The sequence below is a fragment of the Nothoprocta perdicaria genome, unplaced genomic scaffold (genome assembly GCF_003342845.1).
Source record: "Nothoprocta perdicaria isolate Ctin4 unplaced genomic scaffold, notPer1 scaffold_0, whole genome shotgun sequence".
Classification (NCBI taxonomy): Eukaryota; Metazoa; Chordata; class Aves; order Tinamiformes; family Tinamidae; genus Nothoprocta; species Nothoprocta perdicaria.
The window spans coordinates 11,321,340-11,446,478 of NW_020454092.1; the positions used below are offsets into that span (position 1 = coordinate 11,321,340).

Sequence of the window (125,139 nt, forward strand, 5' to 3'; positions counted from 1 at the left end):
AGGTCCCGCGAGCCCCGCGGCGGCCGCGGAGCGGGGCTGGGCGCTGCGGGAGCCGCCGCCGCGGATGCTCTGCTCGCCTGCCTCGCTTATCTATTTATTTATTTATTTATCTATTTATCTATCTATTTATCTATCTATTCATGTCTTTTCCTTTTCTTCTTTCGGAAAAATATCCCCGATAAAAGATCCCCATGGTCCTGACAGGCCCCCCGCTGCAGCCGAGCCCTGCCCGCCTCCTGCCTGCCGTGCTCCTTCTCCCTTTCCATCTCTTTCTAACGCTCTCCCKCTCTTTCTCTTCCTGATTTCATTTATTTCCCCCCGTCTTGCCCCGCACTGCAGACCCTTGGGGCAGGGACGCTGCTTTGCTGGGCTGGCCAAGGTGCAGCCCGCGCGCCCTGCTAGCGCCGCAGGGAGCGGGAGGCAAGCCGGGAAGCAGGACAAGGAGCTCCTCTTACCTTTATGTCCGCGGGGCCGCTGCCTGGTAATCCCGGYGGGATTTATCAGGATTTGGGGGTCTGGCAGACAGGGAGAGGGGCAGGAAGGATTTGGAGGCTCCTACATCACTGCAGCCGGTCCCTTCCGGAGCTCCRCGGGGCTGGCGGGTGTCACCTTTACATCCCTAAAGGAGAACCCCAGCGGGAGGGAGGACAGCAAGGAGAGATCCCGGCCCCGCAGAGCRCCACAGCAGGGCTGGGATGACAATCCCGGCGTCTCCCAGGCTCCTTCCCTGCCGGGCCTGCCGGCGTTGGCAGCATGGGTGGAGGGGACTGGGGGCAGGTGCTCCCGCTGGGAGCAGGGCCCCAGACCTGCGGACACRGTCCTGCTGCCGCCTTCCCTGGCCCTCGGCCAAACGCCGGGGATTCTCTGTGCCTGTCCCCATGCGGGAGGGAGGACATTCACTCACTGTTATCCCAGCCTCCATTTCATTCCRTACTGAATGAAAATGCCTTCAGTGCGGAATGAAGCTCCCAGGTGAGCCCCTCTGGGATCCTGAGGACCTTCGGTGCTGTTTCTCAGTGACAGGAGGTTTGTATCCTTTGAAGGAGCCAGGATATGTGCTAGCACAGGCTTCATTTAAAGCCAGGACTTATTTGTACCTTTCATTTTCCATCATCCTCAGGAGGTAGTTTTGGGCCTTAGTGTGCATGCAGCTTTGGTACAAGCACTGTGTTATGGTCCCCAGTTTATTTGTGTCCCCATTCGTAAGAATATGTCTGGTTGCTACTGCTCAGACCTTTCTAGGCTGGACAAAAGCACTGCTCTCCAAAGCTCCTGGCTTTTACCAAGTTCATAAATCCTTTTTCATTGGACTTTGTATCCTACTTTTCTTATGGTTTATACAACTTGAGCACAACCAAACAGGCCAACATGTACGTACGTGTGTGTGTGTGTGTGTGTGTGTGTGTGTGTGTGTGTTTGTGACCCGCAAATGCAGCCTGGTGGTAGCTCTTTGGATTGCCTTTGTAGCAGGAAGTTCCTTTAGGTGTCTGAGATACTTGACAGTTCAGTGGAAACAAGTGTCCAAACAATGGGCACTTGTTTGTGGGACAATGGGGAGCGGGTGTTGGCATCATGCTACAGAACAAGGCTCTTTGTCTTCCTGCCCTGTGGAACCYACTCTCCGCTTTCTGCCTCCTCACCTTCATGAGAAGTGTCCAGATCAGGTGCTGTTCACACGTGACACCTCTAACACCCGCCCTTCACGTGGGCCTGCGCAGCTACAAGCCCTCAGGAACTCATCCCCACACACCCTCCGCCCTGGCCCCAGCAGATGCCACTTGCCTCGGGTCACTGCTGCTCACTCTTCTGCACCAGCCTTTCCTCACCCTGTTGCTTTGACTGTGTCATTCCACCCACCCTACCTCCCGCTTCGCCCTCACACCCTGCAAAGGCCTCCGATCACTTTCAAGATGTTCAGCAGCCAGGGGCATCTAGGAGCAGTTTTCACCTCTCATCAGCTCACCAGGACAGACTTGATCATTCTCCTGCTGCATCTTCAAAGTGCCCTTCCTGATTTTTCCCACGCTGTTGACTTGTCACAAACATCTTCACACGCCACTGAACCCTCTTCCTTCCAGCCTCCGACTTAGAGGGCTCTTTTCCTCCTCAGTGCCCCTTGGAAGCGGTTGTGCCACAGGCTGCCGGCTCGCTCGGTGCTGTGTGCTGGGCTCCTTGGGTCCATCTGCTGCCTCTTACCTTATACATAGACTACAAAATCTTAGGCAAGGAATCCTTCTGGTGCTTGGTGTTCATAGCATAGCCCCTGTGGCAACACACATGATCTTAAGATCATAACACAGAGACACAAGATCATAACATCTTAATGACATCTTAAGGTCTTAACACAGAAATGTAGCTCAACGTTGCCAGAAGAGTCACAGCTGAAATGGTTAAGTAAAACAAGGGCCATTCTGCATTTTGTCAGCTGGGTGTCAGGGAGCCTGTGCTTGTGCTAATCACAGGCAGTTACCTGGTTTGGGACACACAGAACCTGAAAGCTCTCCCAGTTTTATTGGCTGCTTTTGGATTCCAGAGTCCTCAGCAGAGAATACGCTTGAAAAATAATCTCTCCTCCAACAGAGCTGGGCTTAAGCTGGGGAAAAAAWGTTTAGGATGGATATGAGGAATATCTTTCTGATGGTAGAGATAGCAGAGCCCTGGTATAAACTGCTTMGGGAAGAAGAAGAAAACTACTTCAGTCTGAGAGACCTTCTTGGAAAAAGACCTGTTAGGGACGGGGTAGGTGCAGTCAGGTCTTCCTCGGGCAGGGAAAAGGACCAGCTGAGTCCCTAGGGTCCTTTCAGCTCTGTTTTTCTCCTGCAATCATGGATGCCACAAACATTTTCCTATTCACATACTTAAAGTAATATTTAACATTTTCCAATTATACTGATAAGGAATCTCCAGAAAGGTTTTTTGTTTTTGTTTTTCCTCTTATCGTTACATAAATCACTTCTAACATGATCTGATATAATCACAAGGAAAAAAAAAAGAAAAAAAAGAAAAAAGGCAGTTTTCATTTACTGGATTCAGAAATGAACCGAGAAGAGTCCTCAGCCTTCTCTTGATCCTCCCTGAACTGCGTTTTGGGGAGCCCCCAGAGAAGTCTTTATGTGCCCACGTCCTTGGCTTTGCCTGCACACAGGCCTCCCCTGCCAGGCCTGTGTAGTCTGCTGCACACTGGCCTCACAGACAAAGCAATTCCTCTTTCCAAGGCTGATCAGTGGTGACTGCGAATCTGAAGTGGATTAAGTACAACAGAGCATCAGGTTGGGAACTGTTTGACTATTTGTTTCATGGAGGGCTATTTTCCCTGATGTTTATCAAAAGTCTGCTAAATATTTAACCCCTTTGTCCCAACACAGCTTCCATTCTTCAAAACAGAAACCAAGCAAAAATCCTGTGATCTGTGAGGCCATCTTTATGCCCCAGATACTGTCACCAATATCTTGTCAATGGGAAAATGCTTGGGGGGGCAACATCCAAGCACGGCTGTCATGACAGCTCTACTAGAAGATCAAATTTATCTACTGAGAGGTTGAGGCTGGAGTCTGTCTTTCATCATAAAAATTAAATAAACTTAGTGTGGTCAGACTTTACTGGATAAAATAATTGCCTCTTCATTCATATATACTATCAATGCCGCTTAAATCATTTTATGGATACCTTCATGCTGCTAGAATGAGAGCCGTGGGGTCCTGCTGAGATTTTTATTCTGTACTAAATGCCTTGTAACCCCTACTAAAAGTAAGCGCTTGCTTTGCAAAACTTACTCCAAGGGAGTGAAAAAGATGGTGGGTGTAAGTGGGGAATGATGCTGTTCTTCTAGAGAAAAGAAACAGGCAAAAAGCACTTGTCCTTAGGGAAGGCTGTAGCAAAACCTGGAAAATGAACCTAGATCTCAAGTCCTACTGCAGTGCTTATCTATAAAAATATTTTATTATTAATCCACATTTACTGGACTTATCCTCAGGCCAGGCCTTATCTGTGCTGTTGAACAGCAGGGGAAAAGAACTTGAATGCAAACAGTTTTTACAGGAGATACGACCGTGCTACAACTGTATTTGCTTCAGGAAAAAAGCAGAACTCTCTTCTTTTACAGTGAAAATGTTCTCCTAAAACGGTTATCTACATGTTTTACATTCATAAAGGGTRAAAATAAACCATCACTTTTGAAATAAGCAGTAGAGCAGCTCTGGTAAAACAAAGATTGATCTCAGTGGGACTAGAGATTGTGGTTAAAGGTTAAGAAGCAGCCCTTACTCCTCTTTTTTACATATTGAGCAATTATCCATGAGCAAACCCATTACATCAAAAATGTAGTTGAGTTGAGCCCGTTACGAGATGGTTTCCTTCGAACCGTTCACAGCGCAGACCTGTCTGGCCTTAATCTTGGCTACACTTAAGACTTATCAGTTACAGAAAACACCCCACAACCTGGTGACTGTAGGGGTGGTACAAGGGGATCAGAGAACAAGCCAATTGCAGCTAGATCCCCTCTTTCATAYAGGTTACCTATAGGCTTCATATAGGTTAGCCAAATGGCTTGCACTGTAAAGAGGGGTAAGAGAACAATCCCTCCCACCCYTGATTTAAGGGGTCCCGAAGCAACAACTGTGGCAGCTCCCCCAGATTTTTAATTTGCTTTTGCCAGGAGAATAAAGGAAAGTCTGCAAGGCTGCAGTGAGGCTGAGGAAATAAGGAAATGCAGCATTCTCTAAACTGAGATAACAGGGTACAGCAGGACTGAACTGCACGGTGGCAGTTCTTTCAGACTGCACCCCTGTCACGAAGCTTTGAACACTAAGGAAGAGTAACTGGCAGCTTGACAGTGTTTTTTTAATCTTTAAAAAAATATCTTRTGTGTCTTACATAAAATCCCTAGAGCAGCTGTTTGCTTATTGGTAGGAAAGTGGGATACATCTATTTTAGATGAGGTATGTAAGGGCTTTGTCACAGCAAGATCACTCARCAGTGCTTTGTTACTGGATTATTTTAGCTTTTTCAAGACTAAAAAGTATAGSTAAGGAGCAAGATATTTATTTAGTTCTAGATATTGTCTTTTCATCACTCTTGATGCTACATCACACTTTTGCTCTATAATCTCCATATAAAACTTCAGATTCCTTATTACTGCTGTCCTCGGGTTTCATTCCTTTGCTGTTAAACAGAGCAGGTTCTTGATAGAGGGTGGTAGATAAAGGCTTCTGATAAGTTATCAAGAATATAAACAGCTTTATAACACAGGCCTTTTTGAGTTATCATCATAAAATAATTTGTGTTTCCAATTGGCAATAAAGCCCTTTGTTTCTTGTCAGTTATTTGACTTTTTTTTTTTTTAAATAGGGGATCAGTCATAGCAAAAATCATTGGCAACAATGTGCAGAAGTCCAACAGATTTGATCCTGTCGTCAAGATGTGGGTATTTGAAGAGATCATCAATGGAAGAAAACTCTCAGAAATAATCAACAGTGAACATGAGAATGTGAAATACCTTCCTGGTTACAAGATACCTAAAAATGTGGTAAGGGACACCACTGACAAAGTGATTTACCTATTTTTAAAAGTGAATTTCAGTAAAAATTGTGCCAGTAAAGAATCAGCTCACTCAGACTGTTCAAATATGAACTGTAGATTACCCAAGTTCTGCACGAATTACAAGTACTATCTGCTATTACCTCATGATATTTAACATGTAAAAGCAAGAAGCAATTTGGTGCATCTAGTTCGCTACCTAATTCATTTATTTATTTTTTAAACCCTRTGCTGGAGCAGGACTCGCTCCTGTGACTTTTGCTTGTTCATATCCAGCTTCAAGCTAATGCCCTAGAAAAGATACCAGCCCTTCTCCCTGGCATAAACCAGCACGTCCATCTGTCATTACAAGAGTTCTGTCCAGACAGAGCCATTTCAAACCTACAGCATCTGTGAGGTAAAAACAAATACAGCGACTGCTCTCCCCTCTTCTAGGAGGGAAATCTGCAGGACAGGGAGCAGCCCTGGCCTGCAAGACCACGAAGAGCGCTGCTCTCATTCCAAAGGTGCTCTCAGGAGAGCAATGTATTGGTATCTTTAATATCGCCCTAATTTCTGACAGTAAGAATTACTTAATTTTCATGGATATTATCAAATACTACGTTACTTATTGCCTAGATTGCATATAGCTGAAATGAGTTGGCAGCTGCTGAGGCAAGGCTGGCGAGCCTTAGGCAGGGGCCTTAGGCTGCTCCTACTGCAGCCAGGGCTTCACCCGCAGAGCTCTGTGTCCCGCAGCGAGGCCTGCAGGGGCCCTGGCCCCTCTCCTACCTCCTCTCCTCCGCCTGAGCAGAGCAGCCYGTTTTCCCTCCACGCTGCTGCTGCGGGAGGCTTTTGCAGAGCTGCTCCCCGCCTGTGCGGTGCTCCCAGCGCAGCCCTCGCTCCTGGCCCGATTGCTCTTTTCCCGGCTCCCATCCTGCTGCCAGGAATTGCAGGGGCTCTGGGTTTGTGCTCCAAGGTCGTGGCCAAGGGCAGTATTTTCTCTGCATGTGAGCTGGCAGCAATAGCAGACGAATTCAGCTCTTGTTTTGCCTGTAATGTAGGTTGAAATGCTGTTAAGTGACGCTTGCATTTGGAGGAAGGCACAGCTTGCWAGGTAACAGGGATTAAGCATCGTGCTGTATGATTTTTTTTTAAAGATCAGTCAATTCACTGTATGTTGGGGAGGTGAAGGGAAGCAAGACACACAGTAAACAATAAATTCTGCCTTTTGATGGAGTTCATTGCTGAAAAGGCTCTGTATCTGCACACTAGTTTGGCCCCTCGCTCCCCAGCACGATCACTCATTGCAGCAGGACCCTGCCAGCTCACACAGCACCTGCAAGAACTACCTATAACTGCCCCAGGAGAGCAGTGCAAGCTTGAAAAACGCATCGTTAAACGCGAACCAGGTTACTTGCCGCGTCGCCCGCAGGGTGACACCGGCCGCYCCGGCCTCACCTGCGTCCCCGCTCTCGCCCTCTCCTAGGTGGCCGTCCCCGACGTGGCTGAGGCAGCGAGCGGCGCCGACGTCCTCGTGTTCGTCCTACCCCACCAGTTCATCGGGCGCATCTGYGAGCAGATCGCGGGGCGGATCAAGGCCGGAGCGTTCGGGATTTCGCTGATCAAAGTGAGTGGGTCGGCGAGGGGCCGAGGGCGGCTCTGCCCGCCCCGCTGCGCCGCGGGGGACGAGGGAGCCCAGCCYGGCCACGAGGAACGGTTTTCCTCCTGGGTCACTTCCCAGCTGGACGAGTGCAGGGGTGAAAGGGGCTGTGCGAGTTGGTGCTACCACCAGAAAACACATTTGCGATCCGAGARCTGCCCTTAGCTCTGGGCAGAAGGAGCTGCGGCTCCGAGGGCCCCTTCCAAGCACCTGCTCCCCAAAACCTGTTCATGGCAGCATTCAAGCTGCACAACACTGATAGTGTTTGCAGGCCTGAAGCAATTTCGATTTTCAATGAACTGGGCAATCTCTTTTACAAGGCTAGATTATCGCAATCTTAAAAGGGATTAATATTTTGGGAGAATCTCCAGCTAAATGGCAGAGTGCAAGCATAGAGTCTGCTGCTCCTTTGGTTGGCTGCATTACAGGAGATACCCAACTAAAGCACAAAACAGAGCGGGTGCAGGAGGAGCCCCCAGCAGCGCAGTCAGCTCCTGTTGCTGGTATCACTGGTGGARGATTTAAGGGCTGCCCTAGCTGTGGCTAATGCCAAGGAACACAACCCCAGTGTTCTTTAAACTAGGAATAGGGACCAATGGGCAAGAGGAGAGCTTTGTTTTACCAGTGCTCTGAGGTTTCCTATTCTTGCAACTTGTTTTTTGGTGATGGTCTCTTCTTCAGGGCATTGACGAGGGCCCCGAAGGCCTGAAGCTCATATCAGACATCATTCGAGAGAAACTGAACATCGAAATCAGCGTCCTCATGGGAGCCAACATCGCCAAAGAGGTGGCCGAGGAGAAGTTCTGTGAAACCACCATCGGTGAGTGGTGCAAAGAGCAAGTTACAGCCTCTGTTTAAGATTTCACTCCACGTGGGACCAGGATAATGTCTCAAGATGCAACTTGCAACTGAAATGCGGCAAGTCCTGAGAGGTTTTGGGGCTGGTACGGTGTGTACAGCCTGTGCTGAACTCGTGCAGGGAGGCAGCAGTTTTCAGGGGAGTTCAGTACAGGCATGATCAGATGCAAAATGACAGCACATTCCAGTGCTGAGAGCTGTTGGCTCGTTTCATTCATTAAAAAAAAAAAAAAAAAAACACTATGGCTAAATCATACAATTAAAAAAGTTACCTTTATCAACAGCCAATGAAGACAGTGATAAATCCATGCTGCCATTGCTGCTCCGCTGCCACGCGGTTAGAACCACAAGGTTAGAATAATAGTGAAATAATAATAGTGAAAACTGTACCAGTTTTCACTACTGTACCAGCACCAGATGGGCTGGAACTGGGCAGGAACACTGGGCAGGAACAGGGCGAGATGCAATTTGGAAAGTTAGGCAAGACGCGTTGCCTGGGGGCAGGTTTAACCTCTGCTGGCCCAGTTTTTAGCAGTGCTGTGATCATAGCTCTGGAAAGACACTTTCCCCTTGGTGCTCTCTGACTGTCATCCCATACTGCTGGGCTAAGCAAGCAGGGGGTCTGGCACGTGGCTGCACTTGCTTCCAGCAGCATGGTCTGCTCTCAAGTAACAACTGTCTTCAAYAATACACAGCTCTGTGGCTCTCAACATCTAAAGAGGCTCCTGGCCCCTTACCTCAGGTTTCTGTTACTGGCACATATTACTTTCACCCCGAAACTTTTGCCAAAATGGTTTAACTTTCATTCTTCTTTCCCACAGGGTGCAAAAGTGAAAAACAAGGACARATCTTCAAAGAATTATTGCAGACCCCCAACTTCAGGATTACTGTGGTGGACGACTGTGATACAGTGGAGATCTGTGGAGCCTTAAAAGTCAGTCCTTTCAAAAGTAATTGCTTTCTTAGGACCCAATTCTGCCCTCACCTGGTCTAACRCTAGTCCTGCTATTATGCAATCGAGTGACCTTGGCTAGCTTTCCAGCCTGTGGCAATCAAAAAACTGCACTTGAAAGAACATTTCCTTGGCATGGCCTTTGCTAAAAAAGAGCCCCAGGCTGTGTACATGTCTGGAGGCAAACATTTCAGCAGCAGTACTAGCTAATGTATTAAGGAAATACAGTCAACCACGTTATTTGTGCATCAGAATGGGATTTCTATGGGGGAAGAATTGACTTCTTCAGGGATGAACACTGGGTGCTGGGGTGGGAGGCAATGCATAAGGGCATYGTGAAGATGCTTAAGATCCCTAGATATTTGTTTGAAGCTTCAGAGAAGGCCAATTCTACTGATTATTCAGTAGACAAAAGAGTAGCAGTACTGATTACAGAGGGGAAAAACAGCCAGCCAACCAACCTGGCTCTGTTGCAGCACCAGTACAGAGCGTGATGCCTGTTTAAATGACAAAAYAGGCAGAGAAGAATCAAGGCATAGCCCAGACAGGGATGCAAAAGTAGCTGAGAGAGAAGGGTCCTTGGATCTCAACTTGAAGCTGGCAGAAAAGCAAAATGTGAAGTTTAACTCTATCTACACGATTACAATATTTACTAAGTTGCTTTGATCTTAACCCTGGGAATAACAGTGGATTCTTTAAAAGGTCTTCTAGGAGTCCAGCTACTTTTGCTTAACCACAGCTTAGGTGTTCAGCTTCTTTAACAYGAGCTCAGAGCTACCAGAATTGAACCCAGGGAACATCAGACTTGTGCAACTTCCCTCAACAGCAGCGGGCTTAGGGAAGGGTTTAGGGCACAACGACAGTACCGATGAAGTGCGTGTCTGATACCCTGGTCCCTCTGTGGGCACCTTTGTAATGAACATTTGTTTTCAGAACATCGTGGCAGTAGGAGCGGGGTTCTGCGACGGCCTGGATTTTGGTGACAACACCAAGGCAGCCGTTATCCGCTTGGGCCTCATGGAGATGGTGGCCTTCGCCAAGATGTTCTGCAGGGGACCCGTGTCCATAGCCACCTTCCTGGAAAGCTGCGGTGTGGCCGACCTCATCACCACCTGCTACGGGGGGCGCAACAGGAAAGTGGCCGAAGCCTTTGCTCGCACCGGGAAAGTAAGGAAGTTTTTAAAATATTTTCAACAAAAGCACAAGGAAATCCTCGTGTGTTCTCCACAGGCACCGTTAGCTGCCTACCTTCTTAGTTCCCAACCRGTGCATTCCTTCTGATCCAACTAATCGCTCTCCTTCCTTCTAGTCCATAGAGGAACTGGAAAATGAGATGCTGAATGGGCAAAAACTGCAAGGGCCTCAGACTTCCGTGGAAGTCTACAAAATCCTGAAACAGAAAAACATGCTTGATAAGTAAGTGCTTTGATTTGAAAAACCTGAATTGACAAGTTATGGGCTTCTTCAGTGGCACTTGGGTTCAAGGGGCCTGCRCACTCCGGTATCAGCTGCCTTCAACGTGCCAGGACTCCACTGCAGTTGAATGTAGCCAGGCTTAGCCCAGCTTGCCCTAAGCTTGCTGGTTGGTCCCAGCTTGCTCAGCGCAACTGTATGGGACAACAGTCAGAAAGCACTGAAAGAAACAAAACCCCACACTTACATGCAACAACAAAATCAAAATGATGGTATTACATTAAAAATAAACAGACTCATTAACAGCACCAGAACCTTGAATCAAGTCCAGATCTAATAAACATCCCTATATTCACCCTTAGCTATACACGTAGCTCAAAGTCATTCAGTGATCTCTTTTTTTGAGGTATATATTTGTTAAGAGAACTGGCACAAGTTAAAAAAAAACAAAACAAAAAAAAGTATCTTTAAGTCATGGAAAGAAAATCATTAGAATTTTTGTTATTTAGCTTTTTAGTCATCAGCAATGAATGCAAACAGTATGTATGTTTTGAACACTGGAGGGTATAAAATTCACTTTTTTTTTTTCAGTAATTGAAAACTCTGTAATTTTCTCTCCAGAACAGCTCTTCTCTGCTGTTACTCAAAGCAAATTGGTCAATTCCTCCTAATTGCCTTAATTTCATTCCTACTACATTGTTTCATCTTTGCATCAGTCATTCATAGCTTTCCAGGATACCTTCCTGAGTTTCAGCTAGTTTCAGCAAAAAAAACTTTATCCAGATGCTTTCCTTTTAATGTATAAAAAGCAGGGGAAAGAGTTGGAGATAATTTAAGTAAGCTTTCAAAAAAAACCCCTTTGTTACATGCTTCTTTTAGGTTTCCATTATTCACAAGCGTCTACCAGATCTGCTATGAGGGGAGAGCAATCCAGGATTTCATCTCGTGCCTGCAGAACCACCCGGAGCACATTTAGAAATACACTCCGCTTACCTGCCTGTGTACTCGTCTGTGTACTYGTCTTTTCAGGACTCTGACTTCTGCCCACTGCACAGCAAATGAAGTCGACAAATGGATTGTGCAACACTTGCTGTAAAAGCAGCACAGAATGTATTTCAATATCCTCATTCTGGGGGTAAAAAGAAAAAAAAAAYCTGCCTTCAATTTCATCATTATACCCCAGGAAGGGGAAGTGAATGGATAATTTACTGTAGTTTGATTTTGGTTACTAATTCAGGCATTAGCCCAGGATTATTTTCTTGCTGATTATCAGWAACAGTTGCCCATGCTATTTCCCCTAACAAAGTTCAGTATTGCTCACAATAGGCTCAGCATTTTGCCTACTGATGGTAAATCATGGTAAAAGTGATGGTAAAACATCACAAGATGTAGAAAATGTAAAGAGCTCCTCAAAAGAGAAAAAGTGGTATGAGTTGCCTCATATTTTTTGAGTTGCCTCAAAAATTTTTGCCTCCCAAACACAGTTATTGGGACATTTTGTAATTAGTGACATTTAAGCCTCCCTTGCTTTTGTTGCCCTTATATAAGCATCTTCATGGGGGAAAGGAGGGGAGGAAATATTGTTATTGTGCTCAGACATGCATGAATGTTCCTTAGATGGAAAAATCTGATTTTTATTTTGTATATAGAATATATTCCTTTCAAGTACAGTTTTGTTTTTTTTTTCTAACTAATCAAATACATCCATCTTGGTATATGGATTTCTTAACCGTGGTACCTGGCTTTCTTAACCAGTAGTATTTGTTAAGGAGTGCTAGCTGAGGGGAGAACAGTGAAGGAGCGATAGGACTTACACACAATCTGCTCGCGTCCTGTTCAACGGTTCCTTTGAGGACTTCAGAAGTGACCCCTCCGATACTTGACTTTTTCTAAATGCACAAAAGAGACCGCTAGACACGCACAGAATTCCTATAAAGTCATGTCTGAAAGCGAGCTGCTTTTAGACTCCTCCAGAAAACCACTGGACAGAAACCATGCAACTCCGCGCATCTTTCCCGGGACTGCAAGGGACTCGTGCCCTGATTCTGCTGTACATTAAGCAAAGCATCACACTCCACCCTCCTGAAGCGAGATGCCTCTACCTGCTTCTGAATTTTAGACACTAACTGGTACATGCACCAGTTTTTAATTTTGCTACTGACAGCATTAATTTTAGAAATTTGACTTTTTAAACSTGCTAGCTGTACTTGGGTACCTTTACATACCTGAATGTTTTTCAGAGTTGAAAGCCATCTAGGAAATGAACAGTGGCATGTTTTCTATGCTCTAATACCCATTTGAAAGAGTCGTATTTAGAGAAGGAGATGAACAAAGAGTCAGAGTAATCGACTTTTTGCTTTGCTTCTTTTCTATTCTCCAAAATACTAGTGGGGAAAGCGAGTGTTCTTTTAGTCTCAATGTATTTCCTGCTATTAAAAAAAGAAACTGCTATTAAAAAAAGAAAAAGGTTTTAGAATCCTTTCCACTCTGTATTTTAAAGGAATGTTGTTACATCTTTATCAGAGTAATATATATATATATATATATGAATGTATATTTTAAAGTCTTACAGCCTGCAAAGCATGCTCAGACTCCAGAAATTGTGTTTGTAGAGACAGATCACAGACCTCTGTGTCTCCACATGAAGAGCCCAGGCTGGAGGAGAACTGCTCTCCAGAGCATCAGATCTGGACTCTGCCCTGCAGATGCTCCTTTGGCTGAAGGAGGAATCATGTGGTTCGATCTTTTATGCAGCACTGGAAAACCAAACGCTCGCACAGCATCTGCCTTTTCAAGGTGAAAAAAAAACGAAACAAAAGACTTAGATATCAGATAGTCTTAAGCAGCAAAACCATGATGGTGAACAGAGAATTTGGGAACCGCTCTCATTTACAATCAGACTCGACTTCTGAAAAGTCATTTATGATGATGTAAGAATACAGAACGTTTTATATTCAAAGTGTATCAAGTATCTGTTTAATAATAAAGTGATCAATAAATGTGATGTAATTTCGTTTTTCAAAATTCTCATAATGCTCCTTTACTGTGCTTACTTTTCCAATTAACAACATCAGTGTTCAAAAGAAAAGGACAAGAAAAGTGGGTTTTCTACAGACATTTTATTGACGAACAGAGCTATTTCTTCTTCTGGATGACCAACTTTTACACAGTAAAATAAAGAAGTTTTACTCCATAAATAACAAAAATTAGCCCTTATATCTCAATTCCAGTCAAAATCTATGTAAAATAGTTTGTTCTCTATTTACATTCCATATCAAAATTAGAAACATGCTCAGTCAGCCAGGTCTCTCCCAAGTGTTGGGCTTATCTCCAGGGCAAGCTTGACATKAAGAAGGCAGCATTTGCACACTGGAAGTCTGCCAAGACTAAGATCCCATCTGATCTGATGCAAGATGCCATCATTTAATGCACAATATAGACCCCATCCCCAAGTGGGGCACACACGAGCAGTCACCCCTTGAACCCAGCACAACCCAGCTGTTCAGTTTGGTAAGGGAACAACCATGAACCGCTCAGCTAAAAGACATTAGTAGGAAGAATGAGGAAGGAGGGACACAGGCCTCCCTCTCTACTGAAATATATTCAGAAATTTGCAGGACAGGAAGATTTTACAAGGGAGTGTTGCTATGTCTGCTTTTAAATTACATCAGTCTTCCTAATTTAGGAGTGCACAATAAGCTACACTGCATCTACAGTCACACAACAGGAGTCAAAATTCTCTTTTGATAAGTTGACCTATATCTAAGGTTATGATCATCTCCCAGAACCTCAACCCATTTCGGGAGGAGTGGGCTGCCTGTTCTTTATGTAATTTTATTCACTGCATATAAAGCACACCAGCCAACAGCTCTTTCCTCTTCCTACAGTCTTTGAAACAGAACTAGAAAAATGTGCTCCTCAAATAAGACTTGCCTCAGGTTTAATTAAAAGTGTTACAGACTTGAATGGCTGGGTTCAAGAAAGAGACTGGAAAACTAATTTACTTCCATAATYGAGCAGGGAATACTTTCACAAAGTTAACTGTGGATATTAGATACTCAAAATATTCTGGCTACAGACAAGCTAGTTCATTTATCTTYAGGGCAGCAGAATACCTGGGAATAATGCCACAAGGCCTGGTGAACACAGAGACTCACTGGCTGTATTTGAAAGCCTTTGCATGTAAGAGATGCAACATGATGGATGTGCCACAATATGAAACCTGAAGTAGCTGCCTACAAACCCTGTGTTTAACACCACGTTCTGCTGGGAAAAATCATACTTAAGGCTACGTAAAGTGATTGTTTGAAGCTACAGTTTTTTGCTTTATGTTTTCCAGTCAAAAAATGGCTTAGGCTTCCTACTAAATTGACTTTGCTCTTAAAAACCTGAGAGGTGTTTTCCTGGGAGTCCCCGTGAGCCCTGGGGGCCAAGGAGAGGCCGAGTGAGGTAGCCAGGGTTGGGACAGCGGCTGCCGCCCTTCACAGCCAGGCTTTGCAGGCCACGTTCCYAGGAAATCACCAGTGTAAGCTCAGATTATTAAGGCAGGGACAGCTTTACTTCACTGGAGTYACTAATGCAGCTACTCGGCAGGGAGTGGTGAATCTGCCCAGGAAAACTGAGAAGCAGGGAGATTCTCCTCATCCATGCAACGCACTTACAGCCTCTTTCYTTCATTACAGTACACACTTCAGAAGTAGGTAAGCACTGACTTTTTAAGCCATCTTTCAGATTTCAGTTAGTTCTCAGGAAGAGAAAATAAAAGCCCTCAAGATAAACAACTGTGTAGAAGATAAAAAAAATATTCACTTAAATATGACAAACTTCACAATTACAGACAGGAGACCAGCACATCAAATATCAAGTGCAATAAATTAACACCAGTAAAAAAGTTCTACAGTTATAAAGTTAACCGGAAAGTTGAGACAGTGCAAATATTTCACAGTAAGAAAAAATAACCAAAGTTATCTTTCAAGTATAAAAAGCATYGTTTTTGACTGATACCACTTAAATTGTATTATTGCACAACAGACAAAAAGATACAATGTCTACCTCTGGGACCTAGRATGTACTCTCAAACCTTTCCAAGTTGCTGAGGAATTGTTTAATTCCAGCTCTGGATCGTGCATATATTAAAGTAATCAGTGTTTGCTGATGAATCTGAGTGTCACTTAGTTCCAACTTGCACACATTGAAAGCATTTGATCTCTAACTCATATTGCTTCTCAGAAACACTTACTTAAGGCTAACCTAGGCCTWGCTAAAGTCATCGCAGAGGTGCAGGACCTGCAGCAAGAAGGGGTGCAGCTTAACTAGCCCAGTGCCCGGGACTCTCGGTAGTGAGACCTTCACACAGCGACAGCTTGAGGTTCACTCACCTCAGCAGTGGCACAAGTCTCTACACAAACAAATAAAAACAGACAGATGTTGATTTTCTTTGCTGTCTTTACAATTTCAATGAAAATTTTGCTATTTAACTGTTTAATTTCTGCCAAAGAAATTGTATTCCTTGCCCTTTCCATTTACCTTTCATTTTAGAAAGGGATCGAAGCACCTACAACTTGAACATCACGGCACATTTAAAGAGCAGAGAACTTCTCTATTCCTAACTTTGCATTTTGTGGCGCACTGGGCACATCCCCTCTCTCAAGTTTAACCCTTCTCTTAGAAGGAAAAATTATTCCAGCTGGACAATAGTTTGTACCACTTAAGAGCTTATTTTTCTCTGAACTGGTTTGTTTGTCAYGCTTTATGCAAGCTCAGAAACATAAGAAGTCATCCTTACAGGGTCCTAAAGAGCACCTGTTCTTAGGGAGACAGGTTTTCTTCATTCCTTCAGCCTAGTAGATATTGTCCATTAAGGAATAAATTTTGCAGCAAGCCCTTGTGGGGTCCAAAATGTGGATTATCAACCGTATGTCCAAGAAAGGGGGAAAAAAAAAAGACAGATCAAGTGTTTCATACATTCAACAAATTAGTTCTGGCCTAAGGAAATCAATACAGTACCTGTAAGATTATAGCAGCCATCACTACTGTCTCCTCAACAAAACAGTCACCCTATTAATAAATATTTATAAATATAACATAAGAAAACCTATCCCAATTTTGCAGATTGTGTATCAGGACTGAAATGCATTTGCTTAGCAAATTACTCTGAGAATATTCAAATATTTGATGAACTAAGTTTCATACTAGGACTGACAGGCGCTAACCAAAAATCGGATTTGGTTACATTCAAAATCCGACTTCGCATCAAAGGTTTAAGTGAACCCCAAGAATTAGACATTTTACCATACAATACTATGATTTCTGAGAAGCTTCAAAGTGGAGGAATCCAATTGTAGAAGCAATTCTCAACGACTGCTGTGCTACCCCAAAACATAATTTTGTTTTCCCCACCATGAACTCTAGAAATTGCTAAAAACAAAACACACACACACACACCTATTTAGGTCTGGCGTATTAGCAGTGATCACAACTGATTTTCACCTGGCTTTTGACTAAACCACTGAGGTATATTTCCAGTTTGAGGATGCTTTGCTCCCAGTCACACAGACGATGTATTTAAGAAAAATAAAAAAATACAGAGAGGTTCCCATTTCAAACCCTAAGTTGCCAGATGATCTAGCACAGCCAGCTGAGTGGGTCTGGTTACCGTATCAAAATGAAAGGCTGTAACTCAGGAAAACACGGGCACTTTTTGAGATGACCACATAAACCCCTTGTCCTCTCAAGGTGCCTCCCTGGCACCCATCAGCACTGCTACTTGCCAGAGGGAAGAGGTTCAGCAGGTTCCAGCTGCCCGTAGAGGGAAGAAGCTGCTCTCGCTCCACAGCCCCAGGTGCAGCATCAGTGACAGCCCCGTCTCAGAACTCCTCCTTTTCCCCACTTCTAGCTCCAGGCGCAGAGAAAAATCCCCGTTAGCAGGGGAAACAAGTTGGCCATCAGGAGCCAGAGAGTGACAACCAGACTGGATGAGCAGGAGCATAAATCTAAATTAAAGACAAAAACCAAAAGAAAACAGCATATAGGTATTAAAGGTTACAGGTAGAAGTAAGAAAAAATAGCAAATACAAACTCAAAAAAAAGAAGGGTTGGGGAGAAAGGGAAATACTTGCACTGATTTATTTTGCTTTCAAGGATAGGAACTCAACGTAACAAAATATAATTATTCTCTTACTATTAGTTTTTTTGTGTTTCTTCAATAAAAAGCATTTAAGAGAACCAATGAGCAAACACACCACTAATGCAAGAGAGTGTGAAATTTAACACGACTGGGGAGAAGACATACTTCACATTCAAACTCTCGAAAGTCTCTTTTATGAAAACTCTTGATCTATATGACTGTAAATCACATAAAAACCAAATCCATAGAACACCAAGATAAGTAGGGAAGAGAAAAAACAAATGCCACCACACGAAACACTTTGTCCCAACCTCACAGGCTAAAGCAAGGTCTCTAGGATGATTATCAGAGAAAACAGGCCAGAAAGCATTTCTCTCCGTTCCTTTTCCTTCATCCGTCAGAGCTGTCCCATCATTCTGGGAGATGCATATCCATATGCATAAGGAAATCATAACTTGATTCCCCCTCCCATCAATACATGCATTCACAATTGAATTCACTGTATCACTAACACTATCAACGATTCCCAACAGTTCACTAGGAAGCTCTTGGACTATTCCGCATCTTCTAGTACCTCACACAAACCTTCAGTGTTCTCATACATTCTATCTTAAGTTTCACTTGGTCAAATCATAAGGCAACCTACCAACTGGTGCAACTCTTGTTAAGTTGGAAGCTGGAGGATCCCGCTCAGGAGGACAGGAATCACAGAAGTCCCAACAGGCCGGACAAATGAGATTCCCAACGTGCACCCAGCCGTTCATCTGGATGCTAACACTTAGTACCTGACCCGAGCGGCTGCACAAATACGCAGTGTCCTTGACCCAAACATACAGCCCTTGTGGAGAGCAGGAAACCTTAAAAGAGAGAAACAAGGTTAGCTCTGCACTGACATTTATCAATAATATCTTATGGAGCTTCAGCATTCTTTCAATTTATAAATATTGCATTYAGTAAAGAAACGATCTACTGCACAGATGAACTAGAGGCACATTAAAGAGCTCAGAGCAACTACTTGTCCTGATGACGCTTAAAGATGAGMCTTTTTTCAGGTAATTATAATGATAACTAGTCGAGAACAAATAAAGTTATGTTTCTGCTAATGCCATTTTTAGAGATGTGCCATCTTAAGTGCTACTTCCAAGCAAGGCTGCTCAGAGGAAGAGGATAAAGAAAAATACCATATGTGCAGTGCTTGCTCCTTGGAGGAAAAAGAATCAATAAGTAAATAATAAATGTGATTAATGTTAAATTTCAAAAGCAAAAGATTCTGCTACAAGTGCTTTCTGTACAGCTAAATGGAAGTATCACATTGATAAGACACAGGAAGCAACACACGAGTCTTTTCAGTAACTGTGTGTAYACTTTGATGCATGATCTAAATTACAGGTATATTATTGCAAGATACCAAATAATCTAGTGATCATTTACACTGTCAAAACACAAAGCTCATTACAGTCATCTTTCAATCCAGACCCTTTCCTTTTATTTATAATTTTAAAAAGGAACATGCTTACTTGATAACATCCACTACCCCAGTCAGGGTAACTGAGTTTCCTCCTGCATTGTTCCATGACAAAAGCTGATTTCTGAATCAGACATACAGAGTTTGGTCCATATTTCTCTGCACCATAGTTTTTGGTAGGATCTAAAGTAGAAAGAATATCTTGAGTTGCAATTTAACAGGTAAACAGAAAGTCTAAATTATTTTATCATAATTAGAAAATGCCTCCACAGGCCATTTTGGGTTTACCTTTAGGATCTTTCAGATACTTCAGACCTACATGTCTTGTGACCACTGCCTTATCTGAATATCTGAAGTGCATATGAAGTCAGAAATGGAGTGGGGAGAAAAACAATGGGTGTAGAGTCCTATAGTCCTATTCATCAGGGCCATATGGTTATATTTATCCCAGGGAATACCAGTCAAGACTACTGGAGAGATTGTGCTATTTTTGCAAGGTCTTTTTTGGTGGATTCTGCTTCATTTATAATATATAAATATATATAAAATAATGTGTATATATATAATGTATATATATAAAATCTCTCTCTAAAYTTTATATATACACACACACTCTCTCTATATATATATATGTTTATTTTTTCTTTTTCTGAGACAGTTAATATTCTACAGCATTCTGGCACTCTKCAATATTGAAGATTAATGCATTATCCTGGGCGACAGGCTCATGCTCTAGCAATTCCCCCAGCTCCTTGCCTTGAACAAAAATCTATAAAGATGGAGAGTGGAAWTATTTTTAAGAGGTTAAAAAAAGCTAGCAACAAACCCCTCTCCAAGCCACATTAGAAATAATAATAAAAAAATTAAATCTAGGAATTAAACACAAGATAGTTGGGCTGTGCTCCTCCTCCTAGCAGAGATCTTACACAGCTAGTAGTTCAAAACTAATTTCACATGCAATTAGTTAGGTATAGAGCAAGTGAATCAAAATAGATTCACTCCAGTCGTCTTCATTTTGTACATTAATAAAAAAGGAGCCTAAAAAAAGTATTGAAATAGACAAGTGAAATGCAATCAGATCAACAACTGGAGAACAGACACACCACTGAGCATAAAGAATTTGCTTTCTGAACCTCATACTTAAATGCAACTGCTGGTACTGAGCAATAGATTAAGAAGGGTAGTCTCAAACACCATACTGAAGGTGTGAAAATTTACCTGGTTGGTTTTCCAGTATTCTACAGTCCGAGCTGCGCTGAAATTCCCCACTTAAATGCCAGCTAAATTCTTGACTAAAAGGACAATAATCAGCAATTTCCACGGAGCCACCATAATAAGGCAAGTCTTCTGCTGGCACTCCATTTAGATTATCAAAATACTACAAAATGAAACAGACAGTGAAGCACATTCTGCAAAGACAAGTGTGCAGCTGCTTTTTATAAACCACACAAAATCTCTTCTACAAAGGATCCCACAAACAGGCAACGCTGCGATCAAACAGAACAAATTTCTTTGTTCATAGCAGCACAAAGCAACAGAACAGGTAAACAGAATAAAACATTTCAGGGAGACATCCTTAAAAACCACCACACAYACACTCAACTGCTTCATCTGGAATTTGGTTAAGGAGCCAAGCAACATGCTTATTGCTTCATTTAAATCACGTTGATTATTTTTAAGTCTCCAGACTTCTTGCAACAAATTAAGCATTTTTCTTTCAAAATAAGAGATTTTTCACAGTATGTATTCTCACCTACCAGTTCAGAGAAAAAAAATCCAAATATGTGTTTGCAAAATACAACAATGCAAATATCTAGTTATTTGGTAAATTATGATCTGTTATACCTGATATTCCTGAGGTAATTGCTTTGGAAACTTCTGCAAATTGCACACAGCTACTGCTCTTTGGTCCTGTCTGCAGGTCAGCTGCAGAGGGTTACTCCTCAAAGTGTCACAGTATGGACTGATTAGCTGCCTCCTTCACAAAACAAACAAGCAAATAAAGYCACATTAGGTCACATTAACTGCTTTCCGTAACTTACACGGAGATTGTCAAGACTAACCACATGTGGAGAAACAAAAGGGGAACAGAAAATCACATAGGAACATTCCTTTCTCACACAGAAGCTAATTAAAATTTAAATCATAAGGTTTATAATGAAGTAAATATCAACTTAGCAAAAAAAACAGTAAATACAAAAAGCAAAGGGAAAAAAAGTTGTTTTGTTTTTAAGGGTATCATCTACTTCTGTTGCTTTGAGTACAAAGTGGTAGTGCACCATGCTATGGCTGAACTTCCAGTTAGAAGAGATAAAATTAGTCACTTCATTAAAATCACATCTCTTCCCTCYTCCTTTTGCATAGCCCTATTACAAAATAAGTCCTACATGCAAAGTTGGTACTTACTGGTTGGAACACTTCTATTTTTARGATATGTAGTGTGCTTGCTTCTCGCCTATATTCTGCAGACATTTGTGACAGATTAACAAGAAATGCTTTATCTACCTTRATTTCTTTTTACTGAATAGCATTTCAAAGAGACAAACTCAAAACCACAAACAACCATCAGGATTTTCTCTCTCTCTCTCTCTTTTTTTTTTTTAATGATCAGTTTTCTTACTTTTGTTTCTTTTGGTCAATCCAAAACTTGCAGCTCTTCATCACAAAGTCACAGCCTTTGTTACGTCCCCAGTCTAATTTCTCTGCCATGCTGTAATTTGCTTTATACCAACTGCAAAGATATTTTGAAATAAGACAGCCACTTAAAAACAAGTGTACTGATTAGTAAGACAACACATCAAATAACTTCATGCAATGCTGGGAGGTCTTCTGTAAAAGAAACAGGGCACTTGCACCCTTTTCCCTCCGTAATTATTTTATAGTTTTACTATTTTTTAAGTCACAATGGAAGAAGCTAAAAGAAAAGGGTACTGCTCATCTGTTCAGTAGCAATGCATCCACAAAGGAACAAGGCATACCAAAAATATTTTTTCTAATGCACTTAGATAATATATACACACACAGGCGCACACAGTAATTCTGTTCTCACAYAGAAACACGGAACCTTAGACTGGATAGCTTTGCTTTTGTTCCACGATTGCTTTTTATCTGCAAAAAGTGCTGAATAAATAGTCAATGTGTCACATGGAAGTGAGAAAAAGATTTATAATAAGAAAAAGGTAAACACAGACTATACACAGAACTAAGTATTATATGTTCTTCATGAATTAAGCACGGATAGTTTTTGAAAAAAGAACATACATACTTATTAGCATTATATTAGGCAAGGAGTAATACTTATTACTGTGGGGCAAGTGCCTCAACYCTAAACAACATTTAGTGATAAACAAAAACATACTTGACTTGAAAAACACTATCTTTCATAAAGCTCTTACCCAGTGTCTTCCATTAACGCTAAGGTGATCCTGGAGAAGACTCTATTCTGTGTGTGGGATCCAGTCATTGCTTCATTCTGAAAATTATCAATGGCAGTTAGTAAAATACTGAAAAAGTGATTAACACTAGTGTTAAGCAAGAACAAGAAAGAAAATGCTTGTTCTGGAGAAGTATTTTTAGGACCACACCAAAGTTGAATGGCAATTAAKAAATAAAAACAACAATTTTGGTTAAAAAAAAATATGTATTTTTCCAGTTCACTYTCATAGAGAGTTCTGGCCTGGAACATTTCCTTTATGGTTTATCTCCCTATATACAACAATAATTATAAAGTATTTCTTCCAAATACAGCATATAATTCATAGATCTGTAGTAAGAAAGTGATAAGTAAAAATAAAGTTAATCTGGAAGAGGACACATGAACAGAGATTAAATCAAGGTAATGAGTAAACAGAATATTGAAAAATGCACCCTGTGATCGTGTTTCACTGAGTTTGAATGACAAATTTGAATTGTTTCAAAGGATTAGCACCTTTCCCCTAAAAGGGGGGTACAYCTCAAATGTAATCTTAAAGATTTAAGTATTAGTAAGTTAGAATGGTTTATGATGCATTTCAGCAATGTTTGATATCTCTTGGTTTTCAAGGCTCCTACACATACCACTATAAAAGTAAAAATACAGAGAGGTGAAGAGATTTCCTCATTTCAATGCCCTCCCTCATTTCCCATGCTAGCACCAACCTCCAACAGTCTCTTCTCCCAGTGATTCAGCTCGGTGCCCATACCACCCTGATTTTCAAGCTCCATTCCCTCCAGGATTGGACAATTAAAGTGTTTCCGAGCTTCTTCCTACAAAGAAAATATTTCAGAATAACTCTCAAAATAGAGCCACGCTCACATACGCATTTCTCACAWTTATCTTGCAAAAATATTTCAGCCTTTTAAACTGCTTTATCATATCTCTGAATGAAAAACACTTCTTTCACTGACAGGTCTAAGACAGCAAATCCCACAACACTAAGCCTGATAATCAGTCTACTTATCTTTTGGAAAAAAAAAAAAAGCAACAAAACTATCTGCGAAAAAAACCTACATACTAAATAATACATCAGAAAGTAACAGTGTATGAATACTTGCAACTCTGCTCTGTCAAATATCTTTGAGAAAAATACCTTTCTACTAGCAAGCACTAGATGTCAACTGTAGTTTTGCATGGGGAAGTCTTCTGCAAAACATCTGAAAATCTTAAACAGTTTCACARTATTGCCCTGGTCTTACAGCCAGGAGCCCAAAGTTTGCCAAGTAGGCACTGTGCAGGAGGATCAAACTGACCAGTTTGACCTGTGTGACCAATATTTTAAAATACACACGTAAATAAGTCTGCCCTATATAGCGTATTAGATTTAAAAAGAACAAGAGGATTATTTAAAATGCAAGTTGCACTTGGCAACAAACAGTTCCCAGTCCTTCTTTATTATACTTAAAGATTTTGGGGGAGAGGGTGCGTGAGGGGGGCAGGTGGCCAGAAGCGTGGAAATACTTTTCAAAGACTACTGCAGAAATTTCTTTTTAGATGTGACAATGTTAAATGTATCATTTTGCAATGGATAAAGCAACAGTAAGACGAAAATTAAAGATGAAAATAATAGTTTTTTTAATGAGACAAAAAAAGTCAGAATATTTTACAAGAATTACGCTATATAAACTATCTGTTAACAGAACAGCCTTAACAGGACATCAGCTAGGTGCCCAAGGTTTCCAAACAAGTCTATAGGAAAACACCAGAAGAGTGGAATTAAGGAACCTTCAATACCAACTCTGCTTCACCCCGTACCATTTCCTTCCCAAACCCATCACTGTTTCTCAGTATGTCACTTTATCTCAATGTCCTTTAGCCATTTTCCACCTTACTTGAATATGAGAGGAATGTCTAAACCGCATAGCCTTTGGGGCACATTTTAAGAAAAAAGGTATTTAGTGTTAGGTCATTACTTCTTAAAGGACAGTAATCTGGGCATGCAAAGGTCAAAGCTTAAGTTAATCCATACTTACAACTACACGAGGCGTTATAAGAAGATACACAGCATGGCGCAGCATTTTGCCACCACGAACATCCCATAACCTCACAGCCTTAACCACCACCTTATTGCTCCACTCATACAAACCTAGACTGTAACAAGAATCACAGAGTTATAGATATTCTCAACAGCTCAACAGACTAATGTGAATAAATTATCTCCATAATCAGACATAATCATACCCAATCTTTATATTTCTCCTTCTTTTATATATAAATATATCCAGTTCCGATTTAATAAGCCAAGCTATGCAAAAATTACTATGATAAATCTGCCAACTCAAGACTTTGAGATTAGACCTGTAATGAAGGATGAAAAAAAAGTACAAAAAATGCAGAGAAAGAATGCAGAGAAAACASAAAACTCCTCTCTATCCTTCCATCTCCAAAAAAAAGTCTAAAGGAATATTATTGCAAGGTTGTAACAACATCAGCTAAATGAATTAAAAGTGCTCCCTGCCTCCCGCCCCCAAAAACCTCCCCTCTCCAACACTTGTTATTTGTCCACATAGTGAACAAGCCATAAAAATCACGTAGCAGACCACACGTACTACTACTTCTCCAGAGTGATACATCTTCAATAATATACAAGCCTTAAATAAAAACTGAGTACATTAAATGGATTGCAGATAATAAGTCTCGATTTGGTAAGGTGTTTGGGGAGCAACTACATTTGCATCTGGTAATTCAAATGTTCAAGTAATTAAATCATCTTTGAGTTTTTAACACGTGTGGATATTATAAGTGCTTACCATCAATGTAATAAAAGGCTAAAAAAAGAAGTAAATAATGTTGAACATAATAAAGGCAGAGCATTCCAATAAGGGAATCAGGCTGCATTTTCAACAGGCTGACAGCAAAGAACATTTCTTAAAAAAAAAATCAAGTTGGAAATATCCTTCAATTCAACAGGAGAACTGACAGGTCCAAGAAATATATACATAAATAACAGACCTTTCATTAAAAGGAGGAAGCCCATCCATGGATCTTGCTGTTAAAGGTTTTCCATCATCATCACGGTAGAATGCAAACAGCCCAGCAGAGAAACCCTTTAAGTTAGAAATCAGACAAACAAAAACCTTGGATAAGTTGCACATTGCACCTCRGGGTAATTAGCAGATGAGATAAAGGAAACAAGGGGAAAAAAAAAAAGAAATGTTTCCTCTCTGCTACATGCAACATTTCTCAATTGCAGTGAGCTGGAGGAACATAGAAACTCATCACAAACTTCTACAAAAGCATGTGATAACATCAAGCCTTACCAGGGCATGGATAATCTCATGTTTCACTGTAGACAACATGCCAACAAATTCTTGAGCTTGAGTTGAAATCATATTTGGACACAAATTAGCATACCCTGCTATTGGCCTGTAAAATAGATTTAAGTCATTTTCAGTAAAATGCTAGCCAAATCAAAACATACTCACTTGAAGTAGAAAGCAACACTTTTAATCCCTCTACCGGATTTAAAAATAAATGCACACAAAAGACTWATTTAGAAATAAGTCCTTTCAAACAATTTCCTTTCATCATTTAAAGATCACTTAACCATACTGTTACTAGGTTATTATTTCCTTGCTGCAATTTTGGGGAAAAAATATCTCCCGTATATATGCAAGTCTTTTAGTTATGTATCTCCAATATTCTACGCAAATTTAGTAATAACAGTATGAGAATCAAATTTTAGGAAGGGCATTATACACCTGATACTCGTTTCAACAACTGCTACTGAGCTAGAAACATAAGTAGTGCCTATCTCCATTCTTCTTTAAATTAGAAATTATGACATCTGTGAAAAGCATCTTGTYGAAGTCTAGACAAGAGACCGTTAAGTTTATATGCTATGGCTTTATGAGTTGGAATATTATTTGTTCTGTGGTTTTATAAGAATACAGTGCTTCAGTTCAAATATATTGCATACTTATTAGCCATTGAAAAGGAAAGTGTTTTACTTCTTTATCTGTAACGCTTGTATTTTCACATATTACACACAACACAGRCAAACAAAATCTTCATATAAACTCCTAAAAAAAAATAGAAGTTTAAAAGAAAACCTACGGAAGCCCTACCTGTCCATGTCAGCTTCCAGCTGGCAGTAGGCTGCGTAGGCAATGATGTTTTCATGGCCGCACCTCTCGGTGGTGAGAGCACTGACGTAGAGCACGAAGTCGGCATCTCGCACGCCCTCCTGGTCGGGCGGGCCCACGGGCCCGCAGTGCCACTCGGTCTCATTGCACACCCTGCATTGCTGGGGCGATATTCACAGGGGGGAAGTAAAGCACGAGCTGTGACACACAAATGCTGTCATACAAAACCTCTAGCTCAAAGGCAAAAAATGGGATCGTCTTAAGACGCTTGAAAAAACAAAAAATGCTGTATGGCCACAATGAAAGAAGTAGAGCTAAAGAACATCTTTCAAATGACTATTTGGATGACTATTTCAGTTTACTGCCTTAGTGTGACAAAAAAAAAAAAAAAAAAAAGTAGCAGCTTTGGGGAAAAAAACCAAACACACCCCCCAACACCACCAAAAACCAAAGAGCTGGACACTTCCAAATTGGAACAGTTTCTTATCAATGTAAAAAAATTGTTTGGCAAAACAGCATATACAAGTAATAATTACATTTTTACACATAACTTGATCAAAACTTATTTAATAGTTTAAAAGCATCATGCAAAAAAAAAAAAGCTACACGTGGGGTACCCACAGTCTAGTTGAACAAAGAAAAAAAATTGTATCAGAGAAGAAGTTAGAAGCATTTCTTGACCTAGTTCAGTGGATAATCTAAGTGAGATCTGAGATTATCTAAGGATAATCTAAGTAATCTTTAAAASCAAAACTTATGATTAGTTCTGTGAAACTCTGACTCACTGGTAAAGGATAATAATGAAGCTGGTTRTAATTTACACATGATATTTAGCAACAACAGTTTGGAATTTCATAATCTTGGTGCACCTTGCTGTGCCGCAAGTTGGAAGAAGAACAAACAGACAGTCAACAGTTTTATTTGGCTTTCTGTTCAGCAGCATGAACTGGGAACCTCCTGTTAAACCAAGGTTTCCTGGTTTGCCGCTCAAACCTAGTGACCTCCCAATGAATGAGACATGCACGGTGAGCAGTTTAACTTCTGGGGTAATTTGGAAGTACTGGAAGGCTTAGCTTACCTGGAGATGTTTCTCGGGCACTATAACTGGCCCACATCTTGTAYGCTCTGCACAGGCTCCTCGGCAGTACCTGTGAGGGTCAGCTTTCTTCCTTAAATACTGATTTGTTGCACACTGCCTTCAATCAAACATGGGAGACAGTTAGAAGTATTTTAGAATTGAAGAAGAAACCTTAAAATAGTTTCAGAGCACCTAAATAACACTGTAACTACAGGTATTTTAAATACAATAGCATTTAGATTTCTCAGTAAAGATGTTAATTACGGGGTACTTGAAGACCTAATGTTTCCTATTGTTTCAGGAATATCTACAGGTCTGAAAGTGATTAAGAACAGGTTCATAAATGGAAACAACTATAAAAGGAAGCAGGCAGGGTATACGGTCGTTAATATCTCTCCTATCACTAATGTAGACACTGCCCACAGGCTGCAGCCAGGTTTGTGAATGCTCTCTAAACAGGATACCCCACCACCATATCTGAAGAAGCTTATTGTGCCCGCCCAATGAGCCACTCATCTGGTCCAAGAGGGAATTTCTTACGTTCTTACTCTATTGTTATCTTATCGTCTATGCAATAGAAACTTAAGTAGCAATACAAACTTAAGTATCAAATATAGGAAGTGCTTTTCAACCACTTTTCACATACCTGCTTAGTAATATAGTACCTGTAGGTTTGCGCACTTGAAAAGTCTTCTCCAAATAAGAAATAGCTTGAGGAAGGAGTTTGCTCTAAATGAACAAAAATACAGGTCACATGGTACCAGTGCAGGCACAGCTTACCTTACAAACRCTATCAAGCCACTTGAAGCTACCTAGACGCTGTGGTATGAGCAAGCAGCAGACACTGAGACTTGTTCACAGCTCCTTAGGAAGTTCAATTATCAATGTATGTTGGAACAAAATACTCCCAGATTTCCACATTTTGCTATCAGGATGACAGAAGGAGCAAGAATCCAGCTGTAATTCAGACACACAGCTCCAAAGATGCTGAACATATCTGCCCTGTACATGCCCTGAACTTACTAACCCCTGGAAAGGGTCCATGGCCAAATCCCTGGAGCTCCCACCTCCCTACTGCCCATAGCTTGGCTTTTGCTCCTTACTGGCACCAATGTCTCAAAAACAGCAAGAAGAGATACTTAAATCATCCCCAAGAGCACCAAACAGCTTTAAAACACATTGTTTAACGAGGCCTTCGGCTGCTGGCCCAGAGCAGGTACCTGTTCTACCACATCTGACCCTGCTGCTATTTGGGAGCAGTGGGAGGAACCCCCGCACAGAGAGGCGGCTCCCCCGATTACAGGGATGCGGAACAGCCGTGTCCAAAGCCTCCAATTAAACCGGCAAAGCCCTAGTTTCATCTCTGTGACAAAATATGCACAAGAGGAATGAATGAATAAATAAATAAATAAATAAGGGAGGGAGGGAAAGGTGAAATAAAGAAGAGATAAGAGCTGCTAAGCAAATATACCATACCTTAACGAGGTGCCTTTTCTCAGGAAGCAGGCTATATTTAAAACAAAACAACACAAATAAGCGCGTTTCGGGCAGGCGGACGCGCCCCCTCGGAGGCGGCGGCAGGGGCACTTACTCCTCCACGCTCCGGTCGTAGAGGACCCTGATGCGGAGCTGCTGGCCCACGCTGCGCTTGGCGACGCGGCTCTCCCTCAGCGGCACCTGGTAGAGGACCTGCGGCACAGGGGCGAGGGCGCCGTGAGCGCAGCCCGCCCGGCCCGGCCCCTGCCCGCCCCGGCCCCGCTCCGCTCCGCACCTCGCCGCCGCGGGGCACGCGGTGCTGGCACGCGGACGGAGAGGCGGCGGCGCAGCCCAGGAGCGGCGGCAGCAGCAGCGCGGCCATGAGGGCGGCGAGCGGCAGCCGGGAGCGACGGCGCCCGCCGCCCGCCTCAGCGGCCATCTTGGGCTGCCTCTCCGCCGCGTCTCCATGGAGGCAGCGCGACTGGCGGCGCCCGCCGCCAATGGGAGAGCGGGGAGAGCGGCGGGGAGGCGGGGCGGGCACGGTGCGCACTCCTGATTGGATGCGGCTCGCCCCGCCGGGAAGGGCGGAGACGGGAGTGGAGGAGCCGCCCCGGCCCCCTCGTGCCCCGCGGCTCCCCGTTGTTAACCCCAACCCCCGGGGGCTCCCCGAAAGCGCCGCTATTAACCCCAAATCTAGGGGGCTCCCGGCTGGCCGTGCAAGGCTGGGCGCRCGCCCAGCTTGTTTAGGCCGGGCGCACATTGTTGTGTTACGGAAATTCAATAAGTCCCTTGGGTTTGACTTCGAGCACGGGAGCCCAGGATGTCCCCAAGGCATCAATGCTCTACAGTGTCCGGAAGGAATCACAGCTTTTATTATCACCATCATCATTATCAAAATATTATCGTTATTATAATCACTTTAAATTCCCACAGGCAGGATTCTGCCCACCCATTTCCATGATACAGAAAGTGATGGGGAGAAATGGCTCCGAGTGGGGAGTACATCAGGGCAGGGGTGCCATGGGGAACACAAACTGTGTTTTAGGCTCTAAACGGTAGCAAAAAGTTATTGGATCCCTGAGAAAAAACTGCTGGTGAGCCCCTCGAGAGCAGGCAGCCTTAGGCACTTTATATCACAAATAGTCTATTTCCTGAAGGTAATGAGGTGCTCCGGGTACGCCTGGATGTCGCTGAAGATGACAAATATATTTGGAGAATTCACGTTATCGACCACGCTGTCATAGCGGTCGGCCGTGTCTGCCGTGTTTTTGGCCGGAGCRGTGACGAGTCCCGCGCTCCCGGCACAGTACTGCCCCGTGAGCACCCGAGCCAAGTACACGTGTTTTCTGTTGCTCGAATCCGGCCGGGAATAAGTATCCTGGGCAGAATAACTCGCCCTGACGGCAAAGTAGGTTCCGTTTCCAATCATGGCAGCTGTTTGGAAAGACATTTCCCAGTACAGTTAGTGTTCACATTCACAGAAGCACCTGTAAAGCCCCCTGCCACTTCTCCTTCTGTTATTATGATCACAGATTATAAAGATGTTTCTTATCTTGTTCTCCACCTGGGTTCAGCCCTCCTGTTGTGCCTGCAGCTCTGCCACCTAATTTTCCCCTCAGATATCAGACACGTGTGTAACGAAGCAGATACCTCCAATTTGGGAAGAACTCACCATTCTTTCCAGCAAAGCCACGATCAAATCCCCTGTAATTAATGAGACTCAGTGAGGCTGCTGCTGTCCCATGAAAAAGCAACCTCTCATTCATCCAACCTTTGTTTTTCTTATCCAGATCGCCCTTTTTGATTTGATAGGTCTGCCAGAGGGAAGGATTTTGTACTCTCTCAATCTGTGAAGTKGCAAAGTAGACCTGTGTTTATACTGGCAGTGATCATTTTAACACGACAGCAAAGCATTAAGACAAAACCGAGCCTGCAGAGTTAAAGCTGTTACCACGCTGCCCTCCTGTAAAGCCTGTGCTTTACATTGGGAACTGGGTCTGTGAGGTACGTGAGCTTCTGTAAATCGAGACACCCAAATATAAGGATACCACTTACAACAATGTTTCTGGACTTGACAGTTTTTTCATGCATCTGCCTTGCCTAATACACCAGGTATATAGGTGATTATATCAGCAACACATTGGTATTTTTTGGAAATAGCAGTTGCACTACAGCTAGAAGCAATGGAGCATTCAGGTAGCATGCGTTCTGTATACCCTAATCATCTTTACTAATGACTTTGCCACTAATGGCTGAACTGTGGCATTATGCTTAATGCCTCTCTTCTAGATCTCAGCATGAAAGGCAGCATTAGCCCATCGCTGTGCAGCCCAGCAGCCCATGAGAAACTACTCTATAAAAATAAAKCGGTAGGAGGATAGATGTTGCTGGCTCCTTATGGAAACAATCTGAATATAGCTTGAGGGAAATATAGCCTATTTGCATCCAAGTATAATCTTACAGGCATTGCTGTAAAAGTGTTCTATTTTCGGGGGAAAAAGGACTCTGAGCTTTCCATTTTCAACGGAAAATATATTCCATTACCGGATCTTTCCTCTTCAACACTAATATTTTCATGCCTAAGTGACCATACTCTGCAAGCCTAATCACAGGAGAAATTTTATTTCAAATACCTGTTACTGCACTCTTGGACTAGATGATCTCTAGATGCCCCTTCCACCTCAAGCTTTCTGTGATTCCGTGATTTCTTGCCCCTSCTTGCTTCTAAATAATTCCACATGCCCCAGGGCCATTATCTTCCCGTATGGTGTTTCACAGACTTTCCAGTAATCAGAAACAACTCCCAACACTCTGGTCAAAACCAGCCTGAGCCTGGCGTGCTCTGGGGCTCTCAGGGAAGCAGCCCAACCTGAGGGTGGTAAAGGAGGGCAGAGCTTCAGGGCCAGCCCGCAAGGTTGAGGCTGCGGGGAGCTGCCCCATCTAGACCTGGTGCAAGGCAGAGCCTCCCCAGTGGAAATATTGAATAGCCAGCGAGCAGAGCACAAGCTCAGCCTAAAGAAATGCAGCCACTGGCTTGCCATGACCAGCAAGAAAGCCGGCAGCCCCGGACAGYGCAAGCTGTAGGAAACGCAGCTGGGTTTATTGCGATGTCATGCTGTGCTTATACACACACAGGACGTGTATTAGCCTGCAGACCCTTAAGAGACAAGCACATAGGGAATCTATTAATATTTTCTGCACTATATTTTTTTTCATAGGACCTCACCTTCTCTATGGTGAAGTTGGGACAGGTTTTCTGAAACTCCTTCTCAACGTCCTGATACTCTTGGCTCGTCGGCGGGAGGTTCACCACCAAGACCTGCTTGTCCTTCATGTCCTCCCACTCTGCTGGCAGCTCTATCGCTTGCCTCACTGCGAAACAAGGGTGGGAGGATAAGCACAACCAGCCCACTTGATTTGACAGACACATCTGCAAAAGCAAGTTTTCCCACGCAACTGGATGCAGAAGGCCGAGAGGACAACACCTTAGGCAATGATTTCTGCCAACAAAATTCTCTCTCTTGAATAAATTCTTAGTTCTGTAATGCACTGGTAAGATGGKACATTTTTGCTATGGGTCTCATCATCCAAGTACTAGCAGTCAACTAAGAAAGTTTGAGAACCACAGAATTTGGCTTATTATTATTTCCTTCCTTCACCAGACTTATGCATGAAACCTGTTCTCATGTGTCACATAGGGATGGATGAGTTCTGTATTTAAAAATTCACAGTTCTGGGTTTGGTCATAATTGCCACTAAYTCTGAAACTCAAGATTACTGGCTGTGGCATGTCTGGCCAAAAATAAAAAAAAAATGTTGTGGAATAGCTTTACTTTTTTTGGAATACCTATTTCGAGTTGTATTTATCAGAATTATCATTCACTATCAATATTTTTTTTAACAGGGCTGTAATTTACCTTCATTCTTCGGCACACGTTGAATGGTTATAGTTGTTCCTTGGTCATCCTTTGCTTGTAGAGTGTTCAGATTCACTTTGTAATTCTTATTCTTAATTTTGACAGTAAGATGTGTTTTTTTAGTTATTTTAGCATCTTCCAGCTGCATATTTGTCAGCTTATCAAAAGTTATAAAAGTGTCATTGCTTTCTTGATACCTCCATTCCACCAGGCTATACACAAGCTCTGCCTTGGCTTGTTTTTCTTGAGTATCCTTAAGTTTTTGGATCATAGCTTGAACTTCCATAGAAACCAAATAGACATCCTGGCTAATACCAGAAATTTTAATGTGCGGGGGAGACTGATTGTTTTCAAACTGAATGGTAACACGTTTTCTTTTCTCAAGATCTACCAGAGCCTTAATCTGCCTCCAATCAAAACTTTCAATTAGCTCATCTGAAATAATGTTTTCACTCTGCTCCTTTAAAATCAAGTTCACTATCCAGGATGCAGCATCATCCACATTTTGTTKTCTTTCGCCACAAATTTGGAATGTCACTACCTCAGCTTTCTTCTCCAAAATCAAGGGCTGTTTCTTCTCGGTGGATTTTTTTTTGCCAAACAACAATGCTACAACAAAGTACACAATAAAAAAAAGTTAGTTTTACTTAAGTTTTTAAAAGATTTTAGTTTTATGTGCCCAGGCAAATGGAAAATGCTCCTACTTACATGTTAATTTAGATTCATCTCTATCAGAATCATGGGCATGTAATTCTTGTCTTTTCTTCATGCTTTCATAAAATTCACTGTTCATCTTAGTCTCAAAGATGACTATTTTAATTATTTTCAAACACAGCACAGCTTTTTGCCTTGCAAACTCAATTATAGCATYGAGCATGTTATCAGCTACCTTTGTTGGACTCTGTCTTGCCTTACCTAAATGAAAATACAAAACACACCACTCAGTGAACAACATTAAAATCGAGGCTAAATCAAGAAAGCTGACAGCATGCCCCAGCTGATGCGGACCAGCAGTGTCTGAACTGATTCCAATAAWTTTTCACATATCACAGTTTATGCAGTTTCTCCTAGAAAACTGTTATCCCTACTGCAACCGTTAATATCGTCCCAACTGCTGAAATCGCAACCCTGGTTGCTCTCCCAGGAAAACGCAAACCTGTTCCAATTGCYGGGAAGGCCACGGATGTGTACATCTGGAGCTCGCACTCCTGAAGCACTTGGGTCACCTGCTTCTTTATGTCCAGACTATGAATCAGGTGGATGATTTTCTTGCACAGCAGATTTCCACCTTTYGTGGTAATAAAACCCCTCTGAAGCTGCCAAGCTGGCCGACAGAAGACAAAGGAGGCACAAATTATGATTCTGCAGAATAGCTGAATGGTTAAAATAAGTTCATTAAGATAATGATCATCTCGCTTAAGAACTGTGGTATGGAATCTCTGACGACTTGCCTTTTTCAGAGCACTTTTGATTATAAGCCTCTAAAAATTGAGTCATTTTGTGAGGATGGATGGATTTATGAATACAGACTTATAAACCACTTCACTGGTCATAGGCATAATAATTGAGAGACGCTTTGCATTTGCTGAGACAAGGCTGTAGAAAAGGTTAGATTGTAGAGCTAAAGGTGAGAAAAGATCCAAGAAAGTTCATCCTAAAAGTTAACTCCTGGTCTTTCTTCAAACTTACATTCCTAGTAGTCACCCACAGCGAGCAGTGACTTAACCACCGCATTGGTCTGGCCAAGTGAAGAGACTATAGAAACAGTGATCAGGGTAACAAACAGAATTACTTTATTTCACTCAAAAATAGCAGTGTAGCTGAGAATACTAAACCAGATGCCTATTAGTTCTTAAGAAACTTAAGAAGTCGTGCATCTGCCTAGGCCAACAGAAAATATTCCATCACCTTTCCTCAGTTCTGGCACCAGTCTTAAAACTTCAGTTCCCCTGTAGTTGACAATAGGTGAGGTTAAAAATTATGCTAAAGTCAATTACAGTATTTCTGGTTTTAGATTAGGCACATGCATGGGTAATCTCAGGAATCCAGACCTTAAACTACAATAATTTCCAAGCACTCATTGGCATTAGAAAATTGTACCTAACTTCTATTCAGTTACAAGAATAAAAATTCTCCAACTGGGTGTCACGAAAACAGGATTTTTCACAATTTCTGAAAGTAAAAGCTTATTTTTCTAATGTAATAATTACACTATCAGAGTGGAAAATCATAGTAACAGCATTAAGTTCAATTTTCAGAAAAGCCTAACCAAACAAAACAGGTTGCTGTAACTTACCATACCGAGCACATTCTTTTTCTACCTGGGAACCAGCAGCATCCATAACTGCTTTGAAAAGCCCTTAAAGGAGAAAAAAAGAAAAAACACATTAAGTTGCCTTAGATACCTCTACTCAAAACTTTATTCAAATTCTGTAGTTTATGAACACCCCAAATTCCCAGACAGTGTAACACCTTGCCAGCTCCCCTATGARCCCTCCGTGACTGCCTGGCTGCAAGGAAAGTGCTGCCTTCATTCTTGACTAGGAATTGTAATGAGTAACTCCAATTTCATCGCTCTGGCAGCAAAGAGCATGGTCCTCATCAAACTTGCGGGTTGTTCTGACTTGTATCATTGCTGTCCTTCATTCTTACAACTCACACCGTCACCAAAGGACTTTCAGCTTCCTACAGATCATTTTTTTAAACCAGATCTTTGGCTCAGGGAGGGGTGCATTACGGCCAGCATTATATTTGATCTAAAAGCTATCTTCTAGTTAAGCTATAAAAATTCTGGACGTAAGTCTTCTGTTTGAGTAGTCTGCTTAATGAAATGGAATATTCAGGGCATATATAAAACCCAAGGTAGCTTCAGATCCATTTTCTGACAGATTACTACTCGCTTTCTCCCTCTCATATGAAAAATAGTTTATAAAAAAGTTTCATATACAGACAATTTTCCCCTTCCCTTTCTAAAAGCTAGCCTGAATTTACTATCAAATAACTACATATTCAATGAAATACCTGAGTTATCCTTAAATGCTGGACTTGCTATGTTTACAATAACATCTGTGTCTTCCTTGGTAATATCTCCATTAATTAGTTGAAGTGTAATAGAACCAATCTTCATTTCATGAACTCCTGGTGAGTAGCTCACAACTGGTCCAATGAAAGCTGCAAGGAAAAAAAGGAACAAAAAAAAAGCCCATCTTACAATAGTCCTGTTTTAGTTTTGGCTGTTATTCTATTATATTTATGGAAATTTTATATGATGGACCAATAGCTGTCAGATCAATTTAATTTAATCTTTTTGAGGAATGTGAAACCAACTTGATGTCATCTAGAGAGCCTCTGCTTACTTCTGCCTACCCCATCGCTGAAAATAAGCAGGTAAGGTATCCATTCTATTTAAATACTGTGAAAATGAAACCACTTCTATTCCTGTAAACTCATACACTATAAAACTCAGACAAGAATGTTGTGCCTATCTGATTGGACCTGCTATATAACAACCTTTCCAGAACTGACTAAGCAGAGATTTCAGCTTCAGATTAAGTAACACCAGTAATGGATACCCCCTCACAACCTTGGAAGTTATTTCATCCTTACCCTCACAGATACAAATGTGTGTCCTACTAGTCTTAAATTTCTCTCATTTGTATTTTATGTCTTCATTCCTAACTTTTTCTAATTAATTCTGAGAGTAAATGAAAAAGATGGAGCTATCTGTTCACAGAAGTCCCTGCTGTTGATGCAACTCGCTGTTGTTTTTCCTACTGTGTCACATTACAGTTAACTCAGAAATGAGACAGAAAGCAGCCTTTCTGCACCCCACACAGGGGATTAAAGGCACAGATGTACATATGATTTAATGATGACCTGGCGAGGTGACTCCAATTTCTCATATCCTCTCAGCATGACAAACTGTGGCTCTCCCATCAGGATCCCCTCTTCTATACAGTAGGAGTGGCTTTGAAATTGCTTTGAAATATTTCCCGTCTGCCCCATGCCCGCGACTTCCTCGAAAACTTACTGTGTTGTGGTGTTGTCCTAATGTGATTCTCAGCTACCCGGCGTTCCAGTTCACTGGTAAATGCCTACAGTGAGAGAAAAGGTGAGAGAAAGGCAACAAAACAGCAGAGCCAGCCTGCTTTCACTGACCCCATGCAGTATGCAAGTGCTAAATTACTCTCTCAAGAAAGCACTGTAATTAAAAATATATCAGTAAGGCATAACTAGAGAAGCTCTCGACACAGAAGACCTGACCGTGAGAAGAAATACCTGAATGTTACCAGCATCCTTGGGGTACAAGAGAAAATGAACTTCCCGGAGTGTCTTAGGAGAGTGATGGCTACTGAACTCGAACACTGTGTCAAACATTAATTTAGCAACAGTGGATTTGGGAAATGCAAATCCTCCAGTTCCAATTGCTGGGAAAGTGATCGAATTCAGTGCAAGTTCTTCAGTCTTATGCAGGCAAAAACTGATTATGTCTTTCAGGATCTGCAAAACACAGCAAAGATCCCTTGTTTATTTGAAGATAGATAATCAATTATACATTCCACAGAGACAACATTGATATGAGAAAAGCCCTCAGAGGCACCACACATCAAGACATCTTTAAGGTCACTCAATAGAAATAAATTGAGCTAAATTAACTGAACTATTTAAAAATCTAAATTAACTATTTTTTTAATCTTAAACTTCAGAATGGGTTCTCCAGTAGATTTCATTTCAAAATCAAAAGCTTTTACAACAATTACAAATCTACCTTCAGAGCCTCTCCACTTCCTCCATCCCAGAGGGGAACAACGGCGTGGAGCACGGTCTTGCAGAGCAGATTGTATCCACTAGTACGGAACACGGTCCCTTTACCTGCCGCCTGTTTTTGCTTTTCCTGATCAAACTCTAACTGGAGTTCTGGGCCAGCCTTCTGCAGCAGGGCTCTGCAAAGAGGCCCCACGCCAAGCTGCAGATCCACGCCAATGCTGTTGACAACAACGTCCGTCTGAAACAAAATTACAAGAAAATTCTCTGTAGGCAGATTTTGAAGAAAAATATGCGGCAGGACTAACTGGCAAAGCAAAACACAATAGGCTTTACAGGGTGCTGACAGAGAAATAACTTGATTTTCAGCATGGATTCTGCACACTGAGTATTTCAGGATGTGGGAGAAACGTATCATAGGAGTCAGAGCACCCGCTGCTATTCACAGTGCAGGTCACTCCTGCCCAAACTGCTGAGATGACCCCAACTGTAACGCTATATAGGGAACTCTTTTAAAGACAAATGTCAAGTTGGGCTTTTCTCCATCTCAATATTTCTCTTCTATTGCAAAAGGACTTTATGGACACTAAAATGACAAGCAAAACAACTAATATGGAAACAATACAGTGGTAACAACTTTAGGATGGAGCTAAAATGAGAAACAGAAATTTTACACTCTCAGACTGTAAACATCTGGTGTTTTTGAAAGAAGTAATTATAAAGAAATAATTTGTACCCCCAAAGTGAAGAAAGATCATGAAAAAGCACCTAAGTCAGAGGTGTAAACTGAGTCTTGATGGAGCAGTTGAACAGCAACAAAATGCATTAGCAAAAAGAATGAAAAAAAAAGTGAATCAAAATCAAAGCAGAATCAGTTCTAAATTTTGGCCGAGCATAGTAGCCATGCCCTCTTCTGTGGGACTGTTTTTCTAAAGCCCAGAAATTTCTATAACAATATAAATAACCTCCCCAAGCAAAGGGAAATAAAAAATATGCTACCTTCTCTGTTAGCATGACTCATGATGTCCCTAACAGGTTCTGATTTTCCTCTATACCCAGCCTAATACCTAGATCATATGAATACMTCTCTTAAAGGAAAAAATTAAAAAGTAAAATGTCTTACACGATTACTCTAGATTTGGGCATATAAAATACAGTAGGAACTAAATAGTTTGACTTAATTCATGGCTGTGCACTAGAAAGGACTGTAGAATGATAGGTCCCCATATGAAATCTGAATATCGGCCTTGTAATTCTGYTTCCTTGATTAGCTAGCACAGCGCCTCAGTTTCTCTATGTTGCAGTCATCTTGTAAAATAATTTAATCTCCTGTGCTTCATTTTCTATTTGATTGGCATCAAGATAGAGAGGACCTGCGAAGCAGAAGGCCTACCGTGGCATCCTGAATGCTTCTTTTCTCTAGCTTGATGCACAGTCCTTCATTTGTTGTAACCATCTGCAGGTTCTCTTTTCTCTTGGCTTTCTGTCCTTCCTTTAAGCTATGGCTGTCAAAGGGTTGGGGAAGCAACGTCTGAAAGCGTGATTTAGCAGCAAACATTTGTTTTACTGTCTCCCTCAGAACCCGAACTGTTTCGTCTGCATCGCCCACAAGATGAACCTCTCTCAAGCTACTATCCCTCCTGGATTCTTCCAAGGTTTTCTTGAGGGATGACACAATTGACCGCGCACACAGTTCCATCGGGAAGCTCAAAATCCCAGCATGTATAAAAGGGAGAGCAATGGAGTGATGATTGCACRTTTCAGCCAGCTGTATAGAGTTCCTCACTAACTTCCTTACGTGGTGCAAACATCTTTCTCTCTCTTTTTTCCTCCACTTGGGCCCACCAGCATGAAACACGTGCTTGCAGGGCAGTTTCCCCGCAGATGTCGTGACAACACACCCAGGCTTCAGGTGCCCATGGGTTTTCATRAGATGCTGGTACTCCCTTTGCAGGTCCGGCCCAGCCTCTTCTAGAAGGGGTCCAGCAAGATCATGTTTTGAGTCTTCATTCAATACATTTACCACAACATCCACTGGGTAATTAGACAAGTTACCTTTACACACTAACATTTTAACTCCATCTTCCAGGGTTTCCTCATAGCAGAGCTCTCTTTCCCCTTTATTAACAACTTCTCCACCTTTTTGCTCATGTTCTTCTACTTCCAGCATAATCAAACAGTTGTATTTCTGCTTTACCTCCAGAACATGCAAATCTTTCTTCTCCATGAAAATTTCTTTGGCTCCTGGTTTATCAATTGGCACATTTTTATAGCACAGCAAGGAGAGAATTTGCTCGAATGTGGTGGCCGCCTTTGCCACTTCTGGTTTTGGGCCACTCAGAGAAATACAAGGTGCCTTGGTGTCAAAACACACTTTCACACCTTTCTTCCCGAATTCAAGGCAAACACTGTTTTTTTCCTGCTCTACGAACTGCACTACTACTGCTGACTTAGCTGGGATTTCTTTTTTCGTGTGTGTGTTTCTATCTGCTAAATAAAAAATGTTCTGATAAACTTCTGCTACAGCTTTAGAAAAGCCAGTAATGGTCACACTGTTTTCTTTTCCAACAGGTTCATTGATTATTATGGTTTTCTGGGAATAATTGTACTTCTTACAGGAGAAGTCAATAAGACTCCTCCATTCCTCCTTTTTAATGATTTCAGAGTCCTCCAGATCAAAGCACTTATAATCCAACTCTGTCTTTATTTGCTTTTCTGCATCTGAAAGATCTTTAGGAGAGTACCCAAATAGCACTATAGTACCATTCTCAAGCTCATAAAAAGCCTTGATTTTTTTCGAAGAGAATAATCTCTCTGACATTGTTTTATTATCTACACATCGTAGAAATTGGAAAACCTGAGGAGTGACGTTAACTGATTTAGATGGCATGTTCTGTACCTTCTCCAGTAAGTGCATTTTGATTTTATACACTTCCACAGGTAACCCACACAACTGGAGGGCTTCTTTTGTATAATCATAAAAGATCTTTACGTGCGGATATTCTTTGCAAATATCGTCTTCTAGCCCAGCATCGTGCAAAACTGTATACTTCCCTGGTATCAGCGACACAGACGTTTCTATAATCTTGTTTTGCCTTTCCCCTTCTTCCATGGCTTTTTCCATGCATTCCCTCACTTCTTTCTCTGCCCTGCTCATGGCTGCTCTGTTGCTAGCGATCACCACCGTAAACTCAGAAGCATCCATCACGTTCAGAGCAACATCGTTCACCAGCCTGGCTTTCACGTCTTCCCTACACGAYGGATTTACTTGACACTTTAAGGCTGTGTAGTGAGACATGATGCGCGAGAGCTGCGCAGAAGTGTCTTGCTTCCACGTTTTGATCAACCGAATCATCGGCTCTTTCTGTTCAGAGAGGGATGATGAGGGACACAACGTAATCTCTGGGTATGCACAGTCGGTGTGTGGCCATATAACATCACAGTGGCAAGTTGCCATTTCCTGGTTTATATCCTCGATCAGTTTGTCCTGCCTTTGTAAAAACTGCCAGACRTAGGGATTCAGCGGCCAGCTAAAGGGCTCCGGCATCTTGACGCTTGCCCTATTCTCTCCATAGAGGGCTGTTCCCAGGCAATGGTAATAAGGATACACAGAAATCGGCGTTTGTTCAAGTGAATGCTGCTTTGCCAAGACAGCGCTTAAATCTAAAATTTAAAACATATATATATGTATATGTATATACACAAATTTATATATGTATACACACGTATTTCATTAACTCTAAGTCAAGCAAATAAGTTTGTTATTAGAACTATTATGTGGAGTAAAATAACTTGGTTTTACATTTGAAAGAGCTGTTTTTATGTCCTTGTGATTTCCCATCCATTCTGAAGGGGACAATTACCAGCTAGCCTGGTAAAAGTGCTTGTAGCTGTACTTACCTCTAGAGATTTATCCTACTTTCCTTTTCCTACAGAAACACTAGCTTAGTACAGGACCATATGAAAATTTTAAGCAGGAAATGTTTCTTATTTTCCACATTAAATCTGAGCTCAAGTCCCAGTACATTCCTTTATGTATTCTCCACATCTTGTCAATAAGGATGGATAAAAGAAAGCAATGATAGAGTTTTCAGGCACTTAAAAACACACTGCAATGAGTCAAATTATATATACGCATTTAATGCACAAAATATTCTTAAGCAAATGCTGGGTGTATTAGGAGAGAGTCAGTCACCTGGCAGATACCTTTAACTAAAAGCAAAGGAAATTATTAAGCTGTAACAACTGAACTTTGCTGTCATTTGCTTCCAGGTCCTCAGAGCCCGTCTGGGGCTCTGGGCGAGGCAGCTTTACCTTTGGGATTGCGGAAGATGATGATGGCCGAGCGCTCCTCAGGCAGAAGCTGGACGTTCACCACGGGCCCAGCCCCATCGCTCACGTTCTCAAAGTACTCAGTGATATGGTCTGTAGAAATGCCAGCTGGTATGTTTTCAGCCTTGATGCTGGGCGTCAGCTCAAGAAGCCTAGCAGTTATTTTAAATTTCTGAAGTTGCCTGCTTTCTGCACAGAATTTGACAAATTCTTGAGCATCTGCAAACAGAAAAGCGGTAGTAATTGAGCACATTTTRCAGTATGATTAACAGTTCCAGCTACACCTATCACCAGCATAGTGATGAGCTGAGTCAGTGTACTGGAGTAAAACTCTTCAGTGCACAGAAATTTTCCTGCGTTATATTATAAGGTGAAAAACAGAAGCAGACATGTGAYTCTGTGCTGTTCACTAGCTCTATATCTCTGTGCAGTCCCTTGCCACTCAACTTGTGTGTAAACAAATCTTGTCGTTTTACTGTCCTGTCAAACGGAGACTTAAGTGAAATTCACATAACCCACCTCCATACTCTGCCGGTTTCTACTTCTTCTTTATCTATCCAAAATAACAAAATGCTGCCACCTGATTTCAACTCATGAAAATACATCATCTTTTTCACTGTAAATCTTGGGTCAGACAGGTATTTTAAGGGCGCCATGTATAACAAGACTTGCATCCTTCTTGACAGACTATCTCCCAGACAGACATTTTTTGTTTTTTTTTACTGTTTGAAAAGAAGCGAACTCGAGCTCTGAAAACTGCTATTCATAAACACACACGCCAACAATCAGCGAGGCTCATTTAGTCTTACCGATACTTTTTAACAAGGTAAGCACAGCAGTGCTTTTCTCAGGTATCATTTCCACATGGAAGTCTTCATGGACCCTGAAGCCRCTGGCATTCTCCAGCAGCCTACACAAGCCTTCTGTGCTGAGGTGCTGCACATTTTCCAGGGCCACCAATGGCAATATCTTTGTGGAGCACTCTGCAATATTCTCCATGGAGCAGGACCTCTCCTGCAGCTCAGTATTCAGAATAAAACTCTCTTTTGCCCTGCAGGCTCCTGCTGCTTCACCTACAACAGAAGTAAGTCATGTTACATACTGGCACGCATTTATGGAATAAGCATATTTTGCTTTCCAGTCTTTATTTTCTGAATGCTCATCTTGTCTACAGCTCTCCAGGAAGAAAAAGAGAAAGAAAGAATCGCAGAAGACTGCTCTCCACATGCCACCATGGCTTTATTAGCTTCTAATTTGCTGTGTGAATCAGCAGCTCCATGTCCAGTAAGATAGGTATGAAAAAGGCAAAAATGAAAACTAGGTTGATAAAACAAAAAATATTAGAAGGAGCATCTGGATTTTTTTTTGTAATATTTAGTGCTACTTTCAGCATTCCTCTCTAGTATAAATTAAAAAGATACAAAATTTTAGAAAAGTGTATGCTAAATTTGAGTATATAAACTTCAAAAGGAGGAAAAGTTTAAAAAATATAGCATTAAACAAGATTTCATATGGAAAGAAGAAGGTATGTGTGTAATCACTGAAGAACTTCCTGATTAACTGATCTTTCTCGGGGACTGGCTATTTACACTAGTGCAGATGTATTTTGACATACTGTACAATTTTCTGGATTGCATTTCAAATCATAAACCTTACCAGAATATTGCTGAAAGAAGACCTAACCAAAAACATCAACGAATTACAGAGATGCATCCCTGTTTTTCACAGAATCTCCTCAATATAGAGAATACAAAGGCACCCATCTTATTAGTTTCCCATTAAAAGTTTCAGAACCTGTGTTTGTATGTGTATATCATTTTAAAGCAGGTATCCAGAGTAAGGGAAATAAATCCATCTCTGGAGACATTCCTCTGCTTTAACAGATATGTTAGAAACTAGAAACAGGTGTGTGGTTTAAGGCAAGAAGAACTCCATCCTTGGTGATCACATCTAAAGCACTGATGACTGATTATCTTTCCATGTAACATCTAAGTCAGGCTGCCAAACTCACAAGAGAAATTTTCAGCACAACTCCCTGCAGAATTGGGAGACCTCTGCAGAAAAAAAGGGCACTGACACTTTCATTTTCTTGAAGAGTTGTTCTGCTCTCTTATACAAAAATACATAAAAGATCTGGTGATCTTTTCCAACCATAATGATTCTATGATTCCATGATCCTGGTTTTGAAGTTTGCTCATGGCACCCGGAGCATATAATAAAACAAAACATCCACGAATGATTTGGTGCTCTCACCAATATTTCAAAGCTAAAGTTAGGATTACATTTGCTGTTCTCCTTGGTAGGAACTAATTTTTCTTCAGATGTCTCCTCTTTGGTGGCTGTTTCCACCTCTGTGACAACCAAGTTCAACTTCCCCTTTTCTCCCAAGTCCAGCTCATGAATCTGTCTCTGAAGAACTCGCTGCCTCACTGAATAAAAACAGAAAACAGTGACAGCATTCAGTGGCAGACTGCACAGAAACACTACTTTTGAACTGCTAAGCATTTTCCTACCATTACATTATGACACATGCACTACGCCAGGAAATAAAAGGACTGTAAATTCGCAATGCTTCGTGGCGGGGGCGAAGGTTTCGTCCTGGCAAGGAACGGGGAAGAGAGGCCATCCCACAGGCCCTCTCCCAACCAGCCGTGCAGCAGAGACTGGGGCAGCAGCAAAATATAAACAAATATATGCACGTACAAGACATATATATGTATATAAAATACATTTACAGGCAAATACATAATATGCTATGAATGAACTTCATCTATATATTGCATACATGTAATTTTCAGAGTATATAGCTTCACAAAACCAGAGMTGAATGCTTTCCATCTTTCTTCAAGTTAATGCATAACTTTGAYATGTGATATCATACAATACRCAGCATGTTACATACAATACAGCATTCCTATACTAACCKACATTATAGCACGTTCTATCAAAGTGCCAGAGACAACCACTGCATATCGAAATTAGCATGTGTTAACGTACAACACAGGCCAACTTACGTTCTGGTAAGCTTTCTCTCTCAAAATTCAAGTTAGAGAGTAGGATGGAGCATCAAAATTACGTTTATATGTATCATTTAATAGTCAGTGCACACCACGTAATACACTATGGGCTATATATACACTATATCCTACATACTATACACCCCATATAAATAGTTTTATCTTTCAAAAGTCCATCTAGAGAATAGGGTTGAGCTTTGCAATTAAATTTCGATGCATAGATAGTATATACTCTACACCTACTGTACTATATATTACTAAATCATTGCAGTTTACAGAAGCTAACACGGACRCTACAGCTAACGCACACGAGCACGTTAAGCGGCACGTTCAGGTCTAAGACACGAGCTACAGCTGAGGCTCCTGGGGCACCTAGCAGGAAGGTGGGATGGGAGGGGGGTCCCAGCGGGGTCCCGGGGCTCCGGCGCTCACCGTCGCGGCGGGCGAAGCAGAGCAGGAGGCTCCCGGGCGCCGGCCCCGCTCGCAGCTCGCACTCGCCGCCGCCCGAGCGCTTCTGGCTCTGGAAGTAGCAGAGCAGCTTGTTCCGCAGCGCGCCCGGCGGCTCGGCCGAGCCCCAGGGGCCCCGCACCAGCAGCGGGAAGGCGCCCGGCGGCGGCGGCGGCGCCTCTCCCTGCGCGGCCATGGCAGCTCCGCAGCCACCGCCGAGCTCTGGCCAGGACCGGCGCCGGTCCCGGCCCCGGCTCCGCCCGGCGCTTTCGCTTTCCTTTCCCGGCAGCGCGGGCGCGGCTGCTCCGCACCCTGCTCCCTCAGTTGTGCTCGGCMCCGGGCGGGTTTGGCGGGGGCCCCGAGCGCAGGATCCGCTCCGCACCCTCKCCTAAGCAAAGGAGCGGTCGCCTCAACACGGCACCTGGGAGAGAGGACACCGCTCCTCACAGGACCAGGTGGTTAATCACGCGCTGAAACTTCAGAGCCGTGCTCTGAGCTCTGCTGCAACCGCAGGATGCGAGGGCAGGGGGCTGAACTGGCCCCCTGGGAAACCTGTCTACGGGAACTCACCCCCTGCAACCCTACTAAGTTTATTCATTTTAGATTCTTGACCTGACTTTAAAGCACGGGGAATTCGGTCAGCAGTTCCCAGCATGGCTATAAAACTGACTTCCTCCAGCAAGAGAAAGGCCAATGCTGCTGTGTCAGCGCAGAGGCAGGGAGCGGTGGGGTGSGGTTCCAGCTGCCAGCCTCATGTTGATGGTTCCACAAAGACAGCAGCAGGTTCAAAATTATTTTCTACTTCTGTGAAATGAAATATGGTCCTTGTCCTTGCTTACAGGGCACAGGGTCACCTGCAACGCAGAGCCCTGCCTTGGCTCTGGGAGGTGAATGGCCAACCAGAAAGCGCCGCTACAATTAAAAACCATCCAGTTTCCACCAAGGGCTTCTTCCATTAGTATTTAAAAGAAGATAAAGCAACAAAAAAACTTTACCACCCCTGTACAGGATCTACATTCCAATATCCAGAGCCTTCTGCTTAAAAAATCTAGTACTATTCTGGGGAGAAGTCTTTTCCATGCAAGAGAATTGCTGCGCTTACATGTCCAGTAGCAGTGCAGATGCTCCAGSCCTTTGCCCAGCCCTCCGCAATTCAGCAAGTGGCTCTACCTCTCTRGACACACGACTGCATGTCTGAATTCTGCTAGCACTGTTTATCATCTGCCTTATTCGTTTTAGCCAGATATAAAAATGCACCTGTTCAATCTGCAAATAAATAAAAGGTGATAATGATCAAYAATAAACCCTTGACAACATTGCAGAAAAGCTCTTTTGCTTCCAGAACCCCTCTGGATTTCTTTAGAGGGCCTGCAAGGGTTAACTAGTGTTAGTAGAAAGCTAATACTATACAGCCTAACTAGATATATCTAAACCCAACATCATTTACTTTGGTGATTTCCTCCTAACCACCCAACCAAGAAGAGAAAAACAAAAAACCAAAAWCAAACAAACAAACAAACAAAAAGTGCAAAACCAATTAAGTCAGAGTAGTGCCAAAGGGTTTTAGAAGCTGAAGGYGCTGCAAACCCCTGCTTCTTCAGTGGAAGGTGCTATGAGACACGATACACCCCCAAAAGGTATATTTGTGTATTCTCACAAACACATTGTACAAGTGATTACGTTGCTTTGCTTTCTCTGCAAAGATAAGCACTGAACTTGAGCTTGATTAAGGACTACCCTGCTTTGGGGCACCTGTTCATTCAAGCCCCAAAGAGGCTTTTTTTTTAAGCAACCCTTAGGGCCTTTCTCACTTCCTCTAAGGGACATTTGAAATTCAGTGCTAAGCAAGGGTCTAAACAAGGCGAAAGAAGGGTTGTATCTTGACTGCAGTTCATTCTGCTTTATTGAAAACACTGTAAATGTGTAAATGATTTGGATTTTTTTAAAATCATATCAATGTTTAATCATGTAATTGATGTAATCATATTAATGTTTAATCATGTTAATGTTTTTTAGATCATAAACAATGTTACAGGAAGAGTGAGATACTTCTAACAGCAAAGTATGTTGAACTGTAGCTGAGATCAGACACTCCTGACCCTATCAACACTAACCACCTTTTATTGCAACCAGGAAACTGRGACAGCTGTACACTGCAAAGAAAGGCCAAGTTCCAGTGTCCTAACATGTACCCAACAGGTAACCCATAAGCAATTATCAGTAGAAAAGAGCACTCAAAAGTGTTAAATGTTTTCCCCTCTGTACAGCAAAAAAATATTTAAACAGTCTTTTTCAGTACTATTAAAAGTTGCCTTTGGGTTGCTTAAATGTAAACAAGCTTTAAGAAATCAATGAGATAAAAATAGTTTCTGCTTTCACTGCATTTTTTTGTTACAAGAATTATAAGATAAAGACTAAAAGACATGCAATCTTAGCTGCAATTAAGATTGCTTATTTAGTGAAAGTGATGAGGTATTCCGGGTAAGCTTGAATGTCATTAAATATGACAAACATGGTTGGTTGGTTCACATTATCAGTTGAACTATCAAACAGATCTATAGAGTTACTAGAATTTTTTGGTGACGGAGTAATTGCTCCACTTCTCCCCACAGAATACTCTCCAACAAGGACTCGAGCAAGGTACATGTACTTCTTCCCCGTGGCATCTGGTTTGGAGTAAGTGTCACCTGCAGAATAGTTGGCATTAACAGCAAAGTAAGTTCCATTTCCATAGCTCGCACCTGTGGTCAGAAAAAAAAAAAGAATAAATAAAAACAAAAAGCAACAACAGACATTTGGGAGTCATAAGCAATAATCATTTATTCGTCACAGGATTCACAAGCTTTCAAACTGGCTATTTTGCTTTTCTTTGCAATAGCTAACTTTAGCAAAACAAATCATTTTGCATGCAAGGTAAAAATACACAGGGTGCAGAGCAAACTGCTCCCAGTCACACTCARCAAAACAAAGTGCTCTGAAATTCACCTTACCATTTATTCCAGCATAGCTCCGATTAAATCCACGGTTGTTAATTAAGGTTAATGAGTCTCTACTAGTTCCATGAAACAGAAGCCTTTCATTATTTCTGTTGCCATTTTTCTTATCCATTTCAAGCTTTTTTATTTGGTAGGCCTTCCAAGAATATGGGTTCTGTATCCTTTCAATCTACAAAGTTTGAAAGTAGGCGATGTTATTGAAAGTACTGATGGTTTTAGTGAGACAGCTTAAAAAACAAAGAAACAAACAAAAAACACTGCCCAGATGCTCTTCCTAGCTATAATGACTGTATACATGATTTATAGTCAGTGAATTCACTTGGTACTTTTGCATGACAGAAGGACAAAAAAAAACCTGCTTAAATCTTAAATAACACCATTACAATCTGCTTCACTTAGGCCTTAGTTTTTCAGTGAACATCCTATGTAAACTCTCATGTAGGACTTGCCTTTTGGGCAGCTGATGCCTACTATAGATGAGGCAGGTAGTCAGTCCACTGTCATGTCAAAAGTAGCTACTGCTTACAACCAGCTGGACACTAGATAACCTCAGAACCAACTCCATATCTTCAAGACAGCCCCACTCAGAATATTAACATTATAATCCCTTGGGTGATTAATATGCTAGCAAGGAGTCTGGCATATGCTACCAACACAGAAACAAGTAACACGAATGAGAACATTCATGTAAACAGTATACATAAAACACAGCCTTCACTGGCAAGTAGGTTTTTCATTCATTTCTGGATACGAAATCCCCTCTAATTACTGATTTTCAATTTCTGAATAAGTGGAAAATGAAAATTCATACAGGAAAAGAAACAGTGTGTACAGGCAGTCCCATTAAAATTGCCCTACTCAGCATTCTCTTAGCATCATAAACCTTGGTCCCAGAAGCAGATTCTTAAGAGCAGGGGGATGACTTTACTATAGGTTGAAAAGGCATTAACCTCACAGTTAGCAACACCTGTAGGGCTATCAAAGAATTTTATTAAAGATTTTGTACATCTTCAGACCATAATTAAAAGGAAATCCATATGATCCAAATAAAAATGGAGTAAGAATGCAGATCAAAACCGTGTCCCTTTCTTTTTCCATAAAGACTCATTCAACTTCAAAAATCTCATCTGACTTCATCATTCTTCATTAGTCATTATCAATGTACATATGCTCAGGAATTACATTTTTTTTTACCTTTTCGATTTTGAATGACAAACAGGTCTGTTGAAATCTTGCCTGCACATCTTTGTATTCTTTCATTTCTGGTTTTAGCTCCACTATTTTGACTTGCTCTGTTTGCACATCATCCCATGTTGCAGGGAGTACTATTGACTCTTGATCTGTAAGGGAAATCACATCAATTTACCAAAATCTTCTGCTTAAAATGATACTTGCCCTGTCATTTGAATGCTTGTACATCTATTTATCGTCTAGTTTATCCCTTGTGTCTGATGGCCTTTGGCAGCCAAGAATATTCCATGGATCTTTTACTAGAAGATTAGGGTACCTAACTTTGTTTTGTTTGTACCTAACTCTCCTTTGTTTCTCACTGTAGTTCCTTTGTACATTCTCCAGAATGTACAGGTCTCCAGACCTGTACAAAACTTCTAACAATGCTTGGCATATCTTCACCATTCCTTACTCCGCCTCAATGCAACCTATTTTTACCTGGCAATATCTACCTGTCAAGGTGCTTTTACCTACCTTTAGATTTATCAACACGGGCGATGACYGTCTTTCTTCCTTGAGCATCTATAGCATGCTTGGCTTCTATGTCCACTCTGTAATTCTGATTATTAATAGAGACTGAAATATATTTCTGCTTTCCTAAGAAAGCCTTTTCTAAATGCAAATTTGTCAGGTTGTCAAAGGACACAAAAGAATCATTTTCAAAGTATTTCCACTCAATTGAATTTTTTAGGAATTCTGCCTTGATTTTTTCATCTTCAGCAGCTTCAACTCTGTGAATCATATTTTGGATTTTTGAATGAGCAAACCATACATCTTTAGCAACACCTGAAATTTTAATAAAGTTATGTTCCAAATGAAGAATAATATTTAATTGCTTCTGTAGGTCATGCAGTTCTTCATTTTCCCTTTCACCAAAGCTCTGGATAAAGTCATTTGTGATTACTTCCTCATGCTGGTCCTTTGAAATTGCATTTTTGATCCAGGTTTCAGCTTCTTCCACCTGCTTTTGGTTTTCACCACAAATCTGAACAACAGCCACTTCAGTTTTCTTTTCCAAAACTGCTTTGCTTTTTTCCTTCGGGTTACATTTCTCAGAGCTCCAGCGTGCTACATAGAAATACAAACGCTACAGTTAGCATCACCTGATAATGGTTAATATTAAACAGATGATCTATGATCTGTATTTAGAAATGATAACTTACGTAATAGGCTGGAAATAAATGATTTGAATGGACCTTTTTTACCAGAACGTTCTTTTTTGAGCATGCTTGCATGGAACACACTTAGCAGATGGGGCTGAAAGATGACAACTTTCACTGTTTTCACAGAGTGAACAGAGTTATTTCTTGCAAAGTCAGTTATTGCATCCATCATTTCATCAGCTGCTGTGGTCGGATCCCGACCTGCTGCACCTGAAACAAATAATAAACATTTTGCATTTTTAAAAGGATTAACAGCTTCTACAATGGGCTAAAATATCAACAAAAGAACACCTCTCTGTGCTCCTACCCACAAGAACTTTAATCGTGAACCAGTCACAAATAACCTTACACTGGCTAGTTAGGTTTCCAACTAGCAGGGAACGAGGCTCAAGACCAGCTTTAGAGCAAGCAGGAAAGAAAAAGTTTACTTCTGTTAACATGCATTGATCAATGTGCATAAATGACTCAAGAGAGGGAGTGAGGAGGAGGGGGCCGGCCTCTTTTCAGTGGTGGCCAGCAATAGGACTAGAGGAAACGGCCACAAGCTGAGGCACCAAAAGTTCCACAGGARCTTAAGRAAAMATTTCWTAACAGTGAGGGTGACAGAGCCCTGGAACAGGCTGCCCAGGAAGGTTGTGGAGTCTCCTTCTTTGGAGATCTTTAAAACCCACTTGGATGCAGCCCTGTGCYACGTGCTCTAGGTGCCTCCRTGCGCAGTCAGGTTGGACTAGATGACCTCTGAGGTCCCTTCCAACCTTAAGCATTCTATGATTCTATGCACTTGATCAAGTTATGAAGTAGAAGGCTTGGTTGCCTAATAGGCCAGAGGACTTGCATTCAACAGCTTAGCAGCCAATTTTTGGCTTCAGAAGCAGGCCTAGYTTTATTCATGCAAGGGATTGTACACATTCTGTGTTACTTAGCTAGCATTTTTTTTACTAAACTATGAGAAAATAACAAGTGATCCAAACCATATAATCAGGCCATTTCGACAGGTTCACATTCAATACATATCAACTTTATTGGGCTCCTACTAAGAAGATTTGCATTATCTTCCGATTTTAGCAAAGAGAAGCAGTTCCCTGGAAATACTCCAATGAGCTGCTGAGACGAATACGGTTCTCYATGAGGCACAGACATATGGATCCCTCATATTAGAGAACAACAACAAAACAAAACAAACAGAAAACAACTCTGAAGTGCTTCATTTACTCCCTGCACTAGCTGACACCATGGAGTAAAATTTTTCAAGTCTTTATTATGATTATAACTTTTGGAGAGATCACAGTTTCCACATACCTTTTCACTAAAGAACAACCTTTTCCAGATAAATCAAACTGTTTGCTTGAGCCATGATTTCACCAGAATCACATACAATGAAACCTATTCAAAAACAGACACAAACCTGTTCCAATTGCTGGAAAGATGACAGAGGCATATTGCTGTAATTCACACTCCTGAAGCACTTTGGAGACTGGTACCTTGATATCATCCTGGGTAACAAAATGGATTATTCTTTTGCATGGCAGACATCCTGCTTGAGTGGTTATAAAGTCAYTGTTAGGCTGCAAGGCTGAAAAATACACAGGAGGAAGCACACAGTCAACAATTATCCACAGYGTAAACTCGTGCTAATCCTTGTTGAGGTAAGACAGTAATGACAACAATGCCCCAGGACAAGCTGCGAGGTTCCTTCCATATGAATCCCTCTCCAATTTACTTTCCAGGCCCAGAGATTCAATTTACACCTGCAATTTATTTGCCTTCATTCCTAAGTCTTCTAAGCCTGCAGAATAAAATCACACAGACCAAAGCTGCAGTCAGCCTTCGCACAAACAAATATGCCATATACTGCCATGCTGTCTAGCCTGAATTGTCCTCTTGGCCTGGCACAATTCAGGCCAACTTTTCACACCTCTTCCACATTATTTTTCTTCCCTGTGGTTGAACTTCTGATCTGACCTCCACACTAGCCTCTTTCCATCTTCCCATTATTTTGTGGGCTTTTAAGTCACATTATTTTTCCATTTCGAATCACCATTTGTTGCTGGTCATGAACTGAATTTGGTCTACAAATAAATGCCTCTTCTGAGGCAGGAACCCAGCTACACTAATTTTCCTTTTGGTCATGCAAAGAAGGTGGTAAAGTGTTGCTGCTTAGGCCAAGAGGAAATATTATTATGAATCTTCTCTCAGGAAGAAAACAAGTTCCAGATAGACAGCTGCTCTAAAGGAAGTATGCTATTCTATCAATGTTTCCGCCAACACCATTCTCTGCTCATGGCTCTGTTTGACACAGACTTGTTTTATTTTTAGCATCAAAAGTTTTAATGGAATAACAGGATGCAATAATGAGTAGATTAAGCTCTTTGTATTTGTTTATAGGCTGTCTCAATTTTTTTTCCCTTTCTCTTCCTTCATTAGCAGTTTTACAAATACCACGTTAACCAGCTAAAGAATTAGCTGATACAGCACAGTACATATAACAGCTGGATGCACAGTAGGCACTTAGAGGGCTCAACAGCTATATGAACACCTTTAGAAAAGAGATCAGAAATGCTGCACCATACCTAATTGGGTACACTCATCTTGAACAGCTTGTCCAGCGCCTTCCAGAATCGCTTTAGAAACACCTTAGCAAGAAGAGACATACGACTTCACTGTTACTACTGTTAATATTATTAAAGCCCCATCTAAGACACAACATGGTACCATRTATCACCTACAAATCTCTAATTTCTGACAACAATACAGGTTATAACCAATAAACATTGTTGCCTAAGAGTTTGGCTTACATTTTTTCAACTCAAATTGATGTCCGAAGTACCTAGCAAGTTTTGCTGAGATCCTCACTGAGGTTTGTCTTTTTATTTAGCCTGAAAAGAGATGCTCTATAAAAAGATTCTATGAAAACAACAAAAAGAAGAAGAAAAAGAATTACTTTTGCTTTTCCATGGGAATGTTAAACATGACATCCTGCAACACAGACTAAATAGTTTGAGATTTGAGAATACCCTGAAGATTTTTATCTTAAATTTTTTTTTTTTTTTGATTTTCTTACATTGAAAGAGAGAGCAAGAGACAGTCTCAGATGTTTCCTAGGACTTTCATACATTAAGGAATAAAATGGGAACTACACTATAAAACAAAATGTTTTAGAATACTTGAAAAAAAAAATCCATATTCTCCTTATCCGGCCCTTCCAAGCACATGTTCTGTTTTCATCTATAATATCAAGTAAAGTACCTTTTCTGAGGTTAAAGCTTCTGTTCGTTATGTTTACAATGACATCTGATTTTTCCTTAGTAATATCTCCCATAAACACCTGGAAAACGATAGAGCCAATCATCATTTCATGTACATCTTGTGCCGGGGTTGAAACAGGGCCAAAGAAAGCTGCAGGAAAGAGGCACACAGAAGAGTAAGAGAGAGCAGAACTTCCTTGGGCTGAACGACCTATTCATGGGTATAACATCTACAGAGATGACAGTCTGGCCCTAGGCTCAGCCAGTGTCATCCGCGTGAAGGAGAAATCTGAAATTTGATCATTTCTTTTCACAGGAGTCTCTGAACAGCCTTCACTCATTCCCATCACTGCTTCCCACCACTGCTTCCCACAATGATGTGGCACACAAACTGTATTTTGCTGCATGCCTGGCGTAGAGACACTTCTGTGCAACATCTTATCCTATAAGACTTGGCTAAACTTGGAGSTAGGAGAGAGGCAAGCTTGCCAAGTCTCGCTCGCTGCTCCTCTCTCTATATTTTAAAATAGATTCTCTGCTACATGACAGGAACTTCTCACCTACATGTTTTCACAATATAACTAATTTTCTGCACTCTGTAGTTGTTTCAGGCTAGATAGTAACCAGAGTTTGTATCTTTACTAAAACCAAAGCTGAAATAAACAGGCAAAAGACTTGAGAGTATTTCAAAGAGGCACGCCCCTTGAAGACATGTACAAGAAGATTTTCATCTGCATTCTCAGGAGACAAGAAATTGCCCCATTTAGGATGCGGTCAAGTACAACAGTAATAACAGCATCATTACTGCATACTCAACCAAAAAGCTCCAAAGCTGAATTTGTACATTCAGCCACACTATAGCTTTCAGGAGCTGTAGCTTTGGGAGTGTTTAACCAGAAAATGAATCCTGTGCTGAATGAATTCTTGGTGCAGGCCTTCATGCCTGCATCAGCATTTCAAATATTACACACATATCCTGAAGTTACTACTGATTTCTGTCTATATTGCAACCACTTCAACTCCAGTATTAACAGTTCTTACTTGGACTTCAGGCATGACATACTCACCAAATGCTTATCGAAACACCTATACTGAACACATTTCCTGGAGCACTTTATTTATTTTTATGTATTTCAAATTATATATATATATTATATTTTATATATATAAATTATATATATATTTGAAATACATAAAAATAAATACAATACTTTTTGAAAATAACCTTACTTGTGCTTTGGCTAGCCTCACTTGGAGCAGTCTCCTGCATTTCGCCTACAGTACTTCCACGTCTCCGCTGCAGTTCATCTGAAAATGCCTGGAACAGAAAACTACAGTCAGCCCCTGTAGAAAAGTCTTTACTTGGTCACTGTAAAATTAAAGTTAAGAAGCATTTACAAGAAAGATAATGCAAGTGCCTTAATAACCATCTGCCAAAGTGCTGATGGATATAATTGGAAAATAACTTCTAAGTCAAAGCCCTAATTACCACTCCAAAAGGATACATGAACTGAGAGCACCTTTACTTTTGGGGGCTACTTCACACTAACTCAGGTCTACTTTTGTTAGTTGCAGCTCTGTGCTGTAGCTCCGTCTCTATCACAACAGCAGTCAAGTTTGGCCTCTCAAAAGTATTAGCTATTGCACATACATCAGAACCTATCAGATTTTGACACATTTCCTGGGYATTATTTCACAGCGTGACTGCATTCTTTTAAGAGATTCTACTGTGAAATGAGAAACTTGAGTGTGGACGTAGAGAACTTGGGCCATTGTGACAGTGAAAAAAGTGGGATGCAGAATCATGTAGGAAACATTTCTGGACAATTCAATTCTTGAGACATTTACCAGCACAACAATTCAAACACAGTTATTCATCCTAAGAAAGATAAACCTGCCCAAAGTGCTCCTTTTTTCCAAGGATGGAGGTAGCTATGCAGGGGTTGTAGTAAATTTATCTGTAGACAAGCACTACAGAATAATCACACAAGTGCATGAAATGAAAATACAATTACTCYGCTATTTTTATCACTCCCAGGGAATAAAACAGGACAGGAAGGAAGGAAGCTGCCCAAGAAAGACAAAATTCAAAAGAGAATTTTCACTACAGACAACAGAGACTGTCAGCAAACTGCTCTTTTCTCCAGTAGAATGAACACACTTTGGATACTTCTGAGGTCATCAGCTAGCTAAGTACCATTTGACGAACCCAAGCAGGAAAAACTCACCTTCACATTACATGTGTCTTTCGGATACAGTAAGAAGTGAACTTCTTCAAGGGAATTTATTCTTTYTTTATTGCTGAATTCAAACACTTTGTCAAACAGTAATTTGGCAACAACAGGCTTCGGAAATCCTAAATTCCCTGTCCCAATTGCTGGGAAAGTGATCGACTTTAAAGACAGCTCCTCGGCAATTTTCAGGCATTCTGTGATGATATTTCCAAGGATCTGAAAAGCATAATTATTACTAAAGTTTTTTTGGTTTTTTTTCCTAGTATGTGAAATTCAGCATTTTTAATACCAAAAGACAGCTAAAATAAAACTAGCATGGTTACATACATCAAAAAGTACATATTAGTCAACCACACATAAAAGAACAGCCCAAACTCATCTCCTAYGAATTTATTTCAAAGGAAAAGTTGCATTAAACCCACTGCAAGGTGCAACCAAATTACAGTTTAAAATCCCATTTACCTTTTTTTCAGATGAACAGCCCTGTGACCACCTAGGTAAAATGGTGTGAAGCACGTAATGGCAACCTAGACCGTATCCTTTCGTTTTCAACACGGATCCTTCACTGGGTGTACTTTTTAAGCCTTCTTCCTTTAAGGCTGTCTGAAGCATTGGCCCTGCCTTGCTTAGCAAGATTTTGGAGAGTGGCCCTTTAGTAAGCTCCAGATCTTCAGCAACACTGTTGACAAYAATGTCTGTCTGAAAAGAGGTGGGGAGAGAGAAACAGTCACAAACTCCAGTCAGTGCAAAAATTAAGCTTAAAAGCTATCAAAATGCAGCCTGTCTGCTAACTTACAACATGAATTTTTGAGATAGCTACCTGGAATGTAACAAAGATTTGGAATAAAATAAACAAAAAAAACTATGTTCAGTTCCAACACCCTCAGCCTGCTCACAGAAGTAGTGGAAATTCTGCAGAAGAAAGTTAAAAGTCTGCATTCTTGGTCTACTTCGTCTACCTCCCTTTAAAGAAACATTTATCCTCTACAAGAAGCTTGAAGACCAAGTTCTGTGTCCAAATTTACTACCTCCCAGCAAGATAGAGGTAATACAAGGCAAAACTCCTGCTCAACTCTTTGCCCATTTTGCCCTGCAGTCTCAACAGACGCAAGCAGGAACTTAGGTATGCAATTGGTCAAAAAAAAAAAAAAAAAGAGAGAGAGAGAGAGAGAGAGAAAGAGAGAGAGAGAGAGAGAGAGAGAGAGAAATAAAAGCAGAAGTTGTAGAACAGAATTGGAGGAAGAAGAAAGGGGAAAGAAAAGAAAAATGAGAAAAGCAGCCATTTAGAAAGGAAAGAAATAAAAAGGGCTAAGAATATTGTATCAAGCCATCTTCACCTCTTGAGGAAACACCTCTCTCCATCATATTTTTTATCATATTTGTTCTGCTCCAGGCAAGTGGAGAGGTTCTATATATACAAGTTGTAGGAGATGACCCCTCCTGAAGGTATCAGCCRGTCACTATGTAAAGAATTCTGAGAGGAGTTGCTTCCAGTTGCAGTGATCCCAGTCAAGTAATTTTCAGGCAAGCTAATAGGAATTTAATGCTGAAGGTAACTGGAAATTGGTAAAGTTGGTGCCAGGCAGGGTATGAGACTGCAGCTCTACGCTGCTTTCCAATGATCACCAGTAATGTTAGAACAGCATTTCCCCAGTAAAACACTGGGGCAAAAGAAGGAACCCTATTTTCACTGGATCACTCAGAAGAATTAGATCAACTGATGTGTCAAAGTCAATGCCTTGATGTTTGAGAGTATTAAAAGCCATATGTGAGGAAACAAGCATTCACCTCAAAAGCTGAGACAAGTCTACAGGGGTCCCCTGCCCATCAGGGCACAAGGTTACCTGGAATGCAGATCAAAGTCCAGGTAGAGCTACTCTGACTCCAGGCAAAGGGCTCAGCAGCACCAGCATATGATCAGATGAGTGGCTGTGCTGCCCTAGCCTCCTTGGGGAGCTGGAAGCAGCATCACTTCCACGTGGAAGGGCACTCATGTGAGCTGGCACTCAGTACCCTCTTTTGCTTCTGTGCACATACTATCTCTTTACTAACAACACTCCTGTGATCAGGGTTTCAGGAAGGTCAGTACCACATGTGAGTGGTTCCTGCCCAGCAATCTACACAGCAAGGTTTTGCTGAACCACTTCTCTTGAAAAAAACAGTTGTTTCTGCAGAACTGGGGCATCAGGCACTGCAGGGATCCATTTATCTCTCTGTATGTAGCTATGTAGCATTGCCTTGTGTCATCAACTATGGGCATCCATCATGTAATAACAGTTGCTGTTCAAAACAAAAATTATCAGCCGTGACTGCCAATTCCAGTAACATAGCAACGCAGATGATCTAAGTTCCTTTTTCACTTYGTCCATACTTTAAAAATGAGTTTTACTTAAAACTAGACCAACAGCTGATAATTTAACACACTTACTGTAGCATCTGCAATGCTTCCTTTTTTCAGCAGAATGTCAAGGCCTTCTTCTGTTGTTACCATCACGAGGCTGTCGCTATTTTGAGAACTTTGGCTTTTCCTAGGCTGATTAATCTGACTGACTGAACCCTGGGGATGCAAATTATCCAAAAACACTTCTTTCAGTGCCTCACTGAAAGCCTGAATATTTTTCTCTGCAACATCCACAAGATGAACTTCGCTCAAGCTATTGTTCGCCATGGATTCCAAGGTTTCCTTGATGGATGATACAACTGAATATGTATACAGTTGCACTGGAAAGCCAAAACTCCCAGTACTTATAGATGGGAGGGCTATGGAGCGCTGATTGTATGTTTTGGCCAGGTGTAGGCAATTCTTCACTGTCTTTCTTAACAACAATACACAATTTTGTGCTTCATCTTTCCTCCAGGTGGGCCAAACAGCATGAATCACATGTTTGCAGGGGAGCTTCCCAGCTCCTGTGATAACAGCACATCCAGGTTGCAAACAGCCCTGCTTTGTCAGCTTGTCACACTCTTCTTGGAGCTCTGGACCGGCCGCTTGTAAAAATGCCTCYGTAAGTTTTAAGCCTTCATTTGATGCATTTACAACAACATCAACATGATGAGTGCACAAGTCAGCTTTACGAACTTCTATCAGAATTCCACCTGCAGTCATCTGCACGTAGGGCTTGCTTCCCCTACCCTGCTCTTGCTGTTCTGGCTGCTCTTCCAGCCTGACTATACAGTTGAAGGTGTTTTTTGCAGTGGCAGCATAAAAGTGTTCTCGTTCTTTCAAATATGACTTGGCTCCTGGCTCACTAATTAACACACGCTTATAACACAACCTGCAAAGAATCTGTTCTACTAAAGTGACTCCCTTCAACACTTCTCTTCTTGGCCCCCTCAAAGAAATAACGCTATCCTGCCCTTCTGTGCCAAAGTTGACTTTCACGCCATTATTTTGCAATGTAGTCAACACCTTTCTCTTCTCTTTCTTGAAGAACATTACGACTGCCGTGGGCTTTCCTCTGATGAACTGTTGCACTTGAGTGTTTCGATCTATAAAGTCAGAGAACTCCTCATAAGCTTTTTCCACGGCTTGAGAACAGCCAGCAACAATGACCTGTCTTCCTACCCGAGTGACTGATACAGCTGCACTAAAACAATTCTGGGTGGTGAGCAACCTCCATTCTTCCTTCTGGAGGACAGACTCATCCTCCAGATCAATGCTTCTGTGGTTCAGTTCCCTCTCTATTTCATCTTCTGCTTGTTGGAGCATTTCAGAAGTACTCCCAGTCAACATAATAGCTTCCTTTTCAAGCTCATAGAAAGCACTAATTTGTTTTGACATAAACAAGCTCTGTGACAGAGTTTCATTATCCACATACTCTAAAAACTGCAAAATATGAGGGTGAACATTAACTGATTTCTTTACCAGTTTGTGCATATTATCTAGGATTTCACCTTTGACTTTATAAGCTTCCTCAGACACTCCACGGAGGATGATTATCTTATGCAAGGGATTATAAATCATCTGCAGAGTTGGGCATTCCTTACGAATTTTTTCTTCAAGTCCAATAACCTGTAAAATTGCATACTCCCCTGGACACACACTCACAATTTCTTCAATTTTTTTCTTCTCTCTTTCAATTTGCTTGGTGGCATTTTCTATCAGCAACTTCACCTCTTCTTCAATATCCTTCAGAAACTCTTTGTCACCTACTAGAACAAGCAACTCATTGTGAACAAATGGGATTATCAAGACTCCATCTGGGGCAATGCTATTGCTAACAGCATCCCACACCTCTGCACTTATTTGAAATGTAATTGATGTGTACTTTGATATACTACATGAAAATGCTATGGAAACACTGTTATTCCATGTCTTGATCAATCGAGCCATTAATCTCTTCTGCATGGACAGATCAGCTGCAAAATGCAAAGTAACTTTTGGGTCTTCACAGCTGGGTTCAGGCCATGTTAGCAGACAATTACACTTTGCCATATCACAATTGATTGTCTCCATTAGACTATGATTTTTTTGTAAGAACTGCCAGATATAAAGATCCAGAGGCACTGTAACTGGATCTGGCTTCTTTATTTGAGGCCCTTCCTTTCCATAGAGAGCTGTTCCCAATGACTTATAGTAAGGATAGACAAAGATGGGGACTCTGTTGAGTGAATGCTGCTTTGCCAAGATATTGAGCACATCTAAAACACACAAAAAAGATACAGAGGAACAATCAATCACAGCACTTGAACTCAAGGATCTTTTGCTCTGTTTTTCTTTCTTTTTTTTTTTTTTTTTTTTAATTATATACCATATATTTTTAATATATGTAAGATTTTACAGCACTTTTCCCCCCTTCTTTCAAAATAATTCCAAATTACTAAAGAATTACTGTTTGTAAAGACTAATAAAATAAATTAGGAAGAGTTAGTTAAGTACTGACTCAATCCCCCTTCAAGAAGGAATAAACACAGGATGGGGCTGTCTCTGCCCCCACTTCTGTTATTACTGAGTTGTGCTCTCTTAAGTACAGTATATGTCTGGGCTACTCATCACCAGCACCAAGTCCCACCTCTTCCAGCCTCCCCCTTCCTTGTCCTTCATCTTCCACAGAGGCTCATTTTTCTAGCACTAGGAGGACATGCTACAGCACCTGCTGCCTGGTCAACACTTTGCCCAAGAAATTGCTCTCGAATAAGCCCAACAGCACAAACTGCCTCAAGGTGGCTGATAAAATAAATGGCCTCCTGCATGCTGTGCAGCTGCGCTCACCCCTCTTGAGCTCAAACGGTAACCTACGGAGCAACTCCAGGGTGAACTAATAAACTGTGCCTAAAAAGAAAGAAAACCATCTTGCCTAGCTAGCCCAAAACTTTAGTTTGAACTCCAGTTATTAGAGACCTGCTGACAAAGCATCTGATATGCTGTTTTATAATGGCAAAATATTTTTTTCTTTAAGAAAAAGAAAATCATTTTAAAGTCAAGGAATCTTGACGAAATAAAGATTCTATTTTCTGTATTACCTTTATGATCACTGAATGTAATGATAGCTGCACCTTCATCATGCAACTGCTGAACATCCACCACTTGTGCACTTCCATTCTTTTTGTTCTCAAAGTAGATGGTAATATAGTCATTGGGGGTGTTAGGTGGTATATTTTCAGCCATAAGGCTTTTCGTCACCTCAAGGCATCGTGCAGTAATACCATGTTGCTTTGCTCTGTTATTTTGATTAAATTTTCTAACAAATTCATCTGTGGCTAAAAAGAGAAATGATAAAAAACAAACCACAGTATCAAACAAGCAGCTCACTTTTCTGCTAGTAAGTTAGCAGACCATCACTGCATGCACTGACCTAAGCGCTGAGTTATGAGGCATCAGTTAACCTGATGCTACCCACAAAGCTACTTCTTTCCATTTATTCAGTTTCTGCAGTCTGATGTTCAACAAATAATTTATTACAACTGCTGAGCAACAATTAACTGTAACCACAATTTGTCACTACTTTACCAACTAAGTAACACTTTTTTTTTTTTTTTTAAACCCCAAGACAATCATACTGGAGTCATCTATTTAAATTTGTATTCTGTGATTTGTATTATACTCAATTTTGGCTACTTTTGTTTCCATTATCATCATGCAACAAGCCAGTTAAGTCACTTTTAGGTCTATCTGGTAAATGTCTAATGAACCTATTGAAGGGTGTACCTATATCCTCAAGGCTAAACCAGAAATCTGGAACTGAACCAGTGTAAGAGGTTGGCAACCCAGGCTCCTTACCAGTATTTCCAGAAAAAGTAATTACAGCAGCATTTATTTCAGGTATCATTTCCACACTGAAGTCCTTGTCTTCCTCTGATAAACCACTGATATTCTCTACCAGCATAATTAACATGTACTCTCCTACTGTCTCCTGCACATCTTTGAGCACAACTAAGGCAGGAGGCACAGATTCTTGAGAGTTCTCCACTTGGAACAGGTCCTGGATAGTCTCCACCTGCCAAGGCTTCACCAACAGCTCAATTTTCTTCACTGAGTGATGATCTCTTTGCAAAACTTCCTGGGCATCTAGTTTCATAGAGGGGAAAAAAATAAAATAAACACATACACACACATGAAGGATGCCATTTACATTCTCCCTACATAGAACAGATAATACACCAACCTTCTTCAACTGCAAAAAGGTCTTCTCCAAATTACTATCATCTAAAAAATGGCAAATAAAGAAAGGGCTTTCCAGCCTTCTTGTTCTATGAATTTAACAGATTAGGAGTTTCTCCTCTATAACAAMACAGTTTCCTCATATTGTGTAGGTTCTTCACCTACTAAGTAGTAAACAATATTCTGGCAGAAGGAAAAAACATAAATAGAAGCTATTTTAAACTTATTTTCTCCAAGAAGGTGAGACAGCACTYTCTCAACCTGCTACTGATCTTATGACATGAATTAACAAATACGTTTTTCAACAAGGGGTCCTGCTGGCTCTTGGCTTATGCCAATATGGGTTTCCTACCGTACGTGCACACGGGAGCTGAGGAGCTGTCAGTCCTTATGGGAGTGCTCAGTAATTCCTATTAAGTACCTAAATTTATTCCTCGGCCACCTCTTACTCATTATTGTATCCACACCAAAAGATTTACTAAAGCCACTTGAAGCCTCACAAAAGATCAAGGCAAASTCAAAACAGCATTTTCTTTAAAACAACATTTGGTTCCTATAAATTCATGGCATTTACTTTCTTTTTTCCTTTCAGTGTCCAAAACATCCTGGCAGCTAAGATTAATATGAAAGTAAATATAATAGGAGCGTGTTTACTCACAATCTGCAGCTGTGCTCTCTTCCACCTCCTAAACTAGCATGAAGCTTTCTTATTCTGTAGCGCTCCTCCCACCAGTTCTGCATTATAATGTGTGGACCTTGAATCAGGCATCCAGAATCGCTCTGGAGAACCACCTCTTTCCTAAAGGGTCACTAGAAGTACTGGTAGAAATATATCTGCACTGAATAAGTCTGTTCCTTTTACATACAACCTTTCTCTCTCTGGGAGTACACCACTTTCACACTRGCAAAGACCACAGAAGATCCACCTCGAGCAAAGGTCTTTTTCTAAAAGGATGCTTTAGTAATATTAAAAAAAAAGCATAAAATATGATCATACCTCTCTCATCCTGAAAGGTAATGATTATTTGCTGATCCTTTCTGATGCACGACTTAATGGGTCCCCCACCAGACTTCTTCTTATTTTCAAAATACATTTCTGCAATCTCATCTTCTATTTCCTCCCCAGACGCTGTGGTTACTACTATGACAGATTCCCCAGAAACTGCTGTTTCTGCTCTTAAGTTCCCAGATGATTCTGAAATCAAAGATTACACTCTGATGCCTCAGTCAAAATTAGGAGACAAAAAAAATGATAGACAGCAACTCAGTTGTGTTTCATGGTATTTTTTAAATTCAAAACAAGCTGATCATATCACCAGTGGAAAATCAACAGGGGATGAGTAAGGGCTTCWAGGTATCCTCAGGTAGGGACAGCAAAAGAAAGGGCTATAAAAGCTTCTTCAAACACTCATGAAGAAGAGAACCATCATTTTTCTCCCTGTGCCTTTCCCCATTTATGTTTCCTGCTGCTGCTATGAACTACCATGGGTCCACAGATGAAGCCGTAAGCACTGTCAGGTGATCCTGGGCTACAGATAGCTAGTGACACTCTATACCACATCACCTAGGTGGGATGAGAGGCCTTATGCCCTCCTCACAGCTGGGGCTGGTGACAGCCTCAGCAGGTTTGGGTAGGGACAGTCTARGGCACCCATTACATGCACTTCCTAAGAAGGGACCTTTCTGAGAGAGTAAAAGAAACAGGAAGTTTCATCCTAGAAAGATTCATACACACGAAACATGAGTGATACTTAGCCTCAAGTAATGATTTCTACATTATATTAGACAACCACTACAAGTCGTTTAGTGTTCCTAACACTGCTGCAGCATAAAGGTCAATGGAAAACCAACAAAGTGAGAACATAAATGTGTTTACTTGAAAGGAGGCATACTTACCCCTTTGTTTCTGCTCAGTATCGCCCAAGGCCTCCTTACCCCCACAGGTTGGAAAAGACACCTGTGGTTCTTTAACAACAGACAAATTAAAAAGCTATCTCAATTACTGGGCACTTCRAGAAACAAACGGTCACAGTTCTTAGTTCAACACCTTGCATAGCCTGAATCTAGTTGATACTGCCAGAATCACTAACATGAGTTTATCTTTAGTGAATGTTGAAAGAACATTCAGAACAGGGTGTTCAGAAACACCCTGTTAGCTCAAAGGCTAAAGAGGAAGTGCTCGAGGAAAGAAGAAACAGAAAGCCTGAAGCCAGCCTGAAACACAAGCGCTTGACAAGACGCCGTTTCCCACTGCTCCCCAGGCCCCGTCCCGGCTGGAAGAGCCGCGCGGTCCCAGCGGGGCGCGAGTCACGCGGCTCCTACCTGCTGCCCGGGCCGCGCTCGCCGCTCCGGCCCCCTGAAAGCACAAGGACGGGAGAGGCGTTAGGGGCTCCCGCCGCGGCCGCCACCTCCCTCCCCGCCACCGCCGCCCGCCTCACCTGCGCGGCGTCCCCGCCCGCGGGCGGCTCCGTGACGAGCAGCGCCAGGCGGCCCCCTGGCCCCCAGTCGAGCTCGTGCGAGCGCCGGTCGAGCACGCGCTGCCTCACTGCGAACAGCGCGGGCAGCGGCTGAGGCGGCGGGGCGACGGCCGCCCGCGCCGCCCCCCGGCAAGTAACGGTCACCCGCGCCCCCTCCCCGGCAAGTAACGGTCACTCGCCACTCCCCCCCTCCCTCAGGTAACGGTCACTCGAGTCCCCCGCGCCGCGCAACGGCCGCTCGCGCGCCTCCCCCTCCCGGGCAACGGTCACTCGCGCCCGCGCCCCGCTCCGGCGCTCACCGTCGCGGCGGGCGAAGCAGAGCAGGAGGCTCCCGGGCGCCGGCCCCGCTCGCAGCTCGCACTCGCCGCCGCCCGAGCGCTTCTGGCTCTGGAAGTAGCAGAGCAGCTTTTTCCGCAGCGCGCCCGGCGGCTCGGCCGAGCCCCAGGGGCCSCGCACCAGCAGCGGGAAGGCGCCCGGCGGCGGCGGCAGCCCCTCTCCCTGCGCGGCCATGGCAGCTCCGCAGCCACTCCTGKCCTCGGGTCCCTGGAGGACCGTGACTCCCTCGCCGCTTTCGGTTTCATTTCTCCGGCGAGAGGAAAGCGGCAGCGCCGGGCTCCGCCCCGCCGGGGCATGGAGCCGGGGGGACACGCTGCCCTTCTTCCCCCTCGAGCTGGGGCTGATGGTGCGAGACCCCCCGGCGCAACTGGGGSTGTGTGAGGGGTCTCGGAGCATGGCTCAAACGGACAGCGTCTCTAACRGGGATTTGGGTAGTGCCCAGATTCCCAAAATGTCCTGCAAAAGGCAGTTATCTAGCTTTTCATCATTTAGTGCAAAAAATACTGCTAAAAACCGCTAAGAGTGCAATGGATGAATATTTTCCTCCTGAATAATATTTAACCCAGCTGAGAAGCATGCCTGGTATCTGGAAGTTTAGAGGTTCCTATAAACGCAACTGTTGTGGAGGATGGTTTCAGTTTCTGTTCTTGGTGCCTATTTTAGGTTAACCCTTGATACTTAAACTTGATACTTTAAAACAGTGAGGTAAGTGAATAATCCTYACTGCAATGTCACTAAGGAAACATTAATTAATAATCAAATATCATTAAGTAAAATTAACACATGTGGCTGTGCTGCATTGTCGCATATCCCGAGGAATTCCTTTGTTTCATAGCTCCCGCTAAATCCATTTCCTCAACTTCTCTTTTCTCAGCAGGTAGTCTGGGTACATGATTTCTTCCCTTACTGTCCCCAGGCAAAATAACTGACTTTGACTGCAAAATTGTTTATTGCTGAACTATGCAGCTATGATTAGGAGATAAAAGGTTGGTGCAGCTCTCGATGTGGAATAAAGTTTTGGGAACATTAAGGAACATGTTCCCTGACTGCTATGCTGGCTCTCGGCCTAAAAACCTTACCCAGATAAAAGGCAAGCAGCTGAATTTTCACTAAGGGAGCTGATATAGGCTGGGATCTAATGWGGGTTGGGAGGGAAAGTAAAAAGACACAGCTGAAGAAGGAGGGGAAAATTTGAGCTGCACAGCTGGTTCACTATGCAGAAGCAATTTGGTAAGCCTGGATATTTAGGAACAACTGGTAGCTTGCATCTCACTGCACCGAAGATGGAACAAACTTAGAAGCGCAGGAAAATGTAAAACTAAATGAAAGAAAAATAAAAGCACGGAGTGAAAAACTTTACCAATGCAAATAGAAATGGAGAAATACCCACTATAAAGAAATCTGAACATCAAGGAGATGGACTGGTATTGCCTGCTAACAGTGTGGGAATCTAAGGATCATCGAGTCCAAATCACTTTGCASAGATGGCTTGGAAGCTCTTAAAAATACAGAACTCTATCTAAAACAGGAGGAATTTTATGGAAATTTTAAAGAAGAATGCAACTGAGCAGATGATATTTTTACCTCTGCGCAGTTGCCTTTGAAATTTTCATAGTTCACTAGCAATTAACAACTGCATTAAGTCAAAGCTAATCATTTTACAACATCACAGTCATCAGCAGCATGGAGTAGCAGCAAATCATCTTTATAATAAAATTTAAATAATATGTTGAAAGCAATGGGAGGAATACAGTATTGTTACATGTAAAGTTGACTTAAAAGTTATATTTAAGCCTAAAATACAATGAAAAATTCAGAACTMGGGCCTTGTTATCAGAGCTGCTCTTAAGCACTGATATCCCTCGGCTCCAGTGAGGCTTTGAGCATTAAGTATTCCTGCAGAGTTAAAAATCCATCAGCATCTACATTCCCTACAACATTATCCATGCTAATTCCATGTTTTAAACCCAAACCATTAATGACATATTCTCTCTGAAAAGGAAAAGAAGCATTCTGATACTGATACTAGCTACAAACACTTCTTCCAGCTACAATCCTATCTATGGTGACAGTTGTTTAATTAAAGAAAAGCCAGTAGTAGAGAGTGAACCTCAGATTCATTCATTCAAAAATGAGAAAAAGATACAATTTTGATATTTGATTTTACCTAATTAATTTGAGGTTAAGCAAAAGTTTAACTTCCTTTCTAAAAGAAAGGAATCTTCTGAAGGATTTTAGCCAGAAAAAGATGAAGCACATTTTAAGTATATCTTCTTCTGCATTGCATTTGTAGTCAAAGCTTTTGCTGAATTTAGCCCATATTTGAAAAGGTTTAATTTTCTTAAGTTCTATCATTTAGTAAATCAAAATTGATCAATCATGAAATAATAAACAGTAAATATTAATGCTGCACTCAGAAGACTCAAATTTTCCAAGTTACTTACACAAGAAAGCGTGATGTAAGTAAGTAAAAGCTTTGTAAGAAGAAAATGTATCTTGTGATTAAAACACATTTCTTTAGCTGACTGTGAAACACAAATGCCTATGGCAGTTCTACAAAGAAACAGTAGATTTCCTGTATGTTCTGTTATTACACTTGAAGGCAGAGAGTTGATAGGATTCTTTATTCAATTCCTTTTGCTTTCAGTTCTGATCGGACCCTCTTCAGATAATCAGGATCAGGATAACCAAACCTAGGAGAAAAGGATAATAATTACTTGGGCTACTTCTGCAATGAAGTACTTGACAGTTCTACACARCCTTCCCATACAAATTCCTTAAAACATTTTCAACTTTTATATGCTTACTCTRAAGAGAAGACAGTCCTCATTTCACAGGTGTTAGAAGTGGTACACAAAGGGTAAAGCTAAAAATTTACAAAATATACAGCTGCTGAATTTGGGTGTCCAAACTGATACTAAGAAGGTGATTTCCAGAGTTGCCTACTGTCTTATTTGAAATCAGGATGGCACTGGGGTATGTAGCTTTCTAAAAACCAGACTGGAAACGGCTCCAAGTGAGATGTCTCAGTGGCTTGAGGGGTGGCAGCGGATCAAGCACATCCTTGTTTCAATTGCCCAGACTGGTGCTGTGTTGCAATGCAATACTGTCTGTGCCACTTGAACTGGTGATGCTAAGCCAAAGTGTTCTGGTGAGGTGGGAACCCACCATGTCACAGCCAGGTGAAGGGTGTGGAGGTGGATTAAACCTGGACTCATAGCACAATCCACAATCCCTCCGCCAGCGACAAGCCAAGGAAGGTGATTTAGGCTTTCCAGGGACTTGCCCTGCTATTCAAAAGCTCAGATGTGGAAAGCACTCGGGGTGGCCACTCTGCCACATCTGAATARCAATAAAATTACTTAAAAGAAAGCTACTTACTTTGTAGGCCCTCCATCCTTTCGTGTTTTATGGTGAATATCATTCCACGTGATAACATCATCTGAACCAGTAGAACGCGACTGCCCCACAGTGAAAATCAACTTTTGGTCAAAGGCTTTTCTAAGGAGATGCAGAATTTCTTGACCTTCCTTATTGTCAGGTAAATATGCTGTTCGAATGGTTCCACTATAAGGTTTCCCAGGGTTTGGATGGCTGTTCTGTTTTGTAGAAAAGCAAAGGGAAAATGCATTGTGTATAAGGAATTCTTTAGAAGTGTGAAAAATCACACRTCCCAGTATTCTTAGTGTCTAATCCCTATGTTCATTCCATTCTGAATGACACAGCATGACTGATTATTTTTTTCTCATTATAGCATTTCTATCATGCATGTTTTGTTCACATCTTGCCATCATGCATTATCCATTATTACTTTTCTATATGTCTTTTCTTTTTTACTCTCATAAATGCATTTCACCCTACTCCTGACTTTTTGATTTGCTACATTTTCAAGCCTAGTTGCAATTCCAAGCATAAACCATGAATTGATCTCTTATCTCAAATGCTTACAAATCAGCCTGATACTAATTTTATCAACAGCTGTCAGTAGCTAAGATAATGACCCAAAGAAGTTTCATTATTACTTAGAAGGATGTAATGTAGACAAAATTTTGCAATTTCAGTTCAGTTATTCTCAATATAAAAATTGATGTAGCTCAATCTTGATGAAAATGGAGGACTACCATTTGACTACCTACAGTATYATCTAATCCAAACCAAAATTACTAGATTAAATGCTTGCAGAGTTGTACAGAACAGAGAAATCTCTCTGGTGCATATATGAAAAGGACGGAAAATACTGAACTTTACATTCAATGTTGGTTTTAAAATATATTTTATGAATTTCTAAATATACTTACAGTTTGAATACCGCTTGGCATGTCATATCTAATCTCAATAGTTTTACATGTGGGATAACCAGGGAGTTGTCCCGGAATTATTTTAGATGTCATCTTTCCTTCTGGTTGATCTCCTTGCATTACTCCATAGCAGGTATTACAAAGAGGACAGACTTTCTTGTACATCATTGCCTGCTGGATGCAGCTTTTGCAAAACGCATGCCGGCACTTGGTCAGTACTTCTTTATCGACAATGCTACCCATGCAAATAACGCACACTTCTTCTTCCTGTTCTTCATCCTCTGCTTTCTTTTCTTTGGAGGCAAGTTTACTCTTTTGCCTATCATATTTCATTTCGGACACCCTGGAAGCTTCTTGAGGCCTGGGATCAGAAACTAGTACTGTTCTGTTTCTAGCTTGCGCAGCCTCTTCTGTGTCAAGAACACTCATATTGCAGTTTTCAGCACCATGAAGATAGTTTGGTAAATTTCCTGAAACAAATTTGTCTTCCTTCAACTTTACAGGCAGATTTTCCAATTGTTTTCCATCAATGTCCATGTTTACTCTTTTTTTATTATCTTCTGAAAGTGTCCAGCTGATGCCTTTTTCTCTCAGCCTTGCAGAGGCATCCTGAAATGCACTGATGAAACTTTCAGTAGCATGTGAAGACATATCAAAAGCATAAGTCCTAGGCTTAAATCTAATTACCATCTTCTGACCATGGGAAACGTTATCCACCATAGTATCAAAATTTTGACTGATGTCTTCAATTTCTTTACTTAATATTGGTTCCAACAGTTTAAATTCAGAAGCATCAACTTCAATTCCATTCCTGTATTTGTAAAGTTCAGCTGATATACGCATATTCTTTTCAGTTTGGCTCTTCTCACTTTCCTCCGCTAGAAATTCTTGGGCAGCTGAAATCTCACTTGTTGGACCACGGAGTAACAATTTGTTCCCTTCCTGTTGGACAAGAAGATTAGGCAACCTAGCATTTATTTTCATTTTAGCTTCTTTTACCTCATTACTGTTTCTAAAGGGAATTCTTTTCTGATCCAGATCTTTTGTACTTCTCAGAAAAGCAGTGGTAAAAGCTTCTTTAGCTGCCTGTATCCGTGTGGGGTTTGTATCACAAGTGAAGCATATCTGAGTGTTTCYACTATCACTGTTCTTACTTTTTATGCCCACTCCAAAACATAGCTCTTCAATTTTTCCTTTGTAGGCATGACAAAAGTACTCATAGTGAGCGGTCGGAACACAAAGCGGTTTTTCAGCATCCAGACCGTTCTCACATTCCAAATCACTCTTAATTTCAGAATATGAAAACCTGTGGCTTTTCTCATTGCATGCAATGAGATCCTTGCAGTAGTGATACAGTTTTTCAATATCTGTATAGTCTCCTGTCAGTTTCTCATAGCCATCAACATCACGACTTCTTTCTCTTCTTAAATTCGGACATATCATAGTGATTTCCTCTCTTTGCTGCGCAGTGAACATACYGGCATTCAAAGTCACGGATACGCTAGTAAATATCTCAAGAGAAAAAAAAGAAGGTATCAAAATGTGTGTTTTTCCCTTCCCACAAAGCTCTCAGTTTGCTTTTGTATTTAAGTAGGAAAAACTCCGTATGTCTTGGTAGGACCAGATTTTATGTTGATAGGATGGAAACACTTGCATGCAGTGCTATCTTGCTTCATGTCTACAGACATCACACATATGTAAGGAAAGTAATCTGATTCTATGTCAGCAGGAGGACCGGAATTTGTTAACATAAACCACTGCAAGAAGAGAGAGAATSAGGTATTTCGCCACTTCAAAATGCATTTTTTAGGAACGACATTGCGCAAAAGCAACATGTAGAACAGAGCAAACTCCTTGTCCCCGACAGCCGCGTGTGGGTGTCGTGCGGCCGGGCTCGCCCCGCTGGTGCTCACACACTGCTGTTCTTTYCCGTACGACTGATGCTTCAGGGTGCCTCACACTGCCTGTTGTGCTGCCGCCCAGCCCGGGGCTTGGTGTCCTACAGCACGCAGCACAGGCGGCACCCAACACCCAGCCGAGCGCCCTGGGGCCGCCTGGGGCGCGAAACCTGTTGAAACAGCGCCGAGCTCCCAGGGMGCAGTGTGGGTGCCCGCCAGCCCCCCAAACCTGCGGGGCTGGGGGAGCTGCACCCAGCGCCCACACCGAAACCCCTTCCATCCCTTGGGACAGCACTGCTGCCGTCTGCCCGGCACGAAACATGGAAGCGACACTGCCAACCCCTGCCCAAGCGCCCATGGAGGAGCGCGGCCACGGGCGAGGCTGCGACACCCTGGGTACCTTTCCGGTCATGGCCTCGGCCGTCGGTTGCTCTCTGGGGGGCTCTCCTCCCTGCTCGGGCTCCTCCGGCTCCACGAGGATCTGCAGGCTCTGCTCGCCCACCTCCAGGACGTGCTTCCTGCGGCTCTGCACGCTCCTCCTGTCTGCGGGCAGCGGGGGCTGCCTGAGGCCGCGGGCGGCGGGCGGCCATTTCGCGCCCCCCGCCTCCCCCGGCGCCTACCTCGCTCCTGCCTGAAGCGCACGCGGTAGGTGCCGGGCTGGCCGCCCGCCCGCACCTCGCACTCGCCGCCCCCCGAATCCCTCTTGGACTGGAAGTACTTCTCCAGCTTGCGCCGCAGCTTCTCGCCGCTCTGGGCGTCGGGAACRGGCTCGAGCCGCACGAGCAGCGGCSGCGCCGCCATGCCGGGGGCCGTCGCCATGCCGGGGGCCGGCAGCAGCGCCTTTCGCTTTCGTTTCCCGCACGGCGCGGAGGGGCGGCCGCGGCGCTTGGGGCATGGGCAGCGGGAAGGTGAGCGGCGGGGTCGGGGCCATGGGCAGCGGGAAGGTGAGCGGCGGGGTCGGGGCCATGGGCAGCGGGAAGGTGAGCGGCGGGGCGACGCCTCGGCGGGTCGGGGCCGCTGCCCGCGGGGAGAGCCGGGCGGCGTCTGCGGAACGCCACTTAACGGTTGTTCAATAACAACCTGTGTTTTCTTTCCCGCGTCCRCCAGAGCTTGATTTCAGGGATCCTGGAGGGAAGGAGCAGTTCAGGTGAGCCCCTTCCTTTGGCTGCGCGGCGCCAAGGTGGGACGCGTTSGGGGTTGCTTTGGGTGCAGCTGGGCAAGGCCGAGGGTCAGCGTTAGGATGCACTGCTTTGASAAGCCTGGCCTGCAGCTCGCTTCTAAAAGCAGTGCTCAGAAGTGCCTTGATGAATCACAGTGTGTATATATATTTATATATATATATATATGTATATATATATATATATCATAGAAGTACCCATTCACCTTAGGTAACATACATGGGTATGCTACCTAAGCAGGTGACATACATCAGATGAAAAGCTTGATGAACTCAAATCGATTTTGCTCCAGTCGGTGTGGAAATTTCTGCATATAGTTCTGCTCAAACCTGGCGGTGATCCCGGGGCCGTGTCTCTGAAGGCAGATTGGCCCTTAGAGCTCAGCCAAGCTCCTCCGTTCCTGAAGCTCCCATTGAAGTGACTCATCAGAGGGCTGCAGTGAAGGAGGGGGTCTTGAGGAAGGGGGGTTAGCAGAGGCCACTAGACCGGGAAGTCAGTGTGGATATAATAAGGAACAAGACTTCCTGTAAGAAAAAAAGGTGTTGGCAGCCAGCGGGAACAAGCACAGATAGTGCAGTCCCTCCTCTAAAGCAAAGTCCTCATGGTCTGTTTATTTTAACTATTGAGACCTTGATTTCTTTGCTCTATTTGTGCTTTCTAAGCCTCTGAAAAAAGACAGAAGATCAGACTATGCCTAAAAATACTACAAAGTGAAGACTAAGCTGAATTAGAGAGCTCTGAAACACTGCTGTATTGAAAAACRTATTGACAGTGGTTTTGTGGTTTCATGGTTTTCACTTTATGTTACTTTATATCCTAGGATCAAGCATGGTAATGGATGAGGAAAGCTGGATGGTTCCCATCAGTAAAGATGCTTATGAAGTGCTTCGGGGAAGAGAGTCCAGTCTAAATGAGCTCTTGTACAAGAAGTTTGCTTGTACGTTGGCCTTCAAAAGTATAAAACACGCCAGTGAAGTATATAGGAAAATACTAAAGGATGGGATCCACGTTTCTGTTTGCAAAGATGATCTCACGATGCATGAGGCTGATGCTTTGGTGAATGCAGCCAATGAATATCTGCATCATACAGGAGGTCTTGCTCTTGCCCTCTTGAATGCTGGAGGGCCAGAAATAAAAAATCAAAGCAATTCTCTCGTTCAGCAATATGGAAGTGTCTCAGTTGGCCAAATAGCTGTGACAGGTGGAGGAAAGCTTCCTTGTAAGAAAATTATCCATGCAGTTGGTCCAATATGGCACTCCTTCCACAAAGACAAATGTTGCAGCCTACTTGAGCAAGCCATTGTGAATGTCCTGAAGTATGCTAATGCTCCAGAAAATAATATAAAATCTGTGGCTATCCCAGCAGTGAGCTCAGGTATTTTTGGCTTCCCAGTTGATTTGTGTGCACAAGTGATTGTCATGGCTATAAGGGAGTTTGTTGAGAGAAGTCAACCAGGTTGCCTCAAGGAGATCCGTCTGGTGAACATTTGTGAGCCCACAGTTGCAGAAATGAAAARAGCTTGTGAGATGTTGCTAGGTGAGGACAGTTTGTGCCAGGAAAATCTGTCAGCTCTGCAAAGCCAGCCTCCAGCTCTCATCACAGATGGACGCATTCGTTTGCGTGTCAAAAGAGGACTTATTGAAAGGCAGAAGGTAAGTCTGTCCTGTAGTGTGTTGAACACAGAGATGTCCTGGCTCTCTAAAAGATTGGAGCCCAGGGGCTACGGACATGTAGTGTATGGATTCACCGAAGAGTTATCTTTTCATCTTGAGAAGATTAAAACAAATAATAAATTGTATTTTTGTGGGTTAGTTTTTAGCAAGGTTGAATGTTAGAAAGTTTTATTTCATTTTTGTATGCACACTACTGTGGGAGAATGGGAAGTTTTTAAAGGTTGGATGATCAAATATAACATTCCTATGTCAGTGTTTGTTATCAGCATTGTAKAAGTCCATATTTATCATGCATTCCTTTGAAATCTAATTTAATTTTTTGCCAAAGCTTTTTCCATACAATATAATAAATTTTCCTTCAGGTGTCAYTACTCAAGTTATTTGCCAAACACTGAAACGACTGAAATTATCTTACACAAATGCCCATTTTGTTTTTAAAGAGAGTGCGTCATTTGTATTGAACTATTTGATTCTTTTAGCTAGAAACTCTGATGTGGAATATGTGGACTTGGTCTCGAGGAATCCATGAGAATTGTTAAACTGGAAGCTGAATCACAAGAATGAAACTTGCTTATAGCAAATAAGAGTATTTCAAACTCAGCAGCACTAAAAAATACTGCCTGCCTTCATGGCTTTTGGTGAGGTGGGTCACATCTCTTCCTGAGATAATAATTCTGTTGAATGAACTCTGATGACTTSAACAGGCCTCATGCATGTTACTTGCTGCTGAAAAATGCACAGAAATTTCCTGCTCCGTGGTGTTCGTTGYATTCCAGCACTGCTCTAGCAGTCGTGAGGGAGCCTTTCAAACAATTCATCTGCTGACATCAGGACTTTTCACAAGAAACTGTTCTTAGAGGAAATACTGTGTGTAATAGTAAGGCTTGCAAATGTTAAACTTGGTAGTATATAATAATATATACTAAATATATAATATACTAAAATATACTACAACTTTGTGTTCTTTTCTTTCAGACTACAGCTATTGTTAATTCGGTGCTCAAGGATAGCAGTGTTTTCCGTGGTGTTCCAAAGGGAATACTGCAGTTCGGAGGTCCAGCTCTTCGAAGTGAACTTATGTCTYATTTTAATTCTTCATATTTTAAGAAGCTCATAAAAACACGTGGGCATAATCTGCCCTGCGAGTTAGTACTGCATGTTGTATGGCCACCAGACCAACACAAGGTGTTACTATGCAAGGTGATGATCAGTTAGATTGGATTKTAGTTGGTGATCCTCATGTCGAGTGATGGGAGAACTAAAACTTTTCTTTCCCCTCCTTTTTCCGTGCAGGAACTAAAAGCTGCAGTGAAAAGCTGCTTGGATTACATTTCAAATTGGGAGGCTCCTTCAATTTCCTTCCCCACAGAGGGCATTTGGTCGCATTATCTGCCTGTGGATGTAATTGCAGGGGTCATGACTGAAGCAGTTCTTAATTTTGCTAGGGAACACCCCAAGAGGCAGATAGATGTACAGTTCGTGATCCACCCAGATGACTATAATGCCTATCAGGTAACGTATTTGGTGTTAACCACCAATAGGGAAAACTCAAAATAATCGTTTAAAAAAATATATATATATATTGCAACAAGTTAAAATATTCTGAATTCTACACTATTTATAACGTATCTGTGAGTGGCAGGTGTCTCATGGATATCACTCACCTTTAAAAGTCTCTGTTGTTTCTTCACTAATTCCAAAGTCTGATAGCAAGGCTATTTGTTGCTTAGAGAAAGCTCTTAAATTCTCAGGACTGGCAGGGACTGTAACAAAGACTCTGTCCTTAGTTTATTAGGGAATTAGAGGGAATTAACTTTTTTTTTTCCCATTAGGAAATTTATTTTTAACCAATTTCTTCATATACCAGGAAAAAAAAAAACTGTCAACACAGTATGTGACCCAACCTGCAAACAAGCAGTAGTTTCTGTGGCTCATTTCAGCTGCAGGCTGCCATTTCCACATTTGGAGTATTGGGCATAGTTCATTAATACACAGCTATCTTAGATCACCATCTATTTCAAAATACACAATTTGCTTTCATTCCTATTTAAGGCCAGCCATACATTCATTCAACAGGTGCCACAGAATTGGAAGAACCAATATGCATTTGATCTTGCCAGGAATAACATTTTGGGAAAACGTGACTCTGTGTGAGCTGCTATGGTCCCTTCAGAATTTGTTGTATGTAACTGCAACTGTAAAATACTCAACTGATAGAACTTTGATGAGATAAATTGCATGTCTGATAACAGGTTACAAACCCTTCTCAACTCTTCTCTCTTAAGATTTTCCAGAGCAAACTTTTTTCTGCAGCAAACAAAGTGGAAAAAAACCAACATTACAAGAGCACTGATGGTTTGAGTAAGTAACGAAGAGAAGGGGCTTTATAAATATATCAGCTTTGCAGATTCGAGAATTTAAAATCACATTTCTGTAAAAAGTACCTAATGCCTGCATATATGTTGTGGGGAAAGGAGAAGGCAAAAACATGAGTGAGCTTTGCGTTTTGATAGTATTAGTGGTTGACAGACTAGTTGTTAAACAGATGAAATGATCTAGAGAAGTTCCTTTGCAGGTGGGAAAAAGTGTTACATTTCCTTTCTAATTATATTTTATAAAAGTAATTTTAAAAGATACAACTAATAATGCTTAGTTTCCTTTTACATATTCCTTCCTATTATAAGTTACTATAGAAATGAGCTGAAAGTGCTAAATTAATGTCTGAAACTGATATATTTTGTCTTCAGAAGTTAGATCAAAAACGGGAAATGAGTAAGTTCAGTATCGTATTTTCCTAAAAAGGAATCCATGTTTGAGGAATCTAGCAGTGTCACTTATGAATTTGTTTCTAGTTAGTCTTCCTTCACCCAGTTTCCACCATGTCAGGAACCAGTGCCTATCAATAAAATTGGAGCAAAAGTTGTTTAAAACCCAAGTTACATCTCCCATATACCAAGCAAGGTTATGTCAGCCTCTCTTCTTGTTCCACCTTCGCAAGGTGTATTTTTCAGATATTAGTTTTTCCTGGCTTAATTCTTATAAATATCATGAAGCATCAGCAGGTCCTTCCTGATACATTCACATCTGTGCTGCACAGCTTTGTCACATGGAACAAGTGCAATAAACTGGTATCTYTGGGAAGAGTGGCCTTTGCCCTGTCCCCTCTGGTTAGGGGTAGGATACTGCCAGTGGGCACTAGAGCAGACGAGGAGACATGACTAAAGCGGGTTTTCAGTTTGGAGAAGTGCAGAAATTGTCCTGAGCCCTTTCACAGAAACCAGAGGGAGAGTTGTCCATAGAGGTTCCTGGGTACAAGTCAACAAGGCGTCAGGTTTCTGCAAAGAGCTTGGGAATCATGAAGACACCTGTCCCAGGAAAGGTTTGAGCACAGAAAATGTGTTGTCCTTTGAAAGATAGTAGTGCAGGGTGAGCACGAATGAAACACTTACTTGCATGAGCTGTTTCATGCTTAGGGAAAGATCACAAATCTAAAATGCATCAGTTATTTYTTTCCCCAGCAAAACTGCAAAAAGGCATCCCGGTTTTGTTAATTTTGTCTTTATTTCTCAGTTTTATGTGATTTGCCACTGACATTAACAGGGATGGGATCGGGTGCTCAGTTAGAAGACTTTCAAAAGTAAAAACAACAGTCAGTGCCTAATTGTTGTCAGAAGTGATTCATGGACAGCAAATAAATTCCACGTGTCTGGGATTATTTTTTTTCTTAGAAATGTTACCTCCTGGTGTTTAATGTCTGCTTTGAGCATACCAGAAGAATAGACTATTCCTTACACACTCCATGGTCTTAGATTAGAAACAGAAATTTGTGACAGCGCTTGAAAGTATTTTACTCCTCCCCTGTCCTTATTTAAAGCAATCTTTATTCCAGGTGCAGAGTCAAGCAGGCAAAGAGAAAATAGAAACAATGAAACAGCTATTGAACTTAAGGGGTGCATCCTTGCAACATTGGAGGCAGCAGAACTGTGGATCCAAAACCTGCTAGAAACTCAGGAACATCACCATGCTGCGATTGAAAACAACTACATCTTTAGCCTTGGTAAAAAAGAGTTTGCAGAGCTAGCTCGAAAGCAGCCTTCCAGCGTGCAGATATCAGAAGAAGTGAAAGAAGGAAAAGCAAGACTAAAATTTCATGGCCCCCCCGGTGCTGTCATTGATGCGGTGCTTGCAGCTGAAAAATTACTCCTTCGTATGCAACAGAACACTACAGCCAGACAGGAAGAACTGCTGCACTTCTGGGGTATGTTAAGTAAATAAGAGATATAAGTTGGCATAAACAACAAGTATGAAGCAGCACAGATTGCTGTATTGCCATTAGTGGACAGATGTGTACAACAGTTCACAAGYATAGTACATTACTGCAATTCCTGAGCTATTGTGTTTTATTGAGCGAGCCCGTGAAGGACCAGTGAGTAAGATTTGTTATCTTGCTGACTTGAGCTGGTCACTGGCCAGAATCCCCAGCGGGTCACACTTTGTGCTGGGCCTGCCTCTCATCGTGCATCCACCTCTGAGGCTGGCTGCCTCCAGGACAGCGTAACTTTAAAGTCTTGACTACCAGACACTTAGCAAAGTTGCACCAAATTAGCCCAAACTTTTGCTGCACTCTTTTGTTAGCTATTCTCTTTTTCTCTGCTTCATTTACTAGATGTCCAGAAGTAACAATATGAGCAGAGTTCCCAGCAGATTTGGTTTAAATATTTCTACATCTAGACAGACTTTTTTCTTTTTTCTTTTTTAAGGGACTGTGTGTTCCACTAACTTTTAGCAACCTCAGAGTAGGGCCCAAAACATTATCGATAAATGTTAATACTTGTATTTCTGTCAAAATAGAAAAAAATAATAACAAAACCCCACACGACACTTTAGCCATAAGCACATCAGTGACTTAGAGGAGCTATATAACCCTTAGAACAAATAAACAAAAAAACGAGACACTGAGTCCCCTCAGTCCTAGTGCTTGGCATCACTGTGCTCTTAAAAAGTCCCTCTGAAAGACAGGTGAGTGAGGTGACAATGTGGCCTTTTTATTTTTTTGTCTTGGCTTCAGGAAAGTATTCTTGCTTCTTAATTAAGCTGCCAAAATAAAGTATTGGATCCCTTCTGCTTGCTTTTACTCAGGGTATTGTTATGTATAAAGTGTTTATTCCCTTGTTTGTATTCAGGCCAACTGGAAGCAGCTCATCTTTCAGAACACCTTGCTGTGGCGAACAGTCCTGCCCCCTTTCAGGTTTCAGTGTTGGAATCAAACCAGCAGGAGTTTACAAACAGACAAAAAGAGTTTGAAAAAGCTGGGCTTCATATTCTCAAGGTAAAGAGGTTATTCATTGCAAAGTTAAATCTCAACTGATAAAATACATTTGAATTATTTAACTTGCTTAAATKCTGCTGAATTATTTCAGTATATTGCTTTTAAAGATTAAGATCAAATTATTCTAAGTCTTAAAATAGACCTGGGCTTCCAATAAAAGGATTTATTTTAAAATAAGTACTTTTTCATCTGTTTTTTTTTTTAATTTTTGATTTTTAAAAGTATTTTAAAAAAGTAGTAAGTAGTTACTGGAAAAGTATAGTTGAATTCTTATATTTTTAAAGGTACTATGTATTTTGTCTTCTATTTTGTGCATCAAATATTCCTTTAAAGGACTCTAAAAGAAATATGAAATTCGGATATTAAAATGAATAGTGTCTTTAAAGCACTTTAACGTGGCATCTCTTCTGAGCTTGACACTGAAAACTAGCAGCCGAGTTTGTAATTTGATGAGCAGCGAGTTGATGGTGAGCACTTCTTTGGAAATCTCTGCCTAGTGTCTGGGAAGAGCTCGAGTTTTTTAGCTGAGTGGTGAGAAAGAGTCTGGCTTTGCCAGCAGGGCCTGCTAGACTATTGCCATAGGCCTGCCGTGTCCRCTGGGCCTCCTGTTAGTTAGACATGCTGAAGATGTGGTCCCGCCAGGGGCATCCATGGATTTTACTCACTGTGGTCTCTCCCTGTTCTCACACTGCTATTTATGTTGCAGATAGAAAAAATACAGAATCCTCTTCTATTTGCTGCATTCAAACAAATGAAAACAAGAATGGAAGAAAAACGAGCTACCTCCAAAATAAGCCACACGTTGTACCAGCGAGTCCCTGTTCAGTTCTGTGGCTTGGTCTGCCAAACTGGATTTCACAGGACATACTCGCCACCGGCAGGTAATTACTTGCTTTTGTGTCTTCCACCAGAATGAACAGTGACTCGACTGCTGAAGTTGGATTAAAGTCAGGAAAAAAAATGACATTCCTACACACAGACTGGTTCTTACTGCAGATTAAAAGATTAAGTTTGTGTGAGTCTAAATAGCAGTAAGATTTTAACATTTTAATATTTGGTTCCTGCTGTTATTGGCAGAACTGCTAACAAACGTGCAATGCCATCTCTGAGCCTTTATTTTGTTGCATTACTCTTTAAACAAGAGGTGCTTATTCACTTGTTGAAAACGCACATTTTGCAGCCTAGCCTTTAGAAGGTGGAACATGCTGAACAGCAACAGGCTGAATCAAGAAGCAAGCTGTTAGTGCCCCACTTCAAAGAGAAGTAATTCTTAAAGATGATCATTTAAAAATTTTTTTATTTCCAGAGCAGAACTATGGAGCTGGCATCTACTTCAAGAGGAACCCCAGAAGCCTAATCCAGTTTAAAAAGGAGTGGAAAACAGATTGTATAATGCATGTGTTTGAGGCTGAGGTATTAACAGGCTTATACACTCGAGGTAAAGAGTCCTATATTACACCACCACTCGTGGAGGGAGATGGCAGGGCAGAGTATCACAGCGTGGTAGATGATGTAAACAGCCCTGACACCTTTGTCATTTTCAACAGCATTCAGGCCCTTCCCCAGTATTGGTTGACTTGTACCCYGATTCAGGGTGGAGGGTCTGGGTCTTCTGAGAAGACCAGCAGTTCCCTGTATGTGAATTAATCACAACTCCAATCCTGCAGAGACCCCCTCAAAACAAAGTCTAGCACTTTGACTCCAAGAGAATGCTCTTAAAGCATGTTCTTTAAGCAAAGTGCCTTATGACGCCTTGGAACCATCCATGAAAYTACACCTTGATCCCTGGAGGAGTTTGACAAAAAATCATCTATGCAAAGAAACAGTCATTCAATTTCTTAGCATGCGACTGTCTAAGAAAGCATAATAGAGTTTATGTCATCTGAGACAATACATACATTAATGGAACAAAAGAAATCTTGATGGTGCCTTTGATTCTTCAATTTTGGTTTGACTTAAGTGAACAGGTCCTGTGAATACTGTTTTCCAGCCAGGGCTGTGCTCCCACAGTCCCATGGCCAAGATAGAGGAAGCAATACTTTGATTCCTAGCAATTGCTGTTAAAATTTCTTTTTAAGTGATTCCGTAGATACATGTATTCAAAATAAAAAAGTATGACAATATTGGCCACTTATTTCTTCCTGCAGTATTAAAAGTGTGACTTGCTCAGTYTGTTTGAAAGGCTACAAAAACATAAGGGAAGCAGTTCAAAGGGCTTGAAACTGCTCTTCTAGCGGTGCAAGCAGAGTCTAAGTCAAACATTCTAAGGACAACGTTGTAGCTAGATGTCCTCCTGCTACTTCTCCAGCAACCTGGAGAGACACCCTAGAAATGGTAAGAATTATTACACTGATTTTGATTTAAATAGGGATTCAATGCAGCTCTTGGGTACTTTCAAGATTAGAAACCCTGAAACCACCTTCTTCTGGCTTTAGCAGAGTTTAAGACAAACACCATTGCCCCAAACTAATGCCTACCACTAAGTTTATCCCTCTGAATGTAAACTCACAACASAGTTTCCCAGCCACTCCAAAAGTTTGTGACTTACAGAAACTTTAGCAGGGTGTCCAGTTTCTGGCCAAATGTACAATTTATTCTAAATCCTCTAAATAAGAGGATGATGAAAGAACAGTTTTCAATGATCAATATTAATACTATTACTACTACTACTAATACTACTAATACTATACAATGATCAATATTAATACTATTATACAAATATTAGAAACATAATGCATTTCTGTAATAATCTTTATTGACTTATGACTATGCCTAACTGCACCTGAAGAAACATCGAATGCTAGTGTAATAGAAAAAAATAAATAATTTATTAAGAAAATTAACAGCTTACTCCAGTACCCAGCATGTACTTTCTCCTCACTCCCACCATKTAAAAGAATATAGTCGTACTGAATATGAATATCGCCTTTTATCATAGCAAAGTTTTTTSTAATATATAATTTCTACTTTACTCCACCTGCCCTCCTTGCATTTAGTGTAATATATATAACAATAAAAAGGGTTATGTAGGTGGTTTTGTATAACTCTTTTCATCTGGTCCTTAAAAATATGAATTTCAGATACAGAAGTTAGAAAATAAAACCAGCACAAAGCAGATGTACTAAGTAGTACATATTAAAATAATTACCACAGTAATTAAAAAATCCTGATTTTAGTCCTACAACAATCAGTTAAGAGGAGGCTACTCCACAGCCTCTGGGATTTCTCTGCCATCCACAATAAGGGTATGAATAATTCCTTCCTTTCGTTTCCCACTACTGACAGCCTTAATGCAACAGTCGTGATCACCAACAGTGAAGTGAGTTTCAGTCCCATCTTCTACAAATTCACCCTAGGAGAAAAGGGATAATGTAACAGACAAATGCTGTTTCAGTAAAATAAAGTCTCAGTGCAAACTTTCCGAGGTCCTAATCGTTTTCAGCTCCATGACTAGAGCAGCCACACAGCTCGAGTGCTGAACAAGGCTGCAAAGCCTCATGTATKGTCACTGCTGTCAGTAAAACAAAAACGTGTCAATTAGTAAAATAAGCTACAGGATGGGTATGTGATACCTATCTCCACCCGTAAGCTTTACTTATCTAGCCACAACCTATAGAAAGGCTTTGCAAAAATGATCACATACCACTGTTTCCAGCTTTTCACCATTGCACCACACATCCATAGTGTCCTTTTCTGTGAAGGAAAAAGGAGAATAAAAGGTAGAAAAAAATCCCCCACCCTACCCCAGACAGGAAGATTTAGGAAGACCAAACCAAGCCCCACCTCCAAGCCCTGATCTATTTTACTTTAATTCCTCAAAGTTTTTATTTAACTGTAATGCGAGGGCTTGGCACCCCCTCTTTAAATGGCAGAAATGGAAGCCCCATCATCCATGGGCAAAAAACCTTGGCTATAAACACACCTCTCCCTAGCTCTGGGTATTACTATTGGATTGCTGTGAATATGGTCAGAGCACTCTGACATCCTCAAACTGAAAAGCTGAGTACAGGAAAGTGAATGAAACAGTCCTGAAATGTTAGCACAGATTATTCAGTGGAATTCTGATGTAAACTCATTTTGGGTATGTTTAATTCAAGAGCAGCTTTACTTTATAACTTGGAGTTTCTGAGATCTTAAAATCTCCCTGAAAACTCAAATGCCGCCCATACTAGAATATGAAGAACTTTACAACTGTTTTGTTTTAAGTAGTATTACATTATTCTTCCCAGCACAACCTTAAATTCATTAGCTGTAGATTTCACCTTACTGACACTGCCCTCCACTGGCAATGAGGAGCGAACTGAAACCTACTTGCTGATGGATGCCTCTCCTCCCTGCCAGTTACTAAATGCACTCAGGTTCATTCAAAGACAACAACACAAAGTCATTCAACAGGTACTCACCCAGGACAACTCTGCACACTGTGCCATCCAAACTCAGAATCCACGTATTGGTTGTTTTTGACCTGTTCTCCAGGTACTTCTTGAGGCTTTTCCCATCGATATCCAAAGTATATTCATACGCGAAGCCACCGACCGCATCAATGTTAATAGCGGCTTTTGTTTTAGCTGCCCCAACAGTGAACGTTTCTTTACCCACCAACTTAAACATCCATTCTTTTCTTATTTGTTCCTGTAGAGGAAAAAAAAAGACAGAGTCAATGGGTATAAATTAATAAACCTGGAAGTGTGTCTCAGGATTGAGAAATTTTGAACTAGAATTTGGGCAACAACCTAGTACTTTATTATTTTGGTATGCACTAGTACATGTACAGAGTGTTTCTGCCCAAGGACTGCAAAGAACTTCATAAATACCTACTCAGATCTTAACTTTAAGAGGATGATATAGCTTATTAAATTATATGAAGTTAGCCAAGTGAATATACCTCACTTGCACTTATTAGCCTTTTATTTGTTCTGATGCATTGTCTGGAATCACACAGTTTGTATCATAATGAATTTTAAGCGTATAATAACTTCACCTTTCCATCAACATAGACAACACGCTTTCCAGAAGTGGTCCCGTGTTCAAATTCAATCTTATGAACACCATCACTTAAAGCTACTTCCCAAACGGCCACCAAATCTGTCATCTTCTCTACGTGGCTGTAGCGGGACCTACAGAAACGGCAACAAAAATAAATTAATSGTTGCTGAGAGAGTCAGAACATTGCGGAATTTAGTTCAAAGCTTCACTACTTCATAGCAAGCCACCTTTTACAAATGAAAAGTGAGACTTGCAAGAGTAAGTGTAGCCGATGGTTTTTTATTTTCTTGGAAAGACATTCAAATATGATGCTAGCACAGAAACTGCACACAGGCACAGGTGAATAGGTGGACTCCGACTAGCACCGCACGAGAACATTTATCCATCTAACTGCTACAACTGCCACAGCAGAAGACAACAGAGTTAACAAACTGCACTTGAATTCCAGATGCACACAAGTGACTGCTAAAAGGGGACTCCTTTTCCAAGCTGTTCACGCGGCTGCTGCTTTTTTACCTTAGTTCCTCTTCATCAACAGTAATCTCCTCACGGGACGCCATAGAAACCAAACTGGCGTTTAATCCCATTAGCAGCAAGAAAAAAAAAATAAAAAGAGAGAAGCAGGACAGCAACAGAGAAGCACTGAGAACTGAATTTTCCTAGTTTTCTTCCTTTAAAATAGTATCTTTTAGGCAAGGTGGTGAACTATCATGCATTATCAGATGTACCGATGCAACAAATGTGTTTCTTCCTTTCAGATGAAAAAACAAATCCAAGTTTATCTACAAGTATTACTTTACAAAATTTGTACATGCGATTTACTCTTTGTTTATCACTTATTTAATGATAAAAAATGCCTTCCTGGATTTGAGAGCAAATACTTAGGAACAGACCTGATGGAAACGGGAACCGAATCCAGAGCTCCACAGCTCAGTCATGGACCATAAGGCACCAGAGCCCACTGCCAGCAGAGGGAAGGGGAAATAACCCACCCAGAAAGTTAACATCAAACCGAGAGCAGCAAAAAACCTTGTTCTCAGCTCGGGCCTCTAAACATCAGCGCCAAAGCCAGGCTCAAACGCTTCAACCCAACAGCTCTGCTAAACCACTGCGGCAGTTTCCAGCTACAGAGACCTCTACTCACCACCAAAAACCCTAAAACAAACCAAAACACCCCCCCCCCCAATAACCCCCACTATTTCCTATGCCAAAATTCTTCTTTTTTTTGGGGGGGGGGGCCTGCATGGCTTGAGTGTTCCTACAGCACTGCTGACCTACTTTTCATCTTTATCCTCTGCATTACACATGATAGCTTGTCTGGAAACTATAAGAAAAAAATAAAAATAAATAAATAAATAAAGCCCTGTTGCTCACACAAGCTACAATCAGCCCCGCAGCTCTCGGGGAACCATTCGGGCCTGTGCAGTATGTAACACCACACTATGCTCTTCTCCCAGGGCATTCCCCCTAGYGCTCTAATCCGATGCAGCATCCGCAAAGTTGAAAACAACCAAAAACTCGTTATTTCTGCGCTTTCCCTCCACCCCCTCTCTCCCGCCCTGCCCCGCCGGGAGCCGCCATGGAGACAGGGAAAGCGGGAACCTCCCTCCCCATCCCGCTCCTACCTGCGCGGGGCTCCAAGCGCCGCTGCAGCCGCCGCCTCCCACCGCTCCCGCGCCTCAAAATGGCGGCGAGGCGGCGCGCGCCCCCGCCCCGCCCCGCGCCGCCGCCCGCTCGCGCCGCCGTTAGCGCGGCCCGGAGCCGTTAACGGCGGCCGGGAGCCGTTAGCGCCGGCCTCGGCGCGCGGCCGCCACCGGGTGGGCGGGCGGCGGGCCCGAGGCGCCGCTGCTCGCGCGCAGGGCGGCGCTTCCCAACCGCCTCCCAACCGCCTCCTAACCGCCTCCTGCTGGGATCCGCGCCGCGCCGAACCGAACCGAGCCGGGCCGAACGGAACCGAGCCGGGCCGAAGGGAACCGAGCTCCCTCGCCATGGCTGAGGTACAGTACGGACCCCTGCTTCCAGGGCTGCTGCCTCCAGCTTACACACATGTAAACCGCCTATACGTATTCACATATACGTACATGTGTGCGTTATCATCCAAGYGCGGTGGCGAGGCCCCGGCCGTGCCGGCAGCGGGACCGGGGGGCAGCAGCCTGCCCCGCCGCCGGGCCGGCTCTCCGCAGTGTCGCACTGGCCTTGGGTCGGTGCCCTGCGGGTCTTGCTTTCATGGAAACAGCTCTGGTTGTTTGAGGATTTACRTCCTGTGTTTTTAAAATCATTTGCAAATGCATTTCTCTCTAAAACTGCAAATACAGCAGCTGTATTTGGAAACGGGATGTTCTCGATATGGTTCAGTGTGTTTTTTTCCTAATATTTCTTGTAGATGGTGCTGAGATGCCTCTAAAGGCACCCGTAGCGAGTGCGGGTTGTTGTGGGGGTTTTCTGTTCCGGGGGTGTTTGCTGTCTCTGTGGCTGGGACAGGAGCTCGTGTGCCGCACTGAGGTTCCCATCTGTTGCTGTTCCCGCAGCAGGAGAGAGCGGAATGGGAGAACTTGAACAAGCTGTTAGTGCATCATGGATTGAAACCCGTGAGCTTCGCTGCGCTGGGAAGCAACACAAACACATCAGGTAAGGACATGGGGGCTTCACAAGCTTCTCTGTTTGAAAACATGAGCCCAAGTTCATAAACCTTCCCTAAAGCTGTAATTTCCAAATGCAAACAGAGACGCGTCTTCTCCAGTTATCAAAAGCCGCTCGTTATGATTCTGTTTATTTTAAATATCTCCAGGCACAGTTGTCCTAGACAATCAGGCTTCTCAGGGGATAAGACTGGCCTTAAAAACGCTGGTGGAAGACACGGACCGACAACAGAAAATGATGTGTGGGCTTATGGAGGTGAATCGCAAGCTTAGGTGAGACTCGGTGCTAATGCAAACCAAAGTGTGGTTTGTGCCCACTCTTTCCTCCCAGTAGAGCTCCTGTCATGTGAGCCCTTTGGCGGGATTGTTGTGAAATGTGGCAATATTGGCCTGGTGCCTCTCAGGCAGTTCTGTCATTTCATGTGTTGCTTCTTCGCATGGCAAAACATCTCCCATACCTGCCCCTGTAGGCTGTTACTGAGTGTTGACCAAGATGGTCTGTCAGGCCTGTGCCTCCTTCATGTATTTGTGGAATTAATTTGTTCTAAGCCAAGGTTTGAATTTTGTTTTGGTCAGAGACGAGGTACGCCAGGAGCGAGGTCGGGCATCTCGGCAAGAACAGCGGGCTAACGATTTGGAAAACGTGGTGAAGAACATTAAGGCCAAGATTTGTCAGCTGGAAGATGAGACGATAGCTAAAGTTTGTCAGCAGCAGAATCAAGTCAAAGAGCTTCGAAAAGATCAAGAAGTTTCACAGGTAATTCTGGTAACCCCATTTGAGGACTCAAACTTTTCATTTTTARTTAAAGGCTCTAAAATAGGGATACTGGTCGAAATAAATGCAAGTTTGTTCATTTGTTTGTTTTCCCCTAGAGTTATATTGTTCATATGTAAGATTTTTCAATCAGATGGAATTTTGTAACAATAAATTAGAAAAAAATATATGTATCCTGCTTCTACTGTCTCTTCAGTAGGGCTAGAGAAGAGCTTCCTTGTGAGCAGGTGCCTACTAGGGCATGTACCGTGTTGTCTCCAGTGCGTTTGTCAGTCTAATTTCAGGATGCTCCCGTTCCCTGTTCACAGGCCAAGTACCAACAGCAACAGGAAAAGCTGCAAGAACAGGAGGAGACTATTGCCCGTCTGCAGAGGGAGCTGTGCAAGGTTGGGGTGGAGGAGCAGCAGCGTGTCGCCACTCAAAGCAAAATGTTCTGCCAGTTCTGCAAAAGGGCACCCAAGACTCTCCTGGATCAGCAGTAAGTAATTGTCTTCTACTGTTACACTGATAAATGGCATGTGACATTTAAGGAGAAACACATTTTGGAATAACTGCTTTTGATATTTTGAATTTAAAAAAAAAATGAGTACCTTAGGAGTGTCAGCTGAAATGTGAATCCTTATAGGCTACATTAGTTGAGGAAACTTTTCTTGTGTGCTGAAAGTGAGCTGCTCAAGTCCTCATAAAAAAAGGAAAAAAAATACGGCTACTGTACACTAGGTGGCAGCAAAGAAAAGAGAATGTTTAGCCCCTGGTAGGGTGATTGCATTCTGGATTTTAATGTTTTAAAATGTAAATCTTCAAACTAACAAAAATCACTTGATTTTGGTAAGTAGCTAACTGCTAGCTCACTGTAAAGCCTTGCAGTAACAACCTTGCAGTTGTGTCAAATTGTCCTATATATATGAGTTGACTACAACATCTTTAAGGCATGATTTTTTGATAATATTAGAAACTCAGTATAGCATTTTTTTCCAGGTTTCTTTGTTTAATTGATTATTATGAATCTCAAATTAATCAAATGAAGAAGGAATTAAGGTAGGTGAAATCTTTAATGCAAATCTCTAGTAGTGCCTCATGTTCAGAGTTCTGTAATGTTCTCCCATTCAAATAAGCAGGAACACTGCCATGGAAAAATGGGAGTAGTGATTATGGGAGTTGTGATTATTCCTGTATAAAACATGTAATCATAAACATGGTGTATTTTGTGTTCCAGACATTCCTAACATGTCTGAAGACATGTTAGAAACAGCAGAGAAACTGTATTGGTCTTGGATGTTTGGATTCACCCTGGGAATAGTTGTCAGGCAGCCTCAGCAGCTGCTCGGTGAGGGGGCAGTGCTAGGAGGCTGTGGGTATTTAGATACCTGAGCTATATTATCTGTGTATTTTCCCCTCCCCTTTTTCAGTGCTTCACAGGCACTTGTTATGTTGGTCATGCTCAGCTGATGATCTCCCTAGACAAAGGAAATGCTGGACTTGAGCTTTGTCATGGTGCCTGCATGGCACAAAGCACCTCAGTAGATACCTGAGAGTCATTCCCATAATTTGAGATAATTGAACTGGAACTTGCTTGTACTGGAGTTTCTTTGGGGAATAAGTATACTCAATTAGTATGTGAAGCAGTATCCCAGATAACTGAGAAGAGCAGTAGCAATTAGAACTATTATTCTGTGTATTTTGCAATTTATGTTGTTATGATAGAAACTGCTAACCAGAACAACTTAGTTTTTTGCGGTACTTGAATTTCAGTAAGGAGCAACAATTTGTTTTTCCCAATAGGTTGTACAAAAAAGATGAAGATCATGCACAGAGAGAAGTAAAAAGGGAAGAATTCTTAAATCTAGATGCTTCTCCTAATTACAGAGCACTACTCACGGTATGGTAATGTTGAGAATAAATCACTGCAGAGCTCTAAATGGTAACCCTTGAAAGGCCACACAGAAATACATGTTTTGTTTTGCTTTTAATCTCTTTGTTCTCATGTCATCGTCTTAGTTTGTAAGCTTTTCTGACCAAAAAAAAAGAGAAATCGTAAGTACTATGTTGAGAAATTCCTTTGCTGAGGACGGAACAGGCCTCTCTCATCACAGGTGTGTGAACATGTCTGTGATCTAGTGCAGGGTGTTCTTGATAGTTGCTCATCTTTGCTAACGTGGTCTCAAAGGCAAATGGGAATCTCTCTCAAGACACACATACTTCATAGTGCTCCAGGTTTGTTGATTATGGAATGAATGAACTAAAAGAAATAATACCATCTGTGTTGCAGTCTTTCCAGAATCAACTTGTTGAAACAAGAGCCAGGAATGAGCAACTTTTGCTTGAAAATATAAATCTCAAGAAAGATTTGGAAATCAGGTGAGACAGGATGAGTGTCATCCTTTGTAAAGGCACTACGCAGATGTTGCTTTCTTTGAAAACAACCTAAAGCACCAGTAGTTATAAAAGTGCAGTACATAACCTGCCTTTAATTAATAGGATACAGCAAGAACACTTTCACTCCCTGCACTGTTAATGAGGACTGTAAAGTGGTTCTTTTGCTGTGAATTGGCTCTGGCAATTGTGTTATTTGCACTTAGCAAAAGCAATACAGGTGCATGTGGGTTGAGCCTGAGTCCTTAATGAGCTGTTTGTCCCAGTGTGCTTATAAAAACTCACCCGTTACAGTAGTGGCATTACTGCTAAGCGTGATTTCCACTTAAAACTGCTGGCCTGGGTAAAGCTGCAGACCTTTTTAGTAAGAAAACAATCTGATCCAGCATTTTTGGGGCATGGTGTTATGAAGGTGTCATGCAGAAATGTTGCAGAACTTTCTCTCCAGAATGAGGCTGCAGCACTGGCACAGCTCTCTACTGCTCTTCTTCAATGAGATTTATTGATGACTGCAAATGCCAGCAGTGTGATGTGGTGCTTTCTCTTTCCAACAGGCCAACTGCACAGGAACTCAAACTTTACAAGCACCAAGTGAAGAAACTGGAAAAAACTTTAAAGAAAACTATCCAGTAACTATATTTCTGCAGTAACTTTTATGAGTCCTCTGTACTTTTAAAAGCAAAGACACTCTGCAACCTGCAATGTGGATAGTGGCCTATAAAGTATTTACTTTAGAGCAGGTTTGTGGACAGCCAATTCTACTGTCACTCCAAAGAATGGAGTGCCCAGATAGGAGAGGAGTGCCCAGCAGCTTGTCTTTTCTGTTTGATTTTGTCTTTTGGGATTCGAATGCTGTCATGGGCAATAGGGATGGGACCAAAATACAATATTTGCAACTTCACAAGCTAAAAAGAAGTTATTGGTTGTATTGTGAAGGACAGTTATTTTAGTTGTTTATTCTTCACCATTAAAGTTGCCMAAATGTTTCAGCTACTGCTGCTGTTTAAAGTTTTACTTGGTGAGGTTTTTCTTTTCCTGGAACACTGCTGAGTGCATTAAGGGTAGTAGAGCTCCAGTATTGTTAGAAGGCGTCTTTATCTGTAATTTGACTTTAATCATGTGTGCATGATTGAATACTAAATATTTTGTAGTACAGTACTACATATTCTGATATATATTCAGTATATACACACTATATTCTGAAAAAGACATTACTTGAACTTTAAAAGTGCTTGCCTTTTTCATTTTAGACTGAGTGCATTTGAATGGTCTCCTGTCTCATGCAGTAAATGTGACTCAGGTGGTAGTTTTTAGACCAACAGTTGTCTCAAATGTGACAAGAATGTTTCTCAAATCCATACTTGTCAAAGAAAGTGTAAAGCAGTGTGTCCTGCTGAGGGTGCCTCGGAGCTAACTGTGGGTGTTCTGCACGCAGGTCCTCAGGGAGCAGCCCCGGAGACAGAGTAAAAGGGCCTGAAGAAGCCGAGCGGGTCCCCGGGGAGCAGCAGCACCTACAGGTGGGCAGGTTGCGGCCGCGCTGCTGGCATCACGTTGAGCGCGGAGCGGAGCCTTGCGGAGCCCCTGGGCTGAGCTGAAACACGTTGTTCCGAGCGCAGGGGTTCATACAGACCTCCACACAAAACATGTAACGCTCTGCATTTGGCACTGAGCACAGCCTTGTCCTTAATTTGGTGTAAACTGCCTCAAAATACTGCACGGCAAGCAGCAGATCGGAGGTTTAGCTGAAAGCCCAGGACGTGGGGTCTGCTCAGGGTTCTGTGCAAAACTTATTTCTTGTTATGATTTAAAAAATGCCTGAGGAGATAGTGGGGTTTATTTTTCTGTTAATAAAAAAAGCAAATGCAGTGAAGATGAGCAATATGCAAGCTGTGTAAGTAACAATGACATGAGGGGGTGAATGTTAAATGTCCCTAAAGGGAAAGTGTATTTGCATTATTTTTATATTTCTTCTAGCTAGTATATTTTTAAAGCTTTGMATCTATTATACGTTGACTGCATTTTTAAAATCCAACTATAACAACATACTGAAGCTATTTATGATGTTCAGACTAAATTMTGACTGTGGGGGTACATGATTCTGTTAAAAGATGCTATAGATTTTGGAGCAATGATCTCATTTTTTGATATTGAAGGTTTTGTCCAGTATTGATGCTGTTGTTAGAAGTCAAAGAGCTCCTCCGCTAATATACAGGCACAGTAAAGGGCCAGCCCAAAATTGTGTTAAAGAGAATGGACAGGAATGTGGATTTGAGCACCTTCTTCCCACCATAGAAATGTGGGCARACCAGCTGATGGCTGTAAAGGTAACACCTGGTTGTACTTTTATGTGTTTGCAATCTGCTGAATGGCCCTCTCCCCTCCCTACCTGTAGTTTGCTTGTGCATGTGTGTTTGTACCTCCTGTTTTCTGACTTGGTGGTGGTAAATCTTAAAGAGAATTCTGCTCTCCGTTTGTACACCCCTTCAAAACAAAGTAAGTGAAAACCGTGCAGTTTGTACAGGCCCAATACATTATTTCCTCCGTGTTTAGTGTCTGTTTCTGTTCCCTGAACAAAATTTAACAAAATCCTACGGAACAAAATTTTGTTCCCTAAGAACACGGGCAAGCTTGGAGCCTGTTACTTTACACATTAATGATGATGTTCCCTCTGTCTTCCTTTTGTCTTGCCAGAACATTAACTTTTTGACTTAAATACAAGTCTCTGTGACCAACCGGTCTAGTATTTACAGAAGCAATAAAATACAAAGTACTTTTGTTTTCAGAACATCGGTGCTCTTTTCAGAAAATCAAAGGATGTAAGCGAGGTTTTCTGTTTAAATTCATTTACTGTCTGCAATACTGTCTGTATTGGTTTTGCATGTAAGAAGCAGAAGATCTGCTTGATTCTATAAAAAAAGAAAAGAACTTTAAGCAGTTTCTTTGGTAACAGTCATTTCCCCTCCCTTTGAAAGGATTTGCATAGATCCTTGAGAAAACTGTCCCTGGAAGTGGTGCCCTGGCACCTGACAAACACCCAGGATAGCAGGGAGGCCGTCCGAGTTGAAGACCTGCAGTTCTTGGTAGATGCAATGTTAGAAGAACTGGAAAATAAGGAGAAGGTAATTCCTGCCAGGGGTCTGTAATTGGAAGTTACTCTGGAATTCTTAAATGGCTTCATCACATGCTGGTTAGATAAGTGCATTTGAACGCCCTGTAGGGTTGCAGAAATAGCTGCTTGAACATATTCAGTAGTCAGACTGTTTTAATACGAAGCATAAATTCATCGTGGTGAAGATTCTGCTTTCATCAGTCATTTGATGAGCAATGAATCTGCACTGCCCTGCGGTCTCCCAGGCACCGTCCTGTTCCGTCTGTTTCTCAGTGAGCACTGACAATGCGTGAACGTACTCGCCGAGCTACAGAAATGAAAGCTTTCAAAAGACAATTTTTTGGTTTGCTGGGAATCTGCATCTGCAAACCCTCTTTCAAATGTGTCCTTGGATATAGCAATATTTGAAATGATTTTAACTCATAAGGGAGGTTACACCTCCTTTTCTTCACAAAGTAGTTTCAAGAACGTCTCACGGTTTAAGGGAAATTTTGCTTTGTTAAAGCAGTAACTTTGACCGGTAATTCCTGCTTGCTACAGAGCAGCCAGAGCCCGTCCTTGCAGACGCTGCTTGCAATGGTCTCCCACTTCCAGAAGCTGTTTGATGTGACCTCCCTGCACGGCGTTTACCCGCGGATGAACGAGGTCTACACGAAACTGGGGGAAATGACCAACGCTATGAGGAATCTCCATGAGCTCCTGCAGCTAGGTAGGGATTTGCCCTTCGTGGGTGTGCAGACCCTTTCTGCAGGTGAGAAGCTGAGTGACAGGCTGATCTTTATAGAAAATACACTGAGCTGCTTAGAAATGAATCGAGTGGGTATGTTCTTGACTGTTCGTGCTAAAAGGTAGAAGTATCTTGTTGGGAGTTTAAATAGGAAAACCTTTTTATCTGTAAGCTGTTGTGTTTAGCAGTTGCATGCGCAGTTCTCAAACTTCTTATTCTGCCAAACTCTGAAAAAAGACGCTACAGTCAAACGCTACGTACTCAGAGACCTAGGTAGCTGTGTGGAGGAACCCATTCTCTTCCAGTTCTGTACCGCTCCAGAGCGGTCGCTGTCAGTCTTCCCTGGACTCCTGGTTTTAAAGCCTTGGCAGCTCCATAGGGTTTGGTAGCCCAGGGTTCCTGCAAGTCAAGGTCTCCTTTGGAGCCTGGCTCAAAGCAGGAGGCAGCCTTGCTGCCGGGGAGCTCCGCRTCCTCGTGGCTTCACACTGGGCCCTCTGCAGCTGACGCAGGGAGGGGAGGACGAGGGGCCTGGTGCTTTGATTAGAGCAGCCAGGGCAGGTAAAACCCAGTGTTGCAACAGAGTTCTGGCTAACAGGCACATACCTACGGAGCAGGTTCCGTGCTGGCCTGCACCACATGCCTCCTTAATGCTGCATTACAGGAACCTGAGACAGTTTTAGTTGGCGCTCTTCCTGCTGCCAGGAGAGCACGTGCTCCAGAACCATCGCTCATGTGAAACAGGCCCCTCTGCCAAGGGTTCTGGTTGCTGAAGGATGTGTGAGCAATCCCCCACCTCTGCTACCGTGGGGTTATTTCTGAGCACAAGGGCTTTGTTTTCTGTGAAGGAAGGAACTTGCATGCCCCGAGATGGGAAGGCCAAACGAAACCAAGGAAGCAGCAAGAAGTGAGTTAGATCTCGAGTACTTTCCTGTTATTAGTCATGAAGTGTTTGTTTCTTTTCGCAGACACCTCTGCTCCACCCACGGTGGTAGTGGATACTGTTGGGAAACTGTGTGACATAATCAATGAAAATGTGACTGAGCGGGTGCAGCAGCTTCTGGGGACACAAGACATCCACAGGTATTTGGACTTCTCCACGGGTGACATCTCTTTAAACCTCAGGTTTAGCAAGTGAGAGAACTGGCTGAGGCAAATACTGAGGGGGGCTGGAGCAGGTGATTAAAAAGTTAGAAAGCTAAGACAGGAAAGGGTCTGCTGTTATCCTAGAGGAAACAAATCCTTGAATACTTTCAATTGGATAAAGCTGCTAAGGAGAAAACTTAAGGCCAGAAGGCTCCAAAGCACTTTTTTTTTTTAGCTTTCCTGGATAGCGAGATAAAATAAATCTTTTAAAGATGTTTTTCATAAGGAGACCTAACAAATGCTGTGTGGGCATGGAAAGGAGAAAGCGTTGCGGGAGTTCAACTGTAATGCTAAAAGAGTATCAGTTGTTGTGACTTCCTACAGCTATTTTGTGAACTGGACAAATCCCCTTTTCTTCTTCAACAGATGAAAGGATATAGGGTCTAAGAGGTTAGGTTCAGTTTGCTCTGCAGGAGTACAAACAAGGGGTCGTRGGCAATAAGCTCGACACAGCCTGAGCTAATGGGACTATTTCCCTCAGTCGCTCTTCGCTCCTTGGCAGTTGGAACTAGAGAAAGGTGCCTGTAAAAGATTCCTGCCCTTTGCCTTTGAAGCAGCAGCCTCGGCCACCCCCACACCATCCTGGGCTGGGTTTAGCCCACTCAGACCCTCGGTCTAGCCCAAAGGGCCGTGAGATGAGGCGAGGCAGCGAGGGAGGACGAACCCAGAGCAGAAACAGGGACGTTTCCAAGTGGAGCTTCATCAGCAGCTCATCAATTAACAGCTGTTAGCTGCAGGTTTCACAGGCCAAGAATGTTTGTTTGGTGTAGCTGGACTTGCACCTTGTTTTGTAGCATTGTTTTCAGAAACTTAGGGCAGAGTATGGCATGGCAGCCAAGGAGAGGACCTGTCCTTGCAGCTCTGATCTGATGGTCTCGCTTCCACGTTTCAGTATAATCAATAAGCTGGAAGAACACGAATGCTTCTTTCCCCCCTTTCAAGCTCTCATTCAGGATTTGCTCTGCCTTCTAGGTAAGTCATATTTGCAAAAACCCAGTACCTTCATACCACCATGTCCCCCTGCTCCTCAAATTTTAAATAGTTAATAAATGTTTTGTCTGCTTCTGCTGTGCAAATCTAGGAAGATGTGAGGAAAACATGCTACAACATTTACTCTCACATTTCTATCTTTTCACAGCAAGTGAGGAAAATACAAGTAAATTCTTTTTGAAAATGGGACTGCATGTGTTCAGTGCTGTTATCCATTAGATGAGAGAGAAAAATCTGCACTGAAAGTACAGAAAGGTTGGAGGAGATTATTCTCAGTGGTACTTGCTCACCAGTTTTATTTCTCAACACTGAAGCTGGAATGTTGGTGGACCTTCTACATCTCCCTGCTTTACTACTTTGCTTTTCCTTTTGTTTCAGAAATCAGTAACCTGGATGATATTTTACCTACCGTGAAAAACTTGAAGTTGGCAGCGAGTTAAGGGGCTTGTCTGCCCCACCACAAGGTATCTTTCTTGTGAACGTATCACCTAAATGACACCCAGCTACCTCTAGCCTTTGTGACCCTGCCTGGCAGTTTCGGAATATTTTGACATAAATAAAAGCTTAACTTTACCCCTGAATCCTTTTATTTCTATACTTGTTTCATGGTCAGTGAAAGTACAGCAAAGACAACTTATAGCCATGGCTTTGTGGTCTATTAAGTTCCAGAGCTAGGAAACTCCTGCACCCTGCTCTCAGGCTAGGAAAACAACCCCCTGCCACCTCAGAAAATAGGTGCAACCTCCATGTATAGTGRGGGGCACAGGATAAGCAACGAGGCTAAGGTGCTCTAACTGCCGCAGCCCTGGCACTGTCACCTTTGATAAAGTCTTGGGTCCTGGAGAGTCTGTTTCAAATTGGCACATTCCATCTTCCTGTAACTTTGACATTGGAGGTGGTGACATTCTCCTCTGCTCTGATATCTACCTGAGTTCATGCTCTACAATTTGTGCTGAAAATTGTTGATCAGTGGGTATTCTTTCTGATTTTGGGATAAGACAGACTACATTAACATAAGCCCCTCTCAAAATAGTTGAAGGTTCCCTCAGGGGACAGTTTGTAGATTTCTCCACAGTATGGATTCAGGATTCATGATCTCCTTCTCAGGGTCAGTCTTGGAAAGGATCAAGTTTCTAAAGCAAGACATTTAAGAGTTTATTGTACAGAAACAGGTAGGTGCACTGAGCTTCTGAAAATAGTTCCATGTATTTCACTCCAAGGTTATTAAGCTTAGTTTACAAAACTCTGCTGYTCCTYAGGCAGAATGTTTTACATCAAAAKTATTTGTAACAAAGGACAAAAGACRTTAAGGCATCACAACCTAAACCTTAATGATATCTTGGTAAACTTGCTTTTTGGAAGCTCCTTAGATACATACCAGCAGCAACACTCTAGGATACGCGAAGTGGAATATTCACTTCTTACTTTCTCAACACCAACTGCCATTAAACACTTTGAACGACACTTCTGAAGCCCCCTAACTGAAGGATGTTGTTTAAAGGTCTGTTATTTCACAGGTACAGTTGTTAAAACAACATAAAATCTTGGAAAAGTGAAACTGCCCAAGCAGAGCAATGAGGTGTAGCTGACTGCAGCTAGAATAACTTCAGGTGCAAGACTTGCTTAAGAGTCTTCATCCTTAAGGGTTCTTTAGGGAAAATATGCCAGAACATAAGTGCCTAGTGCTAGTTAAACTGCTTTACTTAAATAAGAACTAATTGCTTAGTAGCATCTTTTAAATATACATGTCCTGACCAAGAAATTGCTCCAAGTTTGCAGTGACTGCTCAAAACACATTCATTACAAAAGATATGTACATTTGTATAAACTTTACAAGTTAGCACCTTATGCACATGAGAAGAAATCAGCTTTTCTTGCGTCTGCTTCTTGTCAGCTCATACCTGCAGGACAAAGACAGCAAGTAGTTAAAGCAGTCACAGCCTTTGAACAGTTTTCAGGGGCACCAGGGAGGAGGAGAGGGGAGCTGCTTTCGTGCCAGTGGGGGCAGGGGAGCTCTGCACTGGCCTCGCACCTCCGTCCTGCGCTGGGAACTCGGCCCCGTCATTTTTCTGCTGCCTGCCCGAGGCCCGGGCTCGAGCCAGGCCCAGGGACCTGCTGGTCCTGGCTTGCTGAGCAGCAGCATCGTGTCCTCGTGGACAGCAGCTCCCACCTACTGCCCTGTGCTCCGGGGCTCCTCCRTGCAAGGAGGAGCACGAGCTCCAGCTGGAGACTGCAGACTGAGTGGGGGGGAGGAAAAAACAGGGTCCTGCTCTTTGCCTCAGGCCAATGCTTAAGGGTTTTGAGCCTGAGCCACGAAGAACAAACAAGCAAAACTGAAGAGCTTATCACAGCARCTTTGGAAAATGCTCTGTAATTATCGTTTTATCATATTTATATGCATTGCTGAACATGCTATTAGTTAAGATCTTCCTCCACCTTACAATTTGTTACAAGTATACTTTAATAAACATAACCCTTTTACATTTATTTCCCAGTGGCTTTTGTTGTACCTTAAAATATGCTAAAGACCGAGAATAATTTGCCATGTGGGCTCTTATTAAGAGACAGTTTCCAAGGGCAAATATTGCCCTAACAACTGAATTAACAACATTTGATAAAACTACCAGATTAGTTCAAGTCAGTCCAGTGTTTGCCTATGCCATATTCTCCAAATTACACAAACCATTTACAATTCCTCCAGCACAAATGCAGAACAAAGCAATTAGGGTTGGAAAGGATGACGATGAAACAAACTTACCATTGTGCAAAGCCTTTGATTAAGTCTTCCTGGGACAGGTCAATCCGCACCTTTAAAAAGCRCATTTTATTTTATATTTTATTTTTCAGCGTACAAGTTTATTGGCAAAGTTAGTGCCCTCCCAGTCAGTCRCACTTTAATTCTAGGGGGCCTGGAGATGAGTTTTGTGCAGCTCCAAAATGCAGGGATGAGCCAGCCCCAGCACTGAAGCTCTTAATAGCACAACTTGGAAGTCTTTCCATCATGAGAAATGAAAAAGAAATGAGGGGAAAACACCACATAAAAGTTCACAGAAAACATGAGTGTTGCTGGACAACTCTGGGTTTTAATCACAGGTCACCCTCARCTTCATGTTTGCACTAACTGAGGGGTTGCCCCAAGGAGCCGTGGAGGATCCCAAAGGCACATTTTTATTTCAGGAATACCCCTTTCCAATGAAACAGTGTGGCTTCTCAATCATGTGAGAGCATTCAAMCCTCTGCAGGGATGTGGTTTGATAAAGAATGAAAATTTGGGAGAAAAAGAAAAAATTCTTTCAGATTCTATTCTATTCTTCTGTTCTATTCAGCATTAGTTACTGAATTGCAGTTCAAGAGTGGGAGAATCTCCCCCCAGATCCTGCTGCCAATGCAGCTGAACTACTGGTCCAAACTTACCCTTCCCAGTTCCTTTCTTTCCAGTGAAATGAAGGGCTTGCTGTTTTTCACTGCGATGTCCAGGGTYCTTTTCTTAACTTCTTCCAAAGATTCAAAAAATTCAAACCTAAAAGTAAAATTTTGAGGGGAGAGAATTAAGGCAGAACCCTAAATGAGGTTAAAACCCTATAGGCCTCGGTGGCTGGAATACACTAATTTTAGCCAAGAAGGACCATAGCTTCATGGTGACCTTTACAGCCCAGATGAGTCACAGCCAGCGTTCAAAGAGGCTGTTCTGTTTACAAACCCTGGAACACTGTTGCCCAACCGCAGCGTGTTTTAATAGGATAAGAAACTGGTTTAGAGGACCGACTTTAATCCACATGTGAACAAAGCCTATTCTCCACGGAGCAGAAAAGCCAATTTAATAATTGCATTTTATTAGCGTTCTAGGCAAACTCTTGCAGGATTCGTGAAAGAGCGTGACATTCTGTTTGCCCTCAGCCTCTGCGCTGTGCCAGGGGGTGAAGGAAATCACGCATCCAGAGGAGATGCCATTTCCTGACAATCTCCCCTTCATGGAAGGGCAGTGTGTTTTCCATGCAGCATCTCTTACTCAGAGGAAATAGCTGAGCTGAAGCACCAGCTTTACAGAGCAGGCTTATACCACATTAAGGGACAACAAGGGGAGCAACCTGTGGCAATTACGCTCTTAATGAGCCTGACTCAGGACTGGCACACATCATTAATATCGAGTCAGGTTTGTCCATGCTAAATCCTTTTGGTTGTGCCTGCCTAAATAGTYTTCCTGCAAGTCAAAGCTGTAAGGCAGGTAACGTGCTTGGGAGCTTAGTGTTGGTGCATGAATTGTGCTTAATTGAGGCCATGCAGGATCTACCAGGGCAAGGGATCCTACTCCTAAAAATGCTGCTTGGGCCTCACTGGAGTCCTTTGTATTTTGSCCTGTGGCTTTGAGCAAGATGTGAGAACCTGCAAGGGGCCAAAGCAGCAGCATGAGCAGAGAAGCAGGTTTAGTAGGTCCGGAAACAGAAAGATGAAGCCTGCAGTGGGCGAGTTCCACACGGGAAGGGGAGCGTGCGGCCCAAGGAGCACCCTGCACCTCCTGGCGCCAGGGAGGAGGGCGAGGAGGGCTCTGCTGAGCAGGGGCAGCGATACCGCACACGGCGCAGCCAGCCCTGATGCCCTGCACAGCTCAGAGCAAGAGCTGCTGCTTCAGAAGGGAGTCCCCATCGTGCAGTCCTCCAGCTGCAAGCCCAAGTCACCCAACAGACACTGCAACTATACCAGCAGCGATTGTAATTAATGATGTCTTACTTTTCATCATACTGGGGGTTCAGAGTCTTTTTCTTAACTGAAGTCTTCCTTCTGCTTGTCCATCTTCTATCTGGAAGCAGGTATATGCGAACATAGGGGTCTACCCCACGATTACAAGAGGGAACTAAGTTTCTGTTAAAAGAAGTACAGTGGTGACAAGCAGGACAACTCTCACCGTGTGACTTGTGACAGGTTGTCACTTAGAATCAGACCCACCCTCCATGAGCAAAATATGTCTATCCATTCCCTTGGGTGCTGGAATGCAAGCAAAAAAATGAGGCTGTGCAGTTCCCAACATTTCCATCACTGGAAGCGTGCCRCTTCCAGGGCTGCTTAAACTAACATTTACRCGAGAGAGGCTCCAGTCCCTTAATCATCTTTGTTGCCCCCGCCGGACCCTCTCTAGATGCTCTCTGGAAAGGTCCTGCAGCCCCAGCGTTACCTGCAGCCGTTGATGAGCACGACGAGGCTCTGCCGCGCGGCCGCGTAGCGCACCGTGAGCTGGATCTCCCCCAGCGGCCCCTCGCTCCCGCTGCAAGACAGGCAGAGCTTTCAGGAGAGCTGTCAGCAAAACGGGCACAGCACTAGCGGCACGGGACAGGGCACGCGCCTCCGGAGCTGCTGAGGCCTCAGCAAACCAACTCTCAGAGCACCATTACTTGTTCCGGCACCGCAAAGCTTCCCTTTAGGAGGCTGCTGGACCACGAAGTGGTCACAGAAACATAACTCCTGTCAGCAGCAGCAGCAGGGGCAGCAGCGCTGTCCTGGGGCAGCTCCGGGTCCCGCGTTACGAGTGGAGTCAGCACGTGCCGCATGGCTCCTCCAAAGGTGCCTGTATTTGCAGAATGGGGCCCTCTCTGTATCTGGCTCAGTGGGTTAACTGAAGTGCTTTGGAGCACCCAAGCAGCGCCTAACAACAGTTAGAAATGAGCCCCTCTTCACAGCTAGAGAACTGGCCAGTCYAGAAGTACTAAAACCAACAGATAAGGCTGGGTTCAATATTTGGGTTGAGGCCTAGTTTGATGCTGTGTAAGCTGAGACAAAGCTGATGTTGCTACTCCCTTCATTAGGGGTTCAGCTATCTCCATGCAGGACCCCTCAAAGCCACGTGAGGGTTTCCCTGCTCCTGGATGGGAGAGGTTTTCTCTGCATCTGCACAKTTAGCCCTGTCCAGGGACAGGCACAACGCACCAACATGGGAAAGCTTCGTTTGCTGCATGACAAGTCTCAAAACTTGCTGGATAAAATACAGTGTCCAAAATATAAAGCAACTAGGTATGGTTATCATGGGCTTAGGTTTTAACGTGATTTCAGGCTTCCATTCACCAGTTTAAAGGGAARCTGGGTGCTAAAGTTGTGAGTGATATGGGATCTGGAAGATAACATAAACTTAATACAACCAAGACCTCAGACTCCAAGGGACTTGGCAGTCTTGAGTCCAACAGGATGAAACAGCCTCCCAGAACCCCAGCCCTCCCAGAGAAGCACAGGTCAGCTGGAAGAACCACCTACTTCTGAAGGTCCAGACTGCTGCTGCTCAGGTCAAAGCAGGAAGAGGGCAGCGAAGCCAGCGAGGCAACGCTGGGCGCAAGCCTCATCTCCTGCACGAGGGGCCGCGCGGGCCTGGCCGCCCCCCGGCTCTGCAGCGGTGCCGCCGGCCGGGCCTCCACGGGCCGCTCACTGCTCATCCCAGCTTCGCTGCCCACGGGCTCCGCCGAGCTGCCCTCGGGCTCCCGGCTCTGCTGCCCCGGCAGGGGCTCGGGCGCCGCGGAGCCGCCGCTCACGGGAGGCGCCGCCGAGGCCTCCGGCTGTGGCGGGGGGACGGGCGCGCGCTGGGTGCCCCGCTCCGCCGCCGGGCGCGCGGGGCCTTGCTGGGAGGCACCGCCGGCCGCCTTCCCCCGCGGTGCATCGGSTTCCTCTACGCTCAAGGCCTGAAAGCAAGAAACGCCGCGTTGGGAACGGACAGTACTGCTGTGCCCGCCTGCTGCGCAGCTCAGTGCCCCAGCTCCGCTCGGCACCAGCACCGCTCTGCGGTGCCAGGAACCTTAGGAACTTTAGGAACCTCGGGGGAYGTTGTCCCCACCGCCACTCCCGCCTCCGCAGGGACCTTTCCGCGCTCTCACCCTTCACCCGTGACACAGAACTGCCTTCCTCCTCTTTCACCCCTCTTCCTTTTCGCCCAGCTACAACTGGGAATTCCCACCGAAGAAGCAGAGCAAATACGGAAAACAACTTACTCGCAACACAAGTTTCATCTTAATGAAGCTGTCCGAACTGGAATGATCCAGCTGGAACCTCTGGTCCAGKGTCAGGTCTGGGTCCTTCAGTAGGTGGGACAGAGACACCACTGAAGTTCCCAGGATGCTATCCCGATCTTTGTCTTTTACCTAGAAAGAATATGTATAATGGTTTTTTTTAATATTATTATATAGCAAACTGGTAAGCACATCACTGGGAGAACAGCAAATAAAGGTACTTTAGACAGAGACCAAAATTTGCTTATTTACTTCAAACATATCAGCATTTTATAAATATAACACATAAGTATACTTGGAGAAAGAAAAAAAAAACAAGCAAAAAACAATCAAACATCTCTAGATATGCAAAGAAGTATCTTTATTAACAAAAAAAATGAGGTCCTAGATCTATTTGAGTTTCCTTACTTGTTCTGGAGAAAATGTCTTCAACTCCAGATGCAGCTGGGATGGCGACTAGCCTACCCTTCTGTGAGGTTTTTATAGTCACAGCTGTTTTAGYCTTTCCAGCCTCCAGCCTTTGGAGCTCAAATCCACTGGTGCAGCCCAGGGAGCAGCCCCAGAGCTGGCTGTGACTGCGGTGTACAGCAGTGAGACACGGGACATCAGGAGCAGGCAGAATGCCAAGGTGGGAAACCAGGACTCCGGCTGAGGACTGCAAAGGCTCCAGTATCTGACTGGAGCATCCAGGGTTTTGCAGCATTCCTGCCTACCCAAAGCCTCATTCACAGTTTGCAGAGAGAAATGTCCCATGGTTTGTACCAAGACATTAATAGTACAGGATCCCTATAGCAAAGGGATGCTGGCATCATCTAAAATAGAATKGCCTGCACAACATGATGTTTCTTCCACCTTTGTGGCAGTATTTCAGACATGGGTCCCACTAAGAGCACACAGAAGTGACCAGCACTGAGATCATGCCCATTGTAAAGGAGGTTTCTCCCAACAAACGCACACTAAGTATTCCCAAGAAAGGCTCTTCTCTCACCTCCACATGCAGGGACTGGGACTGAGCGCTGTGCACAAAGAAGGTGAAAGCCTGGCCCCACGTGGGGTCTTTGTTGAAGCTACAGGTCTGCAACAAGAAGGTCATGGCACAAACATCAGCAACGCTGCGAGCAACGACACCCCCGGGCAGTGCAGGCGGCCGCAGCCACCCTCCTGTTTCACCCAGGCGATGCCGCATCCCGGCCTCTGCAGAGGAGGGAATTCCCTGGGAAGGCGTGTGCAGGAGCCCAGGCTCACTGCATCCCAGCCTGTGCAGAGGAGGGAATTCCCTGGGAAGGCGTGTGCAGGAGCCCAGGCTCACYRCATCCCAGCCTGTGSAGAGGAGGGAATTCCCTGGGAAGGCGTGTGCAGGAGCCCAGGCTCACTGCATCCCAGCCTGTGGAGAGGAGGGAATTCCCTGGGAAGGCATGTGCAGGAACCCAGCCTTGTAGGGTAAGGTCTTAGCAGGGAAGTGCCAAAGGGTGAGTTGGGCTCCGGTGCCAGCCCAGGACGCTGCTGGCTGCAGCAGGGTTGAGCTCCCCACGGCTCCAGGAGCTGGGAAGTGAGACCCAGCCTGGGAAAGGCAGGACATGTGGGGCAGGGAAAAGCCAAGGATCCAGCCCTCTTGCCTGCTTGTGCCCAGGCAGCAGCGTCTGCTCCAGGTTGTCCTGTGCCTACAGGAGCTCAGGGGCCTCTGCGACTGTCACCTGCTCTGCGGGGTCACTTGTGCCTGGCCTGATGTCCCCAAGGGCACCGTGGCATTAGCTGCCCTCCTGGCTGAGAGCACGCAGGGAAAGCTGAAGAGCCAAGCAGCTCACCTTGCTTTTCTGGGTCTTGTTCCCCACGGTGAGCAGGACGAAGGAGGAAGGCTCTCGCTCCGTCCTCTGCCATTTCATACAAGGGGGAGAAAGGCAATTGTTAAGAGGCAATTGTAAATTTATAGGCAGCAATTTCAAATCACCACAGTTACTTGAAGCTCTCTTCTGGACATTATTATCACTAGTTCTTCAGACCCAGTACACCTGAACTAATAGACCATTATGCAGGAAAGATTCCAGCCAYAACCCAGTGTACCCTTACTCTCCACATCAAGTGTTCACATTTAWGCCAAATCTTTATGCATTTTAGATATAAATGGACAAGCAGCTGTTCTCATCACAGTGAGGTGAGGAACTGTGGGAATCTCCAGCATTTCCTGATGCAGAAATGGTTTCCTGGGCTCACAACTCACTGTAAAGCRGCTATAGGCAAGTTGGTGGCACTGATGTAATTTTTTTTTGTTTAAAAGAAATAATACTGAGCCTCCTGCGCCAAGCTCTTCTCTCTCACACTAATGTTACAGTATCAATCTGGCAGGGGGAGGAAAAGATAGAGAGAACCCTTAGGACACCCTTCCCTGCCCCTTCCCCAAAGGATAATAGCATCATGTCAAAGTCATCCATGCAAAGGGGGAGGATTTGGTCCGRTTGTACTGCAAAGAAGTGCACATAGTGAAGTTCAGAATGAAGGAGCATTGAAGGCTGTGCAGATCACCCTGTCTGCATCTCATTTGAACTTTAARGATTGTTTTTAGGTAACAGCCAAGCTCTATCCCACTGCTCAGAGCTGTGGTTTATGCAGCTTGCTCAATGAAACAGGAGAAAGACATTCTCCCCTACACCCACAGCTCAGGTTACAGTGGCAAAATGCAGTATCTGGGGAAAAAAAGCAACCTGAAACAAAGAGGGAAAAGGCGTGAACAGCAGGCAGGCTCCAGAGCTCTGCCAAAAATGGGACAGAGGGAATCACGGGGTCATTCTGCAACAGGGCAGAGTTTGTCCCTCCCCAAGCTAGGCCACGGCTGAGCAGAGGACCAGCCCCTGCAGCAGCAGAAAGAGTAGCAGGACAAAATAAAAATAGGGAACCCCCCCATACACAACCAAATATTTTATTGACGCGTTTCCCCTCTGACCCCGTTGACTTTCRCTAGGGAAAACTTTTATTTAACACCTTGAGCCAGTGCAAAGAGATAACCTCCCTTTAAAAACCGCTAGGTCCAGTGGTTACAACACAGTATAATTCAGCATGTGATTTTGCAGGCATGGAAAGAATATAAATTTTACCTTCATATACTTGTTAGTTTTCAGCTTCTTTGCTCCATATTCACCATTTGAGTATTCAAACTGGTTTTTCTGAATTGATAAAAGAACATTTTAAAATAATTAATTTGTGGGCAGAGAGAGAGAGAGAAAGAAAGGCTAGGCGTGGAGGCTGCTGCATGTGGCTCATACTTACTGGGAGGTTGAACGCGTTCTCCAAGTAGACTATCAGAATTGCCGTGGAAAGACCCTTCTTATCCTGTGAGGACCAGCAAAGAATAAAACAAAGCAAAACACAAGGCAGGCCGGGCCATTCACCAGGGACAAACCAAAGCCAACGCGAATTCAGAAAACACTTCCTGAGAGCCGGGCAGCTCTTCAGCTTTCTCCCAAAACCTGCGACTGAGAGGAGCAGAAGGCAACACACAACAGTGTGGCTCGTTTAGGCAGATCAGCCAGATCCTCAGCTCCATCCCCTGTTTTATTTATTTTGGTGGAACATAAAGGCTTTGGAGCAATGATGGAGAGGTAGCATCTTTGGGAGACAGGCTTGGTCCAAGCAATCATGATAAGCGAATAGGACCCTGCTTGTAGCCATAGTGCTACCAAGCATCACTGCTGGGTATTTATGACTAGCTGGGACAGACAGATGCATGGGGACTATGCAGAGTGTAGAGAAAAAGGGAAAGGAAGAAATAGGGAAGGGAACTGTGTGAGGCCACTCTGTCACAGCAGCAACTCAAAGAAAGCAAGTATTTAAGTAGAAAGAGTTGCCAGATTTTAGTTACTCCTGGATTACCAAGTGACATGGGACAAGCACACACCTTCCTCTTTAGGAAGGGCCTTCTCATCCTCAATTATAATTAAATGAATAAAATAAACCCATCACCCCTAAAACCTCACAAATAAAACTTGGCCAAAACAAAACAATCAATAAAATATCTCCAAAAACACCCCACAAGGAGTTTACCCCAGGTTTCTAGTTTCACGCGTCTTGATGGCTGTGCAGGCTGTACCTGAATGCCTGAAGTAGATTTACTCACCTCATGTAGCTTTTCTTGGTCATTTACTAACGAAAGCCACTCCAGCTTCAAATGCAAGTGTCCACTTGTTGTCTTACTTAAGGGAAACCACTAAATAGAGACAGCAAAGAATAACAGAAGTGACACCTGTGAGGCAGGATAATTCTAAAATCTACATATGCTGCAATCACTAGGAGTTATGTGTACAACAGACAACACGTGGACTGCATTTTGCATTCCTCTGTTTGAATTCTGGACACTTAGACTGTACCAGGTTCACCTACTTGGGAATCACAAGCCAAGAATTCCAAAAATAAGACACTCATATATATGCAATACACATGGATATTTGGACTCTAGCAGAGGACTGGGCTGCAGGATCAGTCACAGTAAGAACAAGTCATTGCTTCCCTCAGCAAATCAAATGCTTTGCTAAAAATTATCCATAATCTTGCAGAAACAATTGGTAAATAGGGTGCATGTGGCACCAAGGCAAGATACCCTCACTCTGGCTCACCATAACCTGAGTTTACCTGTCTGAGTTTATCAGCTTGCTTGCAAGACCAGCTGCACTAGTTACTTCAAGTTTTTTTGAGCAAAAGTAATTAGATTTCTTTCTTCCTGAGAAAATAACACAGTTCAAGGAACACGTAAGGAAGCTCCAAGCATGCAWAACACTGCAGTGATAGAGAGTGGGAATATGTGTCAGCAGGCACCACAACCCTGCTTAGAAATACACGGTGACCTTTACCTCATCCACAGTTCTGTCATTCATGACATCCACCAGGCTTATAAACAAGCTGAAAAAAAAAAAAAAAAACAAAAAAAACAAAAAAAAAACAAAAAAAAACCAAAATAAACAAACAAACAAACCCACCATTTCAGCCTTTATTTAGGCACACAGCTGATTAGTAGGTTATATGTATATAATATGTGTATATATATATAAAAGAAAACTCTTCTAAATAATATGAGTTACAAGCATCACCTGTGGATATACACACTGCAACACATTGACACAGTCCTCCTCCCCTTCTAAGTGCTTTCAAATGTCCCATTGGGTACATTTCCACCACTTCCAACAGCTTCCTAAGGTTCCCCAGTGGTGTCAGGGCTTATCCTCTACCACAGTCAGAGCTGTTTGCAGTAGGATCTAATAACACTTGGCGCTCTGGATGTAAATGTTTGAACAAAGGGCACAGCTTCCTTCCACACTAACTTTCATGTATGAATAACCTGGATCTCCTGTTTCAGAAACTACTGGCTCTTGTGCAAGTGTTGGGTTCTTTTCTTCACTTACTTGTGTTTTTGGTTTAAGTCAAGAAAATACAAAGACAACTGTTCTKAAACAGCAGGACCTGACATTCTGGAAGCAGCTCATGGCCCTCTCTGTGCTCTCCCATGTGCTACTGCCTAGAACACTGGGGATGCTGCTCCACTCACAGGAGAGCCACAACTCCCCTCCTGTTACCTGCTGAGGGCAGTTTCCAGGCTGCCAGTCACCTGGGACTTTGTGCATTTTCTGGGAGAAYGAAGAGACGGTGTCAAACGTTGCTAGAGGGAACCTCTCTGTTAGAAAACTGCACCAAGAGGATCAGAGCAGTAAGAAAACATCCCAGTCAGGCTGCGCTCAATTAGGACTGACTACCAGGAGGAGAAAGGATCTAATCCTCAGAATGAATTTCTCAAATTTACTGAACAAACATGTCTGAAAACTACCCCTTTTTCTGAAGAATGAATAAAAGTCATACAAATTTACCTGCCCATAAAGTCATCTTTATCTGGATCTTCATCATACAAGTCCACTTCTAAATCCTGACCAGGTACTTCATGAACCACAAACTGGAGTGAAAAAGAAGTACTGATTTACAATAACAACAAGCATTCACACAGATTCTCAGCACGTGTTGTGYACAGGGACATTACACTTCACAGCTGTGACACATAAGGACACTCCCTGCTGCTTCATGGCTAATCTTAGAACAAKGCAACTGGTTACAGATGAAAATAATTCCAAACCAGTTGGCGTTTGAATTGTAAGCTGAACTCCTCAAATGGGGATCCCTAATAMGGGTTTACAAAACCAGAAAAACCTAAACGCTTCCAATACAGACAGGAATTGKTTTTTGAGCAGACTTCAGCTGCATAGACTGCTGCACTGATTAATACTTAAGCTCTGTGTGTCCCCCGAAAACCCACACATGTAAATCAGATCAAACTGAGCACTGTGCCACAGCTGCAAAGCAAATCTGAACCTGTTCAAGAAGCAGAACTGACTGATCAGTCAGGTACAGGGAAGTCCACAGGAGAGCTGTGAGAAAGGTCGTGACATTCAGTACCTCAAACGTCTCGTTCCAAAGTGGGTTGAGGTCTCGGGACACCGTCTTGCTTCGATGCTGCACGGTGCCAACTCGAAGAAGGGCGTATGGGTCAGACTTGCCCCTGATGGCACCGAGGAAACTGTCCTTCTGCACAAGGTTTTCAGCTTCCAGCAGATGCACTCTTACTACTCCCTGGGTAGAAGCGGGTGAAAAACTGCCCATGAAAATGTGATCTTTGGGTAATTACAATATGCTGCTTCCTAAAACTAGTAATTATAGGCAGAAGGGGCGGTCAGCATGACAGGTTTACAAAGGCTGGCTTTTTGATGCAGAGTCTTTCAGATGGCAGAACTGTAAGACAATTACTTTTTCCTCCATTTACTTAGAAAAATTGCCTAAATGAATACAAAATTCAATCTAGATAATTGGGCAGAAAGTGCTCTTCAATTTTATTTTAAAACCAGAAACATGTATATACACACACATACACACACACASAGAGGATGACAACCACAGTCAAATCCTGTGTGGAATCCAGCCACATTCCCACAAACTGAAAGAGGAACTAAGGATCCACTTGTAGGTTTCCATTTTATTGCAGAATGGCCATTCAATTTTAATTTGGTGAGGTAAGTTTACAAGGCAGAGCATCCTTCTCTAATTCACTTATATTTGCCCCATCAGCAAGTATATTAGTGCCTACACTTCAGGGACACGGGAGGTTGGAGATTTGGGTGTGTCAAACAGGAGGTTAAGGGCTTATTTTTTCCTCTTAAATATATTATTTAATGAAAAGATCTTACCCTCTGACCTTCCTTCTTACACACTTTCACAGCATTAGAAATCTAAGTAGACGAACACTTCTTGCTCATGTAATTACTTTCTCCAGCTGAAGATCCTGTGTTGTTACATCCTCAAATCAGACTGATGGTTTCAGTTGGTAAATGGAGCTTAGTATGTTTAAACTGACTTCTTCCACCACATACAGAGGATAGGACCCCTCCATCCTCACCCAAACAAAGAACTACCCAGTATTTCCTATACTAGATATTTACCTATAGGTAATATTTGAGATATTACCCATACAARGCCTGAAATCCATGTGGAAACAGCTGCTGAGAATGGAATGTGCGGGACCCTGACACTGATCGTTGCTTACCCCTCTCAGGAAACACACGCTCGAGAGGTGTACCAGGCTCACTGCAAAAACTCACATATGGGACAGGGAACCTCAGGAGGGCAATGTTCATGTTCTTCTTCAGAGGCACCGTGACTCTGTTTGGTAGAACCAGCCGTGAGGCAATGAAGTCCTGAATTATTGAGTCCGACATTACACTGCAGGGAGAAAAAACCAAAACAGCCTACCTAAACCTCTACAGTCCACCACAATTACAGTTAGAACGGAAAAATGCGGCACAGCGAGAGGAAGAGGCTCTGCAGAACCTGTGGTCCTACCCTCCCCAGCAGTTTCTTGGACTAAGACTGTGCAATGACATTGTCATAGCTGACACTGGTTTCACCCAGACACAAGGAAAGGCTTCTCCTAGTCTAAATGTAAAACCAAGTTGAAATCCTTGGTCAGGTAGATGAATTTCCTGTCAAAATTGCCCAACAGGAAAGCCAGATTGTCCCTCTCTGCAGACTTAGGCCCAACTCTATGTAGCTTATAAATGAGAACAGATGACTGGATCCAGTTTCTTTGCTCCCAGGTAAGCCAGGCTCCTTTGGAAGGAAGAACTGTTGTCCAACCTGTATTTCAGCCTATTCAGTCAGGCATGTCTTTGCTCATGGCTTATGTGCAGCGCTGAACAAGCAAGGGTTTCTACCTTCAAATCACTGTGGGAGAAMCAGGGAGAAAAGATTCAGGACACCAAATTTACACTTAATTATATGAGTGGCTGTAGGTTGAACACCTACATAGTTTCTCCTTGGGAGGATTAAGGAAAGCTGCATTAGAAAAGAGAACAGATTAATTTCTCTGATAAAAACAGGAGCTCTCAGGGCAAACTGCAAGGCAAAACACTGCTCTTCAAATTAAGAAAAAGAAGTTCCTCTCACTTGGCATCAAAGGTCTGCAGAAACCCTTTACTGMACTTCGTTCCCTAAGTTGTCACTTAGGGCAGGAAACTATTTCCTGTGCATCTGCAAAGCACAAGCTGCAGCAGAGGAGAGGGCAGCAGAAGTGTCTGGGYTTGCTTTTGAAAGGATAGAGGTACTGACTAAGTCCCTAGGTCCACTCTCATGTGACAAAATTTCCTCCTTGCTCTGACWAGCAAGGGAAGAAGCAACCCTCCAATCTGGAGAAACAGTTTGACGACCTAAAAGAGTGAAAACCCCTGAGATTTCATTCTTGCTGTGCCAGTTTCAAGTATGAGACCAACTGAAGAGGCATTGGGGGAGAAATAGGTTTTCTGATTAGTGAAAGGTACAGTGAAGTAGATTAGGAAAAAAGAGAAGGATTTTTTTTTTTTTAATTTCAAATCTGTTGGAGTTTTCTATATCACGGATTGTACTTCTGTGTRACAAGAGAGCACTGCAAGTCTGGGTATGTTCCTGTTTTCATTTTAAGGCAAATAAGCACAAGCACTGACTGCTAATCACCTAGATCTGCCACTCTAAGTGGCTGGCACATGGGAAAGGCTCATATTTCAGATTAGACACCATTGTCATTTTAGTAATTTACTGTTTCCATCATAAATCCCAAGAAGCAAGTTTGTTTGAACATAAAAGGCTTCTTTTTTCATATTTTGCAAGCTCCACAACCACATATGTTGGAGTGCTTATCAATGTAACACCTTCTACGGGTCTCTCTTCAGAATAAGAAAGAGAATTCTCTTGAGAATAAGAAAGCTGGCCCACCTTCTGAATGATTTTAAAAAGTAACAAAATGAAGCAAACCACTCACTTAATCCCTGGGACATCCAGGAGATTGCTCACGCCAGTCCAGTTCATTTCCAAGTGCTAAAAAGTAGAAGAGAAAAAAAACATAGAAGAAGTAAAATTAATTTCAGGACAAATGTGGAATTTAAGGGGAAAGCAAATGCTTCTAAAACAAAGCCGTCTATTAAAAAAAAACCTGCAACAGTGAATGTATGCCTTTACACACTTAACTAACTTCTGATAATAATTTCCTTATCTATTTTACCTGCCATACTTGAAATGACGGTTTCACTGGATTTATCCTGCAAGCAGAGGGGAACGTGGTATCCAGCCCCAAGCAGGGGGCATTGCCAGATGCCTCGGGAGCCTCTCTGGTAAACCCAGCAACTCTGCCTACCTTTGAGGTTGTTTCCTCACCCTTTCACTTGGGTTTGACTCATGCCCTGGGGCAGGAGGATTTACAAACAACATCCAACTTCAGGAGATGTCTATTTCTATTCACCCAATAAACAAAACAGGTTTTCATGTGCTGAGATAGTGCTACTGTATATTAATATGCACTCAAAAAAACCACATCCAGTATCAAAACTGTAAGACTTCCATGAGCTCTAGCATATAAGCAAGCAAAGAATCCTGTAGCTGGTTCTTATAGGGCAAGAAGGTTTCTCATACTTCATTAAATTGAACTCAACTAAGAGGTATATGTAAACTTAAATAAGCAAGCTTTCAAAGCATGAATGGACACAARGATGGGTGCATTTAAAACCCATGTGAGTATTTGCCAGGATCCTTGCAGTAAGTGCCTACAAAAGTGCTGCCTGTTGTGACCATCATAACATCCACCATTCTTACCCTAAAGCAAGTAACTTCTTATGGCAGTTGCAAGAGAACAGGGCAAATTCAGTCCCTTCCAAGAAGAGCATTTAACAGTCAGTAATTTGCTAATCCAAGAGCTGCCTCATGAGCATGGTTAGGTGAGTGGTGATGGCCTGACTGTGCCTTGCACTGAAGACCAGTCAATGCACTAAGGCAGCCAAGAAGTGGGAGGGCTGCAGGACTGCAGTTGGAAAGTGACTCACCGGTCTGTGCATGAAAAACAACGTCACTGCTCCAATAAAAGGTGCATCGTTGAGGAGAGGTTCCAGTATCACTCGCAAGGTCCCATTCAACTGCAAGGAGAGCAGACCAAGGAAAACTGACTATGAAACTCTCAGGGGATCCCGGGGCACTATAAGGTTAAGCCTGGTGTATACACTGTGCTGAACCCCAACTTCTGCTCGGCAGAAGCTACGTGTGACTAGTGCTGGAGGGAGCCCTTGGGTTCTGGCACCCTAAGTGATACCCTAAAGGACACAGGGAAAACAAACTCCCCAAACACGTCCCATCTCCTCAGCACTAGAATCCCACAGCTGCTCTTAAGCCAAACAACACATGTAGTTTCAAAGCAGTGAGATTTCTAGACATTTTTGTCATTTTTAAATAATTTTACTTAGAATTTGATAACAACAATAACCCCTTCCCTCCTCCCCCAGCACTGCAAGCCCGCTGCCACTCAGCCCGTGGATGAGCGCCATCCTGTCACTGCTTTTGTGATCTAACTTYCCTCAACGTTGTAAGAACAGGTTATAAGAACAACCTAAGACCTTTTATGAAGATTCCAACATAATGGGCTCTCAGGAGCATGCAGCTCCTGTGAACTCRTGGGACAAGAGCTGGCTCACACATGCTGGGGTCTCTAGCACTGGGCCTATTTAACAGCCACCTTAAGAAGCTTAAAAGTGGCAGTTAGGGGCTGTCCAAGAAAGGCATCATTTTCCCAGCCAAAACACAAGGACATTCAGTGATTTGCCCCAAATTAGTCAGCCTGTGGTTTCCTAGTCAATCCTAAAGTCTCCATTGGGACATTGCCCTAAAAGGGCAGCTTGAGCATCACACTCACCTGCACACCTTTCACTCCGAGCTTAATCTTCGATATGTCCATGTGAATCTCACAATCCCCTATGTAACTGAAAGAAAGTTCTCACATTATTCCAGTTTGCAATCGTCTGAGGAGCAAATTTGTATAGAAAATAAAGGAGATGAGTTTAAAGACTGACAGATTCCAGCTGCATTTCAAGGTTGATTTCCCATTCTTAAGATTGGAAGGATTGATTGGAGAAGGGTTGCTCTTAGGAAGGGATTGAGGGGCTCACTGGGAATTCAGGGTCACGGCAATCGTTCTTTTTCTCCCCTCTGCCACAAGCCCCAATGCCATGAAAAAGAAACCAGCATCCCAACTTCTGAGCTGATGCAGAGCCCTCCTGCTGTCATGTTTAGGACTCTATGTGTTACGGTTCATCCCTGTCAACAAGCAAACAGGCCAGAAGAACAAAGTCAACACTAAAAATAACCTGTTTCCTTGAGGCTGAGGTAAAGGACAGTGATTTAGATCAGATTTTGGTCAGTTGCCATGGAGAACATCAGGCTTTAAACAAAATGAAAGCCAAGGATGGTACTTCTTGCCATTTGGAAACCATTTGAGAGTTTGATAAAAGTTCTGATGCAAAAACCAACCAGTGACTCCCCTAAGAGCTGAATCCAGCAGCTTGGTTGATGCCTCTGGCAGAAAACAGTCCAAGGACTCCTAGGTTTCCTTTCAGTCCTTGGAGAAACAGCTCTCTCTGTGTCTCTGTGTGTGTCTGCGGACACAGACACACAAATTAGCAGTRGGTAAAGCAGGGTGTACAGGTACCACAGTGCATGGAGCAAATGTGCTGTGCTCACCTGTGTGCACTTCCACCCCATGATCAAAGAAAAGGAACCTTTTCTTTGCTGTGGCCACATGTGTATATGGACTGTAGTTCCCACTAATTTCACCCTTTAATTTATACACAAACAGATTATTTCTCCCCACAAAAATGCAGTGCAAAGAATGTGTAACCTTGTGCAGTCTCCATTTCTGCAAGCAAAGTTTCCAAGCTTATTAACAGAGAGTCAGTTAGTAGAATCTAAGAAATTCATAATATACAAATTAAACCCTTTAATGGTAGAGCATTCTAATTTTTTTAAATAACCAGCCTCACAGGGCACACWAAAATTAACACAATCCTCCTTATAATAAATGTGGAAATAATTATATGACTTGCTTAATCTCTACAATTTTAACATTATCTTACAGTCCATTACACTGTCTGCTAATGAAGCTTTGTCGCAACAGTCTAAATAAGAAGCCAAAACGAGCCCCTTAATTTGTATGAACCCAGGAGAATTTAATTTGCCTGTTGCCAGTGTCCAACACGCAGCAATTACAACTTCCAGCGTTGCCATTTACAATCCTTATGCCTTTCCACACACTCGAAAGCTCTTCCCACCCCATCYTGGATGTCTGTCTTCTCTAGCAAGTCCCACACGAGGCTGTTTTGAACCGTGGCTATTACAGCAGGCCCCAGGCCACGCCAGGTGCTCTCCCTTCCTCAGTTTTACTTCTCRTTTCAAGGCCGAGCTGCTCACTGCTTTCATCTGCCTCCTCTGCTCAGCTCATCCTTTCCATCCCAGCAGAAAYGCTCCTGAGAAACCAGACCCCTCTGCCCTTCACCTCCACTTGGGAAGCAAGTGCTGCTGCTCTGCTCGAGATTGCTTGGACAAGCTTCCCAAACCCTTCTGTTTCTTGGGAACACCTCCAAACTCAGTTCATGCAAACCCACCAAGGCTCACAGTGTTGCTGCAAACTACTGTGGATTATTTCTCCAGTCTGCACTGGGTGACGGTGACTATCCACAAAGATTTGCTAATTTGCTGGTTAGGAAGTTCAGAGCTTCTTCTGAAAATGGAGTAAATGGAAAYGCTGATAAATTTTTAGTTGAATATATCCCTCCAAGATATCTCGTGCATTACCAATGCCATAAAAGAGCAAGTGGAAAAGAAAATATTATAAGAGTAATGAATTAGATGAATGAAATCAGAAGTARTTGAATTCCAAGCCATCCCTTTGGGGATGTAATAGGGCTTTCAAACACTTTGAGCTCTCATGATTATGGAGCAGGAATCACAGAGTCCCACKGCAGCTCTGGCAGTTAAAGGATTAATGGCAAGCCAGGCAACTCTGGGAGGTCAAGCGGCTGCACTAAAGGAGCTCCTTTTGTTTTGAAAACTGCATTTTTGGGGAGCATTTCTGGGATGCTTTGATATTCATTCACTCGGTGGACTCAACTGTCAGCTCCCTAGCTCAGCAGACAGATTCTTGATTTAGGCCCAGGGCCAAATGTTTGTAAATGCCAGAGCTCTCCCAGTTTATTTCAACAGACCTGCTGAGATCTCATCTTTAATTTAGCCCTTGGGAAGCTCTGGTACTTCCCTGTTTGTCACTTGAAAGCTGTAGATCAGGAGCACTTCTGTGCGGGAGTGGACATGTGAGCAGGACAGAGAGATGACAGGAYTTTCAGACAGACAAATGGCTCAAATCTGTACAGAAGACCGGTGGGCAAGCAGAGATTGTCTCAACACTTCTTCTTGGTCCTACAAGCCATGATAAAATTTACACCAGCTTAATTTGCAACAATTGGGTGCATCATCTCAGGGTAAAAGATTTTGGAAGAAAATTCATGGACTCCTTTCTTTGTCCCCCACTCAAAGCCTCGATTCTCCTGTCAAGGATCCCAGGACAGTCAGGTTCTAACGAGACACTGCTTTACATACCCATTCCCAATGCCCTGATGCTGTGGACACATAGGCTGTTATTAACAGATTTAATTAAAGCACCTCCTCACTTTGCTTCTGGTAACTCCACGTGATACCCGACCTAATGTACCACTGACTTCGCTGACAGCTGTTGCCCACACAAATGAGGAACCTCTAAGTGCCTTTTCTCATGGCTCCCAAGCAAAGTTGCTCCCAACTGAGCTGTTGTATCACAAATCTAAAAGTGGAAAGGACACCTCCTGCCACCCACATRGGCCTCCTCCTGCCCATGTTGGCCTCCTCCTGCCCTCACGGGCCTCCTCCAAGCGGTTCCTCTCCTCAGCAGCGTCTGCAATAGCTCACATGGGGTCTGCTGAGACAGAAATGCTTCCATCGCCACAGGGCCCAAATGGAGACACCGTCTTTCCCAGCTGCATGAAAACCTCCGTCACCCTGCTGGGTTATTTTGAATTTAACAGAGGTAGCCATAAATAACTATTGGAAGGAGATGCACGCTTCATGTGACGGGACAGTGTATTCAAAATGGGACTTTCTCTCCCCACAAAAACGGAATTTGCCCATGTCTTCGGTTAAAGAAAGGAAGAAGAGCCCCAAATTCTTTTGGCACCTTGGAGAAAAGCAGGTAAAGGCCCGGCCCTGGTTGCCCATGGGCTCCTCCTTGCAGCCCCTGTATGACCTGGCTCCCCTATGAACCCTGTGCCCACCAACCAGTGTGGGAGGAGCGGGGCCCTGAGCACAGCCTGGGATAAGAGCTCCCCGCCCAAGGGACAGGCCAGGCTGGACACCCCTGGCTCCGCACACAAAACCCTTGGCTTATCGGATGATGGTTCAGGCAAAGCTACTGCCAGAAGGAGGGGCAGAAACAAGGGGCCGGTTTGGAGATGCTGAAGGGTCTGCTGGAGGGATGGGAAGGAGGAGGTGGGGGAGCCCCCTCTTTTAAGCAGCTGCTTATTAAAAGAGAGCAGAAATGAGGACTTGGGAGAAGCAGGCAGGAGCAGCAACTTAACAGAGAGCAGCAGCAACCTCCTGAAGAGCCTTCAGACAGGGAGGCCCTCCATCTCCACGTGGAAAAGCCGGAGTGATCTGCCATTTGCCAAAGGCCCTAAATCTGACTCCACTATTACCACGGGTGCTCCAGTGCTTGCCCTGGAGCACAACAGGCTGTGGCTTCAGAGCAGCCCCATGCTGTTGTGCAGGGAGCACTGGTGCCCACGCAGCTCCGAGCAGCTCTGTGTCGTGGCCAAAGTCATCCCATAATTTCACACTATTTCTTTTCCTGGCACTGCTGTCAAGAAAAGTCTCCCACCAYACTTGGAGAGCTACAAGAGCACGCAAGTGGTAATTCCCCAGTAATTTCATTCTCCAGGCTAAGCCAGAAGAGAGTTCAGCTCTGCAGTGCTGCTGATGTTGACAAAACACACAACAAGCTCATTCAAACCAGCCTGGAAGGTATCAAATGTTTTATCTAATTTTCTTGTTGCTAATAGAGCTTAAGGCAGTTTTTCTGCGGAAAGAGCAGCTGCAATGAACARAAAAGCAAATATGTTGGGTGACACATGGAACAAGTAATGACTAAAACAAGATCAGTCTAGGGGAAGAAACTACATAAATAAATGGTGCAACTAGTCCTGGAAAAACTGGAGTAGTTGGACTGAAGAGGAACCCTAGAAGGGCAACACACAGAGTTATCAGAGCAAGAAATACTGTCCCTACTGCAGTGGGAGGTCAGAGCCGAGGGAAAATACTCTGATATCCAACAACTCAGAGACAGCTGCCAGGTGGGCAATGAATTAAGAACCATGTATACAATCAATAATGTTATGTTACCATATCTGCAGGTCCAGAGTAACTTGTCTTCTATCAATTTCTTTGGTGTAGACTTTTATTCCGTTGATTCTAGGGCACTGCAGTAAAGACAGACAAGATACAGCACAGTTGATATCTTCAAAGTCACAGCCAATTGAAGAGTCTTACCCTCCTCATGCAATCCAAGTACATACACTTGTGTTAAAGTGCACAACCTGCATGACTGCAGATAAACTAAGAGAAAACTGCACAAGTTTGTCCCTTAAAGATGCAGTTTGAACAGCCTTGGCAGTTCAAAGATACAGGGCTAGCTGCAAGCAGCTCATGCTGCAAAGAAGCCTAACGAAGCATCAAAAGCTCCTGCCACAAAAGCAGAGCACCAAGGAATGCTGATAAGTGCCCCATTTTCCATCCCCGTCCCTTTGTATTGGCAGCCAGTGGGAAGGGATCTCTGCCTCCTACAGCATCCTTCTTTCATGGAGAAGATGCTCAGGTGAGCAGCAGGAGGAACAGCAGAGGCAGCAGTGCCCTACCAATACCATTCTCTTAAATACTTAGTGCTGTTGAGGAGCTGAGTCTTAGAACCCCATCAAAACGCTCTCCCCTTCGTGTCCCAGCTTTTCAGAAGGTCTGAGCTGTAAGTGCTGCAAAGGATCCATGCTACCTTCTCGCCAAAGTTGATCTTGGTGAAGGTGCACGTTTTCAGATGCACGTGCTTTGCTCTGATTTTCGGTTCAAGAACTTCTTTAAAGGTTTTCTCCATAATTGTTGTGAAGTATGGCCATGCCTGTATCAGGACCTACGGAACAGCGAAAGCAAAATTATCCTGAATATTCTTTGCACAAGATACCTTTGACTGTAAGACAGACACATCACAGAACACCTATAACTGTCTCTCCTTTTAAAATAGCAAGTCACATTTCAGACCTGAAGTCACTCCTCAGGAAGGATCCATTCCTGTTCCTCAGGAGAGGAATTTGCTTTAGGAACTGAGAAGTAAGTGTTAACATCAGGGAATTTGCTGCTTCAAAGTGCAGCAGCTCAGCTGGCAAAGCCCAGGGTTAAAGTTTCTAAAGTGCTGAAGCTGCTAATTACTGAGAAGTGTTGGAAAGCTCCCTGGAGTTAGATTTATTTAGAGAGGAGTGAAGGAAACTTTTACATCAAAAAGRAAGTCTGCTTAAGAAAAAGAACAAGCATAATGGTTGCAGGATGCTAATTTGCCAGATCAGACGTTTTTCTTTGAATTCCCACAGTTCCAGTGAGAGCCCAGGTAAACCTGCAGATGGCAGAACTAGCTCAAGAGCTTATATATTTAATTTTATACTTATACACGCATACATACACACACACATATGTATATGCACATACATATCTCAGAATGAAGTGTCATATTCATCCTCTCATTCTACAACAGATCTTTGGTTGTTTTGTTTTGTTTTTCTCAGTAAGAAGGAACAAGCTGGTGATATCAGTTCTGTCTGAACTGAGTCTGATGCAGTGATTCAACTTCAGATGCCAACCCACGAGGGAGGCATAACCTGTGCCAACCAGGCAAACACGTGGCCCTTGCTAAATTCTTGTGGCAACTCTAGACCCGTCAAAACGTATGTACARGCACTGATATGACTGAGTCTTCTTGTAGCAACTTGGAAACTTCCTCAGATTCGGTTGTGGAATTTGTGCTGGGCACAAATCGTGGCAGACGGCCTGGGAGCCTCACCTTGTTCAGCCACTCTGCTCGTTCCATGTCAGGGAAACGAACCTGGATGCAGAGGAAAACAAAGTGAGTGCCACATGCAATGCACCTCCCTATGCTGCAGCATATGGAAAAAGATACCTGGGACTGCGGAACAGGTTTAGGAGTGAGCTGAGATCCCGTCCCTCATGCCCACACCCTTTATCATTTATTACCTCATATTAAAATCTGCACTAAAATAGTAAAAGGTGAAAGAAGCCACGTGCCRTGACGGGCCAGTCTCTGAGTGCACTTATGTGATTAAAGCAAGTGTCATATCCTGTTGGGAAGTAAAGCAGCACATTGGGTTTCTCATCCCTGCCTTGGTGATGCAGTGGGAAGCCTCAGGAACCAACTTCCCTTCCCCACTGCGAGTGGCCCAGAGCCTGGTTCAGGCGCCCTCGGAACAGGACATGGCGCCTTGGAAAACAGGAGCCTGCCTGGGAAATTCAGGTGATTGTTTGTGACAGGATTTCTGCACCCACACTGACACAGACCCAGTGGTTTTAGGCAAAAAGAAGTGCTGTAAGACATCAAGTCTATTGGCACACACAGTCAGCTTAGAAGCCTGGCATTTTCATCTCTCGGAGCTTTTGAAGAAGCCAAGTCATAAATTAAATAAAAGGATSATGGGGCAAATCCATACTAAACTGATGGTATGGAAATGCATCCCAATTCAGCCTTTTTCTTCTGCTTTATTCATCATAATTCACATTTGTGACAGACRAGTGAAAGGCTAACTTCATCATTTGTGAAAAGCAGGTATTTACAACCTTTTTTTAAAAAAAGCAAGCAAACTGGACTGTTCAACCCCAAAGCGATGCGCCATGCTTTGCCGTAGGGTGACAGGGTCATCCTATCTATCTGATATGTGTATTTTTTTATATATATAGATTGTCTGATATAGAAACTGGGTAGGATGATACTTCAACCCCTTGCACGTGAGGCTGTGAATTAGACCCTTCACTCAAGGGTTTGCTCTTTAATTTAGCAGCTTTCAGAGAGGTGCTCCGAGCTCTTTGGGTACAAGGGACCATCACTTGCCTTTTCTTCCTGCCTGCTGTGTGGGGCTCATTTCCCTTGCTCAAATAATACTTCAAATTATCTCCAATTATCATACTAAAAAAAAAAAAAAAAGTGATATTACTGCATTCTTTATAAGCAATTCCCTTTGATGCTCTAAATAGCATCACAGTCATCCCCAGTCCCACACAGTTAAGAGAAAAAAACACCAAACACTCCCTACTAAGCCCAGATCCAGCCACCAGGAGCTGCCAAAGTTAGCACTATCCCAGAATAAAGCTTGCTCTGTAGCCTTGGGCAAGTCACACTATCAAAATCAGTCCTCCCCACCCGCCAAAGCAAGCAACAGTTCTTGCCAATATTTTAGGAATGCTGCAAGGGTTACTTAGCATTTGAAAAAAAAACTCTGAAGATCAAACAGGCCAGGTAAGGGCCAATTACTAGCAAGGAAATAAGACAGAGAAGGGTCTGCTGGGCTCCATCCTGCCCTGGAGCAGGCAGCAACCATGGTCACAGCAGAAACCACGTCAGATGGACAGTGCCATCCTGTTCAAACCACACAAGACCGGGCCCATCAAGGTATCCACCAAGATATCCATCAAGGTATCCATCAAGTACCCATCAAGAGACCTTCCTCCTTGGCTCTCTGTGAAGGGCCAGAAGGAAATCCTTCTGCATAAAGAAGGAATTAGTGATGTTTTACAGGGACCATTTGTAACCAGTAGCATCCGCTTCCCTCAGCACCAGGTTCACCCCTGGATGTTCCCCTTGCTGTTTGCTGTGGAAATGCCGCGGGACGGTCCCAGCGCCGCACGAGCAGTGCTGCTGCTGCTTGGCACTTCCAGTGCCTTTCCCAGGGATCCACTGCGCTTCCAGCCCCCACTCCCCCYCGCCCAAGGCTCATTCCTACTCCCACCTCTGCATGTCAGGAAAGAAGAACACAGGAGCCGTTTTTAGAGTGGTTTCAATTGAAGATTCGTGAAGATTGGGAGGCACAAATGAAAGCCATAAAAAGATGACACCACAGACAATAGCTGTGAATAGACAGCGGGTGAGAAGAAACCTCCAGGACTGGCACGAGAGAGAACGGGGAATAGAGGAAAATGAAAAACGAACAGAAACATCAGGAATGAGTGCACTGTGGCACCAAGTGATGGAGAACAAATTTATCAATGTAGAAAAGGAAATATGAAGATGGGGCAACACTGATGAGCAYGACAAGCAAACATGCACTGAAACCCCTTGACCCTTCAGTCCTACCCCCTCTCTTTTTCCAGATAACTCCAAAGATGCTGCAGTCAGGAGTGAAGCAAAAGTRCTTGCCCCTCGCTTCCCACTTTGGGAATGCCCTGTCGGGAATGGGCTGCAGGACATTTACTCCTGGCTCTGTGGATCACACTGTGGGGAGCACCCACCATCTCTGTCCTGCATTAGAGCTGTACATTTGGGAATGGGGGAATAATTCGTGTTGGAAGGCACCTCTGGAGATCCCTAGTCCAAACTGCTCTCAAGGCAGGGATAATATCAAAGCAGGGAGGTCAGAGGCTTCTCCATGTGGGTTTTGAGCATCTCCAAGGCTGCAGATTCCACAGCCTGCCTGGGCTCCCAGCCCAGTGGTTGGCCCCTCATGGCCAACAAGGAGCAACCTCCCCTTGCTGCTTGTGACCAAGGGGGCTTGTCCTTCTGTGGCACTCTTACCCCTTCATTCACCCCTCAGGATGAGCAAGGCAGCAGTGAGAAGCCCTTAAACCCTCCCTTCTCCTGAAGCAGCCCCAGCAACCGCAGCTCGCGRTGCCTCCTCACACACCCAGGACTGCAGTCCCTGACTCTCACAGTGCTCTGTGCTGGGGCCTCCCCTCTGCCAAAATCTCTCCTGTTGGGGACCTGGTGCTCCAGGGGCAGCTGCCCAGGGGCAGTGCACAGGGAGATCCCTTCCCTCCACCTGTGGCATGCACTCAGGCTACTATTTCAGGCACTTCAGCAGCAAAACTTTGCACCTTTGCCCCACTGTGGAGGGGGTTTTGCTATTTAAAATGGACGCAAATGGGCTCAGCTTGTGTTTCCCTGGGGCTCGAGGACAAAACGCAGCACTTTTACACAGGATCAGCGCAAGAGCTGACCACACGAACCTCAGCAGTGCTTAGAGCTGCTGCAAAACCGCTGCCAACACAAAAAGCAGAAGCCGCAGTCAGAGAGACCGCGGCAGCCTGTGGGGAGCCGCGCTGCCCGGGCCGGGTCCCGCTGCTCCGGAGCGCGGCCGCCCCGAGCTGTCCGGGCCGGGTCCCGCTGCTCCGGAGCGCGGCCGGCGGCGCTGCCCGGGCCGGGTCCCGCTGCTCCGGAGCGCGGCCGCCCCGAGCTGCCCTCGTGGGGTTCCCGCTGCTCCGGAGCGCGGCCGCCTGCGCTGTCCGGGCCGGGTCCCGCTGCTCGGAGCGCGGCCGCCCCGAGCTGTCCGGGCCGGGTCCCGCTGCTCCGCAGAGCGGCCGCCCCGAGCTGTCCGGGCCGGGTCCCGCTGCTCCGGAGCGCGGCCGCCCCGAGCTGCCCGGGCCGGGTCCCGCTGCTCCGGAGCGCGGCCGCCCCGAGCTGCCCGGGCCGGGTCCCGCTGCTCCGGAGCGCGGCCGCCCCGAGCTGTCCGGGCCGGGTCCCG

The 125,139-nt window shown here is 43.2% G+C and overlaps 9 protein-coding genes across 13 annotated transcripts; 3 read left to right on the forward strand and 6 right to left on the reverse strand.

Annotated features, from left to right (window-relative positions):
- Positions 1 to 5,349: 5,349 nt before the first annotated feature.
- LOC112960298 (glycerol-3-phosphate dehydrogenase 1-like protein) lies at positions 5,350 to 12,678 on the forward strand. Its single transcript, XM_026054521.1, has 7 exons — positions 5,350 to 5,524; positions 7,004 to 7,144; positions 7,859 to 7,997; positions 8,857 to 8,969; positions 9,921 to 10,154; positions 10,297 to 10,403; positions 11,280 to 12,678. The coding sequence occupies exons 1-7, from the start codon at positions 5,417 to 5,419 to the stop codon at positions 11,374 to 11,376; spliced, it is 939 nt and encodes a 312-aa protein (XP_025910306.1). The 5' UTR covers positions 5,350 to 5,416; the 3' UTR covers positions 11,377 to 12,678.
- A 1,370-nt stretch (positions 12,679 to 14,048) lies between these two features.
- LMLN (leishmanolysin like peptidase) lies at positions 14,049 to 29,544 on the reverse strand. The gene is made up of 17 exons (XM_026048616.1): positions 29,401 to 29,544; positions 29,221 to 29,318; positions 29,106 to 29,136; positions 28,276 to 28,358; positions 27,630 to 27,747; positions 26,534 to 26,712; positions 25,727 to 25,832; positions 25,419 to 25,513; positions 24,440 to 24,557; positions 23,129 to 23,236; positions 22,387 to 22,463; positions 21,612 to 21,722; positions 20,837 to 20,969; positions 20,210 to 20,369; positions 19,044 to 19,174; positions 18,173 to 18,383; positions 14,049 to 17,392 (listed from the first exon to the last, which is right to left on the reverse strand). Exons 1-17 carry the CDS (start codon positions 29,542 to 29,544, stop codon positions 17,292 to 17,294), a joined length of 2,004 nt encoding a protein of 667 aa, XP_025904401.1. The 3' UTR covers positions 14,049 to 17,291.
- Positions 29,545 to 30,100: 556 nt separating this feature from the next.
- On the reverse strand, positions 30,101 to 45,778 carry LOC112955395 (poly [ADP-ribose] polymerase 14-like). The gene is made up of 17 exons (XM_026048728.1): positions 45,568 to 45,778; positions 44,414 to 44,547; positions 44,270 to 44,328; positions 42,928 to 43,169; positions 42,101 to 42,337; positions 39,180 to 41,449; positions 37,791 to 38,027; positions 37,301 to 37,522; positions 37,053 to 37,116; positions 36,044 to 36,193; positions 35,319 to 35,381; positions 34,179 to 34,346; positions 33,731 to 33,937; positions 33,023 to 33,631; positions 32,332 to 32,477; positions 30,778 to 30,952; positions 30,101 to 30,539 (listed from the first exon to the last, which is right to left on the reverse strand). Exons 1-17 carry the CDS (start codon positions 45,776 to 45,778, stop codon positions 30,250 to 30,252), a joined length of 5,484 nt encoding a protein of 1,827 aa, XP_025904513.1. The 3' UTR covers positions 30,101 to 30,249.
- A 1,810-nt stretch (positions 45,779 to 47,588) lies between these two features.
- Positions 47,589 to 66,038, reverse strand: LOC112955587 (poly [ADP-ribose] polymerase 14-like). The gene is made up of 19 exons (XM_026048945.1): positions 65,828 to 66,038; positions 65,490 to 65,596; positions 65,374 to 65,407; positions 64,948 to 65,016; positions 64,049 to 64,246; positions 62,671 to 62,958; positions 61,914 to 62,150; positions 58,879 to 61,091; positions 56,913 to 57,149; positions 56,445 to 56,666; positions 55,447 to 55,534; positions 54,218 to 54,367; positions 53,542 to 53,604; positions 52,377 to 52,544; positions 50,972 to 51,181; positions 50,283 to 50,876; positions 49,773 to 49,918; positions 48,573 to 48,747; positions 47,589 to 48,323 (listed from the first exon to the last, which is right to left on the reverse strand). Exons 1-19 carry the CDS (start codon positions 66,036 to 66,038, stop codon positions 48,034 to 48,036), a joined length of 5,700 nt encoding a protein of 1,899 aa, XP_025904730.1. The 3' UTR covers positions 47,589 to 48,033.
- Positions 66,039 to 67,608: 1,570 nt separating this feature from the next.
- DTX3L (deltex E3 ubiquitin ligase 3L) lies at positions 67,609 to 72,531 on the reverse strand. The gene is made up of 4 exons (XM_026054529.1): positions 72,461 to 72,531; positions 70,163 to 71,674; positions 69,246 to 69,463; positions 67,609 to 68,557 (listed from the first exon to the last, which is right to left on the reverse strand). The coding sequence occupies exons 1-4, from the start codon at positions 72,470 to 72,472 to the stop codon at positions 68,488 to 68,490; spliced, it is 1,812 nt and encodes a 603-aa protein (XP_025910314.1). The 5' UTR covers positions 72,473 to 72,531; the 3' UTR covers positions 67,609 to 68,487.
- A 1,504-nt stretch (positions 72,532 to 74,035) lies between these two features.
- On the forward strand, positions 74,036 to 81,968 carry PARP9 (poly(ADP-ribose) polymerase family member 9). Its single transcript, XM_026054561.1, has 8 exons — positions 74,036 to 74,891; positions 75,888 to 76,112; positions 76,206 to 76,424; positions 77,198 to 77,273; positions 78,802 to 79,170; positions 80,096 to 80,241; positions 80,948 to 81,122; positions 81,548 to 81,968. The coding sequence occupies exons 1-8, from the start codon at positions 74,040 to 74,042 to the stop codon at positions 81,886 to 81,888; spliced, it is 2,403 nt and encodes an 800-aa protein (XP_025910346.1). The 5' UTR covers positions 74,036 to 74,039; the 3' UTR covers positions 81,889 to 81,968.
- A 1,176-nt stretch (positions 81,969 to 83,144) lies between these two features.
- FAIM (Fas apoptotic inhibitory molecule) lies at positions 83,145 to 86,908 on the reverse strand. Of its 2 annotated transcripts, none has more exons than XM_026054550.1 (5): positions 86,853 to 86,908; positions 85,223 to 85,358; positions 84,645 to 84,873; positions 83,885 to 83,934; positions 83,145 to 83,593 (listed from the first exon to the last, which is right to left on the reverse strand). In XM_026054550.1, exons 2-5 carry the CDS (start codon positions 85,331 to 85,333, stop codon positions 83,444 to 83,446), a joined length of 540 nt encoding a protein of 179 aa, XP_025910335.1. In that variant the 5' UTR covers positions 85,334 to 85,358; positions 86,853 to 86,908; the 3' UTR covers positions 83,145 to 83,443. The 2 variants fall into 2 exon arrangements, with proteins under 2 accessions (XP_025910335.1, XP_025910326.1); XM_026054541.1 differs by lacking the exon at positions 86,853 to 86,908 and adding an exon at positions 86,506 to 86,526.
- A 197-nt stretch (positions 86,909 to 87,105) lies between these two features.
- Positions 87,106 to 97,528, forward strand: CEP70 (centrosomal protein 70). Of its 4 annotated transcripts, none has more exons than XM_026034750.1 (16): positions 87,106 to 87,224; positions 87,756 to 87,855; positions 88,016 to 88,139; positions 88,443 to 88,623; positions 88,950 to 89,119; positions 89,620 to 89,679; positions 90,424 to 90,520; positions 90,911 to 90,999; positions 91,569 to 91,643; positions 92,450 to 92,531; positions 93,168 to 93,338; positions 93,987 to 94,133; positions 94,664 to 94,832; positions 95,816 to 95,930; positions 96,886 to 96,965; positions 97,362 to 97,528. In XM_026034750.1, the coding sequence occupies exons 1-16, from the start codon at positions 87,216 to 87,218 to the stop codon at positions 97,421 to 97,423; spliced, it is 1,731 nt and encodes a 576-aa protein (XP_025890535.1). In that variant the 5' UTR covers positions 87,106 to 87,215; the 3' UTR covers positions 97,424 to 97,528. The 4 variants fall into 4 exon arrangements, with proteins under 4 accessions (XP_025890535.1, XP_025890518.1, XP_025890509.1 ...); XM_026034733.1 differs by lacking the exon at positions 97,362 to 97,528 and adding an exon at positions 97,132 to 97,335; XM_026034724.1 differs by lacking the exon at positions 97,362 to 97,528 and having other exon boundaries at positions 96,886 to 97,045.
- Positions 97,529 to 98,808: 1,280 nt separating this feature from the next.
- Positions 98,809 to 120,523, reverse strand: ESYT3 (extended synaptotagmin 3). The gene is made up of 21 exons (XM_026037031.1): positions 120,402 to 120,523; positions 119,759 to 119,835; positions 115,194 to 115,260; positions 114,334 to 114,423; positions 113,280 to 113,335; positions 111,589 to 111,709; positions 110,393 to 110,566; positions 109,813 to 109,895; positions 108,805 to 108,853; positions 108,075 to 108,164; positions 107,228 to 107,290; positions 107,056 to 107,124; positions 105,772 to 105,837; positions 104,955 to 105,041; positions 103,949 to 104,098; positions 103,224 to 103,642; positions 102,154 to 102,243; positions 101,712 to 101,843; positions 100,398 to 100,503; positions 99,742 to 99,791; positions 98,809 to 98,884 (listed from the first exon to the last, which is right to left on the reverse strand). Exons 1-21 carry the CDS (start codon positions 120,498 to 120,500, stop codon positions 98,848 to 98,850), a joined length of 2,175 nt encoding a protein of 724 aa, XP_025892816.1. The 5' UTR covers positions 120,501 to 120,523; the 3' UTR covers positions 98,809 to 98,847.
- Between the last annotated feature and the right edge of the window lie 4,616 nt (positions 120,524 to 125,139).

What these genes read in the sequence shown, in the direction of transcription:
- FAIM (XM_026054550.1), bottom strand. Translation starts at nt 85,333, where the DNA reads ATGACAGATTTGGTGGCCGTTTGGGAAGTAGCTTTAAGTGATGGTGTT. An exon ending in AGTGTGCAGAGTTGTCCTGG is followed by an intron (nt 83,935 to 84,644) that starts GTGAGTACCTGT and finishes TTTCCTTCACAG; the next exon opens with AAAAGGACACTATGGATGTG. An exon ending in GTGAAAAGCTGGAAACAGTG is followed by an intron (nt 83,594 to 83,884) that starts GTATGTGATCAT and finishes CTTTTCTCCTAG; the next exon opens with GGTGAATTTGTAGAAGATGG.